Source organism: Xenopus tropicalis, chromosome 4 (assembly GCF_000004195.4).
Source record: "Xenopus tropicalis strain Nigerian chromosome 4, UCB_Xtro_10.0, whole genome shotgun sequence".
Lineage (NCBI taxonomy): Eukaryota > Metazoa > Chordata > Amphibia > Anura > Pipidae > Xenopus > Xenopus tropicalis.
This window is the reverse complement of record NC_030680.2, coordinates 44,024,009-44,145,904: the sequence shown is the minus strand read 5'-3', so window position 1 is coordinate 44,145,904 and position 121,896 is coordinate 44,024,009. Positions and strand designations below refer to the sequence as shown.

Genomic DNA, 121,896 nt, shown 5'->3' with positions numbered 1-121,896 from the left:
ATACTCTGCCTTCCCTATACTACTGTATGGGCCATAATCTGCCTGCCCTATGCCATCTGTGTGTGCCAAACTCTGCCTGCCCTATAATGCTTGTGTTTGCCATACTGCCTGTGTGTGACATAATGCTGGCACTGCTCCTACAGTCTGAGGTGTGAAGAGGTGAACAATTATATGTTTAAACAATAGAGGGGGATTACAGCCTAATTCTGAGGTGTAAACCATGCAGGGGGCCAGTTAATCTCAGTACTGATACTATTTAAAGCTTACACAAAGGTAAACCATTAAAGCAGCCAGACAGTTAGAGGGGCAAACACAGAGGGGGGTCACGAGCTGCCAACCGGACAGCAGTGATGTAGTAGGTTTGTTACTTAGTGAATAATATCTTGGAGTTCTCCATTGAAATGTGGAAGCTGCTTTGGCACTCCTGCACAGACACCCAGACCAAGTGAACATGCTCAGTTTGTAAGACTATGAGTCAGATTCCTGTATGTGTCTCAACTCTTTCTGGGTATAGATTTAGGTCTGCTCTGTTTGGTGCCTGTAGCCCTTTTAGATTGTCTGTGCCTCTTCCGCCTTTTTGCTTGTGGTGGCTGTAAGGATGGTAGGACTTGTGGAGTAGATAGCTATGCGGTAGGCCCGCCTGCAGCGCTCCCAGTTCCCCTGTTGCTGCTGTCACTAATGCGACTTTGGGAGCCAGTTATTGATGGATAGCGATTCTTTTATCAATTAGCGCCGGTATCCTGTTCCTGTTATTTTTTTACATGCATTGCATTTTCAGGAGAAGCAAAACAGGACAGATTCGCTCATCACTAATTATAAAGGATGGGGGTAAATAAAGATGATGTGCAGAGAAATCTTGAGTTAGACTTAAGAGCACAATACTTGTAGTGCTTGCATGAGTAGAAGGGGGTTGGTGGGTAAGATTTGATGGTTTGTGTGGATAGCCAGGCCAAGTTGAGATGTCTGTGCTTGTTATATGGCTACCAATGCTTTGGGATGAACATGATAAGTCCAATTAATTCTTAAAAATCACACAGACCAATTCCAATTATAATTTTTTTATTTCTTGTAAATTGAGTAGGTTTTAACAGGGAAAGTTGATTACAGGTCTAGACATTATGATGGATGTTCAGTCCCTTGAATGGTGAACACTTAACTTATGATGCCATAGCACAAGAAGGTGGGGTTTAAATTGTGCCTGGGTCGACAGTCTTGCTCAACACACCAGTTCAAAATCAGTACGGTACATCCCTTTCTATGCAAAAGAGGTGCAAGGATGGCTCACTGTTAGCACAGTAAACTGTAACTAACTGAAATTGAAAAAATATCCTAAAAAGAACAAATGCAAAGAACACTACACTATAATTGTGTCATTGATGTTGTGACAAAATTAAGAGGTTAATTGCGTGTTAATTGGCCAAAAAATTATACCAGTGGTAGATACTGCCAGCCTACTATCTTGCATACAGCTAATTAAAAGATTTGCACGCCAAAGATTTCAAAACACAGATGTAGTTTGACATATATGCAAATGTTAAATACATATTATTTCTCAGAAAAGATATGTGCCTTATTTCACTCAGCATGTGAGCAGTCTGAGCAAGAACAGTAAGAGTGTGAAGAACCTATGTTTCCTGTCTGTATATAAACAGACAAGTGTTATCATTTTAAAAAAATAAATCTAAAGCAATATTACATTTCTTATCATTTCTAAAAAGTATTATATTTCCATTGCCTTAAGTTTCTATTTGGAGAACATGCTAATCCCTTTCATAAACATGTGACAAATGGAAAAATATCTTTTTACTTAACAAACATCAGAACTTATACCTTACACACAAAAAAAAATAATAGCTCTTCAAATATACAATAAGTCACTTATTTTACATCCTTGTCAAACATCTAATTCCAAAACCAATAGTGTTGATATAAGGTCTATATATAAGGTCTGCTCTTCTGGGAGACTTGATTTTGAATCATTACTATTGAAGAATTATTTTATTTAGCCACAAAAGTATTCGGGGGATTGGGCTTTTATATTGGGTATCAGGCCTGGATTATAGCCAGCTTTCCAGTTGGCTTGATATCAGGGCTCTGCACAGGACAGTCAAGTTTTTCCATTTCTATCTTAGCAACCCCACCCTTGTGTGAACCTTGCTTTTTTCATGGGAATTAATATGCTAAACAGGAAAGAGCTTTTACCTTAACTGTTACCAAAAAGTACAGTAGGAAGTATTGAATTGTCAAAAACGTTATTATACGCTGTAGCCCTAAGGTTTTAATGGAACAAGGGGCCCTAACTTCAGCATTATGTATTCTAGCAGTTAGTGTTCTCTTGACATCTGTCAAATACAGACTTTTCCATCAGACTTCTGAAAGTGAGTTTCTACTCCTGTAGAATCTAATAACATTGACTGTTACACAATTGTAGCTATTGCTTGGCACTGCACAAGGTGATTTTTGTTTCTAATCACATCCATAAAAATTCCATGTTCCCTACAGTGGCTTAGCTTGATAGTGTCTGGGCCCCCACTAAAATTTTTTGGGAAGATTCCATATTGGTACAGCCTCATCTGACAAGTGCATAAAGTGTGGCAATCCCAGAGCAGATCTCATACTTGTATATGGCCATGCCCACATATACAACAATTCTGGAAAATTGTTTGACAAATGTATTTCCAATTCACAAACTACACTATCAGAAAAAGCCTTAGCTGAAAGACTGGCAGCAGCAGCCAGAAAGCAATTTTGCTACAATGACTCTTGCATGCACCCCCACTATCACATTAGTACAACAAAAACATCATTACTTATTCCATCTTGACTGGATAGAGACTTTAACCAACAAAGAAAAACGTGCTCAACATACTCATACTAACTTTAACACACCACCTGGTATAGCACCGAAATACTCCAAAACAACGTATTAGTCCATGAGGCAGAGCAAACATTACGACACTCAGAACCTCAGAGGCCATCTTCTGCATATAAAGCCCCCAGGAGTCACCACGTTGATAGACTATGGCATACGTTCCCTTTACCAACTGCATACTAATATGTAGGGTCAGTGCCTAGCTTTAGGTATACTATGTTAGGCACTTGATAAAGAATCTGAAACTTGCAAAATGTTAAATAAAATATTTGCAGAGCAGTCTGCAAGTACCTCTTTCCACATTCTTCCACATTCACTCAAATGTTTGATTTTCCCAATGCTCCACTGCTGTTCTCCTCTTTATGCAGATTTAAAGGACCTCCATACAAAAAGCAAAAAAAGTTGTTATGCAAAAAGGCTCATACACATGCGTGTTTCTCTATTGTAACTTCCAGGATGAACTGTCAAAGTGAGAATTTTGGGAAAACTCACCATTAGCAAATATGGCTCTCACTGTGCTTTGATGGTGCCCCAGGGCATTAGAAGTTGATTTACAATGCTTTACAAATATATCTTTTTTTTTTTTTTTTATCTTGGCCTAGCATTCTTACAAAAACTTTTTGGTGACTAATTCAGTTTCATGGCAAGATTGAGGTTTAGGTTCAACAGGGCTGGCTGCAGTCATGTCTAAGGGGTATATTTATTATGCTGTGTAAAAAGTGGTGATGTTTGCTCATAGCAGCCAACCAGATGCTTTGCTTTGATTTTCTAATTGTTCAAAGCTAATTGCTGATTGGTTGCCCTGGGCAACATCACCAGTAATGCTTCACTCCACTTCTTACACAGCATGATAAATATATCTTTAAGTGTTCAGTCAGTTAAATCTAATTACATTTAGTTGATAACCGTTGGCTGAGTAACTAAAGTAGCAGTAAATGGCACAGGTATGGAATTTTCTGCCCCCTGTAATTTATTTAAATAACCACACACTAGGAATGGTTTTTGTTGGCCCACAACTGCCCCTCCATCACTAAACTTACGAAACACACCTACGCGCGCATCACTATTGGCAGTTAATTTTTTTACATGGGTGTTGCATAACTTTCTTAAATGCAAATTCTTTTACACATGCCTGTATTTATGTGACACACACGTTAATAAGTATAATGTTTGTAGATTGTAAGCTTTTTTAAGCAGAGCTCTCTTCACCTCTTGTATCGGTTATGGATTGCTTTATATGTTACTATGTCCAATGTATGAAACCCACTTATTGTACAGAGCTGTGGAATATGTTGGCGCTTTATAAATAAATGTTAATAATAATAATGTTTTAATAAAATGTATTACCACTATTACAAATGAAACTATACTAAGAAAAAGGATACACAAGGCATTTTTAAAACCATATTTGACCAAATACGCTAATAAAACCACACACAGCAGATGTGTGTTTCTCAATCAAATGTAATTTCAGCTTAGTGTATCTGCTACCATGCAAATTTGGAATGGAGCTGTAGACGTATTGGCAGAAAAATGCATACAACGGATTAACCTGGCAGATATTGGGTTGTAAGTGCCCTGTGGGATTACAATGCTGCATATTACATGTATACATGTATGTATGTATGTATGTAAGTGCCATGTGGTATGAGACACAGTAGGAAGGAGGTCCCTGCCCCATAGAGCTTACAATCTGAGTGGTTGGGTAACAAACAGGTCCTTCTCCAAAAATTAGCATATTGTGATAAAGTTCATTATTTTCTGTAATGTACTGATAAACATTAGACTTTCATATATTTTAGATTCATTACACACAACTGAAGTAGTTCAAGCCTTTTATTGTTTTAATATTGATGATTGTGGCATACAGCTCATGAAAACCCAAAATTCCTATCTCAAAAAATTAGCATATCATGAAAAGGTTCTCTAAACGAGCTATTAACCTAATCATCTGAATCAACTAATTAACTCTAAACACCTGCAAAAGATTCCTGAGGCTTTTAAAAACTCCCAGCCTGGTTCATTACTCAAAACCGCAATCATGGGTAAGACTGCCGACCTGCTTGCTGTCCAGAAGGCCATCATTGACACCCTCAAGCAAGAGGGTAAGACACAGAAAGAAATTTCTGAACGAATAGGCTGTTCCCAGAGTGCTGTATCAAGGCACCTCAGTGGGAAGTCTGTGGGAAGGAAAAAGTGTGGCAGAAAATGCTGCACAACGAGAAGAGGTGACCGGGCCCTGAGGAAGATTGTGGAGAAGGACCGATTCCAGACCTTGGGGGACCTGCGGAAGCAGTGGACTGAGTCTGGAGTAGAAACATCCAGAGCCACCGTGTACAGGCGTGTGCAGGAAATGGGCTACAGGTGCCGCATTCCCCAGGTCAAGCCACTTTTGAACCAGAAACAGCGGCAGAAGCGCCTGACCTGGGCTACAGAGAAGCAGCACTGGACTGTTGCTCAGTGGTCCAAATTACTTTTTTCGGATGAAAGCAAATTTTGCATGTCATTCGGAAATCAAGGTGCCAGAGTCTGGAGGAAGACTGGGGAGAGGGAAATGCCAAAATGCCTGAAGTCCAGTGTCAAGTACCCACAGTCAGTGATGGTCTGGGGTGCCATGTCAGCTGCTGGTGTTGGTCCACTGTGTTTTATCAAGGGCAGGGTCAATGCAGCTAGCTATCAGGAGATTTTGGAGCACTTCATGCTTCCATCTGCTGAAAAGCTTTATGGAGATGAAGATTTCATTTTTCAGCACAACCTGGCACATGCTCACAGTGCCAAAACCACTGGTAAATGGTTTACTGACCATGGTATTACTGTGCTCAATTGGCCTGCCAACTCTCCTGACCTGAACCCCATAGAGAATCTGTGGGATATTGTGAAGAGAAAGTTGAGACACAAGACCCAACACGCTTAAGGCCGCTATTGAAGCATCCTGGGCCTCCATAACACCTGAGCAGTGCCACAGGCTGATTGCCTCCATGCCACGCCGCATTGAAGCAGTCATTTCTGCAAAAGGATTCCCGACCAAGTATTGAGTGCATAACTGAACATAATTATTTGAAGGTTGTTTTTTTTTTTTTTGTATTAAAAACACTTTTCTTTTATTGGTCGGATGAAATATGCTAATTTTTTGAGATAGGAATTTTGGGTTTTCATGAGCTGTATGCCACAATCATCAATATTAAAACAATAAAAGGCTTGAACTACTTCAGTTGTGTGTAATGAATCTAAAATATATGAAAGTCTAATGTTTATCAGTACATTACAGAAAATAATGAACTTTATCACAATTTTTGGAGAAGGACCTGTACAGGCACAAACTGGAAGGTAAGAGTGCATCAGGTATGGGCATTTGCCCTTAAGCGCAGGACTGGGCAAAATAATGTCTTAGTGCTCCAGAAGGTAACAGCTGAGTTTTTTGACTTAAAGAGAGTGGGTGAGTTTTCCCTACGGATTGATTCAGGGATAGAGTTCCAGAGGTAAGGAGCACCGAGATAGAAAGGTTTAAGACGAGAGAGCGCAGTGTGGATGGTGTAAAGAGAAGGAGGCTCTGCGAGGAGCGGAGGAGACGACCAGGAACATGTAGGGAGACCAGTGAAAAAATGTAGTGAGGAGCAGAGGAGTGAAGGGCTTTGAATGTTAGCAGAAGGATTTTGTAAGCTATCCTTTGCTTGACAGCCAGCCATGCTAGTGGGCTTAATTGAGGCTGAGCAGGATCCCTCATAGGAGAGAGCAGGAGGATCCTGGCAGCAGAGTTTAAGATTGATTGCAGGGGAGAGAGGTGGGAGTCTGGGAGGCCGGTTAGTAGGAGATTGCAGTAATCTAAGCGGGAAAGGATAAGGGCATAGATTAGTGTTTTAGCTGTTGCTTGTGAAAAAAAGGGGCGTATCTTGGCAATATTGCGGAGGAAAAAGCAGCAGGTTTTGGCAGTGTTATTAAAATGGTTAGAGAAGGAGAGGGACTGGTCAAAGATAACCCCAAGGCAGCGTGCAGAATTTACAGGGTTGATGGTCATGCCATCAATAGTAATGGTGAAAGGAGGAGGAGGGCCATGTTTGGGCGGGAAGACCATGAGCTCTGTTTTAGCTAGGTTAAGTTTGAGCTGGCGTCGGTTCATCCAGGAGGAGATAGCCAGGAGGCAGTTACCAATCTGGGTTTGAACATCAGTGGTTAGTGCAGGGGTGTCTAAATATATCTGGATGTCATCTGCATATAAGTGGTATTTAAGACCAAAAGAAGAAATAAGGTCTCCTAGAGAGTGTGTACAGGGAGAACAGCAGGGGACCAAGCACAGAGCCCTGAGGCACCCCCACACTAAGCGGAACCGGGGTAGAGGATTTGTTAGTAAGAGCGACAGAGAAGGAGCGGTTAGAGAGATAGGAAGAGAACCAGGATGCAGCTTGATCCCGGATCCCCAGAGAATAGAGAATTTGCATAAGAATAGAATGGTCGACAGTATCAAAAGCAGAGGAAAGGTCTAGGAGAATAAGGATCGAGTAGCGTCCTTTGGCCTTGGCAGTCTGGAGATCATTTGCCACTCTACATAAGGCCGTCTCAGTGGAGTGCGCAGGCCGAAAACCAGACTGCATAGGGTCCAGCAGATTATGGGTGCAGAGGAAGTTAGTTACACGAGAAAAGACGTTCCAGGAGTTTAGAGGCTAGGGGCAGGAGAGAGACAGGATGGTAGTTATAAAGGCAGGATGGGTCCAGTGTAGCCTTTTTAAGAATGGGTTTGACACATGCTTGTTTGAAGAGAGAGGGAAAAGTACCAGAAGCCAGAGAGGAATTGAATATGTGGGTAAGAGCTGGAGTAAGGGCAGGGGCACACTGTTTTAGTAGGGATGAGGGCATAGGATCCAGCGAGCAGGTAGTAGTCGGAGAGGATCGGAGAAGCTGAGAAACTTCAGACTCTGTTACGAGACTGAAGGAGCTGAATAGGGAGAGAGGAGATTTAGGAAGGTTGAGATTACCGGTATCTGAGGGTTGGGAAAATTGTTTGCGGATAGAACCGACTTTGCTTTTAAAGAAGTCAGCAAAGTCCTGGGGGGTGTGTTCAGATATGATTGATTCATTAGGTGAGGGATGAAGTAGCGCGTTAAATATGGAGAATAAGCGCCGCGGGTTTGATTTATTATTATTTATAAGTGTGTTATAGTATGCTTGCTTGGCCTGGGATAGGGCAGTATTGAGGCACACCATAAGAAATTTATAGTGGAGGAAGTCAGTTTTAACGCGTGATTTCCTCCAAATGCGCTTAGCAGATCGTGCACAGGAGCACAGAAATCGCGTCTGAGGGTTAAGCCAGGGACGGGAATTGCGGGCACGACTGCGTTGGGGCTGCAGGGGGGCATGGGTGTTAATTGCAGATGATAAAATTGAGTTGTAGGTATTTACCAGTAACTCAGGATCAGAGGAAGCACAGGAGGATGAGAGGCTAGAACTAAGAGTTAGCGAGAGCAGTTATATCAACCATTCGCGTGTTGCGAATCAGGGTTTTAGGCTGAGAGTTAGAGGGAGAATGAGACATGTGCGAGATAGAAAAGGAGATAAGATGATGATCTGAAAGAGGAAAAGGCTCACTGTTAAATGTAGATAGATTTAGATTTTTAGAAAAGACCAGATCTAGAAAATGACCATCCTTATGGGTAGCTGTATTAGTCCATTGCCGGAGATCAAAGGAGGAGGTTAGATGGAGAAATCGAGATGGCCAGAGCTGAGAGGAGTCATCTATATGGCAATTGAAGTCACTTAAAATGATTGCAGGGGTGTCAAAGCATAGAAAAAAAAAGAGCCAGGATTCAAAGTCAGAGAAAAGTAGCCAAGGATTTTGAAGGAGGTCTGTAAACAACTGCCACCCGCACAGAGAGAGGGTGGAACAGCTGAACCGTATGCACCTCAAAAGAAGGAAACCTGAAAGTAGGGGGTATAGGGATTAGTTTAAACCGGCAATGAGGGGAGAGCAGAACCCCTACCCCTCCCCCACGGCCAGTAATGCGGGGAGTGTGAGAGAATGAAAGGCCGCCATAAGAGAGAGCTGCCTCAATAGCATTATCATTCTGAGAGAGCCAGGTTTCTGTTATGGCAAAAAGGTGAAAGGACTTGGAGCAAAACAGATCATGAATAAAAGCGGCTTTGTTAGTTACAGAGCGGGTATTGAGAAGGGCACAAGAGAAGGGGAGATAGGAAGAGGAGAGAGTGGGAATTTGAATAATGTTAGACAGGTTAGCGGTTTGTGAGGGTTTTACCAGGAGAAGCATTGCGTGGGCGATAGGAAATGGGTATATGGCAGGGACCAGGATTAGGTGAGATATCACCTGCGGCCAGTAGTAGCAGTAAGGAGAGGGAGAGGAGGTGTGAGAATGATTTAAAATCGTTATGCTTTTGTGAGGTATTGGTTGGAGGTGCTAGATTTTTAAAAAATGTATAAAGATTGTAAGAGCAGCAGTGTGTAGAATGGAGGAGAGAGGGAGATATTGTTATGGAGTAGGGACAGTCAGCTGGGGGGTGAAAGGAAGAAGTTACCTTTGGAAGCACAAACATGAAAGATAAAACTAATAAGAGCACTGACATTATGCAAGTAAACTGGGTCTTGATTCAAATGACTGAGGCTGGCCGGTCTTCTGCTGTTGCTTCTCTAGTTGTTCCTCCTGTTGCTCCTCTTCCAGTTTCCAGTTCACTTGTGAATGATTCACTTTGGAAGGATTCACTTGTGCGCTGCTACCCTAGCGCTGCTTTCCCAAATGAGGTTCTTAAGATATAGGGAGAGCAAGCTGGGTCACTCCTGAACACAGGACTGGGGAATCAGGACTGATTGCAGCTAGTTAAATTACAAATTAAATCAATCAGCTGAGTCCCAGGATGAGAGAAGTGCACAAGTGAAGATCAGCCCAAAGATATGCTGAACTACAAAGTTTGTTTAGAGGAGTTTACGATGGGGGTCATAAAATCAACAAATTGCTGGAGCACAGGAATAGGGGGCATGCAATATTGGGAATTGAGAATGGAAATAGAACTAGCTAAATTACCCAATAAACTAGCAAAAATGCAGTATTCAGGGCCACAGTGAAGGTGGAAATAGTGCAGCAATTACCCAATAAACTAGCAAAAATGCAGTATTCAGGGCCACAGTGAAGGTGGAAATAGTGCAGCAATTACCCAATAAACTAGCAAAAATGCCGTATTCAGGGCCACAGTGAAGGTGGAAATAGTGCAGCAATTAAGCAATTACCTGTAGAATAAGCAGAAGAGAGAGGGTGTCAATTCCTAACTCCTTGTTAAACTCCTTTTCCAGTTCACTTGTGAATGATTCATCATTACTTATAGGAATGCATTGTATGTCTATTTATGTTTGAATCTGCATTTTTAAAAACTCAATATAAAAAAAAAACAGCTTGCCCTTATATTATAATAGCATCTGCTTTTTTTTTTTTTTTTTTTTTACTGATTGTAGCTAGCAAAAAATACATTGTATTTTTTTTTTCTTTGGTGCCAATTACACACATTTGTAGCCCTAATTTACCCAAAAGAAAAAAAGCTTGTGGGAGAAAAACCCCATGTTTTGTTAGATGACACTAGTGTCCTATAGCAAACAGGCACAAAAGCTATGTGTGTCATATTTACTGCTAAACTCCCCTATGGTAAGCAGTAATCGGCCAATAATAACATGGACAGTTATGGGCCACAACCATGTGTTCTAAAAAAACAATGTCAAAAGAGGCAGAAAATGATAACAGGAATACCTGTTCCCTAGCCACTCACAGGGTTACTTTGCAACTGCTACAGCTGGTACTCTTTAAATTCACAAAAGGATATTTCCATACGAGTCAAGGGAATTAAAGTTACAACAGGTTTTCCAGGACTGAAACGTGTAAGAATTTCTCAAAGAATGTGCCTTAGGCATTATTTTCTAAAAAATGCGGAGAGATCACATCTGAGCTAAGCCCAGAAAATGACGAGCCGCATTTGCAGGCCCCAGGAATCTTAATAAAAGAAAGTATGCTGGGATTATGCTGTCTGGACTATGTTCAAGTTTGGTTGCAGTTTAATTAAAGCCTTAATGATGATCCAAATAATAAATATTTTAGTAAAGATACACATGATCACGCCCTGTTTTAAGGACCTTGACTTAGTCCAGGTCCCTCTAAACTCAAAGATAGAGAAAGAAAGACATTAAAAAAATCAGCCACTCGGGTCTCGTTCCAAAAATATTTAGGACATCAAATTAGTAGTTACCTAAAATTTCACTGAAATAGACATTTAAACTGGGCTTCAAGGGGGTGTCAACATGCATTTTTACCCTTACAGGTACTCCCAGTCTCGAATACCCTTTAAAGCTGCCAGCCCTTCAGCCTGAAAAACATTGCGATGAGAACAAAGCAGTTCCTGGTTGGAGAAGAAGTTTAGTCATTGTGCACTACAACTCTGTAGGGTAAAGAATATATGCATGGATGATTCTGACTAAGGCCTAATAGGTTAAAAGATATTTTGTGTAAAAAGCTGCTAGTATAAATAACTTTTTTTTATTCATATGTCTATTAAGGCAAAAGTGCCTTTTCTTAATCAAACAAAACAGAGATAATGCTTGATATTTAGGAGCATTATTTTTAGAGATGTATGATACCTGGGTGTGAAAGTTGAGCATAAACTAAACCTTTAAACCTACAAGTCACCATAGTTCACTTCTCAACTACAATTAGAAATACAAGGAATAAACTTTGCCAAGTAATTTTAGTTTAAGATTGTTCATTAGCAATGCAAAAACGCTTGTGCCATTGTCATAAAATATGTAGCACTTATCAAAAATCAGTCACTATCAAAATTTACAAATAAATTATAATATATATATATATATATATATATATATATATATATATATATATATATATATATATATTCCAGTTATCTGTTTTTTACAAAAAGAAAAGGGACAGAAAAGAACACACCAAGGTTGTGTAAAACAAAATCTTTATTCTCTTCTGAGAAAAGAAAAATACAAAACACAAAAAAACTGAAGAACAAGGGACATCCATTAATACAATAATTAATCTTCATCTTGTCAGTGGAACCAGAATTCTAGCAGGTAAAAGATTTTACGTAAGGGCAGTAACCAGATAAAAAAAAAAAACCACAAAACATATCCTAAGGGAATGAGGGTATTACTCAAACTGTCACAATTCTTCTGCTTTCTCCATTTTGGAGTAAGTTATACATAGTAGATGCACAGGTGCAGCCGGCATGGATTATTTTGTCCTCAGCTGAGCAATGGTTTAGGTTTAGATGACCAGTGGTGAGGAGCACCAGAAACACCTGTAAAACAAAACAGATAAGAATTAGTTTGTTTAGGTTGAATAAACAGCATCTGGTTTTGTTCCTTGCTCAACCTATGACTGATCAATCACTGTTTTTGCTATTTCTACAGTCATGATATGCATACTGCCGATTCTGTGTAATTGAATATTTATTTGATTCAGTTACACAGATTGTTGTTCAAAATAGCAGCAGTGTGGAGTGACATCAAAAATGCTGTTTGAGGCAAAACCAAGAAATGCAGATGAATTGTGGAATGTAGTCCATCATCCTGGGCTAGAATACCTGTTCACACATCGCAGATGTTGGCAGACTACATGAAACACAGATGTGCAGCGGTTCTCAGAAACAGTGATTATACAACTAAATATTAGTTCATTGATTCAAAGGAAAGCAAACTCTTGAAATATTTTTCAGTTTCAGTTTTACACACAACACACACACACATATATCATATACACTTTTCACAGAAAAAATATCCCTACGGTGCTTAACTTTTTTCAATAAATATTTAAATCTGCACTTCATCCTGTGTAGGATCCAGTGCCAGCGAACTGTTTTGCAATACAGTTGATTTTTTGTTATACAAATACAATACAAAAATAAGTCATCTTGTCTATGGGCTTAGAGATTAATAAAACCCTAGCAAATACAGTATTAAAAGTGAAAGCTGCTGAAGAAAAAATGTAAACATTACAAACAAAATACTAAAATTGAAGACAGTAGTAAATTGTTTTAGAAAATTATGGTCTACATTTTTAAAATAGATGGAGGCAATAAACATAGCTTCAGATCAACTAAAAGCAATTTACAAAACCTAAACTGGAAGGGTCGATATGTTGATGTAGCCAAGAAAATGCAAAAAGAAACCATACCTACAATACAGGAGCAACTGACTATACCTTAGCAATAAGTAAGGTATATGCCAGCATATAAGCAAGCAGGTAAAACTCTATGGGGAATATTGAAATAATTTGCTTTAAGCAGCAGTACAAATTCTAACCAAACAGTCTCACGGGAAAGCAGACTCACTTAACAGTCTGGCTCCCTCCACATCTCACCACTTACCAGTTCCCACATCACCACATCAGAGAAGAGCAAATGGGAAGATAGGGAAGCCCCCAGCTGCCATCTGCAGTTTTTACAGGTAATGAAATCTGGGACAGATTATATAGCACTCTGGATTGCTTATTTATTCATATAATTGAAGGCGTTTGTTTTTTTTTGTTTTTTTTTAAACACTCAGAACTTGAAACATCAATTTCAACATTTTGTCCAACAAAAACCTACCTAACATCTAGTTTCAGGAACTACCTAGTACAAAACCAGGAATCTGTGGTATTCTGGCCAGTGCTCCTCCCAGTTGAGCAAAAGTTGTAGCCTTCCATATTAGCATTATGAATTTTCCCCCTCTCAGTATTCACTAACCATGCCCATTATCCAGCCAATTAAGGGGCTATTTAAAGGAACAGTAACACCAAAAAATGAAAATAAATTAAAGGAATTAAACTAATATACTGCTGCCCTGCACTGGTAAAAGTTGTGTGTTTGCTTCAGAAACACTACTAGAGTTTATATAAAAACACTGGTGTGTAGCCATGGGGGCAGCCATTCAAAAGGAGAAAATACACAGGTTATATAGCAGCTAACCGATGAACCATGTAGAATACAATGGTGTCTTATCTGTTATGGAACCTGTGCCTTTTCTCCTTTTTTCCAGCTTGAATGGCTGTCACCATGGTTACAGAGCAGCTTATTTATATAAACAATAGTAGTGTTCCTTAAGCAAACACCAGTTTTACCAGTGCAGGGCAACAGTAAATTATACTGTAATTACTTTAAAACACAAATTACTGTTCCTTTAAGCCTGCATCCCCCATACCTTGTTGTTGGATCACTGGTCATTCTGACTTGTTCAAACCTCATGTGCCCAAGTTGAGTTCTGAGACCCTGAGTTCCTGTCCTGTAAGTTGTTGCCTGTTGTCTTGCCCTGTTCTTTACCCTCTGGTTTTGACTTCCCGGTTTGACCTTTGCCTGCTACTTGGATTGTTTGTTTGCTGCCCACCTCTGACTCACTGCCGTTTCTTTGACTGTGTTTGATTGCTTCCTCCCCTGACCTTTTTCCTGCTTTTGGACATGTCTCTGCCTATTCCCGCAGTCAGTATTTCTTATAAAATCTACTCAGCTTGTGTCCAATAATTCAGAATGCAATCCTAACATCTAGTTATATGTCACACTGAAAGGATGAAAAGCAGGTTCAGAAGTACCTACAACTTAAGCCAGTATCAAGCCCTCTTTTATTTTTACTCTTACCTTTATCAAAATTATAATTTACTACAGATTACTATTAATTCAAACAAAAGAAAAGTTCTTAGAAAGAGAGATATAAAGGGAACACAAAAATAAGACATCCTAGATATGAATGAATGAAATATTCTTATTAAATACTTCGTTCTTTACATAGTTGAATGTGCTGACAACAAAATCACACAAAAATTATCAATGGAAATCAAATTTATCAACCCATGGAGGTCTGGATTTGGAGTCACACTCAAAATTAAAGTGATCCAACTTTGATGTAATATCCTTAAAACAAGTCAAAATGATCTCCCTACAATGCCTGGGCATGCTCCTGATGAGGTGGCGGATGGTCTACAGAGGGATCTCCTCCCAGACCTGGACTAAAGCATCCACCAACTCCTGGACAGTCTGTGGTGCAATGTGGCATTGGTGGATGGAGCAAGACATGATGTCCCAGATGTGCTCAATTGGATTTAGGTCTGGGGAACGGGCAGGCCAGTCCATAGTATCAATGCCTTCGTCTTGCAGGAACTGCTGACACACTCCAGCCACATGAGGTCTAGCATTGTTTTGCATTAGGAGGAACCCAGAGCCAACCGCACCAGCATATGGTCTTATGAGGGGCCTGAGGATCTCATCTCGGTACCTAGTCAGGCTACCTCTGGCGAGCACATGGAGGGCTGTGCGGCCCCCCAAAGAAATGCCACACCATTACTGACCCACTGCCAAACCGGTCATGCTGGAGGATGTTGCAGGCAGCAGAACATTCTCCACGGTGTCTCCAGACATTTGACAGATGTGACAATGTGAACCTGCTTTTATCTGTGAAAAGCACAGGGCGCCAGTGACGAATTTGGCATTTGCCAGAGAACACCAAGATTGGCAAACGTCCTACACGGTGTTGGGCTGTAAGCACAACCCCCACCAGTGGACATCGGGCCCTCCTACCACCCTCATGGAGTCTGTTTCTGACCGTTTGAGCAGACACATGCACATTTGTGGCCCGCTGGAGGTCATTTTACAGGGCTCTGGCAGTGCTCCTCCTGTTACTCCTTGCACAAAGGCGGAGGTAGCGGTCCTGCTGCTGGGTTGTTGCCTTCCTATGGCCTCCTCCACATCTCCTGATGTACTGTCTCCTGGTAGCACCTCCATGCTCTGGACACTACGCTGACAGACACAGCAAACCTTCTTGCCACAGCTTGCATTGATGAGCTGCACTACCTGAGCCATTTGTGTGGGTTGTAGACTCCGTCTCATGCTACCACTAGAGTGAAAGCACTGCCAGCATTCTGAAGTGACCAAAACATCAGCCAGAAAGCATAGGAACTGAGAAGTGGTCTGTGGTCACCACCTGCACAACCACTCCTTTATTGGGGATGTCTTGCTAATTGCCTATAATTTCCACCTGTTGTCTATTCCATATGCACAACAGCATGTGAAATTGATTGTCAATCAGTGTTGCTACCTAAGTGGACAGTTTGATTTCACAGAAGTGTGATTGACTTGGAGTTACATTGTGTTGTTTAAGTGTTCCCTTTATTTTTTTGAGACATACCGTATATAATCAAGTATAAGCCGAGTTTTTCAGCACTAAAAATGTGATGAAAAAGTAACCCTCGGCTTATACTCGAGTATATGTGTCCATGCATACCTGCAGTTGCACGCACTCTGGCTGACTCTGGCTCGCTGAACATGCTCGTCGCACAACCTGGGGGGACTTGTACACTGGGGTCCAAGTACTTGATAATTAGTATGGCAGCTTCCTTAGCCTTCCCAAACTTGCTTTTGTCTGCTGCTGTAGCATTTTTCTTTCCCTAAATTTATCTATTTATTTATATGTTATTTATTTGATTATTGTAACTTAGCAGTAGCGGTTGCATTTCCCACCCTAGGCTTATATTTGAGTCAATAAGTTTTTCCAGTTTTCTTAGGTAAAATTAGGTACCTCCGCTTATATTCGGATCGGCTTATACTCGAGTATATACGGTACATACATACATAAAAAATAAAGGGAACACAAAAATAAGACATCCTAGATCTGAATGAAATATTCTTATTAAAAACTTAATTCTTTACATAGTTGAATGTGCTGACAACAAAATCACACAAAAATTATCAATGGAAATCAAATTTATCAACCCATGGCGGTATGGATTTGGAGTCACACTCAAAATTAAAGTGGAAAAAAACACTACAGGCTGATCCAACTTTGATGTAATGTCCTTAAAACAAGTCAAAATGAGGCTCAGTAATGTGTGTGGCCTCCACGTGCCTGTATGACCTCACTACAATGCCTGCACCCACACAAATGGCTCAGGTAGTGCAGCTCATCCAGGATGGCACATTAATGCGAGCTGTGGCAAGAAGGTTTGCTGTGTCTGTCAGTGTAGTGTCCAGAGCATGGAGGCGCTAGCAGGAGACAGGCCAGTACATCAGGAGACATGGAGGAGTCCGTAGGAGGGCAACAACCCAGCAGCAGGACCGCAACCTCCGCTTTTGTGCAAGGAGGAACAGGAGGAACACTGCCAGAGCCCAGCAAAACGACCTCAAGCAGGCCACAAATGTGCATGTGTCTGCTCAAACGGTCAGAAACAGACTCCGAGAGGGTGGTATGAGGGCCCAAAGTCCACAGATGGGGGTTGTGCTTACAGCCCAACACCGTGGAGGACGTTTGGCAGAGAACACCAAAATAAGCAAATTAGCCACTGGCGCCCTGAGCTCTTCACAGATGAATGCAGGTTCACACTGACCATATGTGACAGACGTGACAGAGTCTGGAGACGCCATGGAGAACATTCTGCTGCCTGCAACATACTCCAGCATGACCGGTTTGGCAGTGGGTTAGTAATGGTGTGGGGTGGCATTTCTTTGGAAGGCCCCACAGCCCCCCATGTGCTCGCCAGAGGTAGCCATACTGCCATTAGGTACCGAGATGAGATCCTCAGACCCCTTGTGAGACCATATGCTGGTGCGGTTGGCTCTGGGTTCCTCCTAATGCAAGACAATGCTAGACCTCATGTGGCTGGAGTGTGTCAGCAGTTCCTGCAAGAAGAAGGCATTGATGCTATGGACTGGCCGCCAGTTCCCCAGACCTGAATCCACATCTGGGACATCATGTCTCGCTACATCCACCAACGCCACATTGCACCACAGACTGTCCAGGAGTTGGTGGATGCTTTAGTCCAGGTCTGGGAGGAGATCCCTCAGGAGACCATCCGCCACCTCATCAGGAGCATGCCCTAGGTATGTAAAAAGCTACCTATTGAATTTCTAGGATACAAGAAACCAGAAGATGTGTTTCAGAAGGCTACTAAAAAAATATACCTTTTTGAACAAACACCTGCCCTAGATCAATAGCCTGGGACCTCTACATGTTCACAACAAAATAAAGCTGCACAGTAGCACTGTGTTCTCAAATATAAAAATAGCAGAAATACACTTACCAGGAGTTGGAAGAAGACCAGGCTTTTCACCAAGCAAAGGGCGTTTTGGAGGTGGATGTGGAGAAAATCCAAGAAGACCTGGTCTTTTAGCAGTCACAGCCAAGAGGGGAGGTGGTTTACCTTTTGGGCCCGATAATCCTGTAAAAAAAAAAAAAAAAAATCTAGAGCTAAACAAACCACAAGATCTAAAGTAATTATTTATAGAATTACTAGTGATGCGAGGAATACTTCACAAAAGAACAAAACAGAATGCTAACATGTTCTTCCAAATGTATATACAGGTATGGGACCCATTATCCAGAATGCTTGGGACCTGTGGTTTTCCAGATAAGGGGTCTTTCAGTAATTTGGATCTCCTACCTTAAGTCTATTAAAAAATCATTTAAACATTAAATAAACCCAATAGGATTGTTTTGGCTCCAATACGGATTAATTATATCTTAGTTGGGATCAGGTACAAGGTATTGTTTTATTATTACAGAGAAAAAGGAAATAATTTTCAAAAATGTGAATTATTTGATTAAAATGGGAGATGGCCTTTCCGTAATTCTGAACTTTCTGGATAATGGGGTTTCTGGATAAGGGGTCTGATACATGTACAGCAGAAACCACAATTTTACTTTTTCTTTTTAATTGTTTTATTGAAGCTTTTGTTTTAGAGAAAATCAAAGTATGTTTACAATGATATAACAAAGTCTATAAGATAGAAGAAAAGTTAAGTTCAAAACGACAAATAAATGTTTTTACAACAGTTCTTACTGGTGAAACTCATATTATTTCTATGAAATAAATCAAAGATTGCTACACACTATGAAGAAAGCATACCTTTCAACTTTACCATTACAGTGCTCAAACAAAGCAGAACATTTATCAGAGACAGTTGTGCCTGTGTGAGCCTGTATTCTTGATGAAATGTATGCTGAATAAGGGTCTGTGCGTGTAGGCTGTTTACAAATTGTAGAATATCATCTATTTATTATAAAATTTTGTGTAAGTATTATGGTCAAAGTACCACTCACCAAGGTGATAACAAAATATCTTTATTGTGTGGAGTTACAAATGATATGCAAAGTACAAACAGCCAGTCAAACATACCCTTGACAGCTCACAGGAGTAATCTGTACAATTAATGCATATAAAAATAATGTTAAGTATATGTAGTATGTGTGTATGTTTCATGTCTGTTTTCATGTCTGTCCCTCCAGGGCAGAGAGCGAGATGTGTCTGTCCCTCCTGGGAAGAGAGAGAGAACTTGTGTCCAAGAGTATAAACCTGGTGTCAGTATGTCCCTACCCCCCAAGTATCTATAAAAGGCAAGAACATATGTTAAAAGGCGTGCTCGGTCCTTTCCCAAATTAACTTACAAGTATGTGTGAATGGCAGGTATACATTTCATATGCTGTGGAATTATAATTCTGTGAAAATATATTACACAGATTTACATGTATCTGATTATGTATCAGAGGAAAAATGGCCGGGTGAAAGCTGCTATTTGCTTTAGGAAAATGTGATGGTAATGGCAAGAGGAGGAGATATATGCAGTACACATGATGCCATTTGGGTGGGGGGAGACGTGCCCAACTGATATACATTGTAGGCAAATATAGGCTTTACATGTCCTTTAACCATACCTGCCAAATTTTAAAAAAATTTGCACTGGTGTTTTGTAGCAGACTAAGTTAACTTTTCATTCACCGTAATTCAATCTAACTTTTGCATAAAGGCCAGAAAGGATATGACTTTGCGTTTCCATGCTTTCACAATAGTTTCTTTGTGAGATAGGAAAATTATAAGTAACCTATGTTGAGGCTTATTGAAGCCCTCACAATTGCCATTGAGTAGGGCCTGAACTGGGTCTTGTCTAAAGTTTTTCTAAAATTTCTCCACTGCAATGGCATATGCAAACAGACTATTTTTACTATTGAACCAGGTCATTGGCTGCTTGTGCACTCTAACTAGTTGAATATATTGAAAGGTCATTGGTTAATTTCTTCCTTGCAATGGCATAGGCAATGACCTTTCAATTTATGCAACTAGCTAGAGTGCACAAGCAGCCAATGAACTGGTTCAATAGTAAAAAAGTAAGCGGTAAAGCCTGGATGTGATTATGTAAGCATATAAGGAAGTTCTCAGTGTGTCAGGTTCAAAATAGGCCACTCCTATCCCTTCAAAAAAACTGATCAGAGACACAGGAGGAGGGCTGATTTAACAGGTATAAAAAGTAGCTTTTACAGTAGCCTTTTTACTTTTTTATGGAAAATAGATTTTCTGACATGCCGAGAGCATTGTTGGTGGTTTAAAAATATTTGGGCATTGAAGTTGAACCCTTTATGGCTGATATGAATATATGAGAATATAGCATGGTGTTCTTTGATTAAAAATTGGTTACCATGGGGCAGGTCCACCATGTGCACTACAGGAAACCAATTTGTGCACAGCCCCAAAAACCATTAAGGTTAGTAGTTGGGATAAAGTTACCTATCCATTCTAGGGTTAAATACAATCTTAACATCATTTTAGATTAAGCTTATAGAAAAATGGTGTTAATTAAGCTTGTTTTAGTGGTTTGTCAAATGCGAGACCATGTCTCTGGTTCTAATGTACTTTTAAGATCACTTTCCTAGACCTTAAAGTAATACTGACACTAAAAAACGACTCTTTAGAATATAAAAGTACACACAAATTTGCCTATAGGTCATGTTCATTGTTTTTCGCTGATCGGGCCGCTTTTATAAATAATTGCTGCTTGTAGATCTTAAACCTGACTGTTTTGCCAACTTGACTGTCCCTTCTCAACCTGTCCGTTATAGCTCCTAATGCTAACAAGGTTACTGCTGCACAATTATGGCTGCCCCCCATAGAGGAACATCAGGCAAATACTTTAATGGCAAAATTATTAAGGTCATGTAAAGACAATGTTATGATAAATGTAAAAAAAAAAAAAAAAAAAAATTTAAATTTCTGGTGTCAGTTTCACTTTAACATACTCATTCTCTCAGATGGTTTACATTTTACAAAGTGCAAGATAAAGCATAGATACCATATGAGAACGATAAGAGGGGTGGGATGCACCAATTTTCTAAAAAGATATGACCACTAGCCTGAGTCCAAAATATCATTAGGGTGATGATAAAATGTAGTAGTTGCATTGCCCGGAAGATCTCCAAACAAGGAAGCTGGTGATTGTGTAAATATGTTACAGTCAATGGGTTACCCAGGTCAATAGATTTAGGTTCCCCCACAAAAATAAATCAGAAGACTGGCTCTGGATAGAGGATTTTGAAAGGTGCCGCAGGAGTCCAAGGGGACATAAGCCCTGAGGAGAATTTTAATCTAGCCCAAATGTTCAACATAGTGCTTAAAAATCAGCTATTTGTCTAAGGCTGTCGATTTGGTGGGGACCAGACCCTAGCTTCTGCACTACTTGGATAACAAAAAATTAAAATTTCTGATCAATCCAATGGGGCCATGTGGACCCTATATGTAGAATGGGTATATTGGCTAGTTGGGCTGCGTAGTAATAATAAAGGAGGTTAGGAAGGCCCAGGCCTCCTTAATTATGAGGGGTGTCTATTTTACTTGTTTCAAGAGACTAGAGAAAAATGGTGTATAATCTGGGAAAATGTAAGGTATATTGGTGGAACCACAAAAAAAATTGTGTAAAATGAGGTAAAACCTTTAAATCAGGGAATGTAAAAGACTTTACATGCAGCCTAAAGGGTTTGGATTTCATCTAGCCAAATGCTAAAGTAAACTTACAATTAGCGAATCCCTAGTAAAACACCTTTTGATATCATGATTTCCACACCTATTTAAAGGGGAAGGAAAGGTAAAAACTAAGTAAGCTTTATCTAAAAGGTGTATGTAAATACAGCCATAAGCACTTACAGTAATGCTGCACTGAGTTCTCTTTCAAAAGAAACAGGATTTGTTGTCCCTTTTTTTCCTGTGCCAGAGACATGCTGCTCTGCCCTCTCCTGTTCCCCCCCCCCCTCCCTCAGAATGCTAAGAACCCCTTCCCCTGCCTTCGGGTAGGAAGCTTGCTCAGTCTCACAAACTGAGCATGTACACCGGTCTTGGTGCAGGAGCGAGGCATTATGGGAACTTTACAGAGCTCAGCGTTTTTTTCCTATGAGGCTTCTGATTATCTGAACGGGAGAAATATGGGGAGACTTAAGGTCACTATTGAGAGAACTGAAGGTATGCCAGCAGCTTGAGCTAAACTCTTTATTAGCCTTTTCTTCTCCTTTAATGAGAGAAACTCATATAACCAAAATTTTCCACCTAATGTAGCAACTTCTGGATAACATGCTTATTAAATTAACTTCTAAAAATACCTTATGATACAATTGCTTACACAGACTAAGATACTAAAATTGCACAGCAGCTTAATATCCATCTAATTTCAGGCAAAGTACTGGTTGCAGTTTTCAATGTAGAGAAGAACTAAGGGAGTACAGTAAGGGCAGTGACATGGGAAGATTAAGTCGCGCCATGACAAATCTCCGTTGCCACCGGCGACTAATCTCCCCGCAATGCAATCCTACCAGCTAGAATGTAAAATCGCAGGTGGAAAGGCATACGTGGTGCTGCGATTTGCTGAAATTGCTTTGAAAGGAAACTTTTGGTGACTTACATTCTAGCCAGTGAGATGGCATTGTGGGGAGATTAGTCGCAGCGCAACCCGTGTGTCACAGCCCTAAAATGTATAACTTCACAAGCAACAGTGGTATAGAAGCTCAAACAGAAAGCACATAGAAGCACCAGCCTAAAGTAAAAAGTTAACATCTACTGAGGGGCCTAACAAAAGTTCTTTAGAGAAGAAAAGGCTAATAAAGAAGGAAAGGCTAAATCTCAAGCTGCAGGCATACCTTCAGTTCTCTCAGTAGTGCCCTTAAGTATCCCAACATTTCTCCTGTTCAGATGATCAGAAGCCTCATAGGAAAAAAACCCCATGTAAAGAAAGTTCCCATAATGCCTTGCTCCTGCACCAAGACCAGTACATGCGCAGTTCTTAAGACTATGAGGAAGCTTCCTGCTGATTGGCTCAGATCACACATTCTTAAGGGGGGGAGGGAGTTCTTAGAATTCTTGAGGGAGGGTGGAGCATGAGAGGGGAGAGAGTTGTGTGTCTCTGGCACAGGAAAACAGAGACAAAACAAATTCTGTTTCTTTTGACAGAGGGCTCAGTGCAGCGTTTCTGTGAGTGCTTACGGTTGTATTTTACTTAGTTTTTACCTTTCCTTCTCCTTTAGGTTTACTTTTATTATAACATGCCCGTTTATTTACAACTTCTTGTGTGGTCTTTTTTTGTAGTTTTTCATGTGCTTCCCTCTTATTGCTTTGTTAGGCTAAAATTTTATTGCTATAACTGTATTATCTATTTATCAATGCAGGCCCTATTCTATTCATGTTCCAGTCTCTCATTCACACGGCTGCTTGATTGCTAGGGTAAATTGCACTCTAGCAACCAGATAGCTACTGAAAGTCCAAACTGGCAAGCTGATGAAAAAAAAGCTAAATTTCAAAACAGTTAATTTAAATGTGAATTACACCAATGGAAATGGAACATGTTTATAGAGAACATTTTTGGACAATTTAAATTTTAAAAGGCATTCATGTTTCAAAATGGTGGAAGATATGCTAAACCTGGTTTTAAGATGCCATAATGTGTTTTCTATGTGTGTTGACAGGTACTGCTTTTCCTAAAGCATTTTAAAACAAAAATGAAAAAAAAAACACAAACAAACCAGTGTAAAAAAAGATTTTCACATCAAAATCTTGATCTTGATCTTTTTTAAAGAAAAAAAAAAAAGGCAATGGAAAAAAAACCCAGCAATAACATAACCATACATTTTTCAGCCTGCTGGACATGTATAAGTTTACTGGGAATCAAAAATTAGAATACTTAGTAGAGGAGACAGCTGTATAATTACTATGATCTCTTTAACAGCTTGCTGATGTTTGGGAGAACCCATAATTTCAAGCTATTGATTATGCCTGCACCTATTTAAAATAAAACCTCTCTTAACCTGATAGAACCCCTACTTTTTCTTCTTTGTGAAATCATCTGATATCACTAGGTTAGAAACAAAACTGACCTGGTGTTGGGAGAAGACCAGGTGCAGGTCGTTCACGAAGAGATGGCTTGCCAAGACTCAGCAGGGGAGTTCGTCCTGGAGTAGGAAGAAGAGGGGGTGGCTTGGCTAAGATATCCTTTGCAGAGCTGCTGTTAGGTATAATACTGGATTTATACATGGCATTAACTTCCTCTTCTGTTGGGTCAGCTTGCTCAAACCCTAAATGTAAACAGACAATGTAGAACATTTCATGAATATGCACCAACCATCACTTAGGATGGTTGTTCCAGCTGTAAATACAGACATACACAACCTTTATAAACATAATTTTTATGCATTCTCCTTCTATCCAGATGTTGAGTTATTTTTTTCTACCTAATTAAGGCCATATTTTATATTCTCCAAAACCTACAATGAGTTTTAAAAGCAGAATTATACTATACAATTGCCAATCCTTGCAAAAGGGAAAAGTCTAATGTTCAGTTTCTTGAGAGAGAGAAATTAGTGATGAGACATGAAACACCACAAGGCACTCCTCACCTGGAGTTGGAAGGAGTCCAGCTGAAGGTCTATCCCCAAGCAGGGGAGCTTTAGCTGGTGCTTTGAAAGTGTTCCTGGCTGGGGTGGGAAGAAGAGGTGGAGGCTTGTCCAACAGGTGTGTGGAGGTGGCAGTGTGCTTTTCATACAGGGGTTTTGCTTCATTGCTGGTGTCTGCTTCCTCAAAGCCTGAGGTTTGTTAGAAACAGGTTAGACAACAATGAAAACATCAAAGAAGAAAGCATTCTGTCAATTTATGAATAAGTATAAAAAGCAGAACCAGAGACTCTCTGTAGACCGCCACTAAACAAAACTGGCATATTATGCAAGATTTCTTTTGCAGAGTCATCTGCTGGCTATGTTACAGTACATCTAACCATACAACATGACTTGAGATACAGATTTGTTTTAAACCCATGCAACACATCAGATATAATCTAGAACACAATTTAATGTAAAACAAAACCCTTTTTGTAGACCTGAGCCAAGTTTAGTAATAATTAAGAAGCAGATTGGTCATAGGCAATTATTAAAGAGAAAGCAGACTAAGTTTTAATTTGTGTTTAGAGATGGATTTGGCTCACCACAATTCTTTGGTGGTATTTAAAATAACTAATCTTTTCTTTTTTTGTACTGAAAAGAATCATCAATTTTTTAAAAAGAGAACCTAATTGAAAATATGAAATAACAGGTTTTCTCCATTAATTTCAAACCTGGTGTGGTTTTCAGTTTCTGAATTACATTTATATGACTAAATTGGATGAATGTCTGGATTACTTAAAGGGATTAAAAACTTGATGGACAGTATCTGGGCAGTCTTTCAACAAAATAAACTATCAATAATATTTACTATTAAGTGATATTAAGAGGCTAACTGACCCTGTAAACAGTTTTCAAAAACCAGGATAATTAAAGGACATGTAAACCCCCACAAAAAAATTTAATCAGTGAACAGTGTCTTTTAAAACTGCCACTCCTGCTGTTCAAAGGTTAATTGTAAGGCAACAGCATCCCCTTAATCACTTGAGATTTCTTCTCCTCCTCTAACTCACTCTGCCCCCTCCCTTAGGAATTTGCTTTGGCTGTTGGAAACTGAACATGCTCAGTTTTTCTCAACTCAAATTACTAAACACTCCCTCCAGTCTAGCAGCCAATGAAGAGATGGGCATGTTTCTATGGAGACTGGTGATGCCATGTGTCAGAAGGGAAAATAGCTACAGCGTGAAAGCCGCTAAATGTGTGAACAAAGGCAATATATGCAGTACAAATGATGCAGTTTGGTGTGATGTGCCCAACCTTTATGTATGGTAGGAAAAGTAGGATTTACATGTCCTTTAATGGGATGCCCCTTTTGTTCACAGGTAATTGCTAACATTAATCCATGCCCTTATCCTATCCAGTTTAGATTACTGTAATCTCCTACTAACTAATCTTCCAGAATCAAACCTCTCTTCCCTGCAAGCAATCTTAAACTCTTGTGCTAGGATCCTTCTGCTCTCTCCTAAAGAAGGGAACCTGTAAAATCTTTAGCATGGCTTCCGGTTAAGCAAAGGATAGAGTAAAAAAAATACTTTTGCTAACTTTCAAAGACCTTCATTGCTCTGTTCCTCACTATATTTGTTTACTTGTCTCACTGTATGCTCCTGGCCATCTCCTTTGCTCCTCTCAGGGCCACCGTCTTTTAACACCATCCACACCTATTGCCATCTCTAGTCTTAAACCTTTCTTCCTTGCTGCTCCTTACCTCTGGAATTCCGTCCTTGAATTCCTTCATAAGGATCAATGTTCCTTAAGCCCATTACATGTATGGTAAAGCCCTATTATTCTAAAATGCCATCCATGTGCTGCTGAAACCCTGCTCACTCAAAAGGCTGTCACTTTTATTACTCCAAAATCACACCTTTGCAACTCTTCATTGCCCCCTGATGGGAATCCTGGACACTGTACTTTTAATTACAAGTGCATGTTTGACTTCTACTGCACAAGCTAAATCTGTGTTGAAAGCATAAGTGGAAGGTTTTTATCTGTCAGAGTAACACATGAAGCCACTCATTTTGCATCCTATTACACAGATTGAACCCACCTGAGAGCAAACACAGGCAAGTTTGCAGCCCAAAAACACACATTAGAACATTTATTAAATACCTGTACTAGCATATTTTGACCATTGTTTTGCATAACAGGAGCAGCAAATGTGCATTTAGCACAAATGCCAGGATGGCCAGTTTTGACCAGGTATTTTGTCACCTGTCCATTCTACTAAATTCTGGCTGAACAGAAAATGTTCTGAAAACACCAGCTTGTGGGGGAAAGGTATCGACATCAATATTAAAGGAGACATATCATATAAAAATTAAGAATCTACCAGTGAATTATACTCCTCTAGATATAGAAGGATTGTGCCTAAAAAAGTTGTGTTTTGGACTAATTTATTGACAAATTCCACCAAAACTCCACTAGTCCCGCCCATCTATTCCACACTTGCTGGTTGAATTCTCTGGATGTGCAGGGGAGCTGGCAGCCCTTGGATAGTAACCAATCATCAGCTAGACTGACCTGATAGGGAACTGAAGCCTGCCTTTGCTTGTGTGAGAGCTAGGCTGTGATTGGCTATCCCCCTCCTGCTGAGCTTCTGGCAGGGACCGTTATGACACACCCACCCCTCATTTGAAATGCGGACAGAGAACGAATAGGATCTCCAATAAAGGGGCCATTTGTACAGATAGGATTAATGTTTAGCCCAAAGTGAAACCAGCACCATTATTCATAATTGCCTACAAAATTAGGGGTTTCCATTTATCCAATATGTCTCCTTTAAGGGTAACAACGGCAGTTTAACAAAGCACAATCCATGAGACTGAAAGAATCATGGGATATAACTACAAGGGCTTGCCCGATATCAGCATACAATTATGCTTGATGAATAATATCTATTGATGTGTTTTAAAAACCATGTTTCCCAATGACAGTATCCCTTTAAAAATGATAACTATGATAAAGGCAGTAGTCACACTAGTTAACAGTCAAGACATTTTTACTTATGCAAACTGAGTAAAAATGCAGTAACCAGAACAGAAAAGAACTTGCATATCTTAAGCAATTTTAATGATACAATTACTGCAAAGGGGAGCACCACCACGATGTCAAAGCCTAAAATTAATCAAATAAGGCGATTTACGTTGGGGCTTTATCAAGGCCTTGGCACTTTTTAGTTTCAAATCGGCCAGGGTGTCTCTCTTTTTTATTATTTACCTGATGGGGAGCTTTACTTTGTAAGTACTAGGCACTGGGGAGTTGTTTGCATGAGGGCCAGGATTGACCCATTTCTTGCCACCGAGACTCATTAGTGGTGAGCGTGGTATTGAGTCACTGTATGAAAGTGTGTGGGTTTGATTTGGTGTAATTTCACACATTGATGGCAGGATCTTTTAGCCACTTTTTAGATAGTGATATCTGAGTTATAGTGGTTCAGGAATCTAGTATATAATCCAGCTTTCCACATGTGTTATAACCCAGTAGTGCAATTGTTTACTGACTTTTTTTTTTCTCCCTTGGGAGTTTGATCCCCCTTACCAGGTAACCCTGCACTGTTTTGATAATGTTAACATTTTATTTTTTCAATTTTTCTGTTATTACACATACTCATGGTGTGCATTTTATCTATACTGAATAAGAGTTATATTATAATGAGGAACTTTGTCTTGGACATCCAAGAAGGGGAAGTGCATCTTTATGGTCATACTTTTTCTTTTCTTTTGTAAAATCTTAAGCAATTTTAATAGCTGTTCTGATATCTAACAAGTTAAGTAGACTTATGCAGCTTTTAATATACATTTTTAATTGTGGCTTTATTGTTTCTTTGTAGAATTCTGACATTTAAACTGCACTAAATTGCCTTTGTACATCGTTTCACACAATTATGCAATTTAAGTATTTTACCTGCAGCAATTATCATAACTCACTATGGCTGAGGGGATTCTTTTTGGCATTTTGTGACAAAACACCATGTGTGTCACTTATCTTACACATGGGGTTAATTTGTGTACTGTTAAGATGATTAATTACTTTAACCTCCTTGTCATAATTTAGTTGACCTCATGTTCAGAACTAGGTTTAGATTTTAGCATACATTTAAGTTTAAGCATTTTTAGCTTTAGCAAAAGGAGTAGTCTTTATGTAATTTCTTTTATGGGGGAGACAGATCTGTCTAGCTGTCTGTAAACACAGCAACTAAAACTTTCTAATCTTAATTCTAATGCCACAGTTCATAGCACCCTCTGCCAGAGAGAACACTATTACTGACCCTGCATCCCCATTTGTGCAGTATCTTACACAAAAGGCATCGGAGTTCAGCCAGAAAACACAATTTTTTTCTGGCTAAAATCCACTCAGTTTGCATAGTGATAGGTACATTCAAGCAATGTAAGGTACTGCACTCGGCAGATGTATTTGTTGAAATATTTACTTACATTTTTTTATTTTTATTCAAACAGATTTTAAGAAACTGCACTATACCAGGACATGTAAAATTTCCTGATGCAAGATGGGAAAGACACCTTTACCAGTTACACAAAAGTGATGTTTTGAATTAGCAACTATGTTGAAATGGACTTTATTCATAAATGACTTGTACAATGAAGTGTATTATTAAAAGCAGCTAGGTGTTTTTCACATTTTTGGTACTTTTGTATGGTATATACAAATGTAATTGAATAATTTATGCAATTTTTTATTTTAAATGCATTTACTTTTTCACTGGCTTGTATGCTTGACGAAGGACTGGTACAGGGGACTATTATTAAAAGCAGCTAGGTCACAAGGATTTTTTTTAAATTTTTGGTACTTTTGTATGCTGTATACAAATGTAACTGAACAATTATTTATGTTAATTTTTGGCTTTAAATGGCTTTACTTTTTCACTGGTTTGTATGCTTGACAAAGGGGCGTTTCCCTGAAACTTTGCATTTTACTGAATCTGCCAGGTGTGCTGGTAAACTTATTTCTTCCAGTGTGTTGTGGGCCATCTAATTTATAGTGAAAATAGCCTCCAAATTAGGTTTTTATAATGTGGAAAAAAGGGAAAATGTATTGAAATTACATTTTGCTTATTGTTTTAATTTCAATTCATACAGGACTTATTTTGTACATTTCAACAAAGGTGTTTTAGGTGTATACTGTTCCTTTTTAACTGTATGATCCACAAAACAGGACACAGTGTCTTAACACCTACAACTTTTGTACATAACCACGGAGAAAATAAAAAAATTTATAAGACAAACTGTTAAAGCTAAAGAGGATTAAGTAGAGGGTAAGAAGAAAAAATATTTTAAAAATAATCTTTAATATAACTTAAATGGGTGGCTAACATTAATTTTTAGTATGTTACAGAAAGGCCTATTCTTAACATTTCAACTATTTTTTTTTTTAATCTGTTATGGTTATTGAATTGCTTGCCTTTCTCTTCTGACTCTATTCAGCTTTCAAAGGGGGCCCCATCAGTTAAACTACTACTCTTTAAGGGCTCTGGCACACAGGGAGATTAGTCGCCCGCGACAAATCTCCCTTGTCGCGGGCAACTAATCTCCCCGAAATGCCATCCCACTGGCGAGAATATAAATCGGCGGTGGGATGGCATTTCCTCTCAAGGCAACTTAAGGCGCAGCGTATGCCATGCCACCGGAGATTTACATTCTCGCTGGTGGGATGGCATTTCGGGGAGATTAGTCGCCCGCAACAAGGGAGATTTTGTCGCGGGCGACTAGTCTCCCCGTGTGCAAGAGCCCTAAGGCTACACACGTTTATTGTTATTACTTCTTTTTATTACTTATCTTTCTAGTTAGGCTTATCAATTTAAATTACTCACTCTTTTAAACCAGTGCCTGGTTGGACAACAGTACTGTGATGCAACAGTTTGTAATATTTTCATATAACACTTAAAATTTTTCATGTTACTGTTTAAAGGTGCGCAACCCCTTAAAATATATTAATAAATACTCTGTGGTTTGCAGATATAAAAACTGTGTGAATTAACAAAATTATTTTTCTTGTTACCCTTGAGAGGACACAAGCTTAACATCTATTGCAATACATCCTCCAGGAAATATAACTGTCGCCAATATACTGTATATACTCGAGTATAAGCCGATCCGAATATAAGCCGAGGTACCTAATTTTACCTAAGAAAACTGGAAAAACTTATTGACTCGAGTATAAGCCTAGGGTGGGAAATGCAGCAGCTACCTCTAAGTTTAAATAATCAAAATAAATACCAATAACATTACATTAACCGAGGCATCAGTGGGGTATATGTTTTTCAATATTTATTTCAAAGAAAAACAGTAAACTAGCTCTGTAAGCGGAGAAGAGGGTCAACAAAAATTGTGTTAAGTGTTTTTCCTAAGGAAAGAATGTCCCTAGCTAAATTTTATTGAAGTATTACAATAGTGTTACTACAATTGTGGCTTTTGGAGAAAATGGTAGCAAAAGTGTTAAAATAGTGATGGTGACTAATTTGAACAACAACTTTAGAAAGGTGGCGAGTATTTGTGGGGTAAAATACTATAGAGAGATTTTGTGATTCTCTGTGTCTGTGAAGTGATGGCAAACATTAAGTATACCTTCTAGTTTAGTTATCCTGGTTGTCACGTAGTCACTGATTGCTTGCAGCTCTTCAGAATATAAATATTTGCCATCGCTTAAAAGGAAGAGAAGATGTCTAATGTCCAGTGGGACAGAGTAAGATTCATAGAGCTCCCTCTCCAGGTAGTCATCCGCCAGATCAGCTGCTTTGTGTGAAATTTCGTTACGCTCCTGCTGCTCACGCTCGCCAAAAATTTTCCCGAAAGCCTTAACTACCAAAGCCAGGGCATCCTCCATGGGCATATTACGATGTACTACAGAGGAGAAACATAACTTGCTGTGTCAGTTTGGAGCTCATATCTAAGAAAAGCATTTTTAGAAATGAAAAGGGGCAGAGAAGAAATAGTGTATAATGTAGCTGAATACGGAGTGTTTAAGAACTGTTAAAAAGACTGTGAATTTTGCAGATTTCTAATGGAGATTTTTTTTTTTCATCATAAGCAAGTAAAACTGCAGGCCACTGGTCCTCTTCTAAACATGGTATAATCTTTTGGATTCTCTCAAGTATCATACACTTGTGCACAATTTAAGATGGGCACATGCAGATTGGGATTACTACTATATTTAGCATGAACCAAGCACAGTAAGCACAGGGTGGAAGAGAGGATACTTGGGAGAAGTGTAAAAATGGCAACTCAGAGATTTGCTAAAGAAAAAGTAAATAAAGCACCAATAGCCAGGCAATTTTTTTTCTCCTGCCTGGAGTAGGTGGTTAGCAATTTTAGTTATTCAAAGATGTCAAAGAAAATGACACCCACCTTTGATTATAACTATCATAGTCCTTTAACCAATCTGTACAGATTTGCAAAGTTTTTGTATTTTGCATTTCTATTCATCCTCTTTCCAAACTGCAATTTAAGTTGTTGAACCACCCCGAGTCTACAATTGTGTTATTTAGGAGGCTCTGAATGTTGTGGTGTTCTCAGAAAGAATCAAGGCAGTCAAAATCTTTTTTTACCTGCTTTTTTCCTACCCATTCAAATTAATAGGAAGTGTACTGGCTTTTATTACAATTTTTTTGCATGGCACATAAACAGTCAGAAATGTATTATTTCTAGCAGAGCCAGCTGCAATTCCACTACAGATAATGTCTAAAGGCTGCATCTCACCTGCTCTTTTACCCAATATAATATTTTCAGACACAAACTTATTTTCATACAAGAACATCTATGCATGCTAAGCATATATGAGTATGTGAACCACGATCAGTGACCTTCCTCAGGAACAGCAAGCAACAAATTCTCATATATATCAATTAATATTTAGATAATGTAGATTTCATTAGATTTGCTTATAAGTACACATCTCCATTAAAAAGCTGCATTAGGGGTGTGGCATAATGACCAATTTCTGAACAACTATTCATGTGGATTGGAGACTGGTAAACATATTCATGGTGATAAACAGGCAAGAATAGTAGTAGTATATTTTAAAACATGTGTGTCTACTTGGAAATGAACGTGTTTTGTTTTTTGTTTTTTTTAACCATGCACAGCAACAACTGACAGAACACCAATGTGTAGCTGGCTGCTCAGCACAGTGATGATTATCCTTTATAAGAAAGCAATAAAACACTAAAAGGGCTGCTTGAGCAATTGCATTTGGAAAATGATTTGATATTATTAAAAATCTGGGAAAGGTGTTTACAATTTGTGAGAATGTTATAAGGTTACACGTTTTAATCATTTCATTTTGTGAGCAGAATGAAACCACCAAGTTAACATTCCTAACAGGCTGTTTAATGTACTTTATTCTGTGACATAATAGCATGTGCCCTAAGAGGATTTAACCTTATGAGTGCCAGCCACAGCTGCAATATGATTTGTGTGCATAACTTTTCCAATGTAAAAGTTCAACTTGATTAATGGTAACAATATGCCCTGCCAAAGAGCAAAAAGGCCAAAGTGGATTATGAATATGTATAATTTTTCCTCCCTTGATCAGTTTTCTGTTTATGACTACACTTACTTTTGATAGAATCATGAAGAATGATTGCAGTGCAAGAGGACAAAGCTACATTTGTCTGCTCAACTAGAATGCAAAACGGGGACCCATCATTTTTAACTTCTTGTAGTGCACGTGTAAGACCAGATTCTGATGTCAAGTAAATCATCTCCACCACAAGGCCATGATCCTGTAATCGATGGCCTATGGCAGTGGCGTATTCCCTTTAAAGAAAGAAAATGATGGTTATTTGCAAAAGACAGAAGGTATATTTGTAGCAGAGAGACTATGACGTTTAAGTTTTGCTTTTTGTTGACAGTAAGGGGCAGTTATTTTATGGCTGTACAGAAAACACAAAGCAGTTCAACAAATGTTTTACAGTTTAACATTTATGTGACTTTAGCAATAAAGGTGCAAGGTTAATTTTTTTTAAACAGGACCAATTGATTACTGCAAGCTTAAAATTTGTACTGGGTTGTAAGCAGGGCAAGATACAATGTTATATTATGTGCTGCATGATAACCCTAATTCAGTTTTAACGTGTGATTAAAATCACGAAATAAAATGTGTAATCTTGTGATATTTTGAACAATGTCAGTTTGAAGAGCTTTCAACTAATGTAGTTTTAAACATTTTTCAATATTAAATGTTACATGTTCAGACACTTTCAAAATGAATCCAGTTTTAAGAGAAGGTAAAGTTTATTACGCATATGTATAAAATGTGAAAGAAAGTTAGCAGAGATGTACAGATCTGTTCAAAGCTGCAAGGGAAAGAATCAAACAATCACCAATTTGAGCAAAGTTAAATCTGTTTGAATAAGCATCTGCATGAAAGACTGAATGCTTTTAACCTAATAAAATGTGCATCCTATGAATGGGGTTATCCTGAAAGCTGTTGCCTTAACAGCCTAAAAAAAAGGTAAAGGAAGTATTAATGTATAGGGTTGTGCAACATTTTGGAATTATCAGTAAATTAATGGCATACTGCAGTACTTTTATTTTGTCCCACTGCACATTTTTAATCTTAAGTGAAGCATATTTTTAAGATGTCTTATTTTAGTAGTGAAGGCACTGGATAAGTGTAGTGTGTGTGTTTGAATGGTCAATAAATAATCTTTATATTATATTTTTATAGCCTTAAATGAATCAATATTTAAAGTTACTAAACACAAATGAAGCAATATTTTAGCAAGCCTAACAAATCACACAATCAACTCAAAGGCCTTATCATACTAAGGGTGGTGGGGGGACAAAAACCTGAATTTCAGTCCAACCTATATGATATATAGCGGGGAAAATAAGTATTGAACACATCAACATTTTTCTCAATAAATACATTTCTGTTGGGGCTATTGACATGAAATTTACACCAGATGTCGGTAAGTATTGAATATGCTTACTCAAGTGTATTTAATACATAAGTAGAAAAGTTTGTTGGTAATGACAGCTTCAAGGTGCCTCCTGTATGGAGAAACTAGTTGCATGCATTGCTCAAGTGTGTTCTTGGCCCATTCTTCCACAACAGACTTCAAATCTTGAAAGTTCCTGGGGACCTTTTCTATGAACTGTGATCTTCAGTTCATACAGATTTACAATTGGATTCAAGTCAGGTGATTGACTGGGTCATTCTAGCAGCTTTTTTCCTGTCTCTCAATTGAGAGTTTTATTGGCTGTGTGTTTGGAATCATAGTCTTGAAATATCCACCCTCATTCATCTACAGCATCCTGATAGATGGCAGCAGATTTTTATCAAGAATGTCCCGACCTTTTCTCCATTTATTCTTCCTTCAATTATATGAAATCTGCCAGTAGCATATGTTAAAATAAACAGCCCCACACACTGATGTTACCACCTCCAAATTTGGTTGGTATGGTGATTTTGGCGTAAAGTGCAGTGCCATTTTGCCTCCAAAACATGGTGTGTGCAATGACGTCCAGAGAATCAAATTTTGGCCTCATCTGACAAGGCTATATTTTCCAAGCATTTCATTGACTTGTCCAAATGTTGTGCAGAAAACTCTAAACAAGCTTCAAAATGTTTTTTTCTTCAGCAGCGGAGCCTACATAGAGGCCATGTCGTCAAGTTGCTTAAAACAACTGTACCTGTTAATTCAAGGTCTTTTTGAAGCTCTCCACAAGAGATCCTTGGCTCTTGGACAACATTTCTGATTCCACTTTATTGCACATACATTAAAGCAAAACTACAGTAAACACCATATCTCTAGTGGTCAGTTTAAAGATACCTCTTAAAATATACATGCAAATTCAGATTTCAAGCATGCATCTGATTGCCCTATTTAACAAATTCTCAAAGAGTATTACTTAATATAATCGTTTAATACTTATAAATACATCAAACAGACCAGTTCTAGAAAACAAGTTGTCATGTATGAGAAATCCAGTATTTCAGAGCTAAGTCCTGTGTCAAGGAATTTAGACTCAAATGATTAACACATATGTGTAAATATACACACCTCTAATTAAAGATGACAATAACAAGTAGAACCATCAAGACACAGCAGAAGTAATCGTTTATCTAATACAATTATTTGATAACTTCAGATATTTATAATAGGAGAAATATATGCAGTGTAGCAACCAATACAAATATAGGCTCTATTATCCAAAAAGGTTGGGACTTGGGATTTTCCCAGATAAGGAACCTTTCTGTAATTTGGACCTTCATACCTTAGGTTTGCTAAAACATATTTAAACACCAAATAAACTCAATAGGATAATAGGATTGTTTTATCACCAATATGGACTCATGCAGGTTAATTACTCCTATACTCTGTATTATTATTACTAAGAAAAATGACATGGCCTTCCCGTAATTCAGAGCTTTCAGAGTAACAGGTTTCTGGATCATGGATCCCATACCTGTTCAACTAAGAGAAGCAGATAATTGCCATAGATTCCACAGTTTCATAATTTTTCAAATCAATGTATTTTTATTTTTAAATTAGAATTGCAAGCAAATTAAACATTGTAAAAAAGGTTATGGAGAAGGTAAGAGGAAAAAAAAGCCTCACTAATTTGCCTCAGACTTGGGGGAAGAAAATATCCTTCTGAACAATCTAAAAGTCCCCAGATCCATGAATCAACTTTTAACCCTCTCTTGAAACTGTCTAAAGAATCTGCCAGTACAGTCACTTTTTAACAGAGCAGTTGTACAGCTCTCAATGTAAAAAATTCTTATCACGCTAGAAAACGAACCCTCCTTTTTTCAACAGATGCCTCAGTATTCACTGGATCTGCTCCTTGTACATGTATAAATATTTTTTTATTACACTCAAGCACCTTTTCTAAGAATACTGCCTGACCCAGCCTGACATTGATTTATATACCCACACCCAACCTGCACTTCCCCCAGGAGGGGACTGGCAGGAGCCAGTACACAAACAAGCATGGTCCTATCACTAGTGTGGCTTGACAAATAAGACTCACATGCGAGTAAACTAGTGATGTGCAGGTCGAGAAAAGTCCAACCCCTAACCCGACCTGGCTTCTCCCCTCTATTTAAAGACCTGTAGCCCAACCCCAGTGCCCTTACTGAAGTCACTTTGGCGCCAAGAACAAACTGAAATAGTGCTTGTTTTCACTGCCCAAGCTGGCTCTGTGTATCCAGACCTTAGCTAAGCCTTGGTTTTTGCCTCTAATACTGATGGTCTGAATGAACTGATTTTTAGGGTCCTCATCATCCCTGTGCCTTTTCTAAGTTGAAAGAAACGGACACTGCAATCAGGAGTTGTTGGTAATGGCATTATTTGTTGAAGGGATCTCTAGAGCCATTCACTATCCTCACAGATCATAAAAAATGTATTATATATTTCTTCCGCAAGAAGATTGAAACCTTGACAAGCTAGGTGGGCATTATTCTTCTCCAGATTTAACTTGTCATTTCTTATAGACCTGGCAGCTTATATTTCCCCCTGAACGAGTGGTGGCTCCAGTGTCTCTAGTCCAGCCTACATCTGAAGTTCCTCCGGAATGTCCTTCTGGAATGTTCCTCCGGAATGTCCTTCCTTACAAAACTTTGTGTATCTCAAGACTGTGTGCCTCATGGTCATTCCTCTGAGATCGCTGGCCATCTGGAGGTTAAGAAACCTCTAGATCTCATTTCTAGATATTTTTTGTGGTGCCCAACAGAAGGTTCCATGTTCTCTTCCCTGTGGTCTTCTCCATCCTTTGCCTGTTCTGAATCAACCTTGGTCTGACATTTCCATGAACTTTATTGTAGATTTATCCAAGTAAGCAGTTTTCTACTATTCTGGTGATTGTGGAATGCTTTCCCAAGAAGGCTCATTTCATTCCTTTGAAGGGGCTTCTGTCTGCTCACTCCTTAAACATGTGGTCTACAATGCCTTCTCTTATGATTCTCTTCCTCCTCCCCCTGTATGTGATGATGGGCATCAAGAATTTGAGGTTCAGAAAATTGTGGATTCTCGCAAATTTAGAGGTAACATTCAATACCTTATTCATTGGAAGGGGTTTGGAGAAGTGTTGGGTTTAAGCTAAAGACACAAAAAGTTTCCCGGGAAACCTTGGGGGCCCTGGGGGGGGTTACGGTCACAAGTCGCAGGAGACCAGTGCACGTTCTTACCTGAAGGCGCACCAGTCACTGGACTCGGCTTGGGCAATGTAAGACTGTGCTGATGTCTCCTGCTATGAATGTTCAGGGAGGGAGGGGGAGCAGGGGGGGGAAGCTCCCATATGACTTACACTGCAGACAGCAGAAATGCTCCTCCTCCCTGAAAAGTTTTTACCTGCCTCTGGGTGAGCAGCTTTTACAGTAAGTTTTAAACAGCTTATTCAGACACATAGAAGCACAGTCTTTGCATGACACATTATCATACTCAGGGAAACCAAAACACTTTAATGGTAAACTGCCGTTTACACGCCCATCAAATAATTTAATGGCAATTTAATAAGGGTGGTCAAAACTTGACCTGTTAATGCAAAATAAAATCACACACACACACTGGACAGCAGGTGATACAATAATAACAAGAATGTAAAAAAAAAAAAAAATTGTGTCCATTGGGCTGCTTGTGCTGCACTCAAACTAGCTTTGATAAATGTTCTGATTGGTTAATATGGAGACTTGAACAAGCATAGTATCCAAGACTATTTATGTATGCGAGTGTATAGATGGGTCAGTATAAGTTTGTATGTGCTGGGTTTACTTGGAAGTGTTCCACTTGAAACTATGTAACTTTTTTAAAAAAACGGGGGCCTGGGTGAATTAGTATCATTACTGTGGTAAACTTCCTTTTTAGTTGCTGTAAGGACTTCTCAGCTTCTTCCAACCAAAATGTTAAATTTTCCTTTAAGGGTACAATGGGGATTAAAATTCAGAGCTGTGGATACCTGGAGTCACAGTCGGCAAAAGCAAATTGACTCAGACTCCTAAAAAATAAAAATTGTAAAGAAAGATACAATGCCCTATTTTACAGATAAAAGTGATAATTTTTTTTCTGTTGTAAGAATATAGAACAGTGGGGGCCATTGGATGTTGGCGCATGTTTTCCCCTTCACTTTCTAATTGACGTGCGAGTGTGTTTAATGTAAAGGTTATTTCTTAGACACTGCAGAACTTCTATAACTTGATCTCAATGTTGCAAAAAAGTTTGTGAAAAAATAAAGATATCAAGCAAAGCTACAACAGATTTATCCAGGCTACAGTTCCCTATCGCCCACATACTGTGCTCTACATATTAGAATACATCCAAAAATTATAATTTTTAGCCTGAAGTGAAAGCCTAAAAGACTGTGAGTGGACTCTTAACACTTCAGCTGCTGCAAAATTAGCACCCTGTATGCATTTTGTGTGCCATGCTGATCCCTAAAAAACATTTTTGTAAAGTACACATTCTGACAAATACAAAATAGGAAAGATGTCTTTATACTCCACAATACCAAACTGCAAAGCTAAGCAAAAAAATGTTATGAACTATAGTATATATGTGTATATAGGTATGGTTTATGGGATAAAAATGCAGTAAAATCACAAAAATTAATTACCATTCTGCAAAACAATGCAAGGTTATTATTGGTCAAAATACCTGGTCAAATAGTAATGCTGTAAAATAAAAGTTTTTAGGTGAAAAAAGGGTAAAATTAATATACTGTATAAAAAGGTGTTTATTAGTAGCTTTGTTTACAGGGTAACCCTTTAGTAGCTTTGCATACATGTGTGTTCAATGGTAAAAGTTGAGTAAATGTTCGAAAAAAAAACCAAAAAAAAAACCTGGTTCAGCAACAGACAAAAAACACCTGCAGACACCAGCACAAAACAATCATAAAAATTGCTACTAGACAAAAAGAAAAATGGTAATGATCAGAGCAGGGAAAAAAATCTTGAATACAGTTAGAATTGAAATACTAATTTTACTGCAGGCTACTGCTTATCTGCTCAAAACAGCATTTATATATCTGCTGAATAAAAAGCCAGCAGATACAATACATATTTTTAGCTGGTTTTTCAATATTTTGTGCTAGAGAGCTCTAAAAATATTTTAATATAGTGCCATGCTTTCTGAAAATTATGAGAAGTACATTTTATATACAGGTTTGGGACCTGGGGTTTTCCGGATATGGGGTCTTTCCATAATTCGGACCTCCTACCTTAAGTAAACTAAAAAAAAAATGATTTAAACAGTAATTAAATCCGATAGAATTGTTTTGCCTCCAATAAGTGTTAATCTTAGTTGGGATCAAATACAAGGTACAGTTTTATTATTACAGAGAAAAAGGAAACCATTTTTAAAAATATTAATTATTTGATTACAATGGTGTCTATGGGAGATGGACTTTCCGTAATACAAAACTTTCTGGATAATGGGTTTCCGGATAAGGGGTCAAATACCTGTATAAATACAGGCGCCATTTTCAATGTTTCTCGTTAAATAGTTTGCAAACACACTATCACACAATTTAATTAATTTAGCATACACACTTGCAAGTGATTGGCAAAGTAGTGAGTGGTAAGCAATTTACAGTGTTTTGCCCCAGTCTCTGGGCTGTTCATTACAGCAGCCAACAAAAAGTTCTATATCTCTCTATGAGCTACAGGGGTCTAGGACAAACAGAATGCAGATAAGGCTAATCAAAAGAGGCAATTTGACCAATCCTGGATTCACTCATAAAACAGCAGCAGTCAAAAGGTCCGTATCCACCTATTACAAATTCCCACTGAGGGGTCTGGTGCCTATGGCAAACTGGGCTGTGGAGTGTGGGACAAGGGCAGATAAAGACAGATGACCAATGCAAATCGCTGGCTTTGCACAGTGAAAATAAAAATCTCGTGTCACAGGAGTAAGAGTAATTATACAAATAGTTTGTTTTTTTTTTATCAAAAAACATATTTTATACATATATTTTTCTAAGTATATAAACACAGATTTTTTTAAAAAGGTAAATTAACTTCTAATACACTCTGGACAATGCAATCAAAACAATATGGCAGTTGTATTTTATTATGCCGTTTACTATTGTTTTTACTATTTTTACTGTCCGTGATCCCTAAGGCCGGAAACCAACTAACAGTGTAGAAAGAATATTGATTCTTTTTTTTTTATTCTTTATTTTTGATGTTTTGACATAATGCTATTTATACTTTGCTTTGACATCTAGCACACCCAGTTTAAAAAAATCAATAAAAAGCTTATTAAAAAATAGGTTTACTACCTAATGTCTTAGTAACTTCATTGCCAACGTTTAAGCACGAGTCCTGTAAGTGTCTGTTATGCATTACTTTTTGAGCCTTTAAAATTACATTCTTCTACATATCAAAAATAATTGCCTTAAGTTAAATTTTTATTTTCTTACATCTGTTCCTTGCTGATGGCAACAATCACACAATCCGAAGGTCTTTCTTTGTGGTACTCATTCTGGATCTGTTGATAGAACTGTAGATACAACTTCTCTCTGCGATCATCTGTGCTGTACTGTGTTTCTACAACAATAATTGCAATTTTACATCAAAAATATTTCGTCAATAATAATGGTTTTACACATCAACCAAAATAGCAATCCTGTTCTTTCATTATGTTTTACTAACGTGGTAAACTCATGCAAACACTCAATACCTCAAATATTTACAAGTTACAAACTCTAAAAACTAAATTCTGCAAATATGGTGTTTTTCAACCCTAACTCAAATTCGTTTTTTTTTGTGCAAAAAATCTTGAATCGAGAAAAAAAATTAAACTCTAACTACTGATAAATTTCCCCCTTAATTTGTTTCAGCTATTCCTTGTGTTTTGTATATATAACCTTGTGGCACTATAAAAGATTAAGGAGAATGGTGAGTGTTTACCTAAAATACATTTGGTTGATTATACTAACCTTTCTGACATCTGCCTTGCAGTTGTTTAATACCTTATGCCTCATACCCCCTTCTCATAGACCAGTGCTGTCCAACTGGCGGCCCGCGGGCCGCATGGACCCCCCTCTGTGTGGCCCCCCACCTGTCTGGCTGCTTTGATGGCTTACTCTTGTGTAAGCTTTAAATGGTATCAGTACTGTGATTAACTGCCCCCCCCCCCTGCATGGTTCTCACCTCAGATTCAGGCTGTAATCCCCCTGTATTGTTTAAATATGTAATCCCCTGTGTTGTTCACACCTTTTAATCTCTGCATTGTTCACCCCCTGCAGTGTTCACACCTCAGGCTCAGGCTCTAATCACCCATATTGTTCCCCTGTTCACACCTCAGGAGCAGTAGAAACCCACAAATAATCCCTGCACACTACAAAAAGAACATATACTGAGGTGGTACTTCAATTAAAAAGTTTTTTAATATATAGTTATTGTGCAGACTGTAGGAGCAGTGCCAGCATTGTGTCACTGTAGGCTGCCTGTGTGTGCCATACACACAGGCATCATAGGGCAAGCAGAGTATGCCACACACAGGCAGGGTAGGGAAGGCAGAGTATGGCACACACAGGCCAAGTATGGCACAAACCAGCCAAGAATGGCAAACACAATGAAAGTATGGCACACACAGGCAGGGAAGGGAAGGCAGAGTATGGCACACACAGGCAGGGTAGGGCAGGCAGAGTATGGCACACACAGGCAGGGTAGGGAAGGCAGAGTATGGCACACACAGGCAGGGTAGGGCAGGCAGAGTATGGCACACACAGGCAGGGTAGGGCAGGCAGAGTATGGCAGGTTTTTGCTGTACTACAACCATTAATATGGGTATGGTCATGTGATAACATGGGTGTGGTTTCAGGTGGGTGCAGTTTCAAAAAGGGGAGTGGTCAAAACTGGCTTCCATTATCGGCCCTCCACCACGTAGGTCGGAAAAATTCCGTCCCTCAGTACAACAGAAGTTGGACAGCACTGTCATAGACTATAAGCTCTTACTAGAAAGCTCCTCTAACTTCTGTATTGGTCAGTATTTGCATGCAAACAGTATGTTCAATATACACACAACTTTCTATTGTACAGACCTGTTGAATATGTTGATGGTTTATTAATCAGTGAAGATAATAAAATACATAAATAATTATATTTAGGGTACTCCAATGGGCCCTAAACAATCATGTTTAATATACAAACTGCCATGTGAATGCAGTACCTGAATAGTAAGTTGAATGACCGGAGGAGCCAGAATGTATTTTGTTTTTTTGCCATGTACATGGTAAAGCCTATAGACTGGTACAATTTAGTCTGCTTTTTTTGTTGCTATAAAGAACATCCTGTGTCCACTTAACATCAACATTTTCATTTGATAGCACAGTAGCAAAATATCCCTCCCCACCACAAGAACTAATTATAAATTCAGATTATGATGCTCTTGTAGTAGAGCAGAGTAAAAAATGATTGGGGGAATTCACAAAAGTTGTGATATTGAGACAAAATAAAAATGGAGATAGATTTGTTGGATTTTGCACCTTATTCACAAACCTTTATTTCTACTTTTGTGAATATTCAGACTTTTAAGCTGACATTTTACCAACTTTTTTTATGAATCTGTCTTTAGCTCTTATTAAATCTGATTTTCCATAAAACCAAGTCCCACATCTACATTAGCCTTGGAATAAGGATTTTTCCAGCAGGATTTTGCATTTCAATTGCTAGTCATTTTACAATTAGGAAGAGTTAAAATTCTAATTCACACCTTGATCAAATTTCACTTCTATTAGTTACACTCCTGGATACTATTACTTCTAAAGTATCTATATTCGTAGTTGGTTTTGGGCTGGCAACAATTGTAGCGATAGTAAGATTGGTTTGCTTTGTGTGGTTTTTTTGCTATAGAAGAAGTAGCAATCCTATCTAACGATTAGGTGTTATTCCCGAAGTTGACACAGTATCGGTGCAATTAACTTTATTAGTTCACCGTTCTTATATTATGTATGTGTTATTTTTTTCTCCCCTTATTTTAGCAGGGATCTAGTAAGGAAAATTGTGTACAAATCTTAATCAGTGCAATAAACTTTATTAGTTCACCCTTTTTATATTGTGTATATGTTTATTTTTCACCACTTACTTTAGCTCGGATCAAGTAAGAATCAGGTAAGTTATATATAGATTTTTATCAATGCAATAAAACTTTATTAGTTCACCATTCTTGTGTTGTGTATGTATTTATTTTTCGCCGCTTGCTATATCAAGGATCAAATAGGTTATGGACACTCTTTGCCCCGATGGGATCTTTATAGTTCTCCCCAACAGGTAAGTCTCCTAGTTATTGCATATACACAATTAATAGTAGGCTCGAATTCTTATAAGTTTAGCCGCTCCTTATTCCTTCAGCAGAATCAATCCTATTACTTGAATACCCACTGACGTTACCCTTATAACTGTCTCAGTATCTGATACAGCGCCTATAAAGATAGCAGTTACCGATCGATGTGGCTTATACCATATCTCCTCCCAAATGACCCACCGATAATTATGCTGCAGGTTTATATCCGATCTAGTTCCGAAATCTAGTGCTCATGTGCCATCATGGTGATTGTATTTTCTGCAAATATCTTATATAAGATCATCTCAGGTGCATGACATCGGCGCTAATATTTGTATCGCTATTTTGCGGACGGCGGCAATTGCAGTCTTGTGTTACACAAAATCTTTTCCCTCTCAATTAGGTAAACATAGTTACGATATATATTTGCCTTATATTGTTTCGAATTATGGCATACCTATGTGTCTATTTATAAACGACTATACATCCCAATCGTTGCCCCATAGATTAAACCGATTACAATAAATTCTATGATCCTTTAAACGGATCCTTGCCTTTTACAGCGTGTCTATTAATTGCGGCGCTTAGATGGTTCCACCCAATTAACACTTTAGTGGCCCACGATCGCACACAACTCACTCAAAAGAAGGTTACCGCTACTGGTCTAGATCCTTGTGCCTGCACCTTTATTTATTACCTCGGCAGCCAGGATTTTTAAAATTGAGCCGGCGGTATTACATTTGCAGTTATAAACAAATCCTTGATTCCCTATCAGGATTTTTTAGTTTTTGATTTGTTAACTAATCCCAAAGATTTCTACTTGTTGGTACTCTATGAGCGTTGTAATTTAAACCACCCTCCCTAGTTCCTCATCGGAGTCCCTGTGCCTACACCTCTGTTTGTTACCTCGGCACAGGGTTGAATCGGCGAATTGCAAGTATTCCAGCCCACAGCTTTAATTCAGTATAAATCACCAGTCTATACTACTGAATAGACAAATCAGCAAAAGGTCAAACCACACACTCCTGTGCCTACAACCACAGTTTATACCTCGGCACAGGGACACACCGGCGAAACACAACTATTCCGGCCCCAATCTTCATTTTAGTAACAATCCAGTCTACATTACTGGAAAACGAATCCACAAGAGGTCAGAATACAAAGTCCTGTGCCTACCACCATCGCTTATACCTCGGCACAGGGTTAAACCGGCAACACACCGCTATTCCAGCCCAAAACTTCTATTCAACAACAACCAGTCTACATTACTGGACAAAATATCAACAGGAGGTCAAGGCAAAAGCCCCTGTGCCTACAACCATAATTGATACCTCGGCCAACGCGCGTTTCGCATAGAGCTTTTTCAAGGCGAAATCTTTTGGTCATTCTCATCAGGGTGCTTTAGCCAATCAGTTTGCTGGTACCCTTTCAGCCAATAAATTTATACTGCTACTTCCTTCCCCTGGGAAAACAATTTCATAGGTTATCCTGTCGCTTTTTTCTTTTCTTGCTTGTCTATTTTAATAGGATTTTAATTATTTAGTAGTAAAAGTTACATTTTAATTACATTAGGTGTGCCAGTTTCTAACCTTTGTTGTGTCTATAACACTATATACCATATCTGGAAACTTTGAAATTACTGTGCACCCTAAGACTACTGTAGTGCGAGGTTTCTTACTCCTATTATACAATTTACAATTAGGGGCATTTCCTGAAGGGTAATTTTAGTTGCCTTTTACACATCAATTTTTGCAGGACAAGGCTGGGCTTTCTATTTGTCTCTAAGTTTTTGTGCAATTCCACTTCTGTAACAAGATTTAAGGGTACAAACGCCAAAACAAAGAAAATGCTATTTTACATAATATAGTGATATCACAAAATGTTATATGTTAATTTTATATGTGGAAATAAAACTAATTTAGAAGTCTTCATGTTTCATAAATGTGCCAAAACCAAATAAGTATAGTTTTATGGAAATTTCCTGATTGTGTCAAAAACTCTGTAAACTACAAAAATTTCAAAGCAACACCACAGAAATAAGTATACTGTACTTCAGATTTCAAGGCCAAAAAACTTCTCCCAAGGAAACCATATATTTTGGGGATACACCTATGAGGAATTCAAAGAGTAAATATGGCTTTCTGTTTCAAACTACTAAACCACAAAGCTTTCCTTCATTTGGGGTCTTGAAATGCCTGAAATGCCTTGAAAGTAATAACACTCAAACAGTATCAGACTGGTGTATTTGGGGGCTCATCGAAAGAACTGAATAAAGGGCCCACCACCTGCACTACTCTACCATCACTGATTAACAGTGAACAGAAACCAGGCTCACCCACCAACATGCCCAGTGAAAATGAGCCCACCAGGGCCAGTACCCCAATATCCCAGTTTGGGAGCCAGTGCGCATGTGTTCGATTTAAAGCAGCCATCTTGGTGATCAACAAGGAAGTGACAAAGCTAAAGGTGGTGGTCAATGCTGTCAAGGACCGAATCACAGGACCGAATAAGCAGCAGCAGGCGCGTTTGCATCGTGTCTGCTGCTTGTCCTGTGTCTTCCCCCTGCTCCTTGCCCCCCCCCCCCCAGCACTGCCCACGCACTTCATGTGCTGCAAGGACTACAGAGAAGACTGCCCGAGACCTTCTACTGGTAAGTGCTCTTTATTTGCCTAATACACACACACACACACATTTACACACAATTTAGCACAGGGTTTTCCCCCCCCCCATCTTGCACACTTTAGCATACTTATATATACACACTTACACACAAATTTTAGATGTGTACACACATGTATACACAAAAATTAAATTTTTTTTTTCCCATAAAAATTTAATTTTGGCAGTGTGACTATTGGATCAGATATTCTAACCACTAATAACGCTGTTGTGTGACTTATTTTGTTGTTTCATCAATTTACACAATTTTTGTGGTTTAATTGCATTTTTATCCCTGTATTAATGTTCCTGATTAATTTTTAGCATAGCTTTGCCATGTGGTACTTTGGGGGCATATTTACTACGCTGTGTAAAACGGCGAGAAAATTCGTCACACATCGCCAGGCTTCGCCGTGTAAAAACGGCATAAAATCGGTGTAATTTTTTGCACATTTTTTCTTCCACCGGAACTTATGGAAAATGACATAATATCCAGCGTTCAGACGGCGATCTTTTCCGTTTATTTTACACAGCTTTTTACTCTGTTTTTTTATGGCGAATTAGTTTTACACAGCATAATAAATACGCCCCTTGGTGTAGAAAAGTAACTTTACCTATTTTGAATTCATCAGAATGTGTACTTTCTAAAAATATTTGGTTTTCTGGGGGTTTCGGCACATATACGCTGTCAGCGGCCTCTCTGTGCAAAAGCAGAGTTGGCAGGCAAAAAATCCATATGCGCTATTTTCATTTTGGAGTCAGTACATACCACAGACTTTGGTATATCTATCCATATTGGGCATCAAACTGTTCAGTAGACCTTAGTAATTCCTATTTGGGGAGATTTGCATATGTATGCAAGAAATTGTGTGAGATAAATGCGGCAAACTGCAACATTTGTATGCAATTTTCTGAATTGTCATAAAAACCACTAGCTTTAGGAAAGCTTTGCAGATTGGTACTTTGGTGTAGAAAGGACTCTCTACCAATGTTGGATAGGTCAGAATGTGTACTTTCCAAAACTATATGGTTTTCTGGGTTTTTCCTGTACATTTAGGGGGGCATTGGGCTTTTTGCAAAAATTTAGTTGGTAGCTGAGAAAATTCCTATGCACTATTTTCATTTGGGTGCCTATGTACACTACATACTTTGGTAGATCTTTGCATATTGGGCATCAAACTGTTTAGTAGACCTCTGGCATTCATATTTAGGTGATGTGTTGTTTTATGACCTATAGGATATAAGATACTATAGACTGGAAGCTTTGAAGCCATTTTTTAAAAAAATTCACAAATTTTGATAAAAAAAAACAATTTTAGGAAAGCATTGCAACTTGGTTTTTTAAGGTAGACAGACAGTTCTACCTATTCTCGATTCCCCAGAATATGTTTTTTCTAAAAATGTATAATTTTCTGGGATAGACCTTCCGTTAGTGGAATTTTTGGCCTTGAAATCTAAAGTATGCAGCTTTCTGAAGCAGTGCTTTGGAAATTTGGTAGTGCCCTGCTGGGAGTTTTTGACCTATATAAGTGAGAAATCTCCATAAAACTATACAGTGGCTTGCAAAAGTATTCGGCCCCCTTGAACTTTTCCACATTTTGTCACATTACAGCCACAAACATGAATCAATTTTATTGGAATTCCACGTGAAAGACCAATACAAAGTGGTGTACATGTGAGAAGTGGAACAAAAATCATACATGATTCCAAACATTTTTTTTACAAATAAATAACTGCAAAGTGGGGTGTGCATAATTATTCAGCCCCCTGAGTCAATACTTTGGCAGCTGTAATTGCAGCAAAAGGTGGTTCTACAGTCTTTTAGGGTATGTCTCTACCAGCTTTGCATATCTAGAGAATGAAATCCTTGCCCATTCTTCTTTGCAAAACAGCTCCAGCTCAGTCAGATTAGATGGACAGCGTTTGTGAACAGCAGTTTTCAGATCTTGCCACAGATTCTCGATTGGATTTAGATCTGGACTTTGACTGGGCCATTCTAACACATGGATATGTTTGGTTTTAAACCATTTCATTGTTGCCCTGGCTTTATGTTTAGGGTCGTTGTCCTGCTGGAAGGTGAACCTCCGCCCCAGTCTCAAGTCTTTTGCAGACTCCAAGAGGTTTTCTTCCAAGATTGCCCTGTATTTGGCTCCATCCATCTTCCCATCAACTCTGACCAGCTTCCCTGTCCCTGCTGAAGAGAAGCACCCCCAGAGCATGATGCTGCCACCACCATATTTGACAGTGGGGATGGTGTGTTCAGAGTGATGTGCAGTGTTAGTTTTCCGCCATACATAGCGTTTTGCATTTTGGCCAAAAAGTTCCATTTTGGTCTCATCTGACCAGAGCACCTTCTTCCACATGTTTGCTGTGTCCCCCACATGGCTTGTGGCAAACTGCAAACGGGACTTCTTATGGTTTTCTGTTAACAATGGCTTTCGTCTTGCCCCTCTTCCATAAAGGATAACTTTGTGCAGTGCACGACTAATAGTTGTCCTATGGACAGATTCCCCCACCTGAGCTGTAGATCTCTGCAGCTCCCCCAGAGTCACCATGGGCCTCTTGGCTGCATTTCTGATCAGCACTCTCCTTGTTCGGCCTGTGAGTTTAGGTGGACGGCCTTGTCTTGGTAGGTTTACAGTTGTGCCATACAACTTCCATTTCTGAATGATCGCTTGAACAGTGCTCCGTGGGATTTTCAAGGCTTTGGAAATCTTTTTGTAGCCTAAGCCTGCTTTAAATTTCTCAATAACTTTATAGCTGACCTGTCCGGTGTGTTCTTCGGACTTCATGGTGTTGTTGCTCCCAATATTCACTTAGACAACCTCTGAGGCCGTCACAGAGCAGCTGTATTTGTACTGACATTAGATTACACACAGGTGCACTCTATTTAGTCATTAGCACTCATCAGGCAATGTCTATGGGCAACTGACTGCACTCAGACCAAAGGGGGCTGAATAATTACCCACACCCCACTTTGCAGTTATTTATTTGTAAAAAATGTTTGGAATCATGCACGATTTTCGTTCCACTTCTCACGTGTACACCACTTTGTATTGGTTTTTCACGTGGAATTCCAATAAAATTGATTCATGTTTGTGGCTGTAATGTGACAAAAGGTGGAAAAGTTCAAGGGGGCCGAATACTTTTGCAAGCCACTGTATATATTTGGTATTGGCACGTTCAGGAGACATGGGACTTTCCAAAACAGTTGTATTTTTATGCATGAACTAATTTTTGTTTCTGGTGTATGTGTTTATATTATGGAAAATATTTTTTTTTCATTTTTTAGACATGTAGAAGCCTATATCTTGTTACAGAATTGGAATTACACAAAAATTCTACCATATTTTAAAAGCTTAGATTGTCCTGAAAAAAAACAATATATTTTTTTCCTGGGTAAACTAAAAGTCCCCCCGAGAAAAGGCCCCTAAAATGATACAGTGCAAAATGTTAAAAAACGGTCTGGCAGTAAAAGTTCTGTTTTGTACAAAATGGCTGGCAGTGAAAGGGTTAAAAAGCGAGCACTGCTGCTAAAACTAAAAATTTGCCTAAGAAGGCTTTGCTTTTCCTTTAAATAAAAATGTATACAATTTATTCACTCAAATCGCTATTATAGGCTGCTAATCCCTATTAATATGCCACCTCAAACTCAACCTAACAAAAACTGAACTAATGATCTTTCCGCCTAAGCCTGGTCCTACCCCACCCTTTTCTGTCTCTATTGATGACACCCTCATCAACCCCGTCGATTCGGCGCGTTGTTTGGGGGTGATCTTTGACTTCAGTCTCTTTTTCTTAAGCAATATTGCCAAAATTCGTCCCTTTCTTTCTACTGCAACAGCTAAGCTGCTCATGCATACTCTCATCCTGTCACGACTGGACTACTGCAACCTGCTATTAACCGGCCTCCCTAACTCCCATCTTTCCCCCCTACAGTCTATATTAAACACTGCTGCCAGAATTCTCCTCCTCTCATCCAGGAGAGTTCAGGCCCTTCCCCTGCTAAAGGCCTTATCGTGGCTTCCTATTAAAGAATATCTTACAAACTTCTTCTCCTAACCTTCAAAGCCCTCCATTCCTCTGCTCCTCACTACATCTCGTCCCTTGTGTCTCCGTATGTTCCCGGCCGACTCCTTTGTTCCTCGCAGAGCAATCGTTTGGTTGCGCCCCCCACTACTACTGCGGTTTCCCGCCTTAAACCTTTCTGCCCCTTACATTTGGAATGCCCTCCCTGATTTCCTCCGGAGAGAATCCTCCCCCAGTCTTTTTAAAACTAAGGTTAAAGACTACCTTTAGGAGCACTCACCCAGCACCTGATCTGGGAACTGGCACTTATTTTGTAGTGTCACCCACTGTGACCTACAGCACTTATATTTGCCTATTTGTGTCTGTTAGTTACCCCTCCCATATAGATTGTAAGCTCTAAGGGGCAGGGACCTCCTTCCTCTTGTGTCTTTGACTCTTAACTTATTGCAACTGTATCTTGTATTTATTGTTATACTTTGTATTTATCTATTATCTTATTAACACCCTGTTTGTATTAATGTATTCTACTGTACAGCGCTGCGTACATAAGTAGCGCTTTATAAATAAAAATATACATACATACATTATGAATCCGCAATGGTGCCCCTACAAGAGGGGCAAATAAAAACTGTCTGAAACAAAGTAAAATTCAAGATTTTAAAATTATTCCAACAAAGCTTCACTGAGCTTTACTCCATTTTGAAAATCCTGTTTAACAAAAGGGTCTGTAAATGGTCTGTCACTAAAATCTGAAAAGTGGTGTTTGGATTGGAATTTAGGCAGATTTGTTTGTGAATATGAAGAAATTGTTTTACACCAGTTTTACTCCAAAAATCTCCACTTCTGTGAATTTTAATCCCATTGTGCAGGAGGGACTACAGAAGCAAAAAAATATGGACAAAGGATAGCAAGAAACAAAAATCTGATGCAAATTTACTATTCAAAAGTAGAAAGCTAAAAAGAAAAAATGAAAAAAAATACAGAATAAATGTTGTGCCAGCTAATGATACAACTATTGTTAAGAAAACAGATCTGATCACTATGATCTTTTAATTGGAAGGTAACTGCACAGTCTAAGACCTCTGTGCTTTAGGTGAGGTTCAAGTGACAGTCTAACGATAAAAAGATTTTTTAAAAATACTAAAACTGAACTGCTAGTTCTCTGATCTGGAAATCTTTTTAGTTTTGTTGCTATATTGTGTGAAAAAGTGATGAATTTGCACAGTACAAGACGTTTCCGGTAGTGATGATGTCATCAGTAGTGAATTCGCAAAACACGGGTACGGCACAACTTTTTTGACATCACCACACAGTTTGATATGACCACACCCTTTTTTCTTTTACATGTCCGCAAGATTTTTGCGCCAAAAAGTCAGCTAAAAACTACCTCCCAGCATACTGCAGATTCAAAAGAATACACCCTGGAAGTAATTGATTTGTAAAGGACAAAACTAGCTAAAATAAGTTAGTTATTTACATATGCCAAATATTTCCATATACATAAAACAGCAGTTTTATACTGTTCAGATCATAGCAAGGCATAGAACTATTATACCAATAATTACAAATTTGATATTCCCTTTAAGTTTCCTTCCCCGTTAAAAAAAAATGCCTTAACACTTCAAAGAATAGCGTGTCATTCCTAGAAGATACTCCTATAAGCAATATATAGCCCTGGGGCCAAACAATCGAATTATATTGACGGCAGTGTCAGGGGCAGGCACTGGTGCTACCATTTCCTAAGTGCCAACATTTCACAAGTGCTAGGAAGAAGGAAATGGCAGTTAAACAAGGCAGTTCATGGAACTAACTCACATCTCTTCTCACTTCTACAGGTAATTCTCATCTGTGTATCCCTCTGCTGTATACTGCCATATAAGCCACTATATTGCAGCCTATTTATTAATGGTAATTCTCATCTGTGTATCTGCTATGCCAATAACTTTTTCCGTTAGGCCTACCTTGATTTAGTACAGAAACCGGAAACCCATTATCCAGAAAGCTCCAAATTACGGAAAGCCATGTCCCATAGACTCCATTTTAATCAAATAATTTAGAATTTTAAAACTGATCTCCTTTGTCTGTAGAAATAAAACAGTACCTTGTAATTGATCCCAACTAAGATATAATTAATACTTATTGGATGCAAAACAATCCTATTGGGTTTAATAAATGTTTTATTGATTTTTTAGTAGACTGAAGGTATGGAGCTCCAAATTACAGAAAGACCCCTTATCCGGAATACCCTTGGTCCCGAGCATTCTGGATAATGGGTCCTATACCTGTACTTGTGATAGCTGTGTCAAACTCACATCTGTGTCCACTCCCTCAGTGAGCAAGAGATATTTTTACAGTCCTTCCACCTCCTCCTTCTCTTTCATTTTCCTCATTTGAGGTTCACTCTATTAGGCTCTTCTCCCCTGCCTCACTTCGCATTGCGGTCATATACCGACCTCCTGGACAGACATCACAATTTGACAACTTTTCTGCCTGGCTTCCTTACTTCCTTTCCTCTGACTCCCCATCCATTGTACTAGGTGACTTTAACATACCTGTTAACAATCCCAATGCCCTCCTTTGGGTTATCTCTGTGCTCTGACTCCCCCTCTCACTCTGATGGAAACTCCCTGGATCTTATATTTACAAAATGTTGTTCTACCTCCAACTTCACTAACTCCCCTTTCCCCCTCTCTGATCACAATCTGCTCACATTTCAACTCTCACTAACTCCCTCTACACCCTCTGCTGCCCCCCAAACATACACATACCGAGACCTGCAATCCCTAAACACGTCAAACCTTTCTTCTTCCTTTGAATCTCTTCATTCTAACATCCTAACTGTCTCTTGTCCTAACCAGGCTACCTCTGTCTACTACAGCACACTCGCCACTGCCCTTAATGAGCTTGCTCCTGCCAAGACAAAACGCATGAGGCCCAAACCACTCCAACCCTGGCACACTGCTCATACCAAATCCCTCCAAAAACAGTCATGTACACTTGAGCGCCGCTGGTGCAAATCAAGGTCAGAGTCAGATTTCTGCAGCTACAAATCTGCTCTGCTCTCCTACAACACCACCCTCTGCCAAGCTAAACAAACCTACTTCGCTGCACTTATTAACTCACTCTCTAAAAAACCTGCATAACTCTTCTCTACCTTTAAACTCTCTGCTGTCCCCTCCTCCACCCCCTCCGTGTGCTTCAGTCACTGCTCAAGCTATTGCATGGCACTTTAAAAATAAAATGGACACCATCCGAAGTGACATTGCACAACTTAATCCCCATAACCATTCCCCTCCCTCCCTACATGCTACCCAGTCTCTTCTTGGCTCCTTCTCCCCAGTGACTGAAGAGGAAGTCTCAAAACTGTTGTCTTCCTCTCACCTTACTACCTGCCCGCTTGATCCCATTCCTACCAAACTTCTACGCAATGCCAACCCCTGTCTTATCAAAGCCTTAACTCATCTATTCAATCTCTCACTCTCTACTGGAATCTTTCCCTCCCAACTGAAACATGCACTTGTAACCCCTATTCTGAAAAAACCCTCCCTTGATCCCTCCAATCCTACTAACCTCTCTCTCTGCTCCCATTCATCTCCAAACTGCTTGAGCGCCTAGTTTACAACCTACTGACGCTATTCCTCTCTGACAATAACCTCCTGGATCCCCTACAATCTGGTTTTAGACAACAACACTCCACTGAAACTGCTCTAACCCGACTAACAAATGACCTCCTATTGGCTAAAGCCAAAAAACACTACTCGCTACTAATACTTCTCGATCTCTCTGCTGCTTTTTGACACTGTGGATCACCCTCTTCTCCTCCAGTCTCTCTGCTCTCCTGGCCTTCGTGACACTGCCTTATCCTGGTTTTCATCTTATCTCTCAGATCGATCCTTCAGTGTCTCTTACAATGGGGAATCATCTTCTCCCTTGCCTCTTTCTGTTGGGTTCCCCAAGGCTCTGTCCTGGGCCCCTTACTATTTTCTCTCTATACCTCCTCACTTGGCAAATTAATCAATTTTTTTGGCTTTCAGTACCACCTCTATGCTGACGATACTCAGACCTATCTTTCCTCTCCTGATCTCAACCCAGAGCTTCTAACTCGCGTCTCCTCCTGCCTGGCCGCTATCTCCACTTGGATGTCCCAACGTTCCCTTAAACTAAACCTCTCTAAGACGGATGGGGGAAAGAGAACCAGTTCAAACGCCCACATTGTTCCCGAGGTATCCCATCTTCCCAGGCCCGGTGCCTTGGGGTTATCCTTGATTCTGCCCAGTCCTTCACTCCTCATATCCAATCACTTATCAAATCATGTCACTTTCACCTAAGAAATATCTTCAAAATATGATCATTTATCACACATGATGCTGCCAAAATTCTCATTCACACTCTTATAATATCTCGCCTGGACTACCGTAACTCCCTATTAATTGGCCTTCCCCTCCAAAGACTGTCCCCTCTCCAATCCATAATGAATACTGCTGCCAGGCTCATACACCTCTCCAACCGCTCCTCCTCTGCCGTGCCACTCTGCCAATCCCTGCACTGGCTTCCCCTACCATCCAGGATAAAATTCAAACTCCTGACTCTTACATTCAAAGCAGTTCATAACTCTGCCCCACCCTACATCTCTGAACTCATCTCTAGGTACCATCCAACCCGCTTGTTACGCTCCTCTACTGACGTGCTCCTCAACTCCTCTCTCATTCCCTCCTCACACACTCGCATTCAAGACTTTGCGAGGGCTGCCCCCCTTCTCTGGAATTCACTCCCACAATCAGACTTTCTCCCAATCTCTCTGCCTTCAAGAGATCTCTAAAAACACATTTATTTAGAGAAGCTTACCCTAATCTAGTTTAGCAATACCCTGTGCCACACCTCTCACAACTCTGGTCATGCCCATTCCCACACCTTGTGTCTCAACCCTTTCTCCCTGTAGATTGTAAGCTTTTTTGGGCAGGGCCCTCTTCACCTCTTGTATCGGTTATTGATTGCTTTATATGTTACTCTGTATGTCCAATGTATGAAACGCACTTATTGTACAGCGCTGCGGAATATGTTGGCGCTTTATAAATAAATGTTAATAATAATAAAGGGGCAATCAGTTCGGGGACCGCATCAACGAGCCGATGCGGTCCCCGATCCGACTGAATTTTCTAACCTGGCTGATCGATAGCTGGCCAATTTCAGGCCAGATATAGGTCGGCCAGGTCCCTTGTTTCTGCCCCTACACGGGCAGATAAGCTGCCGAACCGGTCCAAGGGACCAATATCGGCAGCTACAATCTCCCTGTGTATGGGGACCTTAAAGGTGCCCATACACTATAAGATCCACTCGCTTGGCGATGTCGCCAAGCGAGCGGATCTTCACCCGATATCCCCACCTACGGGTGGGCGATATCGGGTAGCAAACGATCGGATTACATTTGTGGTTATGGGGCAGTCGGTTCGGGGACCGCATCAACGAGCCGATGCGGTCCCCGATCCGACTGGATTTTCTAACCTGGCCGATCGAGATCTGGCCAATTTCAGGCCAGATATCGGTCGGCCAGGCCGCTCTGTTCTGCCCATACACGGGCCGATTAGCTGCCGAATCGGTCCAAGGGACCGATATCGGCAGCTATAGTCGGCCCGTGTATGGGGACCTTAAGACTACTGTATTTCTTTCCTTAGTTACTAAACCAATTTGCATAACAAATAAACCTCAATCTTACTTTTTACAATAGGTAGTATCACACATTAAACACTGTGTTTATCCGATTGTTTGACCTTTAGGCCAACAATGAATGTTGAAATGATAACATTTGTTTAGAGTCACTTGTTTGGGAACCTAGTAAAGTGTTAACAGCTTTACTGCACCACATTATTCAGCAGCTTTCTCACTAACAAATTTCTATGTACTTACCATTTTGGGAATATTGATATCTCTCACAGTATTCTTCTGTTCCTGGGAGATATTGATATTGCTGGCCAAAAAGTTCCTCAAAGCTGCAGACATAAAACATACACAAATATATATTACAAAGTATTCAGTTTCATAGTTAGTCTGACATCAGTAGTAGGAAAGCTTTTGGAAGGGGTAATAAGGGATAGGGTACTTGAATACATTGCATTTAACAATATTATAACTTTGTGCCAGCATGCTTTTATGCGTAACAGATCTTGCCAGACTTATTTAGTCTGCTTTTATGAGGAGGTGAGCAGGAACCTCGATGCTGGAATGGCAGTTGATGTCATCTACTTGGACTTTGCTAAAGCGTTTGATACAGTACCACACAGAAGGTTAATGATCAAATTGAGGAATTACACAAGTGGTGGTAAATGGAACATTTTCTAATTGGACCAGTGTTGTTAGTGGAGTACCGGAGGGGTCAGTACTTTGTTCTTTGCTTTTTAACTTGCTTATTAATGACCTGAAGGTGGGCATAGAAAGTACTGTTTCTATTTTTGCCGACGACACTAAATTGTGCAAAAGTTCCATGCAGGATGCTGCCACTTTGCAGAGCGATTTGACAAAATTGGAAAACTGGACAGCAAACTGGAAAATGATGTTCAATGTTGATAAGTGCAATGTTATGTACTTTGGTAGAAATAATATTAATGCAAGCTATCTACTAAATGGTAGTTTGCTGGGGGTATCCTTAATGGAGAAGGATCTGGGGGATTTTGCAGATAAGTTGTCTAATTCCAGGCAGTGTCATTCTGTGGCTACTAAAGCAAATAAAGTACTGTCTTGTATAAAAAAAAAAGGGCATTGACTCAAGGAATGAAAACAGATGCCTCTTTGTAGGTCTCTGGTAAGGCCTCACCTTGAGTATGCAGTGCAATTTTGGGCTTCAGTCCTTAAGAAGCTGGAGAGAGTGCAGAGACGTGCAACTACCGGTAATGGGGATGGAAGACTTAAAGGAACAGTAACATCAAAAAATTAAAGTGTTTTTAAGTAATTAAAATATAATGTGCTGTTGCTCTGCAAAAAAACTGGTGTTTTTGCTACAGAAAAGCTACTATATAAATAAGCTGCTGTGTAGCCATGGGGGCAGCCATTCAAGCTGGAAAAAAGGAGAAAAGGCACAGGTTACATAGCAGATAACTAGTAGATAAGCCCCATATAATGGGGGTTTATCTGTTATCTGCTAAGTAACCTGTGCCTTTTCTCAATTGAATGGCTGCCCCCATGGCTACACAGCAGCTAACTTATATAAACTATAGTAGTCTTTCTGAGGCAAACACACCAGTTGTAGCAATGCAGGCCAACAGTACATTATATTGTTATTACTTTTATACACTTTCATTTTTTGGTGTTACTGTTCCTTTAAGCTATGAGGTTAGACTGTTAAGGTTGGGGTTGTTTTCTCTGCAAAAGAGAGGGGACAGGATTACTCTGTACAAATACATTAGAGGGGATAATAGGCAGATAGGGGATGTTCTTTTTTCCCATAAAAATAATCAACGCACTAGAGGCCACCCCTTTAGATTAGAGCAACGGAGCTTCCATTTGAAGCAGAATACGTGTTTTTTCACGGTGAGGGCAGGGAGGTTGTGGAATGCCCTTCCTAGTGATGTTGCAGCAGGTTCTTGACCAACTGGCAATTGGGTGGCTAAGTGGCAGATGAGATTTAATGTGGATAAATGTAATGTCATGCACCTGGGATGTAAAAATATGCAAGCCACTTATACCCTTAATGGGACTGCACTAGGCAAATCCATAATGGAAAAGGAGTCCTTGTAGATAATAAACTTGGCTGTAGCAAGCAATGCCAGGCAGAAGTTGCAAGGGCAAACAAGGTTTTGAGCTATATTAAAAGGGGTATAGATTCACGGGTTATAGATTATAGAGTGCCGGTAAGGCCCCATGTATAATATGCTGTTCAGTTTTGGTCTCCGGGGGCAGCCATTCAAGCTGGAAAAAAGGAGAAAAGGCACAGGTTACATAGCAGATAACAGATAAGTTCTGTAGAATACAATAGTGCTTTATCTGTTATCTGCTATGTGCCTGTGCCTTTTCTCCTTTGAATGGCTGCCTCCATGGCTACATAGCAGCTTATTTATATAAATTATAGTAGACTTTCTGAAGTAAACACACAACTTTTACCAGTGCAGGGCAGCAGCACATTATATTTTAGTTACTTTTATACACTTTCATTTTTTGGTGTTATTGTTCCTTTAAGAAAGACTGGCCAAGTTAGGTCTGTTTACCTTGGAGAAGAGGCGCTTAACAAGTGACATGATAACTATGTATAAGTATATAAGGGGATAATATAATAACCTCTCTAATGCTTTATTTACCAGTAGGTCCTTCCAACGGACACGAGGGCACCCACTCCGTTTAGAAGGAGGGAGGTTCCGTTTAAATATTCGGAAAAGATTTTTTACTGTGAGAGCTGTGAAGTTGTGAAATTCCCTCCCTGAATCAGTTGTGCTGGCTGATACATTATATAGCTTTAAGAAGGGGCTGGTCAGCTTCTTAGCTAGTGAGGGAATACAGGGTTATGGGAGATAGCTCTTAGTACAAGTTGATCCAGGGACTGTTCCGATTGCCATCTTGGAGTCAGGAATTTTTTTCCCCCTCTGCGGCAAATTAGAGAGGCTTCAGATGGGATTTTTTGCCTTCCTCTGTTTCAACTAGAAGTTAGGCATTATGGTTGAACGTGATGTACGTACATCTTTTTTAAACCTAACTTACTATGTTACTATGTTGTAATGGCAGATTCTGTTAATGCCTTTAAGAGGGGCCTGGATGAGTTCTTGAACAAGCATAGTGTCCAAGGCTATTGTGATACTAATATCTACAGTTAGTATTAATGTTTTTATACATACCAGTAGTTAATGTATGTGATAGTATAGATTGGTAAGTGTGTGTGTGTGTGTGTGTGTGTGGTGGGTTTACTTGGAAGGTCTGAACTTGGTCTTTTTTCAACCCTATGTAACTATGTTTGCAAAATACAAAAAAGACCCATCACTGTAGATACTTAATTGAAAAAAGTATGAAGTGAATCATATTGCACTATAAGTGACTCATTGTCATTGTGGTAAAAGTACAGCAATCAATATACAAGAAAATGCTAATCTTTCTTTTTTGTTTCTAGCAGTAGATTTAAAACACACATGTTAAAATGTTAAATTCTAATCTAAATGATCAGAATGTCTAAAACAGACTTTCAAATTCTAAGGCCAGTCATTGCACAGCCCCTCAAGAAGGATCCTGCACACAAATAGCATAACAATTAAAATTTAAAAAAAATGTTTATAGGTATGGGATCTGTTATCCAGACAGCTCCAAATTACAGGAAGGCCATCTTGACTTCTTGAAAGATGCACAGTGGTGAAAAATGCAAGGGGGTTAGGCTCATAGCTCTAATTCTGCTGGAGAATTGCTTACGGAGGAATAATATCCAGATATCAGGCCTAGTCAAGATGGCAAAGGGGTCAGCCACAGATAAATTTGTGAATGGCTGACAAGTACCTTTGGCCAAGCAGCCTTCACTCCAGCATTTACAGTGGAGAGAGCACAAAGAGTGCAAGGCAGACCATCTCTGCCAGGTGCTCCGCCAAGACAGCAGATTGCCCGTCTACTGAACTACCAAGACAGAGGTGCAGCATTGCTGGCAGCTAGGAAAGGAGAGCTCTTCTTTGAAAACCAAAAGGATCTCAATCTACTCTGACTTGAACATGTCACTCTCAGTACCCCCAAACAAGGTGCTAATTTTTTACAAGAAAATAAATAATAATTATAATAATAATAAATAAAAAATAGCCGGTGGGATGGTATACGAGTCGTTATGATTTCTGGAAGTCGCCTGAAGTTGCCTTGAGAGGAAACTTCAGGGCGACTTCCGGAAATAGCAGCTGGCTGGTGGGATGCCATTGCGGGAAGATTAGTCACTCCGCGGCAACGAAGATCTGTTGTGGGGCGACTTATCTCTCCATCTGTCACCTCCCTTACAGAAATCGAGAGGGTGGGGTGGGTAGGGGGAACAGTTTATGCAAGGCACAGGTTACATAACAGATAACTAGTAGATAAGCCCCATATAATGAGGGTTTGTCTGTTATCTGCTAAGTAACCTGTGCCTTTTCTCCTTTGAATGGCTGCCCCCAGGGCTACACAGCAGCTTACTTATATAAACTATAGTAGTCTTTCTGAGGCAAACACACCAGTTGTAGCAATGCAGGGCAGCAGTACATTATATTGTCATTACTTTTATACACTTTCATTTTTTGGTGTTACTGTTCCTTTAAGTGGGTGAAGGCTCCATACCATCTTCCTCTAGTCTAGACCAACACAAACATATCTTTTTCAGTCTGCAGGGGAACCAGACTGGGATGCCCCCTGCCCCCCCAGCTGTTTGCAATTGCAATGGAACCTATGGCCTGTCGCATTAAATCCTCCAAGGACATAGAGAGATTAAAATTAGGAGCCAGTACATTAATTCAATGTATGCAGATGACACCATCCTTTACCTATCCAACCCAAACCAGGCACTCTCCAAAGCACTAGACATAATAAACACCCACACAAACTACTCTGGTCTTAAGATTAATTTGACACAGGGCCTTCAATGGGTAGAGACATTAAAAGTACTTGGGGATACAGAACCACATTGATCTCTCAAAATATGTGGAGCTTAATATACACCCCTTTCTAAGATATATAGGAGGACAAAGAGAGGCGTTAGCAAAGTAGCAAGACATCCCAGAGATCACCCCAGAGCACTAGGTAGACCCCCCTTTGAGGGGGTGATTAGCAGTAAAAATAAAATAATGCATACATAGGACATTGCTCACCCCATTCCTTTTACATAAAATGAATCCTACCTTAACCCAAGAGTGCCCTAGATGCTGACATTGACCAGCTGATTTTTTACATAAGACCTGGAAATGTTTTCACTTCCGTGTTCACACGGACATTTAACCCTTCCAAATCCTAATTAGCATATGCTAATCCTGGATTCGGTGCATCCCTACTATAAACTAACATATATGAGAAGAGGCTGTCCAGAGAAATTCTATAAGGTATGGGAACCATGGACAGATGAGGATCCCGAAGTAGGCTTACCCTAAAAGTCGATTGTTCTTAATTAAGGTGTGGAACTTCTGCGTGACAGAAATAGTAAAAGGCATAACAAACCCAACCTGAGAGGTACAGGTTGGGAAACTCAAACAAAACCACCTGTTTACAACTGCTCTATACTGCCCTCTGGTGAAGATTTATAGGTAAAAAAGAAAAAAATGTTTAGTTGTGATGTATTTATTGTTAATTCAGCAACTTGATAATTGTTCAATCAAATGTATGCAAAACTGCAGTTGCGTAAAAAAAAAAAAAAAAAAAAAAAAAAAACTTTCCCATGCAAGACTACATGGCTGTCAGGAGGGAACACTCAGCATGCTGCATCTGTATTCAAGATAAAATCTGATGGTATCTTTTTTTAATTGACATACATTAGAGGGGATGTTCATCTTTAAACAACAGTCCAAATTTGAACAGCTCCTCTCAGAAAAATATTTTTGTAAATCAAATTTATAATTTAAAATTCAGGGTCAGTGCTGCTAAAACACGTTCCTTCTGAACAACCACTTTAAATCAGATGTATTTTCAGTGTATACACCCATTTATTGTACAATGATGCAAAATACATTAGTGCTTAATAAATGTGTTGATAATGCCAAATTGCATGCCGAGTGTGTCAAAAGACATTCAATTTACGCAAGTTTTTTCTCATGAAATGAAGTGTGTTATTGGGAGTTCAAAATGCATCTATTTTACTGTACTTTGTACACGTCAAGTGTAAAAAGAAGCCTAGGATGCAATCAAATGCAATTCTAAATGCACATAAATAGATATAGCCAGAAAATTTGAATTAATTCGTTGAAGTATTAAGGACTTTCACTGGCACTTGGATATTTGATTATCACATGTTCCTTGGTCACGCCTCCATAGTGAGGTCACTATTTGTATGTATAAGTAATTGTCGTACACAGCAGGAGGTAACACTTGACAAAGGGCCTTTGTTGCTCGAAACATGTCGCGTGAACAAAGCACCTTTAGCAGCAAGCACAGCATTTTGCTCTCTTGGTGGCTTTAAGCTTATTTTTTGTTTTTTTACACACTGGTGGAGGTGTACACCAAGACTGAGAGCTGAATCATTAACCCTTGGCAGCACGGTTACCTTCACTGATTAATTAGTTGATGTGCTTAGGTGCACTCAGACCCACATCAAACACACAAAACTGCCTGTGTTTAAGAGACCCTTCTGTTTAGTCTCTTGATCCTCCTCCTTTTTTCTCTACCCATTTTGTTTTAATTGCTTTTTCCTTCTTTCTGTACTCCTCCACTTCTGATGGATACTCTTTCCAACCCCTTTAAGATTTCTCTTTTCCTTTCACTTTTTTGTTAGTTAGTATCTGTTACTCTCCACATTTCTATTAACGTCACAATTTTCTTGTATCACTTGGTTTCCATTTCTTTTCCATGCCTGGATAAAATCACCCTAATAAGTAGATTACTTTGCAAACCCAGGGAACATCTTGCACATTTTCAGCCTTACTTTGTACAGTGGATATAAAAAGTCTACACTCCTGTGTTGTACAAAAATGAGACAAAGATAAATCATTTCAGAACTTTTTCCACCTTTAAGGTGGCCATACACGCACCGATATTATCGTACGAAACCTCGTTTCGTACGATAATCGGTGCATGTATGGCATGTCGGCGAGTCGACCGATATCGCAGGAAGCTGCTGATATTGGACGACTCGCCGATCGGACCAGTTTGAAAATTTTGATCGGGTGCCATAGAAGGCGCCTGACCAAAATTCTCCTTTCAGAGCTGAATCGGCAGAAGGAGGTAGAAATCCTATTGTTTCTACCTCCTTACCTGCCGATTCAGCCCTGAATGGTGTGTGGCGGATCTTACGATGTTTCGTGCGACCGATGGTCGTACGAAACATCGTCAGATCGCCACGTGTATGGCCACCTTTAATGTGACCTGTAAACTGTACCACTTAATTGAAAAACAAACAAACCTTTTAGGTGGAGGGAAGAAAACAAACAAAAAAAAAAAACTAAAATAATGTAGTGCATAAGTGTGCACACCCTCTTCTAACTGGGAATGTAGCTGTGTTCAGAATTAAGCAATCACATTCAAAATCATGTTAAATAGGAGTCAGCATACACCTGCCATAATTTGATTAACCCCAAATAAAATTCAGCTGCTCTAGTTTCCCGTACTTTCCTGACATTTTTTTAGTCGCATCCCACAGCAAAAGCCATGGTCCACAGAGAGCTTCCAAAGCATCAGAGGGATCTCATTGTTAAAAGATATCAGTCAGGAGAAGGGTACAAAAGATTTTCCAAGGCATTAGATATACCATGGAACACAGTGAAGACAGTCATCATCAAGTGGAGAAAATATGGCACAACAGCGACATTACCAAGAACTGGACGTCCCTCCAAAATTGATGAAAAGATGAGAAGAAAATTGGTCAGGGAGGCTACCAAGAGGCCTACAGCAACATTAAAGGAGCTGCAGGAATATCTGGCAAGTACTGGTTGTGTGGTACATGTGACAACAATCTCCTGTATTCTTCATATGTCTGGGCTATGGGGTAGAGTGGCAAGACGAAAGCCTTTTCTTACAAAGAAAAACATCCAAGCCAGGCTACATTTCGCAAAAACACATATGAAGTCTCCCAAAAGCATGTGGAGAAAGGTGTTATGGTCTGATGAAACCAAGGTTGAACTTTTTGGCCATAATTCCAAAAACTATGTTTGGCACAAAAACAATACTGCACATCACCAAAATAACACCATACCCACAGTGAAGCATGGTGGTGGCAGCATCATGCTTTGGGGCTGTTTTTCTTCAGCTGGAACTAGGGCCTTAGTTAAGATAGAGGGAATTATGAACCGTTCCAAATACCAGTCAATATTGGCACAAAACCTTCAGGCTTCTGCTAGAAAGCTGAACAAGAGGAGGAACTTCATCTTTCAGCATGACAACGACCCAAAGCATACATCCAAATCAACAAAGGAATGGCTTCACCGGAAGAAGATTAAAGTTTTGGAATGGCCCAGCCAGAGCCCAGACCTGAATCCGATTGAAAATCTGTGGGGTGATCTGAAGAGACCTGTGCACAGGAGATGCCCTCGCAATCTGACAGATTTGGAGTATTTCTGCAAAGAAGAGTGGGCAAATCTTGCAAAGTCAAAATGTGCCATGCTGATAGACTCATACCCAAAAAGACTGAGTGCTGTAATAAAATCAAAAAGTGCTTCAACAAAGTATTATTTTAAGGGTGTGCACACTTATGCAACCACATTATTTTAGTTTTTTTGGTTTTCTTCCCTCCACCTAAAAGATTTCAGTTTGTTTTTCAATTGAGTGGTACAGTTTATAGGTCACATTAAAGGTGGAAAAAGTTGATTTATCTTTTTGTACAGCACAGGAACCTGACATTTTATCAGGGGTGCGTAGAATTTTGATATGCTTGTAGGTATTTGGTGGCTGTGCCCCATATAGATCATTTTCTCTCTGAGAAGTTGCTTTTGTTGCTTGTCTTTGGAGTTTTAAGAAATCTTATTTCACCCATTTTTTAGGAATTATGCAAAACATTCAATTCTGTTAAAAATTGCTAGACAGAAAGAGATAGAGATATTTTACAGGTAAGTTGGTAGACAAACTGCAACATGTGCATTTAAAGCACACTCTCAAGCTTTTCAGCTGAAATTGCCTTTATACATGGCTCCTGGGTGCCCTTCATGAAACCACAATTTTTTTTTTGAGAAAAAAAAATCAAATTTTTTCTAATTTATAGAACTTTTTGGAATGTTCACGATAATTTTGTTAAAATTCCACGACTTTTTCGCGGTTTTTGTTAACTTCCACGAAAAAGTTGTATTTTTCACAACGACTACGACCATTTCAGAATTCATTCAAGCTTTGGTATCGTGACTATCTTTTGGCAAGGTTGGATCTGTAGAGTGCCATTGAGTCCTATAGAAGGCTTCCAAAATCATACATTGAAGGTTTCAAAGTCAGAAAGGTTTTGGCGCCGTTTCCGAACGTTCGGATCCAAAAATTTTGTGACTTTCGCAACACAACCAAGATATTTTCGTACAAACAGGAAAAGAATGTGACATTTTTGATCATCAGAAATTATCGGTTACTCCAAATTTTTTCCAATTGTACTTTTTATCACCCAAATTTCGTGCTTTAACGAATGGGCCCCTTAATTTTGTATTTTGTGTAATTTAAGCTCAATTTGTGCCAGAAATGTAACAAATAACTGTAATGAGTACAAACGCCTAAAAATTGCTTGGCAGCAGGTGCACATATTTGTGAACAGAAAACTAGCTTTAGGGTTAAAAAGAATAGATCAAAACCAGATAGAATAAGTACTAAACAATTTACCTGTTTTGTTCTTCCAGATCTCTTGAATAGCCGTCTGAAAATGATGCTTTCTGGCTTGGTTTGTAAGGGTTAATGCTGTATAAATGAAACAATATATTAGTCTATGCATATGACTTGGATGGGATCTGTTATCTAGAAACCCATTATCCAGAAAGCTCCAAATTACGGGACAGCCATCTCCCATACCCTCCATTTTAATCAAATTAAAAAAATGTTTAAATGATTTCCTTTATCTTTGTAATAATAAAACAGTAGCTTGTACTTGATCCTAACTAAGATTAATGAATCTTTATGGGAGGCAAAACAATCCTAATTTAAAGTTGATTTTTATTTTTGACATAGATCCGTGAGTGCAGTCTATGCGAAAAAATAAAACATTAATTGAGCTACAAATATCTAAGCATTTCGATCCTTAAAAGAATATGGTCATGGGAAAATATGCTTTTTTTCCAAAACACATCAGTTAATAGAGCTTCTCCAGCAGATTCCTACATTGATATCCATTTTTTTTTTTTATATTTAGTTTTGAAATTTTACATGGGGCTAGCCATATTCTTAATTTCCCAGGGTGCCACGGCCATGTGACCTGTGCTCTGACTAATCTCTCGACTAATCTCCCCGAGTTGCAGCCAGTTGCCATCCCACCGGCGAGAATGTAAGTCGCCTGTGGGATGGCACACGCGGCGGCGCGATTTCGGGAAATCGCCGAAAAAGGCTTGCGAGGCAACTTCTGCGATTTCCCGAAATCGTGCCGCCGCGTGTGCCATCCCACCGGCGACTTACATTGTCGCCGGTGGGATGGCAACTGGCGGCAACTCGGGGAGATTAGTCGCCCGCGAACAGGGAGTTTTGTCGCGGGCGACTAATCTCCCCGTGTGCCAGAGCCCTTAATGCTGAGCAAGTTGGAGTAATATCAACCCCCCTCCCAGCAGTGATCAGCAGAACAATGGGAGGATAGCAACTCCCAGTAGATATCAGTAGAGCACAATAATTGTAAGAAATTCAAGTCTCCTCCAGTTACATGGGAGTAGGAGAAAGCACTGAAACCAGTTCTAAGGCTGCTCTTATATGGAGTCAATGCTACATATTAGGGCTCTGGCACACGGGGAGATTAGTCGCCTGCGCAGCGTGTGCCATCCCACTGGCGACTTACATTTTCACTGGTGGGATGGTAGTTCGGGGAGATTAGTCGCCCGTGACAAGGGAGATTTGTTGCAGGCGACTAATCTCCCCGTGTGCCAGAGCCCTAATGTGTAGCACTGGCTCCATATAAAAGATCAGAATCAGGCACAATGCTGGCAGCCTACACACCAATATTACAACTAAAAAAAAAAAAAAAAATACAATTGTTGGTTTAAGAATACAATTTTAAATGATAGAGTGAATTATTTGCTATTTAAACAGTGTAATTTAGAAATAAAAAGTACAACATACAAATCATAAAAGTATCCCTTTAAGGGATCGTTATCAGAATGTAAAACAGGAAGCGAACATATCTAAATTTCAAACTTATCCAGTCAGAGTCAGCATAGTAAATCATTTTATACATACAATCATTATATAATTGTGCAAAACGGCAAAAGATTAATTAAAAAAAAAAAGGAAACTATTTGAGCACAAAAGGAAAATCACTGTTCGTGCTGAAACATTGGATTTCTTTCAATACACTTTTGCCTTTCTGCACGAACACGCAATTACATATTCAGTCAGTTTTACTAAAAGTAGTCATCAACTATTGCAGGAATCAGTGTTAAACAACATGTGTGTAAATGTTAATGCTCAGTTTGTGCACATCACTTCATAAATAAATGACACTTTTTCAATTATTTTTTATTAGTGTGCCCCTTGTCTCTTTTTTTTTTAAATTTCCAATAAAAAAAAATGTAAACAAACAGCAAAATTTTTCGAAAAATAAAAAAGCAGCTGTTAGGGATTTGGATCAATTATGCTTTGAAGTTGTGTGTTAGCAAGAGGTACATGAATATCAAACATAGTCATGACCAAAATTGTTGGCACCCCAGAGATTTTTCCAGAAAATCAAGTATTTCTAACAGAAAAGTATTGCAGTAACACGTTTTGCTATACACGTTTATTCCCTTTGTGTGTATTGGAACAGAACAAAAAAGGGAGGAAAATATGCAAATTGGAGATAATGTCACACAAAACTCCAAAAATGGGTTGGACAAAATTATTGGCACCCATAACTTAATATTTGGTTGCACACCCTTTGGAAAAAATAACTGAAATCAGTCGTTTCCTATAACCATCAATAAGCTTCTTACACCTCTAACCGGGAATTTTGGACGACTCTTCCTTTGCAAACTGCTCCTGGTCTCTCTTATTGGAAGGGTGCCTTTTCCCAACAGCAATTTTAAGATCTCTCCACAGAATCAATGGGATTTAGATCTGGACTCATTGCTGGCCACTTCAGAACTTTCCAGTGCTTTGTTGCCATCCATTTCTGGGTGCTTTTTGACATATGTTTGGGATATTTTGGTTCTCAAGTCCTCAGACAGTTGTCCATGCTTAGTGTGGCACACACAGACACACAATGCAAAGACTAAGTGAACTTCTCTCCTTTTTATCTGCTTTCAGGTGTGATTTTTATATTGCCCACACCTGTTACTTGCCCCAGGTGAGATTAAAGGAGCATCACATGTTTGAAACAATCTTATTTATCAACAATTTTGAAAGGGTGCCAATAATTTTGTCCAGCCCATTTTTGGAGTTTTGTGTGACATTATGTCCAATTTGCTTTTTTTCCTCCCTTTTTTGTTCTGTTCCAATACACACAGAGGGAATAAACATGTGTATAGCAAAACATGTGTTACTGCAATACTTTTCTGTGAGAAATACTTGATTCTCTGGAAAAATTTCTGGGGTGCCAACAATTTTGGCCATGACTGTATAGAGGGAAGAAAGATTTGTTTGAAATATTAGCAAAATCTGAAGGCCAATGTGAAACATTTAGCCAAGAAGCTGAAGCTAAAAAGGGATGGCTCCTACAGCAAGACAGTGATCCCAAACATATCTCAGAAGCCTACAAATAAGCACTCCCCAATCCTTAAGAAAGTTGGGATCCCGATGAAATCTGTTGGAGGAGAATACTACAAAAGACTTTTGTTTGATTGATTTTATTTCTGACTAAAAATTTAAGTGTAATACTTTAGTTTGAATAAATGTGCTGATGAAGTTTTACACGATGGGAGTGTGTCCCCTTCTTTTTATATTTCTGCCGGTTTGGGACTAGCAGATTCAGGAAGCACCCCATCTTGAATATTTATAGGAGTCATAGAATTGCTTGGAGTATTTGGACTTTGTTTTTGTGTACTGTGGTTTGTGTTTATCATACAGTTAAGAGGCCCTTTTGAGTATACATCTCAAAAGCTACCATGAGATATTTTTGAAAAGCAAGCTAGTTTTTTTACTGAAAATCTGTGGGTATATCTTAAACATGCAGTGCATGCAAGATGGCCCAAGAAAATCTCAGAATTATAAGTGATCTGCAAGGAAGTGTGGGTAAGAATCCCTACAAGAATTAAGACTCTTAGCTGCATACAATATTTTGTTTACAAGCTGTAATCTGTAACAAAAGAGGTGTTGCTAAATACTGACTTACCATTGTGCCAAAATATTACCATATACCACAATTATTTTCTATTTTCTTTGTTCCTATGTTTTTAAGTGTGTAAAACAAAATGTAACCTTGCATTAACATTTTTAACACTGGTATCTGCAGTATACTACACAATGGAAAGATCTTTGTAGCCCCAAGTGCATGCTGTACCCTCCTACAGGGTGTATAATATGAAATCAGTGAAAACAGCACCACCCTGATTAATTTGTAGAAGTGAATACTTTACATAATTGCAAACTTTTGCTTTAGTGTATAAACATGCAGTGCGCATTAAAATAGGAGGCCCTGGCATAGTGACAATGCCAGGGTGCAAAAATATTAGGCTTAACAAAACAGCATCTCACTGGTCTTAAAGGACAATGAAAGGTTAATATAAATTAAAAGTAAGTCTAAAGGCATTCTTTTTAATTACTTACTGCATATCTAAATTCCCAGATCCCTGCTTGCTTCTCTGAGATATGGTGCTGGCAGCCTACAGCAGTGTGAAGACTACAGTGACATCACTGAAATCTCTGTCCTTCCTGTAGGCTGCCAGTGGCAGCCTTCCTATTCTCTGAGCATGTGTGTAACTTGATCCTGTCTGCTGTTCTGAGCTACACATGCCCACCAGCCAATCAGAAGCGGATCTGCCAGAGGGTGGGGGGGGGGGGGGAGGGAATGAAACACATGTGCAGTATGAAGCAAGGAGGGAAAGGAAGGGAGAATACCTTTTTAGAGATGGCTGCCTGTTCTAGAAAATGTGAAGTAAGTGTGACTGAGTAAATATTTGATTAGGTGAGCCAAAAGTGGCATTTTTACTAAACAATAGGAGGATGCTTTTTAAATTTTGACTTGCATTCTCCTTTAAAGCAAAAGAAAAAGGAACATTTAAGAAGCAACATTTCGGTCCCCTCAAAGACCTTTGTCAAGGCTACACCATATGAAATAAATACAGGATAAATAGCCCCCCCACCCCCCACCCCAAAGTGCCACCAAAATCCATTAATTGTTGCTAGACAACAAGTGGGTAAATACTGGAAGTGTGTATTAAAGAATAACTTATAGGGCTGAAAATTCAAAAGCCAGACAGTGTAAGAATCTTAAAGGTTAGTGAAATTGCACAAACATATAACTCACAAAACATGACCCCCAAAGACTAGTTAACGTAAAAACAGAAAGGAAGGGAGCTGGCAGAAGCAAAGTGAAGGTGAACATAGGATTAGAATCAGAACAGTAACAAAACCAGAAATGTAGGCGGACTCATGGGTGGCTGCTAAGTGTTTATCAATTCCTGTTGCGGTCGCGTACCTAGGTCTAGCCTTCATATGCTCAATATGAAATGCTGTGAGCATCATACAGTACCCAATTGTCCTGGCTGGGAAAACCACTGGAACGTATTAAAGCAGAAAGAGGGTTAAAAACTAAGTAAGCTTTATCAGAAATGTCTATGTAAATACAGCCATAAGCACTCACAGAAACACTGCACTGATTTCTTGTGTCTTTAATTCCTGAGACAGAGACAAGCAGCTCTCTGTTCTCTACTCTCTCCTGTTCCCCCCTCCCTCAAGAATGCTAAGAACTCACTACCCCCCCCTTAGGAATGTGGATCTGAGCCAATCAGCAGGAAGCTGACTCAGTCTTACAAACTGAGCATGTTCACTTGGTCTAAGTGTCTGTGCAGGAGTGAGGCATTATGGGAACTTTCTTTAAACAGCTCAGCATTTATTTTTTCTTCCTGTTTGGCGTCTGATCTTCTGAACAGGTGAAATATGGGGAGACTTAAGGGCACTATTGAGACAACTGAAGGTATTCCTGCAGCTTGAGATTAACTCTTTACTAGCCTTTCCTTCTCCTTTAAAATAGATATTAAACCACTTACAGTGCCAGATTGGCCTTGAAAGGGTACTTCATAGGCATCCTATGGTTAATAATAATTAGCAAATACAGCAACTCACCTAGGACAAACCAGTGAATCAGGTATCCATCGCCATATAACACCACAACCCCAGTTGAACATAAGTACATACATCAATATGCTGTTTAGCTGGGTTGGCAAATACTTATGGTACTTCACATACCATCACTTCTTCCTTTAGTGTTTCTGAAACCCTTCACGTAGACATTTTATCATATAATAATATTTTCATATAATAAAATTTAATTGCTTTTTATAATGAGGTATGTAAGAAGCTGGACAGTGGGGATGCAGTAGATATAATCTATTTGGATTTTGCCAAAGCATTTGATACCATTCCCCACAAACGACTGCTTTCTAAATTAAGGCCTGTTGGTCTTAGTGAAGTCAGTTTGCACATGGATAGAAAACTGGCTTCAGGATCGGGTACAGAGGGTGGTTGTTAATGGCACGTTCTCTACTTGGAATAAGGTTCTCAGTGGGGTCCCTCAGGGTTCTGTACTGGGTCAGTGTTTGCAGATGACACAAAACTCTGCAGACCAGTTAATTCTATCCAGGATGTGGCATCCTTGCAGCAGGATCTTGACCAACTGGCAATCTGGGCGGCTAAGTGGCAGATGAGATTTAATGTGGATAAATGTAAGGTCATGCACCTGGGATATAAAAATATGCAAGCCACTTATACCCTAAATAGGACTGCACTAGGCAAATCAATAATGGAGAAGGACCTGGGAGTCCTTGTAGATAATAAACTTGGCTGTAGCAAGCAATGCAAGGCAGAAGCTGCAAGGGCAAACAAGGTTTTGAGCTGTATTAAAAGGGGTATAGATTCACGGGAGGAGGGAAATACGCAGCGTTTTTTAATATTTCACACTATTAGCACCATGGAAACGGGATTTGCTACGTCCCCAGTCCTACGCTGAAAAACGCCATAGTCAGGGGCTGTGTGGCTTGTGCGGCGTTTTGAGGCTGAGTAAGAATGCAGCGTAAAAACGCCACGTGTGGCATCAGCCTTATATAAACTGTTGGTTAAGTATTCATTCAGGGGGCATAGTTTTCCTTTAAAAGAGGGTTGTTCACCTTTAAATTAATTTTTAGTATGTTAGCTATTCTGAAAATTTTCAATTGGTCTTCATTTATTATTATTGGCTGTTTTTTAATTATTTTACTTTTTGTTCTGCAGCTCTTCAGTTTGGCATTTCAGCAGTTACCTGGTTGCTAGGGCCCAATTTACCTTAGTAACCAGGTAGTGAGTGACTGATATATTTGTAGCACTTGCTACAACTACACATACATACATGCTGATGTGGGGAAATACAGATAAAATATAGAAAGAATAGATTCTCAAAAAAGTCAGAATAGGTAAGAATGCCTATTGTACACTACAGGTATGGGATCCATTATCCTGAAATCCGTTAACCAGAAAGTTCTGAATTACGGAAGGCCATCTCCCTTAGACTCTGTTATAAGCCAATCATTTCAATTTTTAAAAATTATTTTACTTTTTCTCTCTAGTAATAAAACAGATCCCAACTAAGATAATTAATCCTTATTGAGTCAAAACAATCCTATTGGGTTTATTTAATATTGAAATGATTTTGAGTAGACTTAAGTTATAGAGATCCAAATCATGGAAAGATCCCTGATCCGGAAAAACCAGGTCCTGAGCATTCTGGATAACAGGTCCCATAACTGTACTACAAATCTTTTCTAAAAAAATAAATAACAAACCCCCCCTTTTTTTTTTGTTTTTTTACTATGTTGCTGGGTATAAAGATTCAACATAAAAAAGAATGCAATTATCCTTCCAAATGTTTTATTACAAATAATTATGGCATATAGAGACATTAAGACTTTAACTGCAAACTCTTATGATTTGTGCCATCTTTTAAGGGCAGGGGTACACGGGGAGATTAGTCGCCCAGCGACAAATCTTCGCTGTTGCAGGCAACTAATCTCCCCCCACAATGCCATCCCACTGGCTAGAACGTAAATTGCAGGTGGGATGGAATACGCGTCACTGCGATGTCCCACAGTCACCTGAAGTTTCCTCTCAAGGCAACTTCAGGAGACTGCGGGACATTGCAGCAACGCGTATGCTATCCCACCGGCAATTTACATTCTAGCCGGTGGGATGGTATTGCGGGGACATTAGTCGCCCGCGCCAACGATTTGTCACTGGGTGACTAATCTCCCAGTGTAACCCTGCCCTTATTGTACAGCACTATAGAATATAGCGGCATGTTCACTGCATACTGTGCTGAAGCAGTACATATGTCCATGTTTATATCATATAGCACCGATCCCTTATTTTTGATACCCACTACAATTAGCAAGTGTGTGAACTGCGTTCAATAAAAAGTAACTTCATTTCATAACTAGTGCTTACCCATACTGGCACCTTTCTTTACAGTTAACCTCTTAAATCAGGAAGTAACACACTGTATGTATACATGCATAAATACATTTAAAATTGTGACCGTTAAGTCTTAGATCCACAAGTGTGGCCTAACAAAAAACAAAACACTAAAAATTAATATGGCTAGAAATGCTATAGTTTATATACTGAACCTTGTGCACAAGTCTACAAGTTTAGCACCTCTGCAACAGTAATGATTCAGGCCTACAAAATTGTCACAGGAGGTTACAGCCTTAAATTTTGTTAGGCGTCAATGACCTTGGACAATGGGCTCTGGAGAAGGAAAGCTTCAGGGGTCATTGCAAATTATCAAGCAGAAAACAAGGTTCATCTGTCAGAAGCTGATGATACATGGTTGATGAATAAATACTAATGAAGACTGAACTTATTTCTAAGCTGCCATGTAATGTGAATATAAATTAAATATCATTCAACCTTGTTTAATGTATGTTTGTTGCGAATCAACAGAAAAGAAGATGGGGCTACTGAGGCATCTTCAAAGGCACAGGTCTCTCCACTGATGAAATTACTGATATTATAATGCATGCGCCTTGTAAAAGTACATGCGAAACACATCTAACAAATACAGGAAAAAGGACACTGCAAATCCCCTTATGTACGAGATAGATGTGAAACTAATAAATGTCTACTGGCACCTATGGCTCTCTGCATTTTGTAATACATCTAAATCTTTTGCATATGGAATGTATTTTGTACTCTTAACATCACAGCAAAAAACATAACGGCAAACAAACACATAAAACATAGTTAATCTTACTCTAGAAGACGCGGAATCCAGCTTGGTTTGTTCCTGTGGAAATAGAAAAGTTAAAAAGTTGTGGACTGGAACTTGTGGTTCAACTGTTGAAGAGTTGAAGGCTGACAATCTCTTGTTAAAAGGGATTCTGTCATGATTTATATAGTGTACATTTAATTTCTAAATTACACCGTGTACATTGCAAATAGTTCAAGAATAACATTTTAAATGGGGTGAATTAACAAACTTAAGCTGTAATGTTGGTATCTAGGCAGCCATCTCAGTGCATTGGTTCTGATCTCAAGGTTTTAGATTGAGCCAGCACTACTTTTCAGATAACCTATTGTTTTTCTCCTACTCCATGTAACTGGAGGAGTCCCAAACCAGACTTGGATTTTTTCTTATTTAGTGCTATTCTGATATCTACCACTTTTAGCAATACAGGTGTCCAGTAGCTGCTATCTTGTTACCTTCCTATTGTTCTGCTAATCGCTTTCTGGGGGGGGGGGGGGAATGAGATCACTCCAACTTGCAGCGCAGCAGTAAAGAGTGCCTGAAGCTTATCAGATCACAGGTCACATTGCCGTGGTACCCTAAGAAATGAAGAACATGACTAAACCCATGTGAAATTTCAAAATTATATATAAAAAAAATTCTGTTTGCGCTTTTGAAAAACGGAATTCAATGCAGAATGCTGCTGGAGAAGCTCTATTACCTGAATCATTTTGAAAAAATATGTTTTCCCATGTTGCCATGACAGTATTCCTTTAAATCTCAAGTTAACAAGAGATGATCAGCCCCCTTTTTCACAGCAGTGCTGAATCAACTCACGTTGAGCATAATTTCATGGAATGAGAGATGTTTCATCAGAATGCTGGCACACATAAGATAAGATTTTTGGTGTACAACATTTTCAGCTGCACGATCGTCTGCATAGCCATTTAAAACCAGTTTATTCTTTAAAATTCTGAAAAAGCCGATTGGGCAAAACTGACTGTGAATAAAATACAAGATTGCAGGAAATAATCTGCATTGATGTACCAATATCCACATCTACTTCTTCTGATTAAAAACATTTTCACTGGGAACAGAGGATTGGAAAACGTACAGAGATAATAAGTATTGATTGCATATGACCAGTCTTTTGTATATGGCCACAAATCAGCACCTTGATTGACCTTGAGTAGACAGAACAGGCTTTAACAGACACAGGTGCTACACATTAATTGAAGATTACAACACTTTAATATGAAGCATAACAAGTTAATAGGTATATAATTACTGTTTACTAAATGCAATACTAATATGGAATGTATATAATTATAAAGGCATAATATAGATATGAAGAGAGCTTCTTAAATATGTATATTTACATAAAGGGAAAAAAAGGAGAAGGATAGGTACAATCACTGGGGTACAATCACCCCCAATGATTGGAACTGCTTACCAGACACCCCAGGCCGGTGCTCCTGTTATCAGAAAACTGCTCCTGCCCGGGGTACCTGTGGGCGATCGATCCTGTTCTTTCTTCCTTTTTTGTGACACTTGCGCATGTACAGTAAAGTGAAAAGCCAAACACTAACAAAAAGCCTTTTTCACACTACTGCGTATACCTTGGCACTGGGATGACAAAGAAAGCAGACAGAAGGAAGAGGATCACTGGCTTGCAGGAACCCTGGGCTCATGCAGTTTTCTGTTAACAGAAGCACTAGCCCAGGGTTCCAGGTAAGTGATTACAATCACTGGGGAGAGCCTAATAATTGGCACCCCCAGTGACTATACCTTTCCATCTCTTTTAAGCAGCAATTCAGTACATGTTTAGTAACACAATTTTTTATTTATTTATTTATTTTTAAATTTTGTCTTACACTTCTATCTTAAAAATAGAAATTATGCCAAAGTCTGCAAAGAATAAACAGCACCTTACTGGCCCATGTTTGGCAGTAAAAGGATAGCAGTACATATAATCCAATTGTTTACCCAAAAGGGCAAAGTAATCTTGCCATGCATGACCCGCTTAATATCTCTTTGCATACAATTCGCTTCAGGTAAAAAAGATTACTAGGCTTGAATTCAGGGAAGCTATGATTAAATTACTATACTCCTTTTTCAACAAGAGTTCAAATATAGGACTTGTGATTAACATACTTATTGCCTATTATTTAAGTCATGAAAAATCTGTTTTTTTAAGCTAAAATGTGCAAAAAGGGAAACTAAAGGCACCACATGTTTGGCCTTGCAAGGTAGATAATTAGATTAATTTTAATTTCTTACTTTTTCCCAGCTACTGGCTTTCGTGGTTGGCCCCTGGTTACTTTCACCCATGAAGACATTTTACAGCACCTGTGGAAGAATAAAAGAACCAAAATGTGTACTGACAACACATTTCCAAGTTTCTTAAAAAAATGAAAGGCCTTTCTATAGATTAAGGCTAATGTCAGACCAGGCGTATATTTTCGGCAAGCAAAAAAACACTTGCCGAAAATACCGCCACACGTCTCCTACCTGTGCCTGCACCCGAATGAATGGAATACATTCGGGTGCAGGCACATGTAGCCGATATCTGCATAAAAACACGAGAGAATGCAAAGTCTTGCATTTTTATGCGTATTTCGGCTACATGTGTCTGCACCCAAGCGTATCAGGAAAGTCCAAACTGCCATCTAGGTATGGAACTACAAATACCAGAATACCACTGGAATCTAAACATACTTTACCACTTCTCTTGCAATGCAAACCTTCCTGCACTGCCAAGAACACTCTTATCCAACCTCAGCCCTAGTCTACTCAGTAGATATCAAGAAATGTACCGATTACGGTTTTCTTCTAAATTTAGGCTACACGTTGATTATTATTCACTCTCAAAATGGTCATACCATCATAACATAGAGCCTTTAACAGCAGCAGTGTGTACTAGTTGTTAATAATCCTCAAGCTCTCATAATTATAGACCTTAATTTTAACTGCCAGCTGTAAATGGCTAATATATGGTGGGAAAACAGCAAAACTACAGCCCACACATTTTTGGGGCAGTCAAAGGCCAGAAGTCTTTATTTTAAATACACAAACTAAATTACAGTCTATTCAAACACTGGGCAGGATTATTTATTGGGTTTATAAAAATGGGGCATAACAATCTTAGCACATAACCAACAAAGCAAAATTTTAGTTAAAATTAAATAGGCCTAGGTGCCAGACGGAAAAGAAGTTAAAATATTTTATCCAAAAGTCACAATTAGCAATCAGATGCTTATTTCTAACTCGCTTCCGGTATAGCCAAGACCCCTATATAATGCTTCGTCTTGAAGCTTTACACCTACTATGCGCAACTACCGGCATTCGAAAACCAAGACAATTGCCATGTTAAAAATTATCGATTGCTTACGAGCTCCTTTTTCGCCATACTGTAAAATTCAAACCGTATATATATAGATGCCGATTTCCACAACAATATTTAACCTAGCTGTAAGAGAGTGGACAAATACAATTATTAGAAGCGTAAAATGAAAATAAGTGTACGACAACAAATCTGTCCCTACCGGGCTTTCTTTTGCTTCCTCTGCCCCAGGCACCGAAACAAAACACAGAACACACCAAACGCCAAACCACTCCAAGCGGCCTAAGCGAAACATAGAGAGAAAAGCTACACGTTAAGCAGCTGATACTTTAAAAAGCAGAGACACCTAGTGGTTGGAGGACAGCGTCAATGATGTGATTGCGGAAGGGAAATGTGGCTTCTCATAAGGCATAGGTCAAAAGAACAAACGCTGTGGTTTCTTTTTATATAAGATTAAGGCTATGCGGTATACTAACATTTAGGGAGCTGTTGTTAAACTAAAGTTTTTGATTGTTTTAGGCATTTATAAGTGTGAGATGTTTTATACTCGCCTAACCTAAGCCACTAATAGAAATTCAGGTTTTCGTCATGCCCAGTACACCCCGTGTAATATTACAGACCTATGTGCTGCAAGAAACAACTAATAAGCAAATAAGATAAAAATTGCTGAAGAAAAAAACAGTTGCAACACGAAAATTTGTACCTTTGAGTGAATAAATTTACCTTTGCCGAACGTAATATACCTTTTGCAAACCTGGAACCTGTTCAGTGAACACTTTTTTATTCTTATTTGTGCACATATATTTTTCATTAACAACTTTTATTACATATTCCCCATAGTGTTTTTAAATTATGTCTTTAGGGCCCAATTAATGACCGGCTGGATTCAAGATGTATCCCTGTACCCTGTAGTGCAGGGGTGCTGCTGCTAGGGTTGCCACCTATTGAGTTGGACCTGGACAGCCCGGTCAAAACCTCCTGCCCGGTTTCCCTAGTTAGGAAAACCAGGCAGGACTCAGTAACACTGACGCGGGGATCGGCCAATCCCCACATCATAGCCCTGCCCCAATCCCACCCAATATCTTTGCTCTAGTCTTCTAGCTTGTAGTTTCAAAACAAATTGATAAATGTTTCAAGTTTCAAGTTTTATTGTCATATACAAATAACAATGAAGCATCATTACTGTAATGAAATTTTTTTGACCCGTGTTCCTCCCAACTTTACACAGACATATTACATATTAAATATAATAAAAGTGAGCAATAAAGGTACAAGTATTTACAATAAAAAAAATGCAATTAATTATTTGAAATTGTGCAGTGAGGATTTAAAGTGGCTTTGCTTAAAGTGACACTGCAAAGAGTCCAGTAGTTATGGGGAGGCAGAATGTCAGCAGTTCAGAAGCCTGATGGCTTGTGGGTAGAAACGGTCTCTGTATCTGCTGGTGCGGGTCTGGATGCTCCTGTACCACCTGCCTGATGGTAGGAGTGTGAAAAGACTGTGGCTGGGGTCAGAGAGGATCCGCTGCATCTTCCTCTTACAGCGCTGTCTGTACAGGTCCTGCATGGCCGGCAGTTCAGTCCTGGTGATGCGCTCTGCTTATCTCACCACCCTCTGCAGAGCTTTGCAGTCCAAAGCATTACAGCTGCCATACCAGGTGGTGATACAGCCGGACAGAATACTCTCAATGGTGCATCGATAGAAGTTTGTGAGTATTCTGGAGTCCATGCCGAACCTCCTCAGGCGCCGCAGAAAGAAGAGCCGCTGTCTTGCCGCTTTTGTGATCACACCAACGTGGTGAGACCAACTCAGATCCTCACTGATATTGATGCCCAGGAATCTGAAGCAGCTGACTCTCTCCACTTCTTTTCCCTCAATGTGAATGGGGGTATGGCCTCCTCCCTGCAGTCTCCTGTAATCCACAATGAACTCCACCTCTGCCCTGTATGCCGACTCATCTCGATCAGAAATGCAGCCAATGATGGTGGTGTCGTCTGCAAATTTGATGATAGTATTGGAGCTGTGTGTTGCTGTACAGTCGTGGGTGAACAGGGTGTACAGCAGGGGGCTGAGCACACATCCCTGGGGGGCACCGGTGCTAAGTGTCAGTGTGGATGAGGTGATGTTGCCGATCCGAACCACCTGAGGTCTGTTTGTCAAGTCCAGGATCCAGCAGCACAGGGAGGAACCGATGTTCAGGTCACGGAGTTTCATGACAAGTCTGGATGGTACGATGGTGTTGAAAGCGGAGCTGTAGTCAATGAACAGCATCCGCACGTATGTGTTTCTCTGGTCCAGGTGGGAGAGGGCAGTGTGAAGTGCAATTGCTATTGCATCGTCTGTAGAACTATTTGACCTGTAGGCAAACTGGAGTGGATCAAGTGAAGCAGGGAGTAAAGATGTGATGTGAGCCTTCACTATAAGCTCAAAGCACTTCATGGCAATGGTTGCTACTGGGGGCTGTATTTGTGCTTGTGCAATTTAGCACCTATATTAGTAAATGAGCCCTCAGGTTTACAATAATGGTAAACACACATGCACCTTCCTATCTATTATTACAGTAACTAATACCTATGGTTTTCACAGTAGCATCATAGCTGAGTTGTATTTTCACAGCTTTTGAACTCTGGTGTATTAGTTTACAATTTAAATAGTAATATGTTTGCACTGACTTCAGTATAGGGTTACTTTATGACCACAGTGGGTGCAAGAGCATTAAAAGACATGTAAACTCTACATTTTCCTACCATGTACAGTGGTGTGAAAAACTATTTGCCCCCTTCCTGATTTCTTATTCTTTTGCATGTTTGTCACACTTAAATGTTTCTGATCATCAAACACATTTAACTATTAGTCAAAGATAACACAAGTAAACACAAAATGCAGTTTTTAAATGAGGGTTTTTATTATTTAGGGAGAAAAAAAATCCAAACCTACATGGCCCTGTGTGAAAAAGTAATTGCCCCCTGAACCTAATAACTGGTTGGGCCATCCTTAGCAGCAATAACTGCAATCAAGCATTTGCGATAACTTGCAACGAGTCTTTTACTGCGCTCTGGAGGAATTTTGGCCCACTCATTTTTGCAGAATTGTTGTAATTCAGCTTTATTTGAGGGTTTTCTAGCATGAACCGCCTTTTTAAGGTCATGCCACAACATCTCAATAGGATTCAGGTCAGGACTTTGACTAGGCCACTCCAAAGTCTTCATTTTGTTTTTCTTCAGCCATTCAGAGGTGGATTTGCTGGTGTGTTTTGGGTCATTGTCCTGCTGCAGCACCCAAGATCGCTTCAGCTTGAGTTGACGAACAGATGGCCAGACATTCTCCTTCAGGATTTTTTGGTAGACAGTAGAATTCATGGTTCCATCTATCACAGCAAGCCTTCCAGGTCCTGAAGCAGCAAAACAACCCCAGACCATCACACTACCGCCATCATATTTTACTGTTGGTATGATGTTCTTTTCTGAAATGCTGTGTTACTTTTACGCCAGATGTAATGGGACACGCACCTTCCAAAAAGTTCAACTTTTGTCTCGTCGGTCCACAAGATATTTTCCCAAAAGTCTTGGCAATCATTGAGATGTTTTTTAGCAAAATTGAGATGAGCCATAATGTTCTTTTTGCTTAAAAGTGGTTTGCGCCTTGGAAATCTGCCATGCAGGCCGTTTTTGCCCAGTCTCTTTCTTATGGTGGAGTCGTGAACACTGACCTTAATTGAGGCAAGTGAGGCCTGCAGTTCTTTAGATGTTGTCCTGGGGTCTTTTGTGGCCTCTCGGATGAGTTGTCTCTGCGCTCTTGGGGTAATTTTGGTCGGCTGGCCACTCCTGGGAAGGTTCACCACTGTTCCATGTTTTTGCCATTTGTGGATAATGGCTCTCACTGTGGTTCGCTGGAGTCCCAAAGCTTTAGAAATGGCTTTATAACCTTTACCAGACTGATAGATCTCAATTACTTTTGTTCTCATTTGTTCCTCAATTTCTTTGGATCTTGGCATGATGTCTAGCTTTTGAGGTGCTTTTGGTCTACTTCTCTGTGTCAGGTAGCTCCTATTTAAGTGATTTCTTGATTGAAACAGGTGTGGCAGTAATCAGGCCTGGGGGTGACTACAGAAATTGATATTGAAATTGAAAATTGAAATTGATAAACCACAGTTAAGTTATTTTTTAACAAGGGGGCAATCACTTTTTCACACAGGGCCGTGTAGATTTGGAGTTTTTTTTCTCCCTTAATAACGTAAAACTTCATTTAAAAACTGCATTTTGTGTTCAATTATGTTATCTTTGACTAATAGTTAACGGTTTTTGATGAGCAGAAACATTTAAGTGTGACAAACATGCAAAAGAATAAGAAATCAGGAAGGGGGCAAATAGTTTTTCACACCACTGTATATAAGTTGTGCACATCTCCCCCACTCAAACCACTCTATTTGAATTGTACTTATCCCCTCCATTCATTATGACCATCACATTTTCAAGTGATACTGACACTAAAAAACTACTTGTCAAAACATTAATCTACTTTAAAAGTTCCCTAGAGTTCATGTTGGTAATTTTTCCTCCTGCTGCACTAATATGGCCGCCCCCACATAGAGAAACATGGGGGATCAGATGGAGAATCTAATGTAGAAGCATCGGGCAAATACTTATAAGGCAACATTATAAATGGCATGCAAAGACAGTGTTATGATAGATAAAGGTTAACTTCTGGTGTCACTATCACTTTAAATAAATAGCAGCTTTTACCCAGCAGCCATTTTCCCTCTCGCACATCTTTAGTGACATGTACATCTGCAAACAACACATGTGCACTGAAGAATTCAATGAAGAATGCAGGCTTACTTTGATTAAAAGTCTGCTTTGATTGTGCCCTGTTATAGTTCAATTGAGTTCAGGACAGGAGGTTAGGAAAAAAAAACATGTTTCTCCAGCACAGCTGGAGCAGAGTTTCTTAAATGGATACTGTCATTATGTTTATGATATACTTTTTATTTCTAAGTTACACTGTTTTCATAGAAAATAATTAAATCTCAATAATTTAATTTTTTTGTAATACTGATGTGTAGGCAGCCATCTCAGCCATTGTGCGTCTAAGCTTTTAGAAAGAGCCAGCACTACACATTAGAACTGCTTTCAGATAACCCATTGTTTTTCCTACTCCCATGTAACTAGAGGGAGTCACAAGCCGGTCTCACAACCCGTGGGGGATTTCTGGTGGGCCGCGATCAGACCCGGAATGCAGAAATGCTGTGCGAATACATACGTACGCTGGATTTGCTTATGTACACATTCACGCCGCACTTCCGCATTCCTCGGTCGATTGCGACCGGGGAAAGTCTGGCCACACCGGAATTAAGGGGATGCTGCAGTCTTAATATTAACCTTTGAACAACCGAAGTGGAAGGTATTTAAAGATTTAAAGGCTGTTGACTTTTTTTGTGGGAGGTTTACATGTTCACCTTTAAGAGGAAGAGCACACACATTAGTGCTCATCTACAAAGCACTTGCACCCCTCTCTACACTGAGCTTTGCTCTTATTGCGGGCTAAAAAATCATAGAAAACCTCAGGCAGCGCAGCTATTACTTTCTTTGCCCCCTACCTTAATTGGTATGTTGACAAGGACAAGGACAGAGCCCTAATTTATGCTGCACGTCCTGCACTCCTACATTGCTGCAAGGAGGTAGGAGGTATGAAGTAGGGTATCTATCTGCCTTCCCCGTCAACCCCTTTGAAATTGAGGTCTGCGGCTATTTGCAAACGATGAAACCTAGCATGCAAAAAAAAAATGGTGGATTTTAATTTGCAAATAAGCCTGGCTCTGAAAATCAAATGACCTGAGTACAATTTGAATTAATAATCCCCTTCAACATGATAATTTGTTCTCTCCCGCTTGAACGCTTTTCCTGTCAAGCACATATGTGATATGTTCATGCAGAAAAATCTCTAAGTGCTAAGCACTTAATATACAGTGGCTTGCAAAAGTATTCGGCCCCCTTGAACTTTTCCACATTTTGTCACATTACAGCCACAAACATGAATCAATTTTGCAGTTATTTATTTGTAAAAAATGTTTGGAATCATGCATGATTTTCGTTCCACTTCTCACGTGTACACCACTTTGTATTGGTCTTTCACGTGGAATTCCAATAAAATTGATTCATGTTTGTGGCTGTAATGTGACAAAATGTGGAAAAGTTCTTACAACACATTATAAGCAGTCTGGGGGCGAAATTTGCGAAATTGAGTTGGCAGGCTAGAAAATTCACATGCATTACTTTCATAACCACATATCAAACTGTTCAGTAGACCTTTGGCATTCATATTAGGGGTGATTTACCTTTGTATGTAAGAAAATGTGCAAGATAAATGTGGGAAATTGCAACATTTGTAGGTGATTTTCAGAAATGTCATAAAAAATACTAACTTTAGGAAAGCTTTGCAGATTGGTACTTTGGTGTTGAAAGGTGTCTTTACCCACCATAGATTTTTCAGAATGTGTACGTTCCAAAAATATATGGTTTTCAAGAGTTTCTGTACAGTTAAGAGGTATTACACCACATAATATGCAAGTAGGGAGTCTTGTTTGCAGAAACTGAGTTGGTTGAAGAGAGGATTCATATAGTATTTTAATTTGGGGTCCGTGCATACTGCATACTTTGGTATTTCTATGTATATTGGGCATCACACTGTTCAGTAGACCTCTGGCATTCATATTTATTGTAATTTGCCAACATTTGTAACATTGCCTGGTCTGGATTTCCAACTGTTTACCAACTGTTACGGTCTGTAGTATGAGGAAACCTATTGACATCTAGTACCAACCTTTTAGGTGAAATAGAAGAGCCCTGGCAACCTCAGTTTTCACTGATGCCCTTTTTGGACCCCGGACTTTCTGCTGTGGGGAAGACAGGGATTGTAAACTCTGCCAAGATTGATACGAAAACGTGGTATAAAATGGATCACACAGATGCAAAATCAGAGTCAGGCAAATGGTCAAAGGCAGGGAGAAAGTGGAGACTCAGCATCAAAAACCAGGCAGAGAGTCAAAAACCAGTACAGCAAACGAAACAAAGCTTAAGCTACGATCTACAAACTTAAAACCAGCTTGGGGAAGTACACAAAAAATACACAAAGTAGTGCTTTCTAACTTTGAATTTGGCACCAAAGTAATGTCAGCGCATCCTCTGACATTGCAATGCGGCACCAAGTGGCATCAAACCCATATTGCTTAGGAGCAAATTTGGACGGGCACTGGTGTGCGAAAAAGAGGACGAGCCCAGGGACCGGAACGCATAAATGTAAGGATGCATGCCGCTCTCCTGGCACTTGTAACAACATACCCTTGGCATACAAGATTAAATTGGTGTAATCAGGCTGGATCCCCTAGTGTTGTTGCAGTTTTCAGGATGGAGGGGTCTCCCAGATCAGTGACTTCATCTGCTTTCTTGACAGTGCCTTTTGGTACAGTGCTGAATCATCTTCCTATATCTGATGCCAGACTGGGCAAAGCGGTTAAGAACAGCTTTTTTGTATCTAATAACAAGAAGATTTCTAGCGGAGCTGGCTGTATTGCAGCTGTGTTGAGGAAAAGATTCCTTTCTCCAAGTTTAGAGTAAGGCTATTTCCATAGATAAGGAGGAAAAATTTGGAACCTATACCTTAGTCCAGAAAATGGCATCTAAGTGTTGCTAATCAATCTAATAAGATGGAACAGTTAGAACCGTCTTAATGGAGGCTCTTGAAGATGTAAAAGTTAGTCTAAAGGGTACGTCAGTGTCAACTGCTGGGTGTAACTTTGTTAAGGGAAATGCTGCCAGATATCAAAGGTCTGGACAGAGGGAGGTACATGCCAGCAAACTGGACATTTTACTAGAAATTGTCCAACCTGGAGCGGTGAAACATCAGTTAAGGGCCAAACAGTGGAAGCCAAAGCCAACAGGGGCCCTGAAATTCCTATTGCTGATGTGGTTGGAAAGATTAATAGAGTGAATGTGAATTGTATAATTGATATCAGATCTCAAGTCACTACTATAGAGAAGACATTTTGGAGCAAGCATGCATAAAATCTCAGCTGCGTGGCTCAGTCTTAAAGGAGAAGGAAAGGTAAACACTAAGTAAGCTTTATCAGTGTAAGGTACCTGGGCGCATCTCTGGCACGATCCGTAGATGCACTCCTCGACACGTTCCTGCCCTGCTCCAGAATGGCACGTCTGAATGTCCGCTTATGCGCGCAGTGAAATGGTGCAGGCACACAAGTGTGTACATTTCATGGCAAAATGCAGCTGGCGCGTGCTCCTTCATGTTCAGCGCATGCGCCTTAAAAGGGCCTAGAATCATTGCAAAGTGATCATCGCCTTGGTGATGACACTAAGCGTTATTCCTGTTTTTGATACTTCTGGTTTTCTGACTTGGCCTGTCCTTGGATCCTCGAACTGTGCTGCCTGAACCGACCTTCTGCCTGTTTGACTATTCTTCTGCCTCATGATTTACTTCAAGACACCCGGCTTGGCACTCCTGCCACTCCTCCACGTGGCCCTGTCCTGTCTCACTTTCAGTGACTGTTCTCCTCAGTGGGAGGTGCAGAAGAGGTCTTTCCTCTACGAATTCTTCCAGTGACACATCATTGACACACACAAAATTCAGAAATATCTATGTAAATACAGCCATAAACTCACAGGAAAGGATTTCTTGTCTCCTTTTTTGTAAACATATTGTTTGGGTGCCTGACTTCCTCCCTCTTCCAGGCTCTTTGAAATCTTTCAATACCTGCCACATTGGTTGTCCAGAGGTTAATAGTAAGGCTGCAGCATCCCCTTAATCACTTAGATCACTTTACAGAGGGTGGTTGTTAATGGGACATTCTCTACTTGGAATAAGGTTCTCAGTGGTGTCCCTCAGGGTTCTGTACTGGGTCCACTTTTGTTTAATTTGTTCATAAATGACTTGGGGGAGAGTATTATAAGTAATGTATCAGTGTTTGCAGATGACACAAAACTCTGCAGACCAGTCAATTCTATCCAGGATGTGGCATCCTTGCAGCAGGATCTTAACCAACTGGCAATCTGGGCGGCTAAGTGGCAGATGAGATTTAATGTGGATAAATGTAAGGTCATGCACCTGGGATGTAAAAATATGCAAGCCACTTATACCCTTAATGGGACTGCACTAGGCAAATCCATAATGGAGAAGGACCTTGGAGTCCTTGTAGATAATAAACTTGGCTGTAGCAAGCAATGCCAGGCAGAAGCTGCAAGGGCAAACAAGGTTTTGAGCTGTATTAAAAGGGGTATGGATTCACGGGAGGAGGGGGTTATTCTTCCCCTTTAGAGAGCACTGGTAAGGCCCCATCTAGAATATGCTGTCCAGTTCTGGTCTCCAGTGCTCAAACGGGACATGATTGAGTTAGTGAGGGTCCAGAGAAGGGCAGCTAAGCTGGTAAAGGGTATGGAAAGTCTCAGTTATGAAGAAAGACTGGCCAAGTTGGGTCTTTTTACACTGGAGAAGAGGCGCTTAAGAGGTGACATGATAACTATGTATAAATATATAAGGGGATCATATAATAACCTTTCTGTTTTATTTACCAGTAGGTCCTTCCAACGGACAAGAGGGCACCCACTCCCTTTTAGAAGAAGGGAGGTTCCATTTAAATATTCGGAAAGGATTTTTTACTGTGAGAGCTGTGAAGTTGTGGAATTCCCTCCCCGAATCAGTTTTACTGGCTGATACATTATATAACTTTAAGAAGGGGCTTCTTAGCAAGTGAGGGAATACAGGGTTATGGGAGATAGCTCTTAGTACAAGTTGATCCAGGGACTGGTCCGATTGCCATCTTGGAGTCAGGAAGGAATTTTTTCCCTTCTGCGGCAAATTAGAGAGGCTTCAGATGGGGTTTTTTTTGCCTTCCTCTGGATCAACTAGTAGTTAGGCAGGTTATATATAGGCATTATGGTTGAACGTGATGGACGTATGTCTTTTTTCAACGCAACTTACTATGAGATTTCCTTTTCCTCCTGTAACCCACTTAGCCCCCTCCCTCGGGAATTTGCTTTGACTGTTGGCTTGTGGGCATGCTCAGTTGTTCTAAACTCAGATTACTAAATATGCCCTCCAGTCTAGCAGCCAGTAAAGAGATTGCATTGCTGGTTCCCATAGAAACTCAGCTCTAGCTGTCTGCTTCAATTTTTTTCACCTGAGCTCAGCTTTACCTTTGACCTAGTGCTCAAACAAAGCAGAACTTTTATCAAAGACAGTTGTGCCTGTGTGAGCCTGCATTCTTGATGAAATGTATGCTGAATAAGGGTCTTTGTGTGTTTATGCTGTTTGCAGATTTAAACGTAACTGATTATGTATCAGAGGAAAAATGGCCACTTGGTGAAAGCTGTTATTTGCTTTAGGAAAATGTGATGGTGCTGGCAAGCGGAGAGGATATATGCAGTACAAGTGATCCTATTTGGGTGGGGGAGACGTGCCCAACTGATATACATTGTAGGCAAATGTAGACTTTACATGTCCTTTAAATCTCTGGGCCAGAATCTGAGCAGTTTTCTCCTCACTCCTGCTTCCACCCCCCTCCCTTAGGAATGTGTGATCTGAACTATAACAGTTAGAGCTGCAGCAGGAAGCTACTTAAAATAGTGGCTGCTGTCTTCTAGAGCTGTTTACTCAGGTATGGTAATGCTTTCTGCAGAATAAATATATTCTTCTAGGTGGCACTAATGTGGTGAATCTATTGGCAGTAAAATGCCAAAATGACTTTCTCCTTTAAAGGAGAAGGAAAGGCTAATAAAGAGTTAATCTCAAGCTGCAGGCATACCTTCAGTTGTCTCAATAGTGCCCTTAAACCTCCCCAAATTGCCATTGTTCAGATGATCAGAAGCCAAACAGGAAAAAAAAACGCTGAGCTGGGTAAAGAGGATTCCCATAATGCATCGCTCCTGCAACGGCCCTACGACCAGGACTGTAGGCAGCGCATGCGCACATTTCCCTCTTCAGAACAAGCAGGCGCGCTCCCCTTTCTACAGACTGGCAAGCGTCTGGTTGCTATGGCGGCGCGCTGTAAAAAAGTGCAAACAGCGGCGCTCCTGGGGCCTTTAGAGGAGGACACAGCCAGACAAGAGGGAGCAGTCATCAGCAAACAGCGGGGAGCGAGGAGGGGGTTGTGCTGGTGGACAAAGACCGGAGTGGGGGGTGCTGGTGGGTTCTGCACAGAATATGCCACAGCCGGACAGGAGGGAGCAGTAAACAGCGAGGAGCGGGGGGACCAAGACCGGAGCGGGAATTGGAGCAGAGCGGGGGGGCTGTGTTCTGCACTGGGGAGGGAGGGGTGCTGGTGAACCAAGACCGGAGCGGGGGGTGTGCTGCACAGTGTAAAGCAGAATATGCCTCAGATGGGGGGTAGGGTTTGTTGAGAATGCATGTGCAGTAGAGATGGTGAGGGAAAGGGTATGGGCATGCCTTTTTAAAGATGGTGGCGCCGCTCACTGAAACAAGTATGTAGTTTCTAAGTGTATCTCTGTAAATCTTTCATTAGGCAAGCCAGAAATATAGCGTTTCTACACAGCAATAGTAGTACTATTTAATAGTGTGCTTAATAGATTTTGACTTTCCTTGTCCTTTAAGGCCAGTAATAATTTGCCTGTTCCTTTTGAAGGAGTTGCCACTATGTCCATCACCTTATGTGGAAAAACTCTCCCTGTTAAAGGCATCTTTTTTAGTAAAAGAAGAAATATATCCACAGATATTAACTCCAACTCTTTAAGAACTAGATGGGGCATTATTTTGAGATATGGGATATACTACACTACAGCTGCAGAAAAAAGGACCTTTCGGAAGGTGAGGCAGATATGCCAAAGAGTTGAAAATGGAGAAATGCAATGGCTGCATTGGGGTAATTCGTACTCCTTTTAAAAGGAGAATTGTGTTTCCAGCAGGTAAGGAAACAACTCTCTATTTAAAATTAGGCACAAACTTCTCAGTCCAAGCCATGACTGTGAAAACTAAACCTGTATACTTATATATCAGTAAGAACTCATGAATTGAAAAACAATCACTCAAGTTCAAGGGCGCAGAGCAACCACAAGAAAGTGACCAATGGAATGTAGATGTTTTGTTACAGACTGTTAACCTGGGAGGTGCTTTGTTTTAATGAGTTAGTGTTTTCACATCATGATGAAGATTTTGGATGTGCACATTCAATATCTCATGAGATTCCAAAACTAAATGCTTCTCTGCCCAGAGAAAGATATTATTATATTCCACCCACACTGTATCAAGAGGTCAACGAACTGTTGAGAAAGGTGGTGGAAAGTGGGATGGTAAAGAAGAGCAGCAGTCCATGGGCAGCTCATATAGTGTACATTAGGAAGAAAGATTGTATCTTAAGATTTTGCATTGACTATAGGAAATTAAATGCATGCACTGTCCAGGATGCATACCCATTACCCCGTTTAAAGGAATCCTTGGCTGCATTGGGTAATACAAAAATTTTCTTTACACTGGATCTGGCCAGCCAATACAGGCAGGTTCCCATACATCCTGCTGATCAGCAGAAAACTACATTTGTTACACTCATGGGATTATAGGAATTCTCTAGAATGCCATTTGGTTTGACCAATTCCCCAGGAAACATTTCAATGACTGATGAAGCGCTGCTTGGGAGATCTCAATTTTGAGGTTATTTTGATCTACTCACATAATTGTATTTGCGCCCACTTTTGATTTCACACTTTCAAAGACTCAATATGGTGTTTCAGAGACTGCAAGCCCGTGAAAAGTAAAGAAGTAGGCTGGGAACAGCAAGGCTTCTGGTCTAGTGAAACATCTTCAGAACTATGTAAATCAGTTGTCAATACAAAAAAAACTTTAGCTGTTCTTTGTAGGTCCACAAGGAGTAACTTTAGTGTTCCACCTGAAAGATTTACTCATAATGAGTAGATGCTAATTTTATGCTGCACTGATGATAAGCTATGACTGTATGATGTATAACATTTATGACATGTTTAACAGAAAAGTAGTGTACTGATCAAGTAATTGATATGGAAGGATTAGGAGCAGGGGGTGAAGCTACGATGAGACAGGGAGTGGCGGTTGGCAAATGCATGTTGCCAGTCCCAAACGGCCAACTTCTGATCAGCAGGTGAGCCAGCCTCAGTTCAGGAGTGCACTGAAGTAGCTGTTAAGAAATTATAGTTTAAGAGGCATTGTTTAAAAAAGAAAGAAATACTTTTTATAATGCATGGATGTTAAGCCTGAAGAGAGAGTATTACTTCTGAAATATTGAAAACTGGAGAGGAGTAAGAGACTAGGAGATTTAAATACAGAGAGAGAAAGAAATATAACTTATTATACAGATAAGTGCTTTAGCCAAGAGAAGAGGGTAAAAGAAACCCAAAAGTTTGTTTCAACACTGTAAATATTTTATTCATTAGTATTTTTGGAAGAAGTTGTTTGCCTGTATTTGCTGCCTTCCATAGAAGAAAGAACATTGTCTTGTCTGGATTTCTAAACCCCAACAAGCAGGGTCTTTGTCAGGGGCATATGCGAATGCAAAAGAAAATAAAATACCCTCATGCTGCGGTAGATTTCCCCCCGCCGGTGTTCACTTCCTGGTGGTGATGCAAATTCCGGAAGTGATGTCACTTCCTAGTTATGAGCACCGCATCATTACAAACCATTACTATGGCACTACTCAAACTCTTTATACACTGTATTAAAGCAAACTTTGCTTGCATGTGTTTCCATAACAAAGAGTAGTGCCCTAGTAATAGTTTGTTATGATGCGGCACTCATTACTAGATTACATCACTTCCAGAAGTGATGTTACCATCAGAAAATGAGCATCAGGACTAAGCAGCAGGGGCTGAGATTTTAAATGCAGTCTTAGCAAATAAGGGTATTTAAATTTTATTTTTTCTGTTTTTAAAGAACTAAACCATAGCCCATTTTTAACTGCCCTGCTCCACCACTCCCACTCCAAGCTCCCTCCCTGCAGCATATATGCTCTACAAAAGTTCCCCTGTGTGCTGACCTGCCATAAATCTGCAGCTCAGAATAGAGTAATTCAAAAGTGCCATCTTCCCCTGACTTCCGACTGCTCCTGTTAGTTCTATGATATGGATCTTGCTGAAGCATGCTTAGTCAAAGCTGATTCAGAAGAGGATCAAAAAACTATTTTAAACAAATCAGCTGTTGAGGGGGGGAGCTTGGAGGGGGGCTGTGGATGGGTTAGGGCAGTGCAGAGGGCTGGAATTTCTCTCGCATACATGGTGGAGGGCTGCCAATGGAAGCCAGTTTTGGCCACTCCCCCATTTTAAACCACACCCACTTCAAACCACACCCATTTTATCACAATGGTTGCTGCAGGGATATCAACCATCATTCATATGTTGAAGAATTATATTATGTCATATTAAGACACACCCTTAAATCCATATGCCTCCTCTTCCCCTGTGGATAGCACAGCAACCCCCAGCATATAATTACACACCTTAGGGACCATTTAATGGCTATTTCCAACTGCTAACAAACTGCCAGAACAAACCCCTGCCAGGTTCACCTGCCACAGGCAGCATATGGTAGGCAGAGTATGGCACACACAGGCAGCACTCTGCCTGACCTATGCTGCCTGTGTGTGCCATACTCTTCCTGTCCTATGCTGTCTGTGGGTGCCATACCCTCCCTGACCTATGCTGCCTATGCGCCATACTCTGCCTATAGGCCAGGCAGTACATACAATGTCTGAGGTGTGAAGAGGTGAACAATGTGGGTGATTACAGCCTGAGCCTGAGGTGTGAATACTGCAGGGGGTGAACAATGCAGAGATTAAAAGGTGTGAACAACACAGGGGATTACATTTTTAAACAATACAGAGGGATTACAGCCTGAATTTTAGGTGATAACCATGCAGGGGGCCAGTTAATCTCAGTACTGATACCATTTAAAGCTAACACAAAGTTAAGCCATCAAAGCAGACAGACAGGTGGGGGGCCACACCGAGGGGGCCGAGGGCCGCATGCGGCCCGCGGGCAGCCAGTTGGACAGCACTGGGTTAGGGTTTAGTTCTCATTAAATTGACAAAGACCCTGCTTGTTGGGATCAAAACAAATTGGGATTTCGTATATACTTTTTCTCCTATTGATGTGTCTTGGCTTTTTAATTTTACTATTGATAATTTGGAGGCTTTCAGGTCGCCCCCAACAGTGACCACCCACTATGATAATATTTATTTGTGTGCCATCTAATCATCCTATCCACTCATGTAGCATTTACTAGTGCAAGCAGTGTGAGAGTACAATCCAATACAGTGGATATATACAGATAAACTGCAGAAGATAAAATGAACACACAAACAGGAGTATTAAAAGTCACCTCTATTAAAATACTTGTCCTTTAGCCTAGTACAGTTATATGGTCATAGAACCCTTTGGTGACTATTTTCCAACAGGGGGAACATTATTCCCTATATCAGTGCTGTCCAAGTTATTACAAGTAGTGAGCCAATTGTCATATTCACTCTCCTGTTGGACTGTCCTGCACTATATAATGCAATAGCTCTCCCATTTACATTGTGTAAAATCTGGTTGAAATAAATGAAAGAAGTAAGATTTAGGAAACATTAGAAAAGAGTTAATGAGCTGTGCTCCAGAATGAGGTAAGGTAAGCTGTATAGGCTGTCTTATGCTGCAGAGATAAGTGCTGATAGATAGAGATGTGCAAACTTTTTTACCCAGTGCAGTTTTGCAGATGTTTTTATTATGCACCCTTTGCCTTTCACATAAACCAATGAGCCCTTTCCCGCCCTCTTACTGTCTATCTAAGGACCTGTCCTACAGAGTAAACAAACCCAATTTGGCCAGTTAATTTGATAACAGACTTTCCATACCCTTTACCAGCTTAGTTGCCCTTCTATGAACCCTCTCTATTAAAACTCCTAAACACTCAGGTCTCTGAACTAAAGAACTTGTTCCAGGACAACAGATATCTGGCTACTAGGAGGCTGTCAAGTGAATGATTCTGAGCAACTCAAATACCCAGAGACACACTCTTGGATTACAAACAAAAAATAGAAATCAACAGGGTACCAATTGTAGTCACCTACAACCCACAGCTGAACATTATAAGAAAAATAGCCAGGGACCTGCAGCCCATGCTCCATACAGATACCAGACTAAAGGAGATATTCCCTGAACTACCCCTTCTATCCTATAGACAACCACCCAGTCTGAGGAAAATGATTGTTAGAAGTGCTGTTCCCCAAACAACTAAAGCAGGTACATTTCCCTGCAACAGCAAAAGATGTGAGACTTGCAAATACATCCTGTGCAAAGATCAAATTGCAATACCGAATACACAAAAAGTCTACACCATTCGGGACTGCTATTCATGTGCTTCCTCCAATGTGGTGTACTTGATCATATGTACTAAGAGCCCTACAGGAGGAAGTACATTGGAGAAACAGGGCAAAAACTACGCACAAGGATGAACGATCACAGACATAAGATCAAGACCAAAGCGTGTGATACACCAGTGGGACAACACTTCTGCAATCAGGACCACAGACTTCAGGACATTAAGGTGTTAATTCTAAAAGGGAACTTTGGAACTGAACGAGAAAGGAAGATCTATGAATTCAAATGTATGGAATTATTCAACACATTAGGACAGGGCCTTAATTTGGGGTCAGGTTTCATGTCACACTATCTGATCTGACTGAATCCAGACCCCTGGACTATTTACAACCCACCCTAATAAACCTTAGTTACTTTTACTATCTTCACAAGTTATCTCTATCTATCTGTAACTTCCTAATTTATTGCTTTTGAACACTTCTCTCTGATCTATCAGTATAAATGTTGTGCCATTTCAGTTCTCATTTGCATTTTGCCTGAAGAAGGGGCCTTAGAGCTCCGAAAGCTTGCGATGTATTTTTATTGTTAGCCAATATAGGTATCATTTCTACAATACTCTTGTATTTGTGTTTTGTTGTTTTTTTTTTTTACACTGGCTAACACGGTACTACAGTTTTTGTTTTGTGTTCTATCCCCTGACATTCCTCCAGAACTAGCCGAATATCTCCCTCTGCCATCCTGATAAACAACAGGGAAGAATAAAAGCCTGTCATTTTGGTCTAGTGGTACAGAGGATATTATTTCTTTCTGCAACAACTGGGGCAAGTGTTTGTCCATGACTTGCAATTCCCGAGATCATTTAGACATATTTGTTAACATAAAGTGATTGTGTACAGGTTTTCTGATAAATTCCTGTCTGTCACTCGCTGTAACAAAATCGAATACCCAAATATCTGTACTCTCTCCTGTTCAAACCTCATCTCATAGTGTTTTGAATCTGGGTTCTCTGGACTGCTTTGGCTAGTAATTCTGAAAAAAAATAATTGCCCACTTTTTCATGAAACAGGTTTACAGTGCTCCTTGCCAAGCCTGTATGCTAATCATCACCTTTGTTTAGCTAATGAAACTTCATGCATGTGATGATACAGGCTATATAAGGGTGAACTGGCACATCTCAAGTTATGCAAAGCTTAACCTGCCAGTGATAGAATAGGGGCAATCTGGAATTTTTAACAGGAACCCCTAAAGGTGTCCATACACGTTCAGATTTTAGTCTTATTCTTCTGACAAACGTTCAGATATGCATTTTGTGTTTAAATGCAATGTTCTAAAAGTAACATTTAGACTAAGATTGTAGGATGAGCCCTAAAAATAATAATTTGGAGAATGTTCTGAACATTAAATAGTTGGCAGACACCAATTGTACAACTGTAGGTCCCCCCCCCAAGGAAATTGTCAGGTACATAATACATGTGTATATTTTATCGTTATTCAACTTAAATTTTCTAACCTAGTCGATCGACTAAACAACCAATCACCATGCTACGAATATTATCGGCCCGATAATTCGAAAGCCTGCACACGATGGCAACACATGCACAGATATAATTGTATGAAACTATGTTGGATCCCGATAAAATCTATGCATATATTGTGTATCTGATGATTTCCTTGGGTGACCTACAATGCATTTCCGGGTCACTTTTGTAAGATTGTTGTCTGCCAATTTTATGTTCAGAATATCCTCCTATTTGTTATTTGTACCTACAATTTCAATGTTCATTTTAGATCACTGCATTTAAAAATACAATTGATAACAGAGCTTTTGTTGGAAGAAATCTAAAATCTGAACATGTATGGCCGGCTTTAGAGTCTGGTGCTAGCCATATGTAACAATGTCCTAACATGACTCCCTAACCCATCTGGTTTATCAGATATGAATAACTGGTTAGTCAGGTGAAAATAAACTCTCTCTATCATAAATAAGATAAAGAGTTATAATCATTTGAACTAGTCCATATATCTGCAGATAGATCCACCATATGGGGTTTACCTTGACGTGGTATGGTGGCTTACCAATCTTATGATCATAATTTTGTAACTAAAAATCCCTGTTTCTGTAAATACATGCACCAGCATAGACAATTTACTTATGAAACAGGGGACCAGGGAATGTGCATTGATCAATCCCCCACTCTTTTTCATATACCTGCAGGGTATATGTGTCCAGTTTAAGCTGACTTTTGCTTGCTTTCTTGTGGGAGGGTGGAGTCACCTTATGCCACTTCACTGCTGTAATTTCTCTATGGTAGCGAAGATTTATCGTGGGCAACTAATCTCACTGTGTGCTACCAGCCACAGACACACAATTAAATGCAAATCCACCCTTATCGCTTCGATTGCAAACTGATGGATTCTTGGACTTGAAGTACCTCTATTTCCCAGAGAATCCGTGGAACTTCCACTGAGAAATCAGGTACTTTTATGTAGAAAAAAATTATAACAATATCTGGTTTTTAGATGATGGACGTTTATGGACCTTTTATACAAAAGCCCAACTAAATGAGAATTTGTCAAAAATATTTTCTCTTTAAAGAATAAGTAAACCTTTTCCCTCTAAGAATAACTCTAAACAGCTATTTTAGCTACATAATAGTCTAGATTTCATGTTAATGTAGTTATTACTGCAAAAAACTTTACAGTTTTCATGGTCCCGGCCGAACCGAATCAACATAAATTAGCATATGCTAATTAGAATTTGGAAGGGTTAAATGGTAGGAGGGAAATATTCAATGTGCGCACCAATTTAAAACCCTTCCTGATCCAAATTAGCATATGCAAATAGTGTATGCTAATTAGGATTTGGAATCAGCAGAATCCGTCGGGTTGGGTTCGGCCGAACCCAAAAAGTGGGTAAGGTGCATCCCTAGTTCCTAATTAGGCAACAAAACTCAAGAAAGTAAATATGTTTGTTTGTTTGTTTGCCCTTCATATACTATAGTATTCCTTAAACATTGTGTATACAGCTCAAGTTTGAGGTTGACATTTTTCCCCCATCTAACTAGTTGCATAGAAAACAATTTGCAAGGGATTTACATGAATTTCATCCCAAAAAGATATATGGAGATACTATTCCTAGTACAAAAAAAAAATCTTGGAATCATGCCCTGCAGTAATTTACAGCAAAAGTGCTTTAAGAAGACAAAATAGGTTTGTTAATCTATAAAACATGACATCATTATTAGAATATTTTCTGTCTATAAGTAACTTTGAAATATCTTTTTTGCATAACAAATCAGTTTGTATTTAAGCTACAATTTATATTTTATAAATGTAAATTCCCCGTGACCTTAACAATTATAGAAAAACAAAAAACACCAGGATTCAGACTTATAATAAATTAATGGATATTAGATGGCTGTTCCTTACTCCTTTGCAATTATTTGTACATGGCCACAATTACCTAATAACAACATTGGTTTAAAAACCTTAATCAGAGAGCATAACAGAAAAATCATAATATATTTTGACTGCAAATATTTGCTCGACTAACATTTCAAAATGTCAAGTTTTTTCAACTCAATTTTGTTTAGCAAATTATCACTATCCAAGTAGTTAATGGTGCATGCAACTGAAGTTAAATTCAACATTCAGAAACGCCAATAGCTTATACAAAAAGACTCTGGCTGTCTCTTAGTCTTAAATAAACCCCATGTCTGTTATTTTATAACATACCCAAAAGTGTATTCCAGTGTGTTCATTTAATCAATGTACATATAACTGGGATTTCTGAGGCGCAAGCTTAATTTTCTGTATGTAGACGTAAAATATTTCTTGTAGGATGTTATGAAGTCACTGAAAAGTTGCCAGCTGCTCTCTTATCTTAAATACAGAATTGAAGTAAGCGGTTTATAGGGCTGTCACATTTTTTGTATCCACTAGTACTGCTTTTTCCAAATCTTGTGATGGAAATTCTAATTTTTCATAAATGGTTTGTGTAACAGGTAAATACTGAGAGATCTCATTTGGCTCAGTGTAGAGAGGAGGAGGAACATGGCTAAGATTACTAATTTTACTCTCCTTGGATGTGTATTCTCTCAGCATGAATGTCTTGTCTGCCTCATGATACAAACGAGTATCATTCATTCGGATGAGTACACCATCCACCCTCAAAAAATATCTCAAGAGAAGAAAAAAGCTTGTAGGCATCACTCTAATTTTAACACTTAGACTGGACACTCCATGGTCATGTAATTCATCTTCAAACAGCAGGACCTCCTCAAAGAACATTATCTGCTCTCTTGCTTTCAATTTCTCTGTGTTTATCTTATCTGTTGTTGGGATAACATTAAGTTTCATATTGTCACCAAGCAATGTTCCCTTGTAGTCCGTTGTATATGTCCAATCATAAGGTTTTACAACCTCTTTATTGTGCTCGCTATCTGATCTGCTCTCCTGCCACTCCTCAGCACATGCAACTTTTAAAGACGCTTGGTTACTTTTCACAACTTTCAAAGCATCCTTAGCATTAAATTCTATGCCAAACCCAGAGGTATGTTGAATTCTCAAGACATTATCCCCAAACATCATCTCTGGTAGACACGGCATGCTCATCTCTTCAGCCAGTTTCTCAGCATCAGCTGATTTCATGATGTGGGTTTTGATTGCAGTGAGTTGCCATGGTCCAAATTTGAATTCTTGATTGCTGCTTTTAAAGCCTTGTATCATCATAGCTGAGACCAAACAACCTAAAACAAGAAAAGTATAGAGTAGAATATAGAGTAAATACTACTACTACACTGTATGCAATGCTTTAATGTTATATATACAACAAATATATCCAAAGTGGCCATTACACCTTTTTTTATTAAAGCGGTGGTTCACCTTTAAATTAACTTTCAGTATGATATATTTGGTATATTTTCATATTCTAAGACTATGTGGAATTAGTTTTAATTTGTGTGTTTTTTATTATTTAACTTTTTGTTTAGCAGCTATTCAGAGACGATTTTTAATTAATCTTTATTTTTTATTATTTGGGTTTTTATTCAACAGCATAGCAGCTGATTGTTAGAGTCCAGTTTATCCTAGCAACCAGGCAGTGGTTTAAATGAGAGATGGAAAATAACAGGAGAGGGCCTAAATAGAAAGAAAAGTAATAAAAAAATAATAATAATATTGTAGCCTCACAAAGCAATAGCTTTATATGTTGCCAGGGTAAGTGACCCCCATTTGAAAACTGAAGAGAGTCAGAAGAAGGCAGATAATTAAAATATAAAAATAAAAAACACTAACTTAAAAGTTGCTAAGAACCAGACATTTTATAACATACTAAAAGTTAACTTAAAGGTGAATAACCCCTTAAAGGTGGACCCCTTCTCTATTTTTGATATTTGTTTACAGTTTTTATACTTTTCCTATTTATACAAATATAGCAGCTCTACAAAGTGAGGACTTAAATATAAAATATTTATTATATATGTTGTATGGTATGCTTGTTCATTCCTAAATATATGTAGTGTGAGATGTGTGTATTTAATATTATAACTTTAATAATTGCATTGATACTGTACAACACATAAAAAAAATCTCTGTTGGTATATTAAAATAATGAGCAACATTCAACCAAAAGCTACTAAGAGTTTCATCAGTAAAGTTAAACGGTAGCACAATCAGGTGCAGCACAAGTTAAATGACTGTACATATCATCAAATAGTGCAAAGCTCATAAAATATTACACTGTCAACAGATGAAGTTGTCCATTAATGATATTTAAATTTGAACACACTTTTGGTGGGTTACCTTTGAGTACTCAAAAAAACATTTATAAAAAATCATTGTCTCCTCTAAAAGTGACAAGTAAAAAATACTGTATACTTCACTCAAGCAGGGAGCTTTAACCAAAACTTCTAAATAACATTTTTAAATGTAAATAGCAAGAAAGTTAGCCACATACAATAAGGTTTCTCATACAAGCTTTTTAGAAAAACACCCTGCCATTTTCATGTCTCCAGCAGGACATGTGAAGACAAAATGATCAGTCTGTTGATAAAAAAACACAGGAAAACCATACAAAAATGTAAATGTCCCCAATGGTCTACCATGGGATTCAATAGTTCAAAGTAATCAATTTACTGGGTGTCTGAGATATTGAACAGACAAAGAAATCATTGGTCCTGCAATAAAATCAAATTGATAGGCCAATGTAATCAAAATTCAAGCAAAGATTATCAGTCTTTATAATAATCCTAATAAAGAACTCCCGGTTTAATATTTGAAAGTTAGTTTATAGTTCATCCCTAAGATTGCAATAACGAGAAAACTTTTATACATCCGCCAAATAAAAGAGATTTCTATCTGTAATCCCGGCAAGAAAAATGCTTTGAAACTCGAGGCCTGCTCTTCACTATTATGGGACAAAATAAGATCTTGGCAGAAAACAAATACACACGGGAAATAGAAGCAGCATTGCAAATTAAAATATAAAAAAAACACCTGAAAAATCTTTGCTTCTTGGACCTAAACAACTATAATTAAAATTCAGAATACAATTAGAAAGCGTCCAAACCCATTCAATATAAACCCATTCTAGGCTAATCATCAAGTTTACAGACCATGACAGATTAACAACGCAAGTGTTGTATTAATATCTTGCAGTATATTATATTATTAAACCAACCACACTGACCATTAACAACAGAACCCCGTTCTCTGTAACTAGATCCACCGTCTAATTTTTCAAGCCAATCAAACTCTGATACAATCAATGACAGAACGTGCCTCCAATCTTTGTGCGGATTAGGCGTTCTTTTATCCAACCAGAAGCGTCAGTGCATAGTTTGTCCGGTGTTGAGCAGGAAATACTTAGTCGCCAATAGGAAGATGACTCCTCTGAACTTTTAACCAATCAATAGCGGGCAAGGACCTTCTCGTCCCATTAGAAAGGCTGTTTGTTTAGACCAATAGGGATAGGGCTTATATATTATTTCCAGGAAGCTGTGGAGGTAATAGCTGGTCACGCCTCATAATACCGTGGTTTAGCCAATAGTAAAAATCTGCAAAGTATTCGTTTTTGCGTAAACGTATTGCGTTTTGTCTGTAGTTACGGGAGCAGAAATGAACTCCTTAGAGCAGGCAGAAGGTTAGTTTGGGTTTTGGGAAATGGGTTTCGTTATTTGGAGGAATTTTTTTTGTTTACTTTTCATTGCTACATATCAAGTCATTGCATAAAATCTGCTTGTTATTCTGCTGTGATACCGTTTTGATGCTATTCGGTGTGCTTAAACTGAATGAAAACCTGTTAATGGCATAGCGTAAGTGAAGAATTAATACAACCAGTGGTAACAAATAGACCTCATGTAGCTTCCACAGTATTTTTGAATAATGCAAAATTAACGTTCGTGTTCTGCGATAGCAAAGGGAGATTAATATGTATACTGATATACATATATTATTTATGTGTGGCATATTTACAAAACGGAAAAATATTTACACCAGCACACCCTTACCTCCTCCAGAGAATTACTACTTGGTGCACAGCCTAGAGAGTCGGCACTCTCCACACAGTCTGGTCAAAATTGTGCTGGCTGAAATATTTTGACCGATATTTACAAAACGACCCTCACTTGGGAACGTGCTGTAAGGAATCATTTCAATCGTCAAGCTGCAGATTAATGGGCTTAAAAGTGTAACCATTATGACGAGTGTAACAAATAAACCTTTTATGTGCGAAGTACCTTTGTAAAACTGGTATACTGCAAAATTGTTTAATGTTCAGAATACCTAAGAATTTTTTTATGCTAACTTCTGTGGTCTGCAAATTTCATCATGCAACAGGACAGGGATCCTGATCATAGCACTAAGCTATGCACAATTTATTTAGGAAAGGAACAGAAGGCTATTTTACCTTTGAGTTACTGGCTGGCACATTTACCACACGTCAACCCTATTGAGTTCTTCTAGATGGAGTTTTACCAGAAGGTCAGAAAACAAGCAGGTCTTTGGTATTTGTTTTAGTTAAAGGATTATTTCATGAATATAAAGCTGGATGAATAATTATATGAAATAAAAGTAGTGTTTTACTATTGCCAGTGCATTGACTATAATTTTCTTATCAGTACAATGTTACTTTGAATAAAAGTATCAACTTCTATCAAAGACCTTTTCATTTGATTCCAAATATTGAACATTAGTGCATATATTAGTTCTTTAAGCACCCCCAAGTGACTTTAATTGCTTACCTCGTACCCCGGGCTGGTGCCCCTGTTAGGAGAAAACAGCACCAGCCCGGGGTACCTGGAGCGATGCGCTTCCTCCTTACTTACACATAGGCGCATGCGCAGTAGAGTGAAAAGCCGACTTCTCTGTTAAAGTTCGGCTTTTCACTTCACTGCGCATGCGCGCGCAGCGCTACAGGAAGGAGGAAGCGCTGGCAGCTACCCCGGGCTGGTGCTGTTCTCTCTGAAAAGGGGCACCAGCCCGGGGTAAAAGGTAGGCTATTGAAGTCACTTGGGGGTGCCTAACATTTTGGCACCCCCAAGTGACTTTGCCTTTCCATCTCCTTTAAATATGTATAATGAGCATTGTATGTATTATAAACCTCCTCCATACTTACACTGCAATATGTCAGGCTTTCTGTTGAGCTTATTATACAGAAGGTATATCTGGACTGGTAATTTGATTAACAACAAATAAGTAGGTATTTAAGCACTCAATGATACCACAAGGGCCACAACAATAAAAGTTAAAAAAATCTTAAAGATTTTTGTAGCTCTGGTGGTAACATTGAGTGCCTGAATGCCCACTACTTGATGGATTACTGCTCCCATTTTTGAGGGTCTGGTGAACCTTGACCCCCTCTTGGACTGGGTATTTGTACATTTGGGTTCCTTGTGCTTTCCTGGTAATTTGGTTAACAACCTTTTCCATTGTTACATGCCAGATTTATTAACATTCCTCTTTTTTTTTTTTTTTTTTTTTTGTCAAGATCTTAAAGCATTTGAGAGAAGACTTACTGAATATGTTTCATGTTTACAGCCTGCTACAGGACGGTGGAGAAGTAAGAAATGTATCAATAAAATTCAATGATAGGCTTTGTAAAGTACTTTTTAGCCATTTGATTATTATTATTATTATTTATTATTATTATTATTATTATTAACATTTATTTATAAAGCGCCAACATATTCCACAGCGCTGTACAATAAGTTGGTTTTATACATTGGACATACAGAGTAACATATAAAGCAATCAATAACCAATACAAGAGGTGAAGAGGGCCCTGCCCAAAAGAGCTTACAATCTACAAGATGTTTAAACTTATGAGCAGTGGCTTGGTGTAGTCTTCCAGAGCAGCCCTTCACATTTTATTATTATTGTTATACTGCATTATATTTGCTTTGAATATTTCTAATGAAAAACAAGGGAACTTTCATGATTAGGAAACAACTACTGAGCTTAGCAAGTATTTTACAATTATTTCTGATGAGTTTGCACTTGCTAGAACAAAAATATGTTTTTCATTGTAGTTTAGCCTTATATACTTGGTAAGATGTTACCCCCACACGCAAAGTTTTTCTCTTCCAGGGTCTAGAAGGGAACCAATTTGCATTCTTTTTTGTATCGCTACATTTAAAAACACATTAATAAAATTCTGACTAGCATTTGTTCAATTTTTCTGTACAGGTATGGGATCCATTATCCAGAAACCCGATATCCAGAAAGCTCCGAATTGCGGAAAGCCTGTCTCCCATAGACTGCAGTGCTTTGTATTTGATCCCAACTAAGTTATAATTAATCCTTACTGGATTCAAAATAATCCTATTTGGTTTACTTAATGTTTTATTGATTTTTTAGTAGATTTAAGGTATGAAGAGCCAAATTACAGAAAGAACCCTTATCCAGAATCCCCTTGGTCCCCAGCATTCTGGATAACGGGTACTATACCTGTATTTGCTACATGAAAACAAGAAGATGGATATATGGATTTTTTTATTCTTTACAACATTCTTTCCAAAGTCTCTTGACTTTTCAATACAGGTATAGGATCTGTTATCTGGAATTCTTGAGACCTGGGTTTTTCTGATAAGGGATGTTTCTATAACTTGCATCAACTGCAAGAATGTAAATCGCTGGTGGGATAGCATACACGTTGCTTCGGTTTTCCTTGAGAGGCAATTTCAGGAGACCGAATCGATGCATATATCATTCCACCGGCGAATTCTTTCCGGTGGGATTGTATTTTGGGCAGACTAGTCGCCCGCAATAGCTGACTTAGCGCTGGCGACTAATCTCCTCGTGTGCCGCTGTCCTATGTCTGCCACAAATCATACATTAAATAAACATTATGGATTTATGGAGCATAGGATGAAGTAAAAATATGGATCTCCATACTTTAAGGCTACTAAGAAATTATTTAAACTTGAAACCCAATAGGATTGTTTTGCCTCCAATAAGTATAATTATATCCTAGCTGGGATCGAGCACAAGGTGCTGTTTTATTAATATTACAGAGAAATCATTTTAAAAACTTTGATTTATTTGATTGAAATGAAATCTATGGGAGATGGCCTTGCGATAATACAAAACTTTCTGCATAACTAGTTTAGGATAATGGACCTAATACCTGTACAAGGTACTGTATTATTACTACAGAAAAAAAGGAAACCATTTCTAAAATGAGAATTATTTGCTTAAAGAATATTTTCTGATAGAGTCTTTTTTTCTACCCCAAAAATTACTCAAAACAACCTCCAGAATAACATGCCTTAGTCCCTGCATTCAGTCTGATCTGGTTTCTGAATTATAAGTTACAGTCTCCAGCACCTTTCCCCTGCTTACTGGTACAGCTTAAAGGAACAGTAACACCAAAAAATGAAACTGTATAAAAGTAACTAAAATATAATGTGCTGCTGCCCTGCACTGGTAAAAGTTGTGTGTTTGCTTCAGAAAGTCTACTATAATTTATATAAATAAGCTGCTATGTAGCCATGGAGGCAGCCATTCAAAGGAGAATAGGCACAGGCACATAGCAGATAACAGATAAAACACTATTGTATTCTACAGAACTTATCTGTTATCTGCTATGTAACCCTGTGCCTTTTCTCCTTTTTTCCAGCTTGAATGGCTGCCCCCCAAGGCTACACAGCAGCTTATTATAGTAGTGTTACTGTAGCAAACACACCAGTTTTACCAGTGCAGGGCAACAGTGCACTATATTTTTATTACTTTAAAGCTCTTTCATTTTTTGGTGTTACTGTTCCTTTAAAGAGCAAGGAATGGCTATTCTACCTAATATGTTGTAGAGCCCCCTTTCCTGTAGCAAATCGCCAACTTTATTTTTTAAAACAATACTGACTTCTCCCCAAATTTTCCTTTTAACACCACAGCATGTGTAGTATATCACGGCCGCCATCTTGGATTTTCAAACACCTGCGCTCGCACCCCCCCCCAGGTCGCCACACAACTGTGCTCGCAAACCCCCCCACCCCTGCGGCCACCACCGCCGCTCCCCGCAGAGCTCGCTTGTTGTCTGTTCTGTGTCCTCCGGCCTGTGTCTCAGTGAAGGGGAGCGTGCCTGTTTCTGTCTATGAAAATGAGCACAACAGCGCATGCGCCGCCTACAGTGTCCCGGTCACAGAGTCACTGCAGGACCGATGCATTATGAGAATCCTCTTTATCCAGCTCAGCGTTTTTTCTGCCTGTTTGGCTTCAGATCTTCTGAACAGGTGAAATATGGGGAGACTTAAGAGCACTATTGAGACAGCTGAAGGTATGCCTGCAGCTTGAGATTAACTCTTTACTAGCCTTTCCTTCTCCTTTAAAGCCCTGTTCCCCTCTTTCTTCTGAGTAATTTTAGAGAGAGAGAAAAATGGTTTACTTATTCTTTAAAATTGACAGATGGATTCCCGTGATTTTGGAGCTTTCTGGGTAACCAGTTTCCAGATGGTCTGTAGTTTCACTGTGTTACCTGTTTCAAAGCCATTTTTACTGCATTACACGGCTTGTTATGTACAAATATGTACAAATACCTTGCTTTATGTAATTAAATTATTAAATTGTAATTGAAGTAAATTTTTAAATCTCCCTCTCTAAACAAATGATTGCATGATATTTGTAGTGAATTTTAAAAGCTCTATTTCTTTCCTACCAGTGATACTCATAGTGGTCTCTGTTTGCACTGCCACGGGGGCATGGAATTGGCTAATAGATCCAGAGACCCAAAAGGTAAGCTTTGCATGTTTCATTTGCTTTTATCTGAGTGACAAATGTATTTTAACATTTTTAAGATTTTATTTTTAAATTTTACATAAACAAAGTAAAAAAAACAGGCAAGAAGAAGATATAAAAGTAGTAAGAGAGAGACATAGGTCCAGAATAGTAAAGGTTGTCTCATTTATTACCCAGCAAGTGTCAAAGCACAAAATGTTCTGCTGGAAAGATGAAAGATTCCACTATAGTTGCACACAGTATTTGTGTATCAGAAGAGAAAAAATCTTCCAATTGTAAAAGGGACATCTGTCATTGACTTCTATATGATATCAACAGGTTTTAGCTGGAGTATTTTCAGATTTAAAATTCACAGTTTTGTCATAATAAATCCAGAAAAAGTCTCACTTTTTTTCTACAAAAAGTTTGTGCTTTAGGGCAAAAAAAGAATTGTGAAAAATAAAATACTAACATTAGTAAACGCTGCCCTTAGTGTCTATCACATACCCCATTAATGTCTTATTATATGCTGCATACTTCCTGCATGGATAAGTATGTTCCACAAAAGGCCAATATTGTATAAGACATAGACAACCCTCATCCTCCACCGGAGAGCGCAACTTTGCACATTTGTCGTGCAAAGTCACTTAATTATTCTGAGTTGTTTTGATTTTTTTGTGCTTTTAATAAATGTTACGCAATAAAGTATTCACTACCTTGGCAGTTTTCATGTTTTTCTAGTCACAGGAAATAGAACTATTGTGTATAGTGGCCTTTTTTTTTTTTTTTTTTTTTTTTTGCTGCACTGATCATTAGTAGAGTTTTATGTCAAAGTGAAAATATATCTGCAAAGTGATTTAAATTAATTACAGTGAAAAAACTGCTTTCAGATAAGCTCTTTTTTCTTATTCTCCGTGTTAAGGTGGCCATACATGGGGATTCACTGATTTGGCGAGGTTGCCAAATGAGTGGATATTCTCCCAATATGCCCGCGTAAAAAGGTGGGCGATATCGGGTTAATTCAATCATTTTGCCCTGGGGCCTATATCAACAAGCCAATGTGTTCCCTGATCCGATGGAAAGATATCGGTCTGGTAGGCCCATCTGGGGTGCCCATACATGGGCAGATAAGCTGTCGAATCGGTCTGAAGGACCAGAATGAGTAGTTGAAATCTGCCTATGAATGACCACCTTAACTGGAGGAGTCATGAGCCAGACATGGATTTTTTACTGTTGAGTGTTATTCTGATATCTACCACTTTTAGCAATATAGGTATAAGTGAGCTGTTAACTTGCTACCTTCTCATTGCTCTACTGATTGGCTGCTGGGGTGGAAAGGGAAGGGAGTGATATTACTCCAACTTTTAGTGTATCAGTAAAGAGTTACTGAAGTTTATCACAGCACAAGTCACATGGCTTTGGCTCCATGGGAAATGAAGAATATGGCTAGCCCCATGTGAAATTTCAAAATTATATATAAAAAAATCTCTTTGTGCTTTTGAACAGATTTCAATGCAGGATTCTGCTGAAGAAGCTCTATTAACTGATGCGTTTTGAAAAAATGCATTTTTCCATGACAGTATTCCTTGAAAAAATAACAATGTTGATGTCCTGGAATGGTCCAAATTTCAATCCAACAGAAGAAGAATGGGGAAAAATTGCAGTGTCCAAATGTACAAAGATAATATGTACCTATCAACTGAAGACTGTAATTGCTGGCAAAGGTACTAAATTTAGATCATTTTGCAGAAATCCATTATTGCTATAAAGATTCTATTCTTGGTGATCAGTGTAGAAAAATCCACTATGATTCCATGTTTTATAACCATAAAACATAAAACTTTCAACTTCAAAACACTTTCCAATCCACTACAATTGGTAGATAAACAGTAGCATGATTATCAATTCTCTTGCTGTATTCTCTAAAACACTGATCCCCCAGCCAGTGGCTCGTGGGCAACATGTTGCTCACCAACCCCTTGGATGTTGTGCTTAGTGCCCCCAAAGCAGGTAGTTGTGAATTCCTGACTTGGTGGCAAGTTTGGTTGAATAAAAGCAAGATTTACTACCACATAAAGCCTCCTGTAACCTTATAGTGTGCTTAGATGCTACCTAGTAGCCAATCTTAGCCCTTATTTGGCACCTCCATGAACTTTTATGATGCCGGTGTTACTCTCCAAGTATTATTACATTTTTTATTTCACTATTTTGTCTTTTGATGAATATTGCTCATAGTTTCCATTAGATTTTTTAACAAATGTAAATATTTTTAAATGTGGTGACTTATAGTTCAACTTAACTTAAAGTTCAACTTCAGCTCAATCAACATTCCTTTGCAATTATGATTGAGCTGAAGTTGACAGTTCTGATATACAGGTATAGGACCCATTATCCAGAATGCTCGGGACCAAGGGTATTCCGGATAAGGGGTCTTTCCGTAATTTGGATCTCAACACCTTAAGTCTACTAAAAAATCAATAAAACATTAATTAAACCCAATAGGATTGTTTTGCATCCAATAAGGATTATTTGTATCTTAGTTGGGATCAATTCCAAGGTACCGTTTTATTTCTACATAGAAAAAGGAAATCACTTTTACAATTCTGAATTATTTGATTATAATGGAGTCTATGGGGGATGGGCTTTCCGTAATTCGGAGCTTTCTGGATAATGGGTTTCCGGATAAGGGGTCCGATACCTGTATACTGTATTTTCAGGACCTTCTTTAGCTGAAATCAAGGTTACATACAGATAATGGATCTATTATCTTGAATGCTATTTTTCTGTGAAGGCTACAAAGATAAGGGTTATATTAATGTAAACTAAGACTCCTCCTATGTTTTCAATTAACAGAGGAAAAACCCACACAAGCAACACTAATATTTTTTTAGTCTGCCAAATGTATTATCATTTTTTTTAGGAAAACATATATTGCTTGTGCAGGGAGGTGATTTGTGTTTGTGATAATGCCTTTTTTTTTAGGTGTCTTTCTTCACATCTTTGTGGAATCATCCATTCTTTACCATTAGCTGTATAACACTGATTGGTTTGTTCTTTGCTGGTATACACAAGAGAGTGGTGGCACCATCTATGTATCCTTTAACAAACTGTTCTAAGGGGTTTCTGGGGTTTATTTTTGATCTATGAGATAATTTCGCCTGCACATTACCTCATATCCTGGGATCTTAAGTGCTATCCTGCTCTATAAGGTAGGACAATACTGTTCTGACATGCTTGATCCCATTTGCCTTCCTGATGTGTTATGATGGCATCCAGTGGCAGGTGCTAGTCCCTTCATCTGCATGCCCTCCTGGGCCCCGAGTGTCCCATGGCAATGGTGTGTGGCCCGGCACACTTTTTTTTTTATTTTTACGGATGGGCGGGAGAGGTGGAAGTTTGCTGTCTTCAGTCTGGTGGTCTCCGTATTCCTTCTATTTTTGTTCCACTGTGTGGAGAGATGATATTTGAATGGAGCCAGAGTTCGGAGCCAACTGCCTCCCTCCCAGTGTCTTTCCTAAGGTTGTGTATTAAAAGACATTTAAAGCCTACATTTTCCTATGTATATCAGTTGGGCATGTCTCCCCCAACCAATTAGCATCATTTGTACTGCATAGATCCCTTCTGTTTCCCAGCACCATCACATTTTCCTAAAGCAAATAGCAGCTTTCACCCGGAGATACATTTAAATCTGCAAACAGCATACACACACAAAGACCCTTATTCAGCATACATTTCATCAAGAATGCAGGCTCTCACAGGTAGAACTGTATTTCATAAAAGTTCTGCTTTGTTTGAGCACTGTATTGATTACGCTGAGCTCAGTAGAGAAAGTTAGGAGAAAAAAGCAGACAGCTAGAGCTGAGTTTCTATGGGAACCAGCAATGCCAGCTCTTCATTGGCTGCTAGTAATCTGAGTTTAGTACAACTGAGCATGTCTGACAAGCCAGAAGTCCAAGCAAATTCCCGAGGGGAGGGCCGAGTGGGTTACAGGAGAAGATGGAAATCTAAGTGATTAAAGGAGAAGGAAAGGCTAAGTCACTTGGGGGTGCCAAAATGTTAGGCACCCCCAAGTGACTTATATCGCTTACCTTGTACCCTGGGCTGGTGCCCCTGTTAGGAGAAAAAATCACCAGCCCAGGGTACCTGTAGGAAGCTCTTCCTCCTTCCTCTTTCTTCTGCCGGCTAAATCCGTCGGCCGGTGCATGCGCAGTAGAGTAAAAAGCCAACTTTGTTTTTTAAGTTCGGCTTTTCACTCTACTGCGCATGCGCGCGCAAGAGAATAGGAAGTAGGAAGCGCTCGCTGCTACCCCGGGCTGGTGCTGTTCTCTCCTAACAGGGGCACCAGCCCGGGGTAAAAGGTAAGCGATCTAAGTCACTTGGGGGTGCCTAACATTTTGGCACCCCCAAGTGACTTAGCCTTTCCTTCTCCTTTAAGGAGATGTTGCAGCCTTACTATTAACCTCTGGACAACCAGTGTGGCATTACATTTTTGTGTGTGGGGTTTACATGTCTTTTAAGGGCAGTGACAGACTGGGAGATTAGTCGCCCTGTGACAAATCTTCGTTGCCACAGGCGACTAATCTTCCCGCAATGCCATCCCACCGATAAGAATGTAAATTGCTGGTGGGATGGAATACGCATCACTACGATTTCCTCTCAAAGCAAACAAGTTTCCTCTCAAGGCAAAAAAGATTTGTTGCGGTGTGACACTTCACTAAGGGGATGCTGCTGCCTTACTATTAACCTCTGAACAACTAGTGTGGCAGGTACTGAAATATTTCAAAGAGGCTGTTCACAGGATGTTCTTTTTTTTTTCCCCATAAAAATGATCAGCACAGCAGAGGCCACCCCTTTAAATTAGAAGAACAGAACTTTCAATTTAAGCAGCATAGGTGGCTTTTTAAGGTGAGGTTGTAGAATGCCCTTCCAAGTGATGTGATGGCAGATTCCAAGGCTGTTGAGATACTGAATTCTACAATTTACAATCTGCCCCTACGCTTGAAGAATCCGATAGTTGTGTCTGCGCCCAAAGTCATTGCTTCAGCCTGGGTGCAGCCACAAAAAAATAGTTTTTGGGTGAACAGTGTTTCCATCTGCAAAGAAGGAGACACTGTGGGGGTTGTAGCCGTGGCTAAATGAGGGTTGACAGCTAGATTGTTTCAATAATACGTGTAGTCCGTTTCAGCAGTGCAGACTAAAGAAGCATTCATTGGAACTCTTTTAGGAAATTGTCTTCTTCAGGTCCTCTGCTTTAGAAAATGCTTTTCCTGACCATAATCTTTTTAGAATAGCAGCACGATGTCGGACTGTCCTGGCTGAATATAACATGTCGTGTGATGATGTACGTATTCATGAATTCAAATCTTACCATATTCCTGCTTTATTTACCACATATACAATGTATAATAAAATCACATTATAGGCCACTATTTTAGGGCTGGTAAAACTTGATATGGTTGCTTACAGTAATAAGTTTCATATTTGTGATAAAACACATTACAGGTATGGGACCTGTTATCCAGAATGCTTGGGACCTGGGGTTTTCCGGATAAGGGATCTTTCCGTAATTTGGATCTCCATAAATTAAGTCTGTTCATTTAAATATTGAATAAACCCAATAGGACTGCCCCGATAAGGATTAATTGTATCTTAATTGGGATCAAGTACAAGGTACTGTTTTATTATTTCTGAGAAAAAGGAAAGAATTATTCTAATTCAGATAAGGGATCCCATACCTGTACTATGTACTTGATCAAAGATATGTTTTAATATCCAAAATGTATTTAAGTGCTAAGTGAAAGATTTATGTAGACTCTTTACCAGTTGAAGATTTCTTTAGTAGCTGTTTTGCCTCTTCTAAAGGATAGCATGACACTTTTATAAATCTGTTTGTCTTTAAAGGACAATGAAAGGTTAATATAAATTAAAAGTAAGTCTAAAGGCATTCTTTTTAAGTACTTACTGCATATCTAAATTTCCAGATCCCTGCTTGCTTCTCTGAAATATGGTGCTGGCAGCCTACAGCAGTGTGAAGACCAGTGACATCACTGAAATATCTCTTTCCTTCCTGTAGGCTGCCAGCGGCAGCCTTCCTATTCTCTGAGCATGTGTGTAACTTGATCCTGTCTCCTGTTCTGAGCTACACATGCCCACCAGCCAATCAGAAGCGGATCTGGCGGGGGCAGGGGGGAGGGAATGAAACACATGTGCAGTATGAAGCAAGGAGGGAAAGGAAGGGAGAATACCTTTTTAAAGATGGCTGCCTGTTCAAGAAAACAGAGAAAATGTGGAGTAAGCGTGACTGAGTAAATATTTGATTAGGTGAGCCAAACGTGTGGCGTTTTTACTAAACAGTAGGAGAACTATTAGGCAGTATGCTTTTTAAGTTTTGACTTGCATTCTCCTTTAAGATAGCAACTGCCATTTTAGCTTGGTCTGATGTCACTACCTTGCCTGCATGCTGCTGCCTGAAAGCTCTTCAGATTACAGCAGAGAGGGGAGGGAGGAGAGAGGAGAAAGCTGCACAGGTTTGTGTGTGTGCCCTGTGAGAGAAGGAAGTCTGAAACAGAGGCCCATGTTGACAGAATAGAAACAAGTAAATGCAGTATTTCTTTTCAGAGAGCAGCATTACTGTGAGTGTTTATGACTGTATTTACATAAACTTTTCTCATAAAGCTAACTTAATTTTAACTAGACAGGGGGTTGGTCTGGGGTTTTTTTTTGTAAGCTGTAAAACAAAATGCCAATTAGTCAGATATGATTTTATAAGGTATCTCATTTGCATTTTCTTTTCATTTCACAGACTGGAAAGCTAATTTTAAAGCCAAGACCCCATGTCCAATGATCATGTTTTTCATCCACCATTGGAAATAAAACTCAAAGACAGAAATGACTTGTTAAAGAGTTTCAACAAACTAAGTGTGTAACATCAGATGAATATAATTGACTTTATACTTGACTTTGCAAGGAGTAGATTAATACACTTGAATCAATAGATCTTATCCTGTATAATACTGCACACATGATTGCTGCATAAAGGGGACCTGCCACCCAGACATAGAAAGCTGTATGATAAAAGTCCTTTTCAAATTAAACATGAAACCCAAATTCCTTTTTTTTGTATTAATACATCCATACCCATTATAAAAGCATTTAAAAACCACAGTTACATTCACTTTCCATTAACATATATTAATTACAGATTTGCAGGGTTAATATTGTTTGAAAATGTAATTGCAATTTAAATCAGTATTTGTTTTCCCTTTCCACTCTCTGGTTCTGATTGTTGAAGCAATATATTAAAAGTTAATTCTCTTCCAGATCTTTTAATAAACTTCATCTTTTATATTGTTGCATTGGTCTGAATCAGTAGTTAACGGAATGTAAACATTCTGAAAGATACCGCTATCTGCAATTACATTTACAAATAACTTTAAAATAAATGAACATGTTTAATGTATATTGGAAAGTTGCTTTATGGAAAAAATTGTTATTGGGAGGAGGATTTTTCATAATACTTTATTTCTGTGTCAAGTATTTTCATTGTTTATACTTTTTTAATTCCAGGGTCTTAAATTGTCTGTGTAACCATAGTTCAGGGACTGTATACTTCAAATAGCTGTCTGTTAATGTATAACCCATATGATGCTGTCTGTTAAGGTATTGATCCTTAACATCATTAACATGGTCCTATTTTTATTTGCGAAATAAATTATCTGGGCTGATTTAGGTTTTAGAATTCTAACTGTAAATTATATTTGTGATATAATTATGGTTTTAAGTTCCCAGAGTGGACATTTACTTTAAAATCTCATATTTTGTTTAGGTTTATCTGTAGTAATAAGTCAAATCAACTGGACTTGCTGTGTTTTTCTTAAAGACGTTTCCATTCATCCAACTGGCTTTCTCAATTCAGAATGACTTATTACTACAGATATAGCATGACCTGGATGAATGAGAATCTTCACAAACATTTGTTTAGGTTTGATGATAATTTTTGACATATCTTTGTTTCTGTAACTTCCTAATATCAAGGGGAATATAAAGATTTGCTTTTAGTATTTTTACTTAAAATGATATAATTTAGATATTTTCTTTATTGAAGATGTTTGTTCAGTTCCACTATTTAAGGAAAAAGAAACGCTTTTGAACTATAATCTCTCTTATGTGCTTTTGAGAACATTATATTTAACATTACACAATACATTGTCATCCTAGGATCCCCATTACATGGATTTGATTTGTGGAGGCTTTGAATTTATCAATTTATCAGCTTACTGGATCATGTATGGGGCAAAACAGTGCCCTCCCTTATTAATATCTAAATTGGCAGACTAAGACTGCTTTAAGCTATTTCTTTATAAAATATTCAGAAAAATACATTGGAAATGTTGATATAAGTTAAACATGGTACTTTGTTACAGCACAGGGGGGAAGATTTATTATGCGGTGTAAAAGAAACATGACAAAATTCGGTATACATCGCCAGGCTTTGTTTTTTCTAAGAGTAACTTCCACCAGTTATATTGTTGTCAAATCTGGCGTTCAAATGGTGTAAAATGAAACTCACCTTAATAAACACACCTTTTATTTTACACTGCTTTTTACACTTTTTTTTTTTTTTTTTTGGTGAATTTCGTTTAACACAGCATAATAAATAGGCCCCTAGGTATTTAGTAAAAGAACAAAATGCCTACTGCTACAGCAGCTGATCTTTTCACATTTATTTCACAGGTTATGTACATATCTTTAGATATTTCTTTTAGTTGCTGGTGATGATGGCCAGTGGTGTTTTATTTTTTTTTTATTTTTGATCTGATGTATCTAAAAACTATATAAGTGTTTAGACTTTTTTTTATTTAAAATAGAAAAATAAAAATACAAAGCAGATGTTTGTTTAAATCACGTCCGTTATTTTATATTTGGCTACTATGATGAGCGGAATTTTTTTGCCATGAAAAAACACCCATAGACTCCAGCAGTTGCAAAAATTAATGCTGTGCAGTAAAAAAAAAAAAGTTGTGTGCTAACTGTGATAAAAGATTACTGACTTTTTGAATTTTTTGCACAAAAGTATTTCTTGTTGTGAAACAGGACAGAATCAAATATTATTAATGCTCATTTTTTATTTGCATTGTTGTTTCTCACACTTATATACCTCAACAGCCCAGGGACAGCACAAGCAGTCTACTGAAGAAATTTGTTTTGATTGTATATTTTATTTTTATACATTGAACATTTTATAGTCATTGCAGTTTTCATTCTGGGTGTTCACATTTCTTTGGCTTGGCTCTTTTGGTTATGGACAGTTTACCAATGCCAAAGGTTATTAAGAGAAGATAAAGATGATAAAAGTTGCAGGTGCCATTGCATTCAGAACATTAGTAAACAGTGACTACATGTTTACTTGGTCCAAACCTGCTTAAGGGTATATGTAATTATTTGTAAAGGGAATATTATGTAGACAACGAGTAAGCGCAAGAGCCTATAGCACCTGAAAACATTGTTGTGAATCTGTCCTATGGTCCATGCTTAAAAGTGTTTACGTTTGTTAGATTATTACTGTGTTGTGCCATACCTGCTTCCCTGGGTTCTGTAATGTTGTATTTATCTATCTCGATTTTAATGGGTTTTTCAATCAATAAAATCAATCATGCTTTTTGCATAATGAAATAAATGTAATTCTAAGTAACTGTTCAAAATAATACATTTCTGTGAAACAATTATGAACAATGTAACAGAAGCTAGCCAGATGAATAAATTCAGCTTTCAATTACATTTACAAATAACTTTCCTTATAACTTTTCTATAATATTTCTTTTCATTATGCAAAAATGCTACAAAACACCTTTTAAAAGATACTGGCTTATAAAATAGAAGAGTTTAAAGGAGAAGGAAAGGTTCATTGACTGGGGTTAAATAATTAATAACTTGATACCCCGGGACAGTGCTCCTGTTTGCAGAAAACTACATTGGCCTGAGGTAAATGCAAGCAATCGGTCTTCTTCATCCCTTCATTTTTCAAAATCCTGCATCTGATGTATGTTCAGTAGAGTGAAAAGGCTGACCTTTTTGTTAAACTGGCTTTTCACTCTACTATGAATGCACACCTGTCACAAAGAAAAAGCAGGAAGATGATCACTTGCTTACATGTACTTTAGGCCAGTGCAGTTTTCTGCTTAAGAGAGCTCTGGCCCAGGGTATCAGGTAATCAAATACAACACCCCCCCCCCCCCCCCCAGTGATTGAAGCTTTAGTTCTCCTTTAAGGCTAAATAATTATTAATAATATTACTTTTCGTAATACTCTTAGATTGTTTTACACTAGTGGTGCAAACTATTTTTCACCAAGCCTCAAGTTTTCTTCATCTACTTTTAGGACTGTTTGAAAATCAGATGATGTTTTAGGTCACATACATGTACAAATATAGAAAATTTTCAAGGGTTCACAAATGATCAAGCACCACTGTATAAAACCTTTGGCATACTTGCCCAACTAACTGAAACTACCTCTCACATTTATTAACCAATGAGAACTGGACACATACATAAAATGGTAAGTTCTAGGCTGAGAGAAAGTCAACTAAAGTTAGAACTTTGCATGGAGCCAGCATGTAGTGGTTATGCATGGATGTGAGACCAACTTGATGCATAGCAGGAGAAAGGCTGAAGGGTAGATATTGGTTAAACTACATGTTTATTAATCTTGTAAAAATCTTACATTTTATATTACATATTAGTTTTGTTCTCATTTATTCTGAAAAACAAATTAGGAATGCCTGAGTAGAATACATATAGCTTACCACTACACTTCAGGTTTTGAATTTGTATGGCCTGTGAGCGCACACTGCTCTTTTTGCTGAAAATAAATATACATATTTTACATAAATATAACTTTTTATAACAGTGTCATTTTATTGTGCATACATTACAGTCCTGAATGTGGGTAGCACTGATGTGGCAGAAAGCACCATGCAATGAGAATATCTAGGCATTTTCACATGCAGTGCTGTTTTGGTAGATATGGGAATACTGTTTTCTGTATTCATTCATTTTCTATTTAGGAGCCAAGAGAAACCTTGAACTGGAATCCTCTTGAGTTGAGGTTTTTCTTTGGGGACTGCCACCTTAGTTGCCAACTATTCATGAGTGTCTTTTGTAAATCACACCTTAAACATCACACATCCCACTGCATATCAATTGGTCATGGTAACTGGGGATCCTGAATTCTCATGGGAAGGTATCAGTGTCAGATGATTACCCTTGCGGAGATGTCTGGTGGTGGTGCTTGAAAATTGCACAGTCATCATGGTTCTCTAGGGTGTCGGGAAGACTAACATTTTAAAGAACCAGACATTAAATTGAATATTCTATTAAATGTTTGTAAGCTACTTCAGTAACATCAACTGTGAAGCGTCAGTTAACCTGCAAAGATTATATAACAATAGAAAATTACAGGCAGATATGTATTTATGGTGGCTAAGAAGAGTTACTTTGTTCCAAACAGTGGATACAGGATATCAAATACTGCAGTGTAACTTCTAAAGCACAGGCGCACAGAGCATATGGCTTTTCTCAGCCTGGGCTTTCCTTCAGGGGACCCGTGTGCCTGCACTGAAAACTACCTGTGCAGACACGCGCAGCACAGTGGACCATAGGTTAGCCTAAAAATGTCTGCTTGCATGTTTTTCAGGACAACCTCCACTCCGCTTGCCTTCACTCAGTCAGAAATTAAATACATAAATGTGTAAAAAAAGGATCTGCATCTGATAATCAAAACTTTATTATAGTATAAAAGAATACGTCAACTTACCACTGCTATTAAAAGTATAAGGTGACAATACAATAAACTATCTGATGTTTTATTTACCAGTTAGTCCTTTCAAATGACTATGGATGCACGAAATCCACTATTTTAGGATCTGGGAGAACCCTTTTTCGAAAGATTCGGCTGAATACTGAACCAAATCCTTATTTACAAAAGTAAAACGCAAATAGCTCTTAGTAGTAAGTTGAGCCTCAGACTAGTCCCATTGACATGTTGAAGTCAGGAAGGAATTTTCCCCCCCTCATTTCTTAAATTACTAAATGCACAAAGCAGATTTAAGGCAGAGTTTAACTTATGTGGTTGCCCTGTACAAACTTTATACATCCTCTTATCTACTGAACTTAGTAGTTTGGTTTTCAAATCTCCCTTAAAGGCCATACCTTTTATTCTCCTTAAATCAAAAATTGATTAGAAGCATTCCCATATATAGATCTTACAATTAATGATAAAATTACTTCACCTCCTGACCTATAAGAATTTTAATGTCTCATGAGGCTCGATGTGCAGCCAACATAGAGTCTTCCATAGCTTCTACAGGTTAGTAAACATACATCTAATTTACAATTACAGATAATATTAAGCATTTATGTTTAACTTGGGATTATTTTATACATTTGTAACATGGCAAATACCTTTGCAAGTTGTCTGAGGGAGAAATTATATAAGGTAAAATCTGAAATTATGAAGCTATTGGTGTCTGTATAATCAAGAGCAGTGTAAGATGCCCAGGAAAAGAGTTAACATTGGCAAAAACATAATTACCACAAGTATGTTAAAATTTACAGTAAATTAAACACCCGCTTCCTTCCCTGGCTACAGCCTATTAGACTGTGAGATATCAAGCAGTTCTTTTAAACATAGGGCATCACTGTGGACTGCACATTTGTTTTGATTGTGCATGTAAGAACAGGAAGTTGAATGAAATAAGAACCATCCCCCAAATTTTACAGTTTTTGTGGATGGTCTTCACATGTTATGAACACATACATAATCTTCTCTAAATGTTTGCCAATTTCATCTATACTTTTATCTATACTTCAATTTCTTACATTTAAGATAACTGTGTTGGTGAGTCTCATGTTTGCAAGGAGAGTGGGTGAGTAGCAAATTGATCATTAGAACTATAATCCTTATAACTACATTTGTATTTGTTTTAAAATAAAACCATAACAATACCAATTCAAACTTGTCTTTAGTTTTGAAAGAAAATTATTGTAAAGCTGCCTCCTTCCTTTGTAATGTAGTAACATAGATTTGCAGCCATTGTAGAAATCCAAAAAATAGGAAAAAAGCTTCAGCAGGTTTGCTGCAAAACATTTATTATGGGTAGTGATAACCAGCAAAACTGCAAACTCCTATTTTTTGGGATTTCTACAATTGTATTTGACTGCAGCACAGAGCAACACCTAGGAGCTTTTTTTTACAAGTATTTTATACAAAGTTCACAGACATTATTTTTGATAGATTTGCAGCCCTCTAACATCTTTCTTTCCACAACCTAGGGATAAAGACTGGGTGTTAGAAAGTGTTTAATCTATTATTTGTCCAGTAGTGTACATTTCAGGAACTACAGTAACACTTTCCAAAAATTTGCCGGCCCAATTAAAGATCGGGCTGCCTTTCTTTTTGGGTGGATTAAAGGAGATAAATAGGGGTAGCTTTATAATTTTTTCTACCTTAGACTGCTTAACCTCTACTTCACCTGAGTAAATTGAAATTCCCAGACTTATAAATCCTGGTATTCAAGAAGGGGATCTCTAACATGTATGGTAAACCTAATATGGGGTGATGAATTTATGCACTCAAAAAAAACTGTCCAGGGTTCAACAGGGCTCTGTCTATATCATGAACACGTCACGTAACAAAACCACCAAAGACAATGTTTATAAAAATGCAGGTTGATATAAATAATAACTTTTCTGGGGACTATCGAGCCCACAGCTGGCTAATATTCTATGAAGATATTGGGGTTTATTGAGGGATGGTATTCCTAATGTTCAATTTTTTAAATGTCCCCTATTAAGGTCATACAATAGGTTCTACGCTTGTACGGTCAGACAAGAATTAATCCAGCCTCCAACTTCATCAAAAACAAAATTACATTTCAAACTTTGAACTTCCAGCTAGTGGATGCTTATGGCTGTGGGCTGTGAAACGGTTGTGTGTGTTTTTTGGAGACCTTTGAAAGTACTGACCTACAACAAAGTGAAGTACATGAATATGATACTATCTCAGAATTACCATAGCATGCAGCATCAATGGTAAGTTTTAAAAAGGTTTAATCAAAAGCATATTTTAAAACAATGCTGGTGTAACATGTTATAACAGTATATTTATAGTTTATTTGCTGTAAGCTTACAAAAACAACAATGCAAAAGCAAAAAAAAGACAACAGACAGAGGATTACAGTAAAAAGTTTAAAAAAACAACAGATTTGCATAGGCCTGATGATCAGTTTAGTGCCTTTGCATATATTGCAGCATCAAAACTGCAATGGAGTGGTAGTCATAATAGGTACACTGATTTGTAAAACTTTGTACTTTTATTTTTACACACAAAACTTTTTAATTGTTGTTGGGCATTGCATAACAGCAATGGCATATATATGTATATAGGACATAATAAGTATAGCTGTTTGCAAAATTTTGTTACAGTTGCACTTTTTTCCAGACAAAAAGAAATGTTTATTACACACTTGAATTGTTGCCATTGCACTTGTAATTATTCTTGTATTTTTGTATTATATCTTGTATTCTTGTATATTTTTGAATGTTAAATATTTCATTATTTTTTTGTTAAATTATTGCTATATTATTCATAATAAACAGTTTGCCAATTTATATGTTATTTGTTATGTCTGCTTATTTGTAATATAACATCATGCAATACAAAACATTTGCATATAAGATTTTTCTTTACCTATAAATACTCTTGCTTGAAGTCTTCCACAATAACACTAAGGGGCCCATTTACTTACTCACGAACGGGCCGAATGCGTCCGATTGCGTTTTTTTCATAATGATCGGTATTTTGCGATTTTTTCGGAAAATTATCGCGACTTTTTCGTTACCAATACGATTTTTGCGGAAAAACGCGACTTTTTCGTAGCCATTCCGAAAGTTGCGATTTTTTCGTAGCGTAGAAACTTGCGCAAAAAGTTGCAATTTTTTTCGTAGTGTTAAAACTTGCGCAAAACGTTGCGCCTTTTAAGTTTTAACGCTACGAAAAAAGCGCAACTTTTCGCGCAAGTTTTAACGCTGCGAAAAAATCGCAACTTTCGGAATGGCTACGGAAAACTCGCGTTTTTTAGCGCAAATCGTATTGGTAACGAAAAAGTCGCGATAATTTCCGAAAAGTCGTAAAGGCGCCGAAAAAAACGCAAAAAATAAGAAAAAGTCGCAAAACGTTCGTTTCCAATCCGAATTTTTTCCATTCGGACTCGGATTCGACCCATAGTAAATGTGCCCCTAAATGTATCTGGGATTATATGACCAAGTGCTTTTGCAGATATTCCTATAAAGAATTTAAGATCCTCTAATTTTCTTTTATGATAGATAGATTTT

General features: G+C 38.9%; 3 protein-coding genes across 4 annotated transcripts; 1 reads left to right on the top strand and 2 right to left on the bottom strand.

Annotated features, from left to right (window-relative positions):
- Positions 1–11,819: 11,819 nt before the first annotated feature.
- Positions 11,820–78,277, bottom strand: LOC100145527 (uncharacterized loc100145527). Of its 2 annotated transcripts, NM_001126967.1 has the most exon segments (12): positions 11,820–12,178; positions 17,923–18,060; positions 24,024–24,221; positions 24,543–24,728; positions 31,157–31,432; positions 33,147–33,346; positions 40,955–41,081; positions 56,413–56,495; positions 65,914–65,988; positions 74,642–74,674; positions 76,895–76,963; positions 78,160–78,232. In NM_001126967.1, coding segments are annotated over 11 exon segments (1,431 nt in total). In that variant the 5' UTR covers positions 76,954–76,963; positions 78,160–78,232; the 3' UTR covers positions 11,820–12,122.
- A 19,302-nt stretch (positions 78,278–97,579) lies between these two features.
- On the bottom strand, positions 97,580–101,088 carry tiprl (TOR signaling pathway regulator). The gene is made up of 2 exons (NM_001015736.1): positions 100,989–101,088; positions 97,580–99,048 (listed from the first exon to the last, which is right to left on the bottom strand). The coding sequence occupies exon 2, from the start codon at positions 99,029–99,031 to the stop codon at positions 98,210–98,212; it is 822 nt and encodes a 273-aa protein (NP_001015736.1). The 5' UTR covers positions 99,032–99,048; positions 100,989–101,088; the 3' UTR covers positions 97,580–98,209.
- A 326-nt stretch (positions 101,089–101,414) lies between these two features.
- Positions 101,415–115,101, top strand: cnep1r1 (CTD nuclear envelope phosphatase 1 regulatory subunit 1). Its single transcript, NM_001011315.2, has 6 exons — positions 101,415–101,441; positions 103,287–103,358; positions 106,452–106,525; positions 109,490–109,599; positions 111,794–111,848; positions 113,310–115,101. Exons 1-6 carry the CDS (start codon positions 101,417–101,419, stop codon positions 113,349–113,351), a joined length of 378 nt encoding a protein of 125 aa, NP_001011315.1. The 5' UTR covers positions 101,415–101,416; the 3' UTR covers positions 113,352–115,101.
- The last annotated feature ends 6,795 nt before the right edge of the window (positions 115,102–121,896 follow it).

Excerpts from the sequence above, each read along its gene's own strand:
- LOC100145527 (XM_012960626.3), bottom strand. The coding sequence starts at position 76,953 with ATGTCTTCATGGGTGAAAGTAACCAGGGGCCAACCACGAAAGCCAGTA. Across the intron at positions 56,496-65,913 it reads GATCTGGAAGAACAAAACAG|CTTTGAGGAACTTTTTGGCC; the intron begins GTAAATTGTTTA and ends TTATGTCTGCAG. Across the intron at positions 41,082-56,412 it reads ATATCAATATTCCCAAAATG|AAACACAGTACAGCACAGAT; the intron begins GTAAGTACATAG and ends TTATTGTTGTAG.
- tiprl (NM_001015736.1), bottom strand. The coding sequence starts at position 99,031 with ATGATGATACAAGGCTTTAAAAGCAGCAATCAAGAATTCAAATTTGGA.
- cnep1r1 (NM_001011315.2), top strand. The coding sequence starts at position 101,417 with ATGAACTCCTTAGAGCAGGCAGAAG. Across the intron at positions 103,359-106,451 it reads TGCTACAGGACGGTGGAGAA|TGATACTCATAGTGGTCTCT; the intron begins GTAAGAAATGTA and ends CTTTCCTACCAG. Across the intron at positions 106,526-109,489 it reads TAGATCCAGAGACCCAAAAG|GTGTCTTTCTTCACATCTTT; the intron begins GTAAGCTTTGCA and ends CTTTTTTTTTAG.